The sequence below is a fragment of the Heptranchias perlo genome, chromosome 22 (genome assembly GCF_035084215.1).
Source record: "Heptranchias perlo isolate sHepPer1 chromosome 22, sHepPer1.hap1, whole genome shotgun sequence".
NCBI lineage: Eukaryota > Metazoa > Chordata > Chondrichthyes > Hexanchiformes > Hexanchidae > Heptranchias > Heptranchias perlo.
Genome location: NC_090346.1, coordinates 19,098,876 through 19,213,272, shown reverse-complemented (window position 1 = coordinate 19,213,272; position 114,397 = coordinate 19,098,876). Strand labels below are relative to the sequence as shown.

The window sequence follows — 114,397 nt, the reverse complement described above, 5'->3', positions numbered from 1 at the left end:
ATACTCTCTTAAAAAAAAGTGGTTAACTTACAGTAGACAGGGCTTTATATTTAGACATGTGTACATATTGAGGGAAAGGGAAGTAAAGTAAGGGAAGTTAACCAAAGAGAAGTAAAATAAGGTTTTCTCCAAAGTCATTATGGGTTCAAACTACAACAACAATGTGCTGAGCAGATTATCTTTGCTCAGTACACTCTCAATCCAGTTTTTCCTTTGGTGCAAACAAACACTGCTAGTTGTTTTTAATGTCAAGTGTATTTGCACTGTTATCGTTGGTTTTCCAATTCTAGCTTTGTTCCATAGTTTTGCTTTGCTTCAGTTATCCTCTGAATTACTATATTACGAGGTGTAATGGTGTAAAATCTGCTACACATACAATTTCCCCCTCAAAACAAGTCTCCTGAGCTTACATTAATGACTTGGATATGAATGTAAAAGGTATGATCAGTAAGTTCGCTGATGATACAAAGATTGGTAGGGTGGTAAATAGCGAGGAGGATAGCCTCAGTCTGCAGGACGATATAGATGGGTTGGTCAGATGGGCGGAACAGTGGCAAATGGAATTTAACCCGGAAAAGTGCGAGGTGATGCACTTTGGAGGGACTAACAAGGCAAGGGAATACACAATGAATGGGAGGACCCTAGGCAAGACAGAGGGTCAGAGGGATCTTGGTGTGCAAGTTCACAGATCCCTGAAGGCGGCGGAACAGGTAGATAAGGTGGTAAAGAAGGCATATGGGATACTTGCCTTTATTAGCCGAGGCATAGAATATAAGAGCAAGGAGGTTATGATGGAGCTGTATAAAACACTGGTTAGGCCACAGCTGGAGTACTGTGTGCAGTTCTGGTCGCCACACTACAGGAAGGATGTGATCGCTTTGGAGAGGGTGCAGAGGAGATTCACCAGGATGTTACCAGGGCTGGAGCACTTCAGCTATGAAGAGAGACTGGGAAGATTGGGTTTGTTTTCCTTGGAGCAGAGGAGGCTGAGGGGGGACATGATTGAGGTGTACAAAATTATGAGGGGCACAGATAGGATGGATACTAAGGAGCTTTTTCCCTTCGTTGAGGGTTCTATAACAAGGGGACATAGATTCAAGGTAAAAGGCGGGAGGTTTAGAGGGGATTTTAGAAAGAACTTTTTCACCCAGAGGGTGGTTGGAGTCTGGAACTCACTGTCTGAAAGGGTTGTGGAGGCAGGAACCCTCACAACATTCAAGAAGCATTTGGATGAGCACTTGAAATGCCATAGCATACAAGGCTACGGACCAAATGCTGGAATATGGGATTAGAGTAGACAGGGCTGATGGCCGGCGCGGACACGATGGGCCGAAGGGCCTCTATCCGTGCTGTATAACTCTATGACTCTATGAGCTATTAAAGGCAGATTCCGCCTAGTCTTAATGAAGAGCCAACAGTGTAAAATATGGTAAGACATAATACTGTTCATACACCTGAAAATGACATATATTGTGAGCTGCAGAAGACAAAGCATAAAAGGGATACATTTACAAGATTGAAATTTATGAGATTGACAGGATATTTTTTGATGTTTGCCCACTGTATGCCTTGTACCTTCCTGACTTCGTCAAAATTCATGCAGAATTGAAGGCCAATTTAAGAAAATCAGTCAGTAGAGCAACTTTACTAGTGGCAGGAAAGCAATGCTGCACTTCTCTGTAACTGGCTGTTTTCATGCTTTTGCCAATGGAAATGCAACAATTATAAACTGATTATTATAGCTTATGTTAGATTGAATATTGAACAAGCTGATGTACACGTTTCTTGGTGAATGCAGGGCTTAGAAATTCGGCCACACAGCGCCCGTTTTTCAGGCACAAAGCGGTCTCCTAAGCCCCCTATATGGTGGGCAGGAAATGTGCCACCCACCATATTGGTATCGGACATTGTGCTGGTGGCAGGAGCACACACAAGCATCATACTAAGGCCTGAATAATGTATGTAAATTAGGGTCCTGTGCTTCTTTCTGGAACCGTTCTCCATTTTTGATTGCCCCGGCTCTTCACTCACCACGTGCTGACCTCACACAGCACAACGTGACGCTAATGTGATGAAAGCCACCTCACCAGTAATAATTAAAGAGATCATGCAGTACTTACAGGTTAGTTGCTGCTTTATTATTTCTGGCTGCTGCTTAACCACTAGACTTGTTTCGGTGTGTTGTACCACTGTGGAAAGTTCACAGCTGTAGCCACAACTCAAGCCTCAAACCAGGGCATGGCCTGTGGCTGTTAAGGTAACCGTCACCCTCAACTTTTATGCCACGGGCTTCTTTCAGGCTGCAACAGGTGACATCAGCAACATCTCACAGTTCGCAGTACACCAGTGTACTAATACTCTCTACACCAGGAGAAACACCTGCATCTTCTTCCTCATTGATAGAGTGAAGTAGGACAAGAGAACACCAGGTTTTGCACGCATGGCAGGCTTCCCCAGGGTGCAGGGTGCCTTTGACTGCAAACACATTGCCATGTGTGCTCCCTATTACCAACCTGGCATCTTTTTCAATTGAAAGGGATTCCACTCCCTCAACGTACAGCTGGTTTGTGACCCCAGGAAATGCATCATGCAAGTCTGTGCCCACTATCCCGGCAGCAGTTATGACTCTTTCATCCTGCACCAATCCTCTGTGCTGCCTTTATTCCAACTAGGCCACCAAGTTACAGGCTGACTATTGGGCGACAAGGGTTATCCCGTCTGGACGTGGCTCATGATTCCAGTGAGAAACCCGGGCACAGCTACAGAGCACATCTACAACGAGAGCCGTGCTGCCGCATGGAACATTGTTGAACAAACAATCAGTGTGTCAAGCAATGCTTCCACTGCCTAGAGCAGTCTGGAGGAGCTTTGCAGTACACCCCTGAGCGGATATCCAGATTTGTCGTAGTCCGCAGCATGCTCCGTAACTTTGACATCATAAAGGACCACCTGGGCAGCAACAAGTACAGGAGGAGGAGCAGGAAGAGGAGGAGGCGAGTCAGCAACCACCAGAGCCCCTATCTGCCAGAGCCCTCAAAGCCAAGCTCATCGTGGAACGCTTGAACGAACTCAGCCCTCCCATTCCCCATTCACCAACAGTCCCACATTCCTTACAACTCTTCTTACAACCACCTTCCTTCATCCCAAGCCTACAGGTCTTGTCCTTACTTTGCTGCAAAGAAAAATACCAATAGCAAATTCAGAACAAAAAACAAATTTATCAATTGAAAATAAAAATGACTAATGTGCCTGTCTTGTTTGCTTATTTTCCTATCCTGGTGCTCCTATATTTCCCAGTGGTTGCAGCTTGGGAGGTTGAAGGCTACTGAGCTTCCACTGGGGACACTTCAGATGGCCTAGAGGGCCTGGCTGCAGACTGTAGCATCTCGGCATGGGCTGCAGCAGTCTGGGCCAGCTGGCTGAGTGGCACCAGTAAGGGCACTGGTGGAGTGGGTGACTGAGGAGCTGGCATACTGTCATCCTGAGAGAGGACAGCAGGCGCGTCTCCCATAGAGCCAAAGCCACTCTTCTGCAGTGGCACCTCAGAACTCCTAATGCTCTGATTGAGAACAGAGTGATGGACGTCTTGGAAGCCGCTTTCAACGGTGGCCCCCAAAGCCAAGATGGCAGCCATCTGAGCTTCCATGCCAGCAGTGTGAGCTGCCATAGTAGCTGGCTGCCTTTAAATAGCATCTTAGACTCCCAATATCTCTCTCCCACAGTCAATAAATAACATTGGCTGCATGCACAAATTACTGCATGTACAATTAGCCAGCAGCATGGATATTGGGCCCTCGTTTTCAGGCATGATACAATTTATAGGCCCATGTTTCCAAAATGTACTCAACCCAGTTGATTGCATAGTAATTGAATTAGATAATGGTTCCAACTGATTTCCATGACACAAGGGTAACTTCCTTTCTCTGATCTTTGATAACCCAACATGAAATTTATATCAAGTTGACTGTCAGACAAAGAGGCTTGCTTTTTATTGTTGATGGGCCGTGAATCCTAAATACCAATCCTTTTTTGGTTAGCTGGGTATATCACATGCAGAAACCCATCACCGTTGTAAAAAGTCTCCAAAACTAGCTTTTGAGAAATCCGAACAACTTGGGGGTTAAATTGGTTAACCCCCGAAACCGGGCGTGGGGGTCGCGGTACGTGGGATTCGTGCTGCTTGTTTATTTATTGATTCCAGCGTGAATGGCCAGGCCTAGCTGCATTGTTCAACGACTTCTCACCAGCAGGGGGGCCGAATGCCTCGCACCTCTTAAAGGCAGCCTGCACCTCTTAAAGGTAGCCTGCACCTCTTACGTGCAAAATATAAAATACGGGTCCACACGGAGCCTGAACGGAGATCAGACATCGCACATGTAAAATGCAGATGCAGGTCCTGTCCCTATGTTTACAAACTGATGAGTTATGTTAAAACATTGAATAAAGGTTGCACACTACTAAATCCCACATCCTCCAGTCTGCATATCAGACCTCACCGATCTCACGATCTGAGTTTGTACCAGGCCTGCGAGAGAGCGTGCACCATGATTCTCTGATGATGCACTAGAGGTCTTGGTGCAAGAGGTGGACAGAAGGACAGGCATCCTATATCCACAGGGGGCAAGAGGCCCTCCAAACATATGCTCAAGAGGTTGTAGGCGACAGAGTCAATGCCAGCTGCATAGCACCACGAACATGGATGCAGTGCAGTTCAACACCAGTGATCAAGGTGAGTGAGAGAGATCAACTGTCAAGTGGCATCTCCTACCAACTGCACCACTAGCTGCTTCCACTGGTTCATGCCCCCATCACCCACCTACCAACGAACTCTTTCAATCAGTGCTCAACCTTCCAATCAGATGGTTTCTCTCACCCTCACCCATTACCACTGTTGCAAGCCGCAGACCCACAACTCACAGATCACACAAACTAGCAGCTAGTCAACCATGACAGGCACATCACCCAAACATCCTGCAGGACACTCACCGACACATGTCCCGCTTTCTTGCAGGATAAGGTGTGCATAACAGGAGGCAGCCAGTGGCAGTGGCATTTAGCCCCTTGAGTCTGTTCCGCCATTCAATGAGATCATGGTTGATCTATGACCTAACTCCATATACCTGCCTTAGCCCCATATCCCTTAATACCATTGATTAACAAAAATCTATCAATCTCAGATTTAAAATTAACAATTGAGGTAGCATCAACCGCCACTTGCAGAAGAGTGTTCCAAATTTCTACCACCCTTTGTGTGTAGAAGCGTTTCCCAACTTCACTCCTGCAAGTCCTAACTCTAAATTTTAGGTAAGGTTCCCTAGTCATTTCAGGAGGCCTCCAAAAACAGGTATCAATGCAACAGCAATAATCCAGCAACCAATGTGTAAATCCTGCAGGATCCCTTTAAATAGCACTGGTGGGAGAGTCCTCCAGCCCGTCTGAGGCATGTTCAGCTGTTCATGGTTAAGGCAATGCGTTGACTGGAGTGCGGAGTGCCAAAATGGTATCTATCCCTTTAAATCAGCGTTGCACACTGATCTAATGCATATTCTCTTTACTTTACATGCTGCCAGCATTCACAATCTGCGCATGCGTGAGCCCCTTTACCAAGATGGTGTCCGGCGCACGTCACGCTAGAAGCGTGTGCATAAATTCTGGTTGCCATTTTGGGACCTTAGAAGGCTGTGTAATGCCTGAAAAATGGGCACTACACAGCCCAATTTCTAGCCCGTAGAGTTTCCGGTTGCCCATTATCTAATCTAATATCCATATCAAACCAATCTTTATACTAATCCAAATGAAAAACACCAGCAACATTGTTCAATTCAGAGGTCTCTGGGGTGCAGAATATGCATACTGTGGACCCAAGTATTATCTAGCTATGCTGACGATACTTGAAATCATATCTAAAAGTGGAATATTGTACATCAAACAAGATAGACTTTGCTCTTCGGCAGTTGTAAAAGGAATTATACAAGTCTCTAAATAACCACACCACATGATTTGAAATCTATGTTTGTCAAACAACTGACTTTTTCAAAATTATGTCAGCATTTCTCTGCCCGCATCATAAATATATAAAAATAAAGTCATGTCATGATGAAGTCAATCACAGATTAATTTCTGTTGGTAACAGCAGTTTGTAGATTGTTTTGAACTTAAGAACTTATTTTTCAGAGATAAAGCTTTTTCTTTCATGGATTTTATTTTTCTTAAAATCTAGTCATTTTTATTCGTTCTTGTCACTTTTTGATTATTTTCAACTAAAATACTTATTTCACTGAAATAAAACCTTTTTCATGCAATAATTTTTGTTTTTTCAAATCTAATCATTTCAGCAGTGCTTGTCACTTTTTGATTGTTTTCAACAAAAGTATTTATTTCACGAAGGCAAAGCTGCTTATTTCATTGATTATTTTTTCCTTCAAATCTAGTGATTTTAAGTAGTTCTTGTCACTTTTCAATTGTTTTCAACAAAACTCTTAATCTACTGACAAGATCTAAAAAAAAGACTCGATATGAAGGAAAAAAATAATCAATGAAATAAACAGCTTTATCTCAGTGAAATAAGTACTTTTGTTGAAAATAATCAAAAAGTTGACTAGACTTGAAGAACAAAAATTAATGCATGAAAAATCCTGATGCATCAGGGTGCGCGCGGGCTTCAGGAAGCCGAAAGTCCCACCGGCAATTGAAGCCTGCAGGCCAATATTTAAAGTGACAATTAAAATACTTAAACTAGTTAAGGGGTTTAAATTTTAGTGTATTGAGGCAGGGAAACGATTTTAATTTTGCCTCAGCGTGTTTCCCATGGCCTCCGATAGACACCGTGGAAACGGGGGTGAGTTGCAGCCGACAACCATTTAGACTTTTAAACCAGTGATTGATACATGAGAATAAATGGTGAGATTTTGCAGCAGGGCAATCAGATCTCTCGGACAAACCTTTGTTTACACTGAGATTTCTTTGTTCACACTCAGAATTCTTGTGTTCAGACATGTTTACCTACATTTTGGACCCCCTCAAACTGACACCATCAGGATGGGGCCGCAATGGATGTATTCAGCAGTACATCTGAGGAGGAGGCACATCACCAAGCACGGCGTGCAGTTATGGGAGTTATAGCTCCACAAGACAGAGGTGCACTAGAAGGACCTGCAGAAGAGCAGAGAGAGGAAGAATGGAGGGGCCGACGTCGCAGGAGGCACTACCCTCGTGAGAGGGTATACAGGCAGAGGCTGAGCTTTCTGGACCTCTCTGAGAAGCAGTGCCTACGAAGGCTCAGATGGAGTTGCCAGGTGGACGCAGATATCTGCATGTTCCTGCATGCAGAGCTGCTCCCGGCTGGGCCTGGTGGCAACGCACTGCCCTTGGCAGTTAAAGTCACCACTACCCTCAAATTCTTCACCTCTGGATCCTTCCAGGGCGCCACCAGTGACATTGCCGGACTGTCTCAGTTGTCTGCGCATCAGTATATACGACAGGTCACAGATGGCTTGTTCACTAGGGCATCCCAATACATCAACTTCCCCATGGACGGTGTCAGCCAGACTGAGAGGGCAGTGGGTTTCCACTCTCTGGCTGCCTTCCCACGGGTACACGGCACAATTGGTTGCACACACATAGCAATCCAAGCACCTCCATATGAGCCAGGACAGTTCATTAACCAAAAGGGATATCACTCCATCAATGCACAGCTGGTTGGCGACCACCGGAAGGTGTGTGCAGAAATTCCCTGGCAGCTGCCATGTTTCCTTCATTCTGCCCGAATCCAACATCCAGGCCCTCTTCCATGCACAAAACCAACTTAAGGGCTGGCTCCTTGAAGAAAAGGGTCACTCAGTTGTACAATCCCGCTATAAAAAGAGATAATAAGAATAAAACCAAATGGACCAACCGGCATTGGACCACTAGGCACTGGACGCAACAAAAGCAAACCAAGCCCAGTCGACCCTGCAAAGTCTTCCTCATTAACATCTTGGGACTTGTGCCAAAATTGGGAGAGCTGTCCCACAGACTAGTCAAGCAATAGCCTGACATAGACACACTCACAGAATCATACCTTTCAGCCAACATCCCAAACACCTCCATCACCATCCCTGGGTATGTCCTGTCCCACCGGCAAAACAGACCCACCAGAGGTGGCGACACAATGGTGTACAGTCAGGAAAGAGTGGCCTGGGAGTCCACAACATTGGCTCCTGACCCATAAAGTCTCATGGCATCAGGTCAGACATGGGCAAGGAAACATCCTGCTGATTACCACCTACCTACCATTGCTGCAGGAGTTCCTCAGGGCAGTGTCCTAGGCCCAACCATCTTCAGCTGATTCATCAACAACCTACCCTCCATCATAAGGTCAGAAATAGGGATGTTCGCTGATGATTGCAGTGTTCAGTTCCATTCGCAACCCCTCAGATAATGAAGCAGTCCGTGCCCACATGCAACAAGACCTGGACAACATCCAGGCTTGGGCTCATAAGTGGCAAGTAACATTCGTGCCAGTCAAGTGCCAGGCAATGACCATCTCCAATAAGAGTCCAACCACCTCCCCTTGACAATTCAACGGCATTACCATCTCCAAATCCCCCACCATCAACATCCTGGGGGTCACCATTGACCAGAAACTTAACTGGATCAGCCACATAAATACTGTGGCTATAAGAGCAGGTCAGAGGCTGGGTATTCTGTGGCGAGTGGCTCACCTCCTAACTCCCCAAAGCCTTTCCACCATCTACAAGGCACAAGTCAGGAGTGTGATGGCATACTCTCCACTTGCCTGGATGAGTGCAGCTCCAACAACACTCAAGAAGCTCGACACCATCCAGGACAAAGCAGCCCGTTTGATTGGCACCCCATCCACCACCCTAAACATTCACTCCCTTCACCACCGACGCACCGCAGCTGCAGTATGTGCCATCCATAGGATGCACTGCAGCAACTCGTCAAGGCTTCTTCCACAACACCTCCCAAACCCACGACCACTACCACCTAGAAGGACAAGGGCAGCAAGCACGTGAGAACACCACCATCTGCACCTTACCCTCCAAGTCACATGCCATCCCGATTTGGGAATATATCGCCGTTCCTTCATCGTCGCTGGGTCAAAACCCTGGAACTCCCTACCTAACAGCACTGTGGGAGAACCTTCACCACACGGACTGCAGCGGTTCAAGAAGGCGGCTCACCACCACCTTCTGAATGGAAATTAGGGATGGGCAATAAATGCTGGCCTTGCCTGAGACACCCACAGCCCATGAACGAATAAAACAAAACCAACTGCCCTCCCTCATCTGATGAATCAGCACTCCTCCATGTTGAGCACCACTTGGAGGAAGCACCGAGGGTAGCAAAGGCACAGAATGTACTCTGGGTGGGGGACACAGCTGCCAGACTGGGCCTCCGGCAAGTGGTGAGAGAACCAACACAAGGGAAAAGCCTACTTGACCTCGTCCTCACCAATCTACCTGTCGCAGATGCATCTGTCCATGACAGTATTGGTAGGAGTGACCACCACGAAGTCCTTGAGGCGACGGAGTCCTATCTTCACATTGAGGACACCGTCCATCGTGTTGTGTGGCACTACCACCGTTCTAAATGGGATAGATTCAAAACAGATCTAGCAGCTCAAAACTGGGCATCAATGAGGCGCTGTGGGCCATCAGCAGCAACAGAATTGTATTCCACAACAATCTGTAACCTCATGACCCTGCACATCCCTCACTCTACCATTACCATCAAGCCAGGAGATTAACCCTGGTTCAATGAAGAGTATAGAAGAGCATGCCAGGAGCAGCACCAGGCATATCTAAAAATAAGGTGCCAACCTGGTGAAGCTACAACACAGGACTACATGCTTACTAAACAGCGGAAGCAACATGCTATAAACAGATCTAAGCAATCTGACAAACAACGGATCAGATCAAAGCTCTGCAGTCCTACCACATCCAGTCGTGAATGGTGGTGGATAATTAAACAACTAACGGGAGGAGGAGGCTCCGTGAACAACCCATCCTCAATGATAACAGAGCCCAGAACATGAGTGCAAAAGACAAGGCTGAAGCGTTTGCAACCATCTTCAGCCAGAAGTGCCAAGTGGATGATCCATCTCGGCCTCCTCCCGAGATCCCCACCATCACAAAAGCCAGTCATCAGCCAATTCGATTCATTCCACATGATATCAAGAAACGGCTGAGTGCACTGGATACAGCAAAGGCTATGGGCCCCAACAACATCCCGGCTGTACTGCTGAAGACTTGTGTTCCAGAACTAGCCGCACCTCTTGCCAAACTGTTCCAGTACAGCTACAACTCTGGCATCTATCCAACAAAGTGGAAAATTGCCCAGGTATGTCCCGTTCATAAAAAGCAGGACAAATCCAATCCGGCCAATTACCGTCCCATCAGTCTACTCTCAATCATCAGCAAAGTGTTGGAAGGTGTTGTCGACAGTGCTATCAAGCGGCATTTACTCATCAATAACCTGCTCAACGATGCTCCGTTTGGGTTCCGCCAGGACCATCGCTCCAGGCCTCATTATAGCCTTACTCCAAACATGGACAAAAGAGCTGAATTCCAGAGGTGAAGTGAGAGTGACTGCCCTTGATATCAAGGCAGCATTTGACAGAGCGTGGCACCAAGGAGCCCTAGTAAAATTGAAGTCAATGGCAAAAAGTGACAAGAACTGTTAAAAATGATTGGATTTTAAGGAAATAAAGTTAATCCATGAAAGAAAAAGTTTTATCTCAGTGCATTAAATGTTTTTGTTGGAAACAATCAAAAAGTGACAAGAAGTACATAAAATCACTAGATTTGAAGAAAAAAATGAATCAATGAAATAAACAGCTCTATCTCAGTGCAACAAGTACTTTTGTTGAAAACAATCAAAAAGTGACAAGGACTACTGAAGTGACTGGATTTGAATAACAAAAATTAATGAATGGAAAAGAAGCCTTATTTCAGTGAAATAATCACTTCAGCTGAAAACAATCAAAAAGTGAGAAGAACGAATAAAAATGACTAGATATGAAGAAAAATAATTAAACCATGAAAGAAAAGGCTTTATCTCTGTAAAATAAGCACTTTTGTAGAAAACAATCAAAAAGTGACAAGAACTACTAAAAATTACTCGATTTTGAGGAAAAAAGTTAACTTGTGAAAGAAAAAGCTTTAGTTCAGTACATTACGTGTTTTTATTGAAAACAATCAAAAAGCAACAAGAACTACTAAAAATGACAATATTTGAAGAAAAAAAGGGCATGAAAGAAGAAGCGTTATTTTAACTTATGTTTAAATCAATCAAAAAGTGACAAGAACTACTGAAAATGAACGGAATTGAAGAAAAATAATTAATCCACCAAAAAGTGTTTATCTCAGTAAAACAGGTACTTTTGTAGAAAGCAATCGAAAAATGACACAAACTACTAAAAATTTTATGAATGATTTGAAGAATATGATTTGAAGAAAAAAAAATCAATGACATAAACAGCTTTATCTCAGTGAAACAAGTACTTCTGTTGAAAACAATCGAAAAGTGACAAGAACGAATAAAAATGACTAGATATGAAGACAAATAATTAAACCATGAAAGAAAATGCATTATCTGAGTAAAATAGGTACTTCTGTAGAAAGCAATCAAGAAGTGACAAGAACAAATAAAAATGACTAGATTTGAAGAATGAAAATTAATGCATGAAGAAAAGCTTTATTTCAGTGAAATAACTACATGAGTTGAAAACAATCAAAAAATGACAAGAACTACTAAAAATGATTGGATTTAAAGTAAAAGATCATGACAAAAAGCTTTAGTTCAGTGAAATAATTACTTAAGTTGAAAACAGTCAAAAAGTGACAAGAACAAATAAAAATGACTAGATTTTAAGTAAAACATTAATCCATTAAAGAAAATTTGTTATCTAAGTACAATAAGTACTTCTGTTGAAAACAATCAAAAAGTGACAAGAACTATTAAAAATGCCTGATCGGATCATAGAATCATGGAAAGGTTATAGCTTGGAAGGGGGCCATTCGGCCCATTGAGTCCATGCTGGCTCTCTGCAAGAGCAATCTAGCTAGTCCCACTCCCCCACCCTATCCCCGTAGCCCTGCAAATTTTTTTCCTTCAAGTATTTATTCAATTCCCTTTTGAAAGCCACGATTGAATCTGCCTCCACCACCCCTCAGGCAGTTCATTCCAGATCATAACCACTCGCTGTGTAAAAAAAGTTGTTCCTCATGTCGCCTTTAGTTCTTTTGCCAATCACCTTAAATCTATGTCCTCTGGTTTGTTGACCCTTCCGCCAATGGGAACAATGTCTCTCTATCTACTCTGTCTAGACCCTTCATGATTTTCAATACCTCTATCAAATCTCCTCTCAACCTTCTCTGTTCCAAGAAGAACAATCCTAGCATCTCCAGTCTATCCATGTAACTAAAGTTCCTCATCCCTGGAATCATTCTAGTAAATCTCTTCTGCACTCCTTCTAAGGCCTTCACATCTTTCCTAAAGCGCAGTGCCCAGAACCGGACACAATACTCCAGCTGTGGCTGAACTAGTGTTTTATAAAGGTTCATCATGACTTCCTTGCTTTTGTAGTCTATGGCTCTATTTATAAAGCCCAGGATCCCTAATGCCTTTTTAACCACTTTCTCAACCTGCCCTGCCACCTTTAACAATTTGTGTACATATACCCCCAGATTTTTCTGTTCCTGCATACCTTATAGAATTGTGCCCTCTATTTTATATTGCCTCTCCTCATTCTTCCTACCAAAATGTATCACTTCATATTTTTCTATGTTAAATTTCATCTGCCATGTGTCTACCCATGCCACCAGCCTGTCTATATCCTCTTGAGGTCTATCACTACCGTCTTCACTGTTCACTACCCTTCCAAGTTTTGTGACATCTGCAAATTTGGGAATTGTGCGCTGTACACCAAGTACAAGTCATTAATATATACCAAGAAAGGCAATGGTCCAAGTACCGACCCCTGGGGAATACCACTGTACCTTCTTCCAGTTTGAAAAACAACCATTCACCACTACTCTCTGCTTCCTATTACTTAGCCAATTCTGTATCCATGCTGCTACTGCCCCTTTTATTCCATGGGCTTCAATCTTGATGACAAACCTATTATGTGGCACTTTATCAAATGCATTTTGAAAGTTCATATACACCACATCAACTGCATTTCACTCATCTACTCTCTCTAGCAAAGGAAAGAAAGGGTGGGGGGTGGCAGTATTGATTAAGGAGAATATTACAGTACTGGAGGGAGAGGATGTTCTGAAGGGGTCAAGGACAGAATCTATTTGGTTAGAGTTAAGAAATAAAAAAGAGGTGCCATGACACTACTGGGTGTATTCTATAGGCCACCAACTGGGAAGGATATAGAGGAGCAACTTTGCAGGGAAATTACGAAGAGGTGCAAAAGCTATAGAGTCGTGATAACTGGGGACTTCAACTATCCTAATATAGACTGGGATAACAATGATAATATAATGGGCTCAGAGGGGGAGGAAATTTTGAAATGTGTTCAGGATAACTTTCTTAACCAGTACTTTTCCAGTCCAACGAGGAAGGAGGCATTGCTCGACTTGGTTTTAGGGAATGAGGTGGGCCAAGTGGAGCAAGCGTCAGTGGGAGATCATTTAGGGAGCAATGATCATAGTGCCATAAGGTTTAGAATAGCTATGGAAAAGGACACGGACCACTCTAAAGTAAAAATACTCAATTGGAGAAGGGGCAATTTCAATGGGATAAGAACAGTTTTGGCCTGGGTAAATTGGAATGAAAAATTGGCAGGTAAAACTGTAATTGAACAGTGGGCGGCCTTTAAAGAGGAGATGGTTCGGATACAGTCTAGGCACATTCCCACAAGACAGAAAGATAGGGTAACTAAAGCCAGAGCTCCCTGGATGACAAAAGAGACAGTGAGTAAGATGAAACCGAAAAAAAAGGGGTGTATGACAGATGTCAGGTTGATAATACAAGTGAGAACCAGGCAGAATATAGAAAGTTCAGAGGGGAAGTGAAAAAGGAAATAAGAGGGGCAAAGAGAGAGTATGAGAATAGACTAACATAAAAGGGAATCCAAAAGTCTTCTACAGGCATGTAAACAGTCAACGGGTAGTAAGAGGAGGGGTGGGGCCGATTAGGCACCATAAAGGAGATCTACTCATGGAGGCAGAGGGGAGGCTGAGGAACTAAATGACTACTTTGCACCTGTCTTTACCAAGAAGATACTGCCAGAGTCTCAGTAAAGGAAGATATAGTTGAGATACTGGATGGGCTAAAAATTGATAAAGAGGTACTTGAAAGGCTAGCTGTACTTAAAGGGGATAAGTCACCTGATCTGGAAGGGATGCATCCTAGGTTGCTGAGGGAAGTAAGGGTGGAAATTGCAGAGGTACTGGCCATAATCTTCCAAACATCCGAAGATACGGGGATGGTTCCAGAGGACTGGAGAATTGCAAATGTTACACCCTTGTTCAAAAAAGGGCATAATGATGTTAACCAGCAACTATAGGCTAGTCAGTTTAACCTCCATGGTGGGGAAACTCTTAGAAACGATAATCCGGACTTTCAAAAGATGTTAGATAAAGTGCCGCATGGTAGGCTTATCATCAAGATTGCAGCCCATGGAATAAAGGGGGCAGTAGCAACATGGATACAGAATTGGCTAAGGGACAGGAAACAGAGAGTAGTGGTGAACGGTTGTTTTTTGGACTAGAGGAAGGTGTACAGTGGTGTTCCCCAGCGCCAGTGCTGGGACCACTGCTTTTCTTGATGTATATTAATGACTTGGATTTGGGTGTACAGGGCACAATTTCAAAATTTGCAGATGACACAAAACTTGGAAGGGCAGTAAACACTGAGGAGGATAGTGATAGACTTCAAGAGGATATAGACAGGCTGGTGGCATGGGTGGGCACATGGCAGATGAAATTTAACGCAGAAAAATACGAAGTGATACATTTTGGTAGGAAGAACGAGGAGAGGCAATATAAACTAGAGGGCACAACTCTAAAAGGGGTACAGGAACAGAGAGATCTGTGGGTATTTGTGCACAAACCTTTGAATGTGGCAGGGCAGGTTGAGAAAGTGGTTAAAAAAGCATATGGGATTCTGGGCTTTATAAATAGAGGAATAGAGTACAAAAGTATGGAAGTCATGATGAACCTTTATAAAACACTGGTTCGGCCACAAATGGAGTATTCTGGGCATCGCACTTCAGGAAAGATGTGAAAGCCTTAGAAAGGGTGCAGAAGAGATTTACTAGAATGATTCCAGGGATGAGGGACTTTAGTAATATGGATAGATTGGAGAAGCTGGGGTTATTCTCCTTGGAACAGAGTGAGGGTGAGGATGAATGCATTGCTTTGGGTGAGGCTGACCATGAAAGAAATGCATCAGAGGGTGACTATCAGGCAGATACATCACATTGCATTAGGATTGGAGTGAGTACTATTTGTCGGTTCACAAATGGAGAGGTGAGGAAGTGCTCAGAAAGTGAAGGTAAGTTGACCATGAGCCTTAAGTGGGTGTGAGGAGCGATGTGATGGAGTAGGCTTCGCAGGGCAGAATGTGAGGAGGGGTCGGTGATGTGCACCACAGAATGTTGGTGAATCAGTAAGTGTACTCACTTTTCCTGACCTGGTTAGGTCATTGAAGTATTTCCTACACTGGATCCAGGTGCAGGAGATGTTGCTCCTGCTGGACACCTCCTCTGCCACCTCGTGTCAGACCTTCTTGGTGGCAGAGGCAGGGTACCTCCTCCTGTCCACCGGGTAGAATGTTTCCCTCCTCCTCCTCACCCCAGCCAGCAGCACCTCAAGTGAGGCGGCTTGCTCCTCTGCACATTCTCCTCAAATCCTCCTTTCTCCAACAAAAGCCATTGCATCAATGGCCCTTTAAAAACTCCAGTTGACAGCATGTCATTTGGGTGTGTAGTCCAGCTGCTGCACAGCTTTCAGATGGAAAACCTGGAAGCCATGTTCAGGGCCTTCAATTAGGTCACGATCGTCTGGATAAAGGTAGAAATTTTTTTTCAGGTTTCCCAAGTGCCCATTGACCCCTTCCTCTCCCCCCACCCCCACTGCTGACATCCCGCCGGCATGATAAAATCATGCCCAAACCCTTTCCTTTCATGGATTAATTATTTTCTTCAAAGCTATGCATTTTTAGTTGTTCTTTTTCTCTTTTTGATTGATTTCAACAAAAGTACTTGTTTCACTGAGATAAAGTGGTTTAATTCATTGTTTTTTTCCCTTCAAATTCTAGTCATTTTAATAGTTCTTGACACTTGTCACTTTTTGATATCTATTTTACCGAGATAAAGCCTTTTCTTTCATGCATTAATTATTTTTCTTCAAATCTAGTCATTTTTATTCACTCTTGTCATTTATTGATTGTTTTGAACTTAATACTTACTTCTCTGAGATGTAGATTTTTCTTTCATGGTTTCATTTTTTTCCTTAAAATCTAGTCGTTTTTAGCAGTTCGTGTCACTTTTTGATTGTTTTCAATAATGTTTTTTCTTAAAATCGAGTAACTTTTAGTAATTCTTGGCACCTTTTAATTGCTTTCAACAAAAGCCAAAATAAAGTATTTTCTTTGACGGATGGACTTTATTTCCTTAAAATCGAGTTTGCTGATGAGGTAACAGAATCATAGCATGAAAGCAGGCCATTCAGCCCATAGAGTCCATGCCGGCTCTATGAAAGAGCAATCCAGCTAGTCCCACTTCCCCACCCTTTCCCCATAGCCCTGCAATTTTTTTTCCTTTCACGTACGAATCCAGTTGCCTTTTAAAGGCCATGACAGAAACTGTCTCCACCACCCCCTCGGGCAGTGCAGTCCAAATCCTAACCACTCGCTGTGTAGGAATGTTTTGTACAGAGTTGGGGCTGATGTTGGTGGTGCTTGTTCCAGGTGGTCTGAGACCTTGACTATCTTCACTTTGCAGATCTCCTATGAGAATCTATCAAATATGAGTGACACCTGGCATCACGAGCAACCAGGGTTAGCTGATGGTCTGCTAATGGGTTGCCCTTCGTCCTCCTCCTCCTCAATGTTGATGGCAGATGCAGATGCTTCATGAGCGCATGGAGCCTCATTCACTGGTAACCCTCTCTGTTCAGCGATGTTGTGCAGGACGCATCAGACAACTATAATTCTACCCATACTTGCTGGTGCGTACCGAAGACTCCCCCAGATTGTTCCAGGCACCGAAACTGCATCTTGAGCAGTCCTATGGCATGTTCAATGACAGACTTGGTGGTAATGTGACTGTCACTGTACCAATGCCGTGCCTCGCTGTTGGGGTTTCTCAGAGGTGTCATGAGCCATTTCTGCAGGGAGTATCCCTCGTCTCCAAAGTTCCAGCCCTTAAGTTTGTTTGGTGCATGCATGAGGGCTGGGATGTTGGATTCTCGCAGAACGAAGGAATCGTGGCAGCTGCCAAGAAATCTGGCACGCACATGAAGAAATCATTTCTGGCGATCGCAAATGAGCTGCACGTTGATTAAGTGATGAACAGTCCTGACTCATGTGGAGGTGCTCGGATTGCTACGTGTATGCAATCAATTGCGCCCTCTACCTGTGGGAAGCCAGCCAGAGAGTGGAAACCCATTGCCCTGTCAGTCTGGCTGATGTCGTCAATGGGGATGTCGATGTAGTGGGACGCCCTGCAAAACAATCCATCCGTGGCCTGTCGTATACACTTGTGAGCAGATGACTGAGAGACCTCAGGGATGTCACCGGTGGCACCCTGGAAGGATCTGGAGGTAAAGAATTTGAGGGCAGTGGTGCGTTTAACTGCCATGGGCAGGTCCAGGAAGTTCAGTCTCTGTCTGTAGACCCTGTCACGAGGGTAGTGCCTCCTGCGACGTTGGCCCCTCTGTTGGTCCCCCCTCTGCTCTTCTGCAGGTCGCTGTGGTGCACCTCTGCCTTGTGGAGCTGCAACTCCAGAACTGCACACCATGCCTCCTGCAGATGGTGATGTGCCTCCTCCTCAAGTGCACTGCTGAATACATCCATTGCGCACCCCCCGCCCCCCCAACCTGATGGTGTCAGTTTCAGGGGGTCCAAAAAGTAGATAAATATGTGTAAACAGAAGAATTCTGAGTGTGAACACAGAAACCTCAGTATAAACACAGACAACTCCCAGCCAAAGTTTTGTCTGAGAGAACTGCTTGCCATTCTGCAAAATCACACCTTTTATCCCCATCTGTCAAAAGTGATTTAAATGGCCAAATGGCTGCCAGCTGCAAACCGCCTCCATTTCTATGGCATCTTTCAGACGTCACAGGAAACACATTGAGGCAGAGTTAAAATCCTATCCCTTCCTCATTACACATAAAATTAAACACTTCAACAAGTTTAAATATCTAAATTTCTGATTTAAATATTGGCTTTAATTGCTAACACCCAGATGCGTCTGGGTCGAACGCGTTTTTCGGCGGGACGGAGCCGGTATTCATTCCCACTCTCGAAATCTGCTATTTTGATCTCCATGCGCCCCCTCCCTCCACCGCCCCCAAAACACCCGAAGGTTAAAATTGTGCCCTTCACCTCAGTAAAATAAATACTTTTGTAAAAAGCAATCAGAAAATGACATGAACTACTAAAATTTACGGGATTTGAAGAGAAAATATTAAGCCATGAAAGGAAAAAGCTTTATCTCACTGAAATAAGTACTGAAATAAGAACATTTGTTGAAAACATTCAAAAAGTGACAAGAGCTACTAAAATTTACTGGAATTGAAGGGAAAATATTGACCCATTAAAGAAAAGTGCTTTCTCTCAGTGAAATAAATACATTTTTTGAAAACAATCAAAAAGTGACAAGGACTACTAAAAATTATTGCATTTGATGAAAAATATTAACACATGTAAGAAAAAAACTTTGGGGCCGATTTTCCGATGGCGGAGCAGGTGCATTCGGGTGCCCGCACGCCTCCCGAGTGCGGGAGTCCCACCGGCAATTAAAGCCGGCGGGATGATAATTTCTATGGTTTAATAGATAGTAAAGGTACTTGAGATACCTGATTGAGTAGACATTTTGGCAGGGGTGCAATTTTGAAGGATCCTCAGCATGTTTCCCATGCTGTGGGAAACACTCCCTGTTGCAACAGATGTGTTTCAGCCAGCAGCCAGTGGGAGATGCAAAGGATTATTTGACAGGTGGGGGGAAAACCTCATTTATTGCAGCAGGGCACTCTGGCACTTCAGACAAAGTTTTGGCTGCAAGACCTTTGTGTTTTCACTCAAAATTCTTACTTTCCACCCAAAACTCTGCTGTGCAAACACATTTATCTACTTTGCGCACCCCCTCAAACTCACACCGTCAGGATGGTGGACGCCATGGCTGCATTCACCACTTCATCCGAGGACAAGCAACATCACCAGCCTCACCAGGCACGGCGCCCACCTCCGCCACATGGAGCTCCACAACACAGTGCCGCGCCACAGGCACCTGTACAAGAACATGGAGGGCAACAGCAGAGAGAGCGACATCGCAGGAGGCACTACCCTCGCCACAGGGTCTACAGACTGAGGCTCAGCTTCCTGGACCTCTCTGAGGATCAGTGCATATGGAGGCTCAGAGTCAGTCGCCAGGTAGTCGCGGATATCTGCAGCCTCCTTCATGCCAAGCTGCTCCCGGCTGGGCCGAGCAGCATCTCCTTACCTGTTGCTGTCAAAGTCACCATTGCCCTCAACTTCTTCACCTCCGGATCATTCCAGGGTGCCACTGTGGACATTGCAAGGGTCTCCCGGTCGTCTGCACACAAGTGCATAAGGCAGGTCACCGACGGCTTGTTTCGCAGGGTCTCGCACTACATCAGCTTCCCCATGGATGAGCTCAGCCAGACGGAGAGGGCAGTGGGATTCCACATTGTGGCTGGCTTCCCACGGGTGCAGGGTGTAATCGATTGTACCCATATAACAATATGAGCACCTCACACGAGCCAGGACTGTTCACCAACAGGAAGGGCTATCACTTAATCAACATTCAGCTCGTTTGTGACCACCGCAAGAGATTCCTTCACATGTGCACCAGATACTCTGGCAGCTGCCACGATTCCTTCATCCTCCGGGAGTCCAACATCCCGCCCCTCGTTCACGCACCGAACACCCGCAAGGGCTGGTTCCTCGGGGACAAAGGGATACCCCCTGCACACGTGGCTCATGCCACCTCTGAGGAACCCCACCACCGAGCAACAGTGTCGATACAACGACAGCCACATCGCTACCAGGTCTACAATTGAGCATGCCATAGGGCTGCTCAAGATGCGCTTCAGGTGCCTCGATCGTTTTAGGGGATCGCTTCAATACGCACCAAACAGGGTGGGACACATTATAGTCGTGTGTTTTGCCCTACACAACATGGCACAATAGAGAGGGGTGCCGCTGGAGGAGGCCCCATCCACATCTGCCACCCACATTGAGGAGGAGGAGGAGGAGGACGAGCAACCCATGGGCAGAACAGCGGCTCACCTGGCTGCTCGTGAGGCCAGGGAGTCACTGATATGTGAACGGTTCTCCTAACATCAGATTGTGTGAAGACTCCAGTCCTCACCACCTGGATAGAGCAGCGGCCACACCAGTACCCCCATCCCTCGCTGCACAAAGCAGTCCTGCAATTACACACATGCCCACTGTAGGGTGATCCAATGGGCGGCATCAAGTGTGGGCGTTCATGGTGAACCTCATGAAAGGGCCTTATTACAGAAGCCAGTCATGAATGCCAAAGACGTGGCAGTAGCTGTGACAATAATATTTGATGTGCGTTTAACAAAAAGCAAATTTAAATAAAAAACATGACCAACCGTCAAACACCCTTGTGCATCCCCTTTGTGCTGACAAAACCTTCGCCTTTCGCTTCCGACTACTTCTACGTGGTGCATCCCTGTGGCTGCAGCAGAGGTAGTAGAAAAGAATCAGAAAATTTACGGCACAAAAGGAGGCTATTTGGCCCATCGTGTCCGCGCCAGCTAGAACATTATGGTAGGTGACACACCACGCACAGTCCTTCCACCAACCTGAAAGCAGATGTCCATTGCATAGCGGCAAGGCTTGGCGTGATAACTGCTGGAAGATGCTACTTGGAGGTTCGGCATAAGACCACGTTCATAACCAGGATTTGATGGTTACTATAATTCGGCTGAGAGTCAAGCGGTTGCTGTTGAAACTGCACCGTCAACTTACGGAAGCTGTTTGTGTGCACTCAGTCTGTGGTCAGGAGGCTGGTGGCAATGTATCTTGAGTTTTAGGGTGAGTTGTCCTCAACCTGCCGCTCGTGAGGGCTTCCTGGTGTCTGCTGCCTGTCTAGTCCAAACTTCTGCTCATCAGTTATTTAATGACCAACTTGGACCTATCCTCCTTTGGAGAGAGGCAGAGGGAGATGAATGTAAGTGTTTAATCTTTGACTACACTATGACGTGTTTAGTGATCGAAGATTGGAACTGAGTTGACCCTTTATGGCTGACTAATCCGTTACTTTGAGAAAAGCATGTCTGTCATCCTGCAAGCACTGTTGAAGGGCTAGTTTAACTCTTTAAAGGGGCCTGGAGGGATAGACCTGTCACTTGAATTCTTTGCTCTTGGCTTATAATAATCCTGCGACAGGTGACAAATTTTCTTGTGTGAGCTGAGACAGTGAATGTGAGCAAGCTATCAGATCACGTAGGGAGGAATAGCATTGCAGCTGAGCCAGATACTGATCTTGTCTGTTGTCTGCGTGTACAGGGGTAGCAATTAGGAGTGGGATCCCTGGCCAATTTTGCCCAGGGTAGTGGCATGTTGCTCTTGTTCATGCCTTGACCGATTAGATGGTTTGGGCCTACGCCCTCTGGGTTTCAGTGCCCATGAGGGCCCCTCCAAAGTCTGCTCCACCGGCACCTGTGGCAGACTCGGCCACATGGAGAGAGGAGGCAGCATTGCAGGTACTGTTTGAGAGGGGTGCAACGTGAGAGACGTGGGAGCTCTTTGAGTGATGTCCCCACATCCATGTCCTCTTTCGCCATCATCCCTTCCCTGGGCCAAGTCCACACCAGTCCTACCACTCTGCTGGACGACGGTTTGGAGGATGTGTGAAGCCTTGTAAGTCCAGTGCTAGTGTATCTGCCTGCCTGCTTAACGCAGCAGAATGTTGTTCACCGAGTCCAAACAGCTGTTGCCAGGGCCTGAATGGACTCATTTGTGAGCCGTGCTTAAAGCTCCATGGAGGCTAGCCTTCCCTCCATCACAGACATTCCCGCACTTACCCACGACACTATTTCAGAGATGCCCTCAAATCCTTGTGACAGTATCTCAGAGATTCCCTCCTTTACCTGTGCCACCATTCCACTCATACAGGAGTTGGATTCCTCCATCCTCTGCGTGATTGTGGAGTACGTGTGGCACCTGTTCCAGCAGCTCGCAAATGTGCTGCTGCCCCTCGATCATTCTCCTTTTAAAGGATAGCCCCCAGGGTTCAGCATCTGTGTTCAGCTCAGCAGAGCCTGGAGAAGAGTGCTCCCACCGACGCAGACTCTCCACAGCTGCTACTGCCACCAGTGTCTGCTCGTGCTCACGTGTGTGGTAACTCACCTTGTGCGATCGCAACTAACTGCGGACAGGGACCCACCGAGGTGTGTGTATCTGCACTGGTGGATGGCTCGCTCAGATGTGATGGTGCCCCCTCAGAGACCAGCAGGTCCTCTGAGGAATTGCCCTCTGCTGTCACAGCAGTCGCTAAGGCCCTGTAAGAGAGAAGGCAATATTTAGCATGATCACAGATGTTGAGGTGCTGAAGATGGCAAGGCATGTGAACATCAATTCATATTGGTGTGCTGAACGTTAAATTCTGTCACCAGATATTTGTTGGTGCCAGTCTTGGGGGTTCTGCTAAGCTCCAGCACCTCCTGCTGTGTGTCTGAGTACATCTGTTGCGCCCACCCTCCGGTCTTCGCCCTCTCCTGTGTATTCTGGGCTCTCTTCTCCTATAGAGGGAGAAAGTACAGACGCGTGAGTGAGTGATGGTGACGTTGACAACCGATGAATGCATTGGTTTGCGGCTGACCGTGAAAGAGATGCATCAGAGGGTGAGTGTGAGACAGAGCCATAACGTTGTATGAGGATTGGGTTGAGTGGTAATGGTGAGGTGAGTAATGGGGAGGTTAGGAAGTGATGAGGAAGTGCAGATAAGTTGAGGATGAGTTTTGAGTGGGTGTGAGGAATGATGTGATAAAGTAGTGTTGGCAGTGCAGAATGAGTTGGGGGGTGGGGGCAGTGATGTGGAGGATGTAATGTAGGAGAATCAGTAAGTGTACTCACTTTGGCTGACCTAGTTAGGTTATTGAAGCGCTTCCTGCACTGGATCCATGTGCGGGAGACATTGCTGCTGCTGGTGCCCTCCTCTGCCACCTCAAGCCCAGGCCTTCTTGGTGGCAGAGGCAGGCCACTTCCTCCTGTCCGCCGGGTAGAAGATATCCCTCCTCCTCCTCACCCCATTCAGTAGCACCTGGAGTGAGGCATCACTGAATCAGGGAGCAGCCTTTCCCCTGGGCTGCTCCATTGTTCTATTTGGGTTTTGCTCCAGGAGCAGCCATTGGAGGACTGCCCCTTTAAATAGAGCTCCTCCAGCTCACAGCCTGCGATGTGGGTGCGCAATCCGCTCGCTGCGCAGGTTTCAGACACCAAACCCAGAATCCACGTTAAGTGGCTCCAATTTACCCGAGCTCACATGGGAAGCGGACAGATTTTATTGGGTTACCCATGCCCACTAAAATCTGTCCACTTCCCACGCGCCCAATCACCACCCCCCCGACCCCCGCTGCCATCCCGTCAATATCGGGGCCTTTACCTCAGTGAAATAAGTACTTTTTTTCAAAACAATCTAGAAGTCACAAGGACTACTAAAAATTACTAGCTTTGATGAAAAATATTAACGCATGAAAGAAAAAAGCTTTATCTCATTCAAATAAATACATTTATTAAAAACAATCAAAGTGACAAGAACTACTAAATTTTACTAGATTTGAAGATAAAATGTTAACCGATAAAGGTAAAAAGGTTTATTTCAGTTCAATCAGTACATTAGTTGAAAACAATCAAAACCGATAAAGCAAAAAAGCTTAATCTCAGTGAAATATGTACATTCATTGAAAACAATCAAGAGCAACTAAAATTTACTAGATTTGAATATAAAATGTAAATGGATCAACGATAAAAACTTTACCTCTGTGAAATAAGAACATTTGCTGAAAACAATTAAAAAGTGACAAGAACCATTAAATTTTAGATTAAATTATTAGATTTGAAGATAAAATGTTAACCAATGAAAGGAAAAAGCTTTATCTCACTGAAATAAATACATTTGATGAAAACAAGCAAAAAGTGACAAGAACAACAAAAATTTACTGAATTTGAGGATAAAAAGGTAAGCCATTAAAGAAAAAAGCTTTATCTCACTGAAATAAGTACATTTCTTGAAAACAAGCAAAAAGTGACAAGATCCACGAAAATTTCCTCGATTTGAAGATAAAATCTTAAGCCATTTAAGAAAAAAGCTTTATCTCACTGAAATAAGTACATTTGATGAAAACAAGCAAAAAGTGACAAGATCCACAAAAATTTAATTCATTTGCAGCTAAAATCTAAAGCCATTTAAGAAAATAGCCTTTTCTCGAAGAAATAAGTAGATTTGATGAAAACCATCAAAAAGTGACATGAACCACGAAAGTTGACTGGATTTGAATATAAAAAGTTAAGCCATTAAAGAAAAAAGCTTTATCTCACTGCAATAAGTGCATTTGATGAAAACAAGCAAAAAGTGACAAGTACCATGAAAATTTACTGGATTTGAAGATAAAAAGTTAAGCCATTAAACAAAAAAGATTGAACTCATTGAAATAAGTACATTGTATGAAAACAAGCAAAAAGTGACAAGAACCACGAAAATTTACAGAATTCGAAGATAAAAAGTTACGCCGTTAAAAAAAATGTTTTATTTCACTGAAATAAGTACATTTGTTGAAAACAAGCAAAAAGCGACAAGAACCATGAAAACATATTGTATATGAAGATAAAATATTAAGCCATTTAAGAAAAAAGCTTAGGCCCCGATATTAGGAAGGAGGCGGGTTGGCAGCGAGGGGTCGACTGGGCATATGGGTAACGCACCCAGTGAAATCGGTGTGCTCCACATGCGATCGCAGCCTAATTGAAGGTACTTACCCGTGCTTCCGGGTTTCCTGTTGCAGACCTGCGCAGCAGACGCACTGTGCACCTGCATCATAGGCTGTCAGCAGGAGGAGCCCTAGTTAAAGGGGCAGTCCTCCAATGCTCCTCCTATAGCAAAGAACCAAACTGGCAGCATGGAGCAGCCCAGAGGCAAGGCTGCTCCAAGGTTCTCAGACTCCTCACTCCAGGTGCTGCTCGATGGAGTCAGCAGGAGGAGGGAAACGTTTTTCCCAGCGGAAGGGAGGAAGTGGCCTGTCTCTGCCACCAAGAAGGTCTGGCTTAAGGTGGCAGAGAAGGTCACCAGCAGCAGTAACATCTCCCAAACCTGGGTCCAGCGCAGGAAGCGCTTTAATGACCTAACAAGGTCAGCCAAAGTGAATATACTTAGGCATTCTACCACACTCCGTCTTCCACATCACCTCCACCACACAACTCCTTCCACCACAACACTCTCACATCACTCCTCACATCCACTCAACCATCAGCCTTACCTTGCCTGCACTTACTCACCGCCCCTAATGCAGCGTAACCCTAACACACTAACCCTAATGAAGCGTAATCCTGAACCTAACCCAAATGTACCCCAACCCTAAACCTAACCCTAATGCACCCTAACACTAATGCATAACCCTAACCCTAAGGCAACCCTAACCCTAATGTAGCGTCACTAACCCGAACCCTAATGCAGCGTAACCCTAACCCTCACCCTAATCCTAATACAGTATTACACTAATAATCCTGACTCTGACCCTGATCCTAACCCCAACCCTAATGCAGCATAACCTAGCCCACACAAACCCTAACCATAACCAAAACCCGAATGCAGCATAACCTTAATACTCACCCCAATCCTAATGCAGCGTAACACTAACACTCACCCTAATCCTAATGTAGCGTAACCCTAACCCTCACCCTAATAGAATCATAGAAGTTTACAACATGGAAACAGGCCCTTCGGCCCAACATGTCCATGTCGCCCAGTTTATACCACTAAGCTAGTCCCAATTGCCTACACTTGGCCCATATCCCTCTATACCCATCTTACCCATGTAACTGTTCAAATGCTTTTTAAAAGACAACATTGTACCCGCCTCTACTACTGCCTCTGGCAGCTCATTCCAGACACTCACCACCCTTTGAGTGAAAAAATTGCCCCTCTGGACCCTTTTGTATCTCTCCCCTCTCACCTTAAATCTATGGCCCCTCGTTATAGACTCCCCTACCTTTGGGAAAAGATTTTGACTATCTACCTTATCTATGCCCCTCATTATTTTATAGACTTCTATAAGATCACCCCTAAACCTCCTACTCTCCAGGGAAAAAAGTCCCAGTCTGTCCAACCTCTCCCTATAAGTCAAACCATCAAGTCCCGGTAGCATCCTAGTAAATCTTTTCTGCACTCTTTCTAGTTTAATAATATCCTTTCTATAATAGGGTGACCAGAACTGTACACAGTATTCCAAGTGTGGCCTAACTAATGTCTTGTACAACTTCAACAAGACATCCCAACTCCTGTATTCAATGTTCTGACCAATGAAACCAAGCATGCTGAATGCCTTCTTCACCACCCTATCCACCTGTGACTCCACTTTCAAGGAGCTATGAACCTGTACTCCTAGATCTCTTTGTTCTATAACTCTCCCCAACGCCCTACCATTAACGGAGTAGGTCTTGGCCCGATTTGATCTACCAAAATGCATCACCTCACATTTATCTAAATTAAACTCCATCTGCCATTCATCGGCCCACTGGCCCAATTTATCAAGATCCCGTTGCAATCCTAGATAACCTTCTTCACTGTCCACAATGCCACCAATCTTGGTGTCATCTGCAAACTTACTAACTATGCCTCCTAAATTCTCATCCAAATCATTAATATAAATAACAAATAACAGCGGACCCAGCACCGATCCCTGAGGCACACCGCTGGTCACAGGCCTCCAGTTTGAAAAACAACCCTCTACAACCACCCTCTGTCTTCTGTCGTCAATCCAATTTTGTATCCAATTGGCTACCTCACCTTGGATCCCGTGAGATTTAACCTTATGTAACAACCTACCACGCGGTACCTTATCAAAGGCTTTGCTAAAGTCCTTGTAGACCACGTCTACTGCACAGCCCTCATCTATCTTCTTGGTTACCCCTTCAAAAAACTCAATCAAATTCGTGAGACATGATTTTCCTCTCACAAAACCTAATCCTAATGCAGCGTAACCCTAACCTATTGCAGCGAAACCCTAACCCTAATCCTAACCCTAATAACCCTGACTCTGACCCTGATCCTAACCCCAACCGTAATGCAGCGTAACCTAACCATATCGCAGCATAACCCTAAACCTAATACAGCATAAGTCTAACCGTGCCCCTAATCCTAACTCTAACCCCTAACCCAAAACCTAACCCTAAAACGAACCCTGAACTTAATGCAGTGAACCCTAACCCTAAGGTAGTCATTAACATTAAACCTAACCCTAATGCAAACCTAACCCAGCGTAACCCTAACACAACCAAACCCCAATACAGCGTAACTCTAACCCTCATGAACCCTAATCGTAAACCTAATGCAGCGTTACCCTAATCCTAACCCTAATAACCCTGACTCTGACCCTAATCCTAACCCCGAACCACTAACCCTAATGCAGCGTAACATAACCCTATCGCAGCATAACCCTCACCCTAATCCTAATGTAGCGTAACCCTAACCCTCACTCTAATCCTAATGTAGCGTAACCCTAACCCTCACCCTAATGCAGCGTAACCCTAACCCTCACCCTAATGCAGCGTAATCCTAACCCTGACTCTGACCCTGACCCTGACCCCTAAACCTAATGCAGCGTAACCTAATCCTATTGCAGCGTGACCCTAACCCTAATACAGCGTAACCCTAACCCTAACCCAACCCTTACCCTAATACAGCGTACCCCTAACTCAAATGCACAAACCCTAACCTTAATGTAGCGTAACACTAACCCTAATGCAGTATAACACTAACCCTAATGCAGTATAACACTAACCCTAATGCTAATGCAGCGTGAGCGTAACTCTAACCCTAATGCAGCGTAACCCTAACACCAACCCTAATGCAGCGTTACTAACCCTAACCCTAATGCAGCGTAACCCAAACCCTAATGCAGCGTTTTTGTCTCTCACTGACGAGCCGCAAGGGCTGCAAAACCGGTCGGAACAGTTCCAAGAAGGAACAATGGATGATGCCTAAAACTACAGGTCAAGGTACATTCATTTGGACAGTCGGAACAATCCAAAGTGTGGGCCAGCAGTCCCAAGTGGCAGCAACACAGGGAGGGCCTGTTTCCCCATCTGCCCAAAATGCTAACCCTAACGCAGCATGCCCTTACCTTAATGCAGCGTAACCCTAACACACCATAACCCTAATGCAGCGCTACTCTAACCCCTAACCCTAATGTCCCCAACCCTAACATAACCTTAAAGCAGCCTTACCCTAATGCAGCCCCTCTGCCCAAAACAATATCACTAACCCCTAACCCTAACGCAGCATAACCCTAACCTCTAACTCTCATGCAGCATTAACCTAACCCCACCGCACCCTGCCCACAACAAACAGACATAACCCTAATACCCTAACCCACTCAGACCTTGGCCATCCAATTGGACAGTGGTCACCCACAGTCACGTAATCTCCCGAGAAAAAATACTCTGGAGGGTTCCTCTCCGACTCCCTCAGGCAATTAAACTAGACCGGGAGATCAGATTGACCATGTGCTCAATCTCTGCCCCAGCCATGAGTGGTCCAGCCTCAACACACTATCCAGCCCTTTAATTATTTGATGTACCTCCAAGTTCACACTACTCTAAAGAAACCAAAGGGTATGATTCCAACACCAATAACAAAACACAAAATATGCAAGTAAGCAAATAACTGCTACATAGAGGCCACAAGTTGGCAAAACCCAGGAACAAACCCATGATTATAACCCCAGAGAGGAATCAAAGGATTATTGATTAAGAAGCTACTAAGAAAAAGAGATTGGCAAGAAAAATAAGATAGGTGGTAAGGTAAAGCGTGGGCCAACCAAAAGTGGCAGGCATAAGTGACAAGAAGCTCAAAGGCTAAGTGAGAATACGAACACAAGAGGATATAACTACCCTACTGCCTGCACTAAACAACATAACCCTAAAGCAGCATGTACCCTAACCCTCTGCCCACAACACTAACCCTAGCTTTAAGAGTGACACACTTTGGATTCGGCCTGCTTGTCTCTCCCTGATAAGCCGCAAGGGCGGCAAAACCGGTCGGAGCAGTTCCAAGAAGGATCAATGGATGATGCCTAAAACTACAGGTCAAGCTACATTCATTTGGACAGCAGGAACAATCTAAAGTGTGGGCCAGCAGTCCCAAGCGGCAGTCAACACTCGTCCGGAAACTAAAAACATGGTGCTCTCGATTGGCATCAATAACTGAACACAGAGAGCATTGACTGCAATTAAGCAACTGCAGTCGCTACTGAAAGTGGCAAGAAATAAATTCCCAAGTGCACAAATCTGGGTGCCTGAAATCAATTTCAGTGAAACACTCCCACAAAACAGAAAAGGACACAATCCAGGAGTTAAATCAGTATATAAAACCCCAAACCTACATACCGGCAAGTAGCAGCCAAATCCTTCAGAGTCAGCCCTGACCAAATCCACTGGACAGAAAACACAGCACACATTATAATAAATCACTGGATGAAATCTTTAAACTGAAAGTGGCATTAACCCAAGAAAAGCGGACCCTAAACCTACGTAAAAACATCATCAATATCTCCTAACTCTTTACCCCCACAGAAATACCGGAAAGGGTTTTAAACAAAGGCCTTATCTTTGTACCTGTGACAAGACATTGTAAAGAGCAAATTCAGGTAGACTTAAACAGGTTTTACAGAAAAATAAAACTGAGACTATTTCAGGGGCCCACTAACAAACAACCATTCACACCGCCATCAGAAAGGACCCCACAAAATAACCGGATAGACCCTGAAATTTTAAACTTCATCAAGAAATAAAAAATAATCCCCACATCAAAAGACAAACAAAACCCTTACCAGAAAAGAAAGAAAGGCACTTATGGAACTAAGAAGCATCATAAAACCAGCAGATAAAGGCAGTAGTATAGTTACCATGGATAGGCCACAGTAATTGTTTGAAGCACACAGACAACTAAATAATAGTAACCACTACACTAAGTTAACAAAACCAATCTATGAGGAAACACAAAGAGAAATTGGAAACTTATTAACACAACTGAAGAAAGCCAAACATATCAAACAATCAGAAACAAATCAATAGAAGTGTTCAAAATCATGACAGGTTTAGATAAATAAAGAGAAATTGTCCTCGTTGGCAGAAGGGTCGAGAACGAGAGGACACAGGTTTAAGGTGATTGGCAAAAGGACCAAAGGCGATGTGAGAAAGAACTTTTTTACGCAGCGAGTAGCTATGATCTGAAATGCAGTGCCTGAAAGGGTGGTGGAAGCAGATTCAATCGTGGCTTTCAAAAAGGAATTGGATAAATATTTGAAGGGAAAAAATTTGCAGGGCTACAGGGAAAGGGTAGGAAATGGGACTAACCGGATTGCTCTTACAAAGAACCGGCAAGGGTTCGATGGACTCAATGGCCTCCTTCTATGCTGTAATGATTCTATGGTTCTATGAAATACGTTGAATACCTGAGGGGGGAACAACCACAAACCAGAAAATTCTACACACTCCCCAAAATACACAAGCATCCAGACACATGGTCAGTACCGGGAGAAATACCACCAGGGAGACCCACTGGGCATGATTTTAAAAGAAATCTGCAGGTGCATTGGGGGCAAAGAAAATAGTTTTTTTTTGCAGCGGGCACGAATCCCGGCTCCAACCCGCCAAAGAACACGAATGACCCAGAGTCATCTGGGTGCACGCACTGCTCCCGAACCTGGAAGTCCCGTCAGCAATTAAAGCCGCTGGGATGATATTTAAAGCAGTAAATCAAGTACTTTAAATGTCCATAAATCCAATTAACAATGTAGGCAATCGATTTTACGCTGCCTTAATGTGTACAGAGTGCAATCGATTGCACGTATATAGCAATCCGAGCACCTCCACGAGCCAGGACTATTCATCAACAGAAAAGGTCATCACTCCATCAACATTCAGCTCATTTGTGACAACCACAAAAGATTTCTTCACGTGTGTGCGAGATTTCCTGGCAGCTGCCATGATTCGTTCATTCTGAGGGAATCTATCATCCCGGACCTCTTCCACGCACCAAACACCCTTAAGGGCTGGCTCCTCGGGGACAAGGGATACCCCCTGCACACGTGGCTCATGACACCTCTGAGGAACCCCATCAGTGAGCAACAAGGTCGATACAATGACAGCCACATCGCCACCAGGTCTGTAATTGAACATGCAATAGGACTGCTGAAGATGCGATTTCGGTGCCTCAATCGTTCTGGGGGAGCGTTTCAATACGCATCAGAAGAGTGGGTTGCATTATAGTGGCGTGTTGTGTCCTGCGCAACTGAAAGGGGTATCGATTGATGAGGCCCCACGCCCTCATCCACATCTGCGATGAATATTGAGGAGGAGCAGCAGCAGAACGAGCAGCAGGAGAAGGAGGAGGAAGTCAAACCCATGGGCAGAGCAGCGGCTCACCTGGCTGCTCGAGAGGCCAGGGAGTCACTCATATGTGAACGGTTCTTATAACATCACAAAGTGAGAATAGTCCAGTCCTCACACCATCTGGAAAGAGCAGCGCCAACACCAGCCCCCCCACACAAAATAGTCCTGCAACTACACATACACCCAATGTAAAGTCACCCACTGGGTGGCATCAAGTGTTGCCTTTCATGATGAAGCACATGAAAGGGCGCTATCACAAAAGGCAGTCAAGAATGGGCAAGACATGGCAGTAGTGGTGAGAATGCTAACATTTAATGTGACTTTAACAAAAACCAAATACGAATGAAAAACATGACATTCTGTCAGACACCCTTGTGCATACCCTTCGTGATCACAAATCCTTAGCCTTTCTCTTCCTACTACTTCTACGTGGTACATCCCCTGTGGCTGCAGCAGAGGTATTGGCAGGTTGTTCATGTCCATGTCCATGCCCATGCCCGGACTGCTTAGATGCTTTCGGCCTAAGCCCTCTGGGTTTTGGAGCCTTTGAGGGCCCTGCCAAAGACTGCTTCACCTGCACCTGTGTAGGGGCAGACTCAGCCACCTGGAGAGGAGGCAGCATTGCGGGTACTGGTTGAGAGGGGGGCAACAGGTGAGACGTGGGAGCGCTCTGAGTGGCATCCCCACTTCCATGTCCCCTTTTGCCATCATCCTTTTCTTGGTCCAGGCTCACATCACTCCTACCACCCTGCAGGAGAACAGTCTGGAGGACATGTATGATGCCTTGGAAGCCCAGTTGTAAAGTTTCTGTCTGCCTGTTTAAGGCGGCAGAATGTTCTTTACCAAGTCCGAACGGCCGTTGTCAGGACTTGAATGGACTCACTTGCAAGCCGTGCCTGAAGCTCAATGGAGGCTAGCCTTCTCTCCATCGCAGACATTCCCGCACTTACCTGCAACACTATCTCAGACATTTCCGCAGTTACCTGTGACACGATCTCAGGCATTTCTGCAGTTATGTGCGACACTTCCTCAGACAGTTCCTCACGTCCCTGTGACACTATCTCAGAGATTCCCTCACGTACCTGTGACACCAATCCACTAACGCAGAAGTTGGAGTACTCCATCCTCTGCACTATTGTGGAAAGTGTGCATAGCACCTGTTCCAGTACCTCACAAATGCACTGCTGTCCCTCGATCATTCTCCTTTTAAAGGATGGCCCCCCGGGGTTCAGCATCTGCGTCCAGCTGAGCAGAGCCTGGAGAGGAATGCACCCACCGACATGGACTCTCCACAGCAGCCCCCACCACCAGTGTCTGCTCGTGCTCACTTGTGTGTGGTGACTCACCAGGTGCCAACTCAACTAACTGACTACTAGGACCCACCGAGGTGCAAGTATCTGCGCTGATGGATGGCTCACTAAGATATGACGCTGTGCCCTCAGAGGCCAGGAGTTCCTCTGAGAAATCGCCCTCTCCCATCACTGCGGTTGTTGAAGGACCTGTAAGAGAACAGAAGGCAATATTAGGCATCATCACAGATGTATCATGCTGTGATGAACATACTGAGGTGTTCAACATTCCAATCATTGTTAACATCAATTCATGTTGTGCGTGATGAATGTTAAAATTGTGTCATCAGACGTTTGTGGGGTGTCAGTCTCAGCGTTTCCGATGGACAGGCACTCAAGGATGCGGCTGATCTCCAGGGCCTCCTCCTCCGCCTTTGTGAGAACCACTATTTGTTCTGCCGCCTCCTCCAGCCCTCGCCCACTTGTGTGCATTTTGCACTCTCTTCTCCTAGAAGGGGAGAAAGTACAGGCATGAGTGAGTGATGGTGAAGTGGTCAGCCAATTAATGCATTGCTTTGGGTGATGCTGACCGTGAAAGAGGTGCATCAGAGGGTGAGTATCAGACAGAGACATCACTTTGGATCAGGATTGGGGTGAGTGGTAGCGGTGGGGTCACAAATGGGGAGGTGAGGGAGTGCTCAGGAAATGAAGATAAGTCGAGGATGAACCTTAAGTGGGTGTGAGGAGTGATCATAGAAAGGTTACAGCATGGAAGGAGGCCATTCAGCCCATCGAGTCCATGCCGGCTCTTCGCAAGAGCAATCCAGCTGGTCCCACTCCTCCGCCCTATCCCCGTAGCCCTGCAAATTTTTTCCTTTCAAGTACTTATCCACTTCCCTTTTGAAAGCCGTGATTGAATCTGCTTCCACCACCCCCCCCCCCCCCCACCCCGGCAGTGCATTCTAGATCCAAACTTGCTGCATAAAAAAGTTTTTCCTTATGTCACCTTTGGTTCTTTTGCCAATCACTTTAAATCTACGGCCTCTGGTTTTTGACGCTCCCGCCAATGGGAATAGTTTCTCTCTATCTATTATGTCTAGACCCTTCATGATTTTAAATACCTCTATCAAATCTCCTCTCAACCTTTTCTATTCCAAAAAAATTATTGGAAAAAATTCTGAAGGACAAAATTAGTCTCCACTTGGAGAAGCAAGGATTAATCAGGGATAGTCAACATGGCTTTGTCAAGGGAAGATCATGTCTGACTAATTTGATTGAATTTTTTGAGGGGGTGACTAGGCGTGTGGATGAGGGTAACGCAGTGGATGTGGTATACATGGATTTCAGTAAGGCCTTCGATAAAGTCCCCCACAGGAGACTGGTCAAGAAGGTACGAGCCCATGGAATCCAGGGTGCCTTGGCACTTTGGATACAAAACTGGCTTAGTGGCAGAAGGCAGAGGGTGATGGTCGAAGGTTGTTTTTGTGACTGGAAGCCTGTGGCCAGTGGGGTACCACAGGGATCGGTGCTGGGTCCCTTGCTGTTTGTGGTCTACATTAATGACTTGGATATGAATGTAAAAGGTATGATCAGTAAGTTCGCTGATGATACAAAAATTGGTAGGGTGGTAAATAGCGAGGAGGATAGCCTCAGTCTGCAGGACGATATAGATGGGTTGGTCAGATGGGCAGAACAGTGGCAAATGGAATTTAACCCGGAAAAGTGCGAGGTGATGCACTTTGGAGGGACTAACAAGGCAAGGGAATACACAATGAATGGGAGGACCCAAGGCAAGACAGAGGGTCAGAGGGATCTTGGTGTGCAAGTTCACAGATCCCTGAAGGCGGCGGAACAGGTAGATAAGGTGGTAAAGAAGGCATATGGGATACTTGCCTTTATTAGCCGAGGCATAGAATATAAGAGCAAGGAGGTTATGATGGAGCTGTATAAAACACTGGTTAGGCCACAGCTGGAGTACTGTGTGCAGTTCTGGTCGCCACACTACAGGAAGGATGTGATCGCTTTGGAGAGGGTGCAGAGGAGATTCACCAGGATGTTACCAGGGCTGGAGCGCTTCAGCTATGAAGAGAGACTGGGAAGATTGGGTTTGTTTTCCTTGGAGCAGAGGAGGCTGAGGGGGGACATGATTGAGGTGTACAAAATTATGAGGGGCACAGATAGGATGGATACTAAGGAGCTTTTTCCCTTCGTTGAGGGTTCTATAACAAGGGGGCATAGATTCAAGGTAAAAGGCGGGAGGTTTAGAGGGGATTTGAGAAAGAACTTTTTCACCCAGAGGGTGGTTGGAGTCTGGAACTCACTGCCTGAAAGGGTTGTGGAGGCAGGAACCCTCACAACATTCAAGAAGCATTTGGATGAGCACTTGAAATGCCATAGCATACAAGGCTACGGACCAAATGCTGGAATATGGGATTAGAGTAGACAGGGCTTGATGGCCGGCGCGGACACGATGGGCCGAAGGGCCTCTATCCGTGCTGTATAACTCTATGACTCTATATGACTCTAAGAACAACCCCAGCTTCTCTGGTCTATCCATATAACTGAAGTCCCTCATCCCTGTAATCATTCCAGTAAATCTTTTCTGCACACTCTCTAAGGCCTTCACATCTTTCCTAAAGTGTGGTGCCCAGAACGGGACACAATACTCCAGTTGTGGTTGAACCAGTGTTTTATAAAGGTTTATCATGACTTCCTTGCTTTTGTACTCTATGCCTCTATTTATAGCCTTGGATCCCGTATCCCTTTCTCCCTCATGGGAATGTACCTAGACTGTACCTGAACCATCTCCTCCTTAATGGCCGCCCATTGTTCAATTACAGTTTTGCCTGCCAATTTTTGATTCCAATTAACCTGGGCCAGATCAGTTCTTACCCACTGAAATTGGCCCTCCTCCAATTGAGTATTTTTACTTGAGTGGTCCATATCCTTTTCCATAGCTATTCTAAACCTTATTATACTATGATCGCTGTTCCTTAAATGTTTCTGCACTGACACTTGCTCCACTTGGCCCGCCCCATTCCCCAGAACCAAGTCCAGCAATGTGTGATGGAGTAGTCTTGGCAGTGCAGAATGAGTTGGGGGGAGGGGAGGCAGTGATGTGCAACACGGAATGCAGGAGAATCAGTAAGTGTACTCACTTTTGCTGACCTAGTTAGATCATTGAAACGCTTCCTGCACTGGAGCCAAGTGCGGGATATGTTGCTCCTGCTTGTGACCTCCTCTGCCACCTCTAGCCAGGCCTTCTTGGAGGCAGAGGCAGGGCATTTCCATGTGTCAGCCAGGTAAAATAATTCCCTCCTCCTCCTCCCCACCCCAGCCAGCAGCACCTCAAATGAGGCATCGCTGAATCTTGGAGCAGCCTTGCCCCTGTGCTGCTCCATTGTGTCTTCTTGCTCCTTGCTCCAGCAAAATCTATTGGAGCAACAGCCTTTTAAATCTGGATGCTGCAGCTGACAGCCTGTCATGCGGGTGTGCAGCCTGCCCACTGTGCAGCTTTCGAATGGCAAACCTGGAGACAAGATTAATGGCCACTAATTAAATCACGATCGCGTGGGGAATGGTAAGTTTTTATTATTTGCGTTTGCCCCCCCCCCCACCCCAGCTGCCATCCCACCGCCTTATTAAAATTGCGCTACTGTGGTAGCGAATCCTACAGGATAGCAGAACACATTGACTCGTTGCTAAACCCCCTATCACAGAAACACCCTAGCTGTATCAAAGACATGTATACTTTACAGAAATAGTGAACTCACTGACCGTACCCCAGACATGATACTTTTTACAATGGATATTGAAAGCCTATACACAAATATAGAAACAGACAGAGGCATACAGACAGTTGAAAACATCCTCAGCAAATTCCCCCAGCCCAACAGACCAGAAACAACCATAATCCAGCTATTACACCTGGGACTAACAAAAAATGACTTTGAATTCAATGATGAATTCTATTTCCAAATTAAAGGCACAGTCACAGGTAAGAAATTTGCTCCAGCCTATGCAAACATATACATGGCAGACTGGGAGAACAGTATCTTTAAAAAGTCCCAGGCTCCCGATGTGTTACTACAGATACCTGGATGACATATGGGGAATCTGGACACATACAGAATCAGAAGAAGAAGCATTTATTAACATCCTCAACAACCACCACCCCTCCATTAAACTTAAAGCCACAATACACAGAGAAAGCGTCAACTTCCAAGATACTACAGTGTTTAAATTGGCACAAGAAAACAACAGCCACAAGTTGGCAACAAAGGTATATTTCAAAGAAACTGACACACTTCCACGCAAAAAGCCACCATCCAAAACACACCTTCTGGGGACTTGTAAAGTCACAACTAACGCGGTTAGAATCATAGATCCATTGCATATGTACAAAACTTGAGGATTTCAATCAGGCAACCACAACCCTTTTTACTGCGTTAAGACAGAGGGGATACACAAAAAGATTCCTCAGGCATGTTAAGTCAAACTTCCTGAAGGAGCTAGACAACCCACAGCCACAAAACAGCGAAACAACCACTAATGACAGCATACTGCACAATGGCCAAAAAAATAAAAAGAGTAATTAAAAGCCACGTTGAAAGATTAAAAGGGGAGATGAACACACTCAGACAGTACAGCATAACATTAGCTTTTAAAAGGGGCAAAAATCTAAACAAAACAGTCAGCAGCAGAGTAAGGAAGCAGGCAACTCAAAACTGTGGCATTCAGCAATTGTCATATTCCAAAAAATGACACAAAACAGGAGCATGGGGAAAACATCCCAAATAAACTAAAGGATTACATGTGAACAGCACAATGTAATCTACGTAATCCGATGCAAACGGTGTTGCATCTTATAAGGGAAACAGGGAACACTCGAAGAACCAGACTTACAGGGCACCTCAGTGCCATTAGAACAGAAAAACGAAGACAAAGCTATCACCAGACAGTTCAAGGAACATGGGGACGAGTCCCTGGAAATCATGGGGCTCGAAATCAACATAGAATCACAAAAATTTACAGCACAGAAGGAGGCCATTCAGCCCATCGTGTCTGTGCCGGCCACAAAAGAGCTATCCAGCCTAATCCCACTTTCCAACTCTTGGTCCATAGCCTTGTAGGTTACAGCAGTTCAAGTGCACATCCAAGTACTTTTTGAATGCAATGATGGTTTCTGCCTCTACCACCCTTTCAGACAGTGAGTTCCAGACCCCCACCACCCTCTGGGTGAAAAAATTTCTCCTCAACTCCCCTCTAATTCTTCTACCAATTACTTTAATTCTATGCCCCCGGGTTATTGAACTCTCTGCCAAGGGAAACAGGTCCTTCCTATCCACTCTATCTAGGCCCAATACCTCAATTAAATCTCCCCTCAACCTCCTCTGTTCCAAAGAAAACAATCCAAGCCTATCCAATCTTTCCTCATAACTAAAATTCTCCAGTCCTGGCAACATCCTCGTAAATCTCCTCTGTACCCTCTCTAGTGTAATCACATCTTTCCTGTAATGTAAGGAGAGAGGCACCGGATTGCAAAACCAGAAACCCAGTCATCAAATGGCCTGAATAAAACCTAATGAAGCAGAACTCAGACCCTGACCTGGACCTCAACCCCAACCCTAACATAACCCCAGCTCTGACCCTGGCCCTAACCCAAATGCAGAGTGTGGACCCCAATGCAATGTACCCTAACCCCGAACCATAACGACACCAACTCCAATCCCAAACTCCTAACTCTAAACCCTAACCACAACCCCCCTGACCTGTATCCGAACCTAATCCTAAACCCTCAACCTGAAATGGCACTAACCATGATCCTTATTCTGACCCTAACATAAACCAGATTTACCCCCTTTTAAGAATCCAACATATGCCTCAGACCCCAACCCTTAATGCTAAAGCCAGCCCATAACACTCAAATAAACAGTACCCACGGAGCTAACAACTCTAATATGGGAAGTCACAGTTTGCTGGGAACCAAGATAAGCCACACTACCATAACCCCAGCCAGGAATAAGAAAAACTACAAAGTATAATGGCAACTAAAACAGGACAAGACACAACAGAAAGCGTGAGCCAAACAGAAGTGGTAGGCCCCGGTGAAACAAAAAACACAAAAAGTGAGACTACGAACATGAGGGACCAAACATCCTCCTGCCCACTCAATCTAACCCTAACATGGTAATACTTTTGCAGCCTGCCTCACAATCACACAGTATCAGAAACAAACACAGGGATAAATGTTCTTTAGAAACCCAACATGGTCATCCACACACCATTCTCATGTTGCTGGAATTCTTCATATATTTTAATATAACTTTACACAGACTATTCCCATGTTTCTGGACTTTTCCAAGTTAGGCAATAGGGGACCTGCAGCCATGGTCATCTGCTCAGACCACTCACTATGTGCCAAGATCACCACCACACAACTTCAATTGCACCAGGTCATTTCAGGCAGCCTTGGGGGGCGTGGGTCTGTATAATATCAGCCAGGGCGTCATCCAGGCATGCAATTGTCTGGTGACTGACACACTTTTCGACAGAGCTGGGGAATTCATCCATTTTGAAATCACAGCAAGGCAGCAGCAAGATAGGACTGTCTTGTTTTATGGGTTTGCTGGCTTTCCTAACATCCCAGGTGCAACAGATAGCACCCACATTCCTTTGCAAGTGATCAGGGTCAACCCCTGCAACAGAAAGGGCAACCGCTCGCTGAATATCCAGATTGTCTGTGACACTGTGCAAAGAATCCTCCAAGTCAACATGAGATTTGCTAGAGGTAGGTATACTAGAAAGAATTGTTAGAGATAACTGTAAAAAAAGGAATTGGTTCTGAAAAAATTAACAGAATTCAAGATGGATTAGTCATTGATGGCATGAATTCTAAGCTTTTGAAGGAAGTTAGAGGAGCAAAGTCCAGTTATTTTAACATCAGCTGGGATAAACTCTTAGAACCCATAATTTAAGATAAAATTAGTAGTGCTTGAGGTAATCAAGAACAGTCAATACGGATTGGTGAAAAGCAGGCTGTGTTTGACAAATTTAATAGAAACTTTTGAAGTGACCTATTGGATAGATAAAAGAAATGTAGATGTAGTGTATATCGATTTTAACAAGATAACCAATAAGAATTGATTTCACGGGAGGGATTATTGCAAAATTGACGTATATGAGAGGAATTCCCAGCGCTTTCCCCGGCCGAGTGAAGAAAAACTTACCGCCAATTCCCTACCCCGGATATTCAATCTGGCACATCCGGAGGGAAGGACTACAATTCCCAGAGGCCTCCGGGAGCAGGTCGCGCAGGCGCAGTAGCCGAGCGTCGGCCGTCATATAACAGTGACCTTATTCCGCTTCTCTCTGCCAATGGAAAAACGCGAATATTTAAGGTGCAGCGTGACGGCGAGAAATAAGCCAATGAGAAGAGGTGATGTCGTGATGGTGCGCGGCAGTAGGAGGACCGCGGCCATCTCGCGTTGTTAGGGGTTGTGAAGGGGGCGAAAGAGAAGGAGCGGCAGCCGGCTGCCTTCACAGACATTGACATATTTTAGCCTAGTTTCCCTCGTCCCTTCCTTCCCCCTTCCCCCCCCCCCCCTCCCCCTTTTAGTTTTCATTTCTCCCCGCTCTCAGGCGGTGGGTCGGGGTGACATCGCGCGATGCCAGTCCGCACGGAGTCGGCCTCACTCATTCCGCCGCCCCCCATCAACACTCAGCAGCCCGGGGTCGCCACCACCCTCCTCTACAGCGGCTCCAAGTTCAGGGGACACCAGAAAAGTAAAGGCAACTCTTATGATGTGGAAGTAGTGCTCCAGGTAAAGTTCTAATCGCACATCAATTCACTCTGGGAGAGGGAGAGCTCCCTATCCTCACTCCTTGCTCATTTATTAAACCTGTGATGAATGTCACTCCTGCCATTTCTCTATTGATAGTTCTGCATATTTAAGAACGCAGGAAAGGCCATTTGGACCATCAAACCCACTCTATTCAGAGTCAATTGATTATGGTTCTATATTGGTCAATGTTTTCCTGCCTGCTAATAATAACTATCAGATCTGTTAATGTCATTTAAAAAGTGACCATTTTAATGCATGTCTTAGTAGAATGTTGTTAGAACCAAAAAGAGAAAATGCTAGAAACACTCAGCAGGTCAGGCAGCATCTGTGGAGTGAACACATTGTTTTTGGGGCAGATCTCAAATCTATAATAGGAGATTTGCAGTCTGGTTGTCTCATTCCTATTGATTTTCTTGCTGCAGATTTATCCTGATACCCCTCAGCTTGTAAGTATGGGTCTCCCTTTGCCTGTCAGACCTAATTGTTACTCATTGGGAGTGACAGTTGTTCATTTTATTATAAAAAGTGGCTTTTTAAATTAAGTTTAAACTGAGTTTACTTTCTGCTACCTGCTGATGATTATCATGCCTCACATTTCTCTGCAGTTGGCATCTCTAAAATTGCTTCTGCGTGGCCCTTAGGAACAGGATTCAGTCCCTCAAACCTGTTCCACCATCCAGCCAGCTCATGGCTGATCTGTACCTCAACCCCATTTACCCACCATTCATCCATATCCCTTGATACCATTACCCAACAAATATCTATCATTCTCAGTCTTGAAAATTTCAATTGACCCAGCATCCACTGACCTTTATGTGGAAAAAGTGCTTCCTGATTTCACTCTTGAATGGCCTAGCTCTAATTTTAAGATTGTGCCTCCTTGTGTTGGTTTCCCCACCAGAGGAAATAGTTTCTTGGTATTTACCCTATCGAATCCTTTTGTCATTTTAAACAACCTTCTAAACTTGAGGGAATACAAACCAGTTTATGAACCTGTCCTCATAATTTTAGCCTTTAAACCCTTGTATCATTCTGGTGAACCTGTGCTGTACCCCATCCAAGGCCAATATGTCCTTCTTGTAGTGTGGTGCCCAGAACTGGATGCAGTACTCCAGATGCGGCCTGACCAAGGCTCTGTACAAAGTAAAACATCACTTCCTCCCCTTTGTATTCCTGGTCCTCTTGAGATAAAGGCCAACATTCCATTAGTCTTTTTGATTACTTTTTGTACCTGCCCGCTAGTTTTTAGTGACTTATGTAGATGGACACCCAAATCTCTTTGTTCCTCCACAGTCCCTAGTTTCTCACCATTTAAGAAAATATTCTGAATTGTCTTTCTTGGATCCAAAGTGGATGACCTCACACTTTCCCACATTGAACTCCATTTGCCACGGTTTGGCCCATGCACTTAATCTGTCAATATTTCTTTGTAACTTCCTGCTCTCATCTGCACATCTTACTGTGCCTCCTAACTTAGCATCATCTGCAAACGTGGATATACAACGCTCTATTCCTTCATCCAAGTCATTGACATAGATGGTGAAAAGCTGAGGCCTCATATGGATCTCTGGGGAACACTACTTGTCATATCTCTCCAATCAGAGCATGTTTCCTTTATCCCTACTCTCTGTCTCCTACCTTCCAACCCATGTTGCAAGGTCATCTCCAATTCTGCATGCTTTCATTTGTGCTGATTTCTCGTGCAGAACCATATTAAATGCCTCCTGGAAGTCCGTATCAATAACATCCATAGACACTCCCTTATCCACCATGTTACTGACCTCCTCAAAAAATGTACCTAGGTTAGTCAGACATGACCTACCCTTTACAAATCCATGCTAACACTCTCTGATCGGCTCATACTTACTTGTCCAAATGGTCAGTCACTCTGCATGACCGATCCAGTAACTTCCCCACAACTTGCGTTAGACTAACTGGTCTGTAGTTTCCTGGTTTCTTCCTTGCTCCTTTCTTAAATAATGGAGTGACCGTTGCAATTTTTCAATCCAGTGGTGCAATTCCTGAATCAAGAGAGCTTTGAAAAATTATGTCTAATGCATTTCAGTTTCTTCACCTATTTCTTTTAATACCCTCCAATGGAAACCATCAGCTCCTGATGATTTGTCTGTCTTTGTCCCATTGGTTTCTCCATTACCATTAAAAAAAAATTTGTATTAAATCCAATAAATTCCTCCCCTTGACTTATTTTTAATTTCCCTTGTACCAATGTTTTTTATCCTCTTCCTCTACTGTAAAGAAGGATACAAAGTACTCATTTAACAAGTCTGCCATTTCCTTATTTCAATTACAGTATCACCTGCTTCTGTCTTTAATGGGGCCACATTCCGCTTTACCAGTCTCTTAATATATTTATAAAAACTTTTACTGTTAGCTTTGCAATTTTTTTAATCAAATTTTCATTTTGCACCCCTCAATAATTTTTGTATCCTTGTTGCTTTTTATAGCTCTCCAGGTCTGCTGGATCTTGACTTTTCCTTGTATTTGTGTAAGGCTTACTGTTGTGCACATTTCTACTGAAAGAACCCATCAATGTTGACCTGACATTTCCCTGTCTGTCTGTCACTCTGTCCTACTGACCCTTATCCTCACAACTGTAGGAATATGCAATGCAAATATCCTCTGATTGCTGTCTCACTGTGTGGTTCTGCTGATCTACCTGTCACCCCTATCCCACATATGTACTGGAAAGTTGCCTTGGCTTTCAAATGTCTACTGACCATTACCCCTCTGTGGGTGGATGTGGCAAAATCACTTGAACATCTACCTGTCCATATGCCTGTTGCTGTAAGACCCACGTGGTTCTGTCTATAGGAGTCTTGGCAGAAACCCATCTTGAAATTCCCATAATCTATCTCGTCCTGTCTTTTAATCATTGAGTAGGATGACAAGCATTCCCTATCCTTCCACATAGTCCCTTCTATTGTTCCACCAACCTTGCCCCTGTACTCATCCCTTTTTGTTTTTCATTATACAACTATATATCTTTTTGCCATTCTGGAATCTTTCATAAAGATGGCTGGCACTGACCAGAGCAGCTGTATTTTTATCAGAAAGCAAAATACTGCAGATGCTGGAAACTCTCAGCAAGTCTATGACCCTTCATCAGAACCCATAGAAAGAAACTGGGGCCCAGGGCAGCTCTGAAATAAAGTGCGTCAGCGCTGCTGAAGAGAAAGTTCGGGAGCATGCAATGGCACATGGTGGAGAGGTTGGATCTCATGAAGCGGCAAGAGTTATTAGAGTTGCTGAGAAAAGAGATGTGGCTGCGAACACAAGTTTTAAGGAACACGAGATGGGAAACGGATAGCAATGAAGGTGAACAGGGTACAAGAGATAAACAAAAATCACATTGAAGAGAAGAGCAGAACTTCTTCGAGGTGGACATTCCTGGAAGATAAGTGACAGTGAATTAAACAATAAAACAAAAAGCAGAATACTGCGGATGCTGGAAATCTGAAATTTTAAAAAAAGGAAATGCTGGAAACAATGAGGTCAGGCAGATCTATGGAAAGAAGGGAGGGTTAACATTTCAGGTATGTGTCCCTTTTATGTGTTTTTATCAAGATTGCCTTATTGCTAGTGATCTTGATGCACTTAAGGATCTGTCACTTGGTAGGTTTACTATGCTGCTTGATGTGTACAATGGACCTCAGGTGTCGGAGGTATATTTTGCCAAGTTCCAAGTCAGACATGCATATAACATGTTTTTTGCTCATTTTGGATTGCTTCACATGACTTTGCTAAATAGACCCTGGTAAGTCCGACCAAAATCAACAAAAAGAAGTTTGAATTCACTTTTTAACTTGACCAGTGGGAAGAAGTTTTACTTATTGTGTACGAGTGTAGAGGGGTCAAATCAAAAAGTGGCTGTTTAATGGAAACTAAACTTTGAGTGGCGTAACCCACTCATGGTTTGTGTTTGTGAATTATATGGTTAAAATCATTGTGGTTTATCTTCTGTGATAGATGCAGGTACCAGTCAGTCACTGAAGCTGTTATTCCAGACATAAAGCCACAGTGTCTTTTAATTTTTCTGTCCTTTTAACTCCAATGTAAGGTGCATTTCCTTTACTATGCAGGGATTTGTAAACAAGACATGCATGCAACTTTGACAGCATTGCAGTCAAAATAAACAAAGCCAGTGTTGCTGCCTATGGAATGTCCACGACAGATCGACTGAGGTTGTTTTTGGATGTCTCTGGAGGAGGCATCACCTCTATAAGCAGTCAAAGGTGGACATGTTTTTCTGGCTCCTGGCAGGCTGAACTGATCAATGTCTGGTGAAGCAATTTTGGGCATGCAGTCCACCTTCAGCTGTTGTGGAATCTGCCCTTCTATATAAATGGGTGATTTTTAAAAGCACCTTGGATCTGGTGCCATCAGAAACATTAACTTGCATTATATAAGGCCTTTAAAATAGTAAAATCCCAAGGTACAGTCGAAAATGGGATGTGGAGCAGTGGTGGGAGAAAGATTAAAGGAAGTGAATAAATGTCAGGTAGGTTTTAAAGAAGCTTTTGAATGAGGGAGAATGGTAGCAAGTTGGAGGGGTTTCAGGAGAGTGTTCCAGAATATGAGGCTATATGGCTAAAGGTTGTGTCACTAAAGTTGGAACAGAGAAAAAGGGAATACAAAAGAAACCGGAGTTGGAAGAGAAGACAGTGTCCTGGACTGCAGGGCTGGTGGGTGTTGCAGAGATGGGGAAAGACAATCATTTTGAATTCTATCATTGGAGAGCTAATGGAGGTTTGCAAGGACAAGGATGATAGGGAAACAGGACTTAGGGCGTGATAGGATGTAGGGGGGGGTGTTTTGAATGAGTTGTAGTTTGTTTAGGGTGGAACCTGGGAGGCTGGCCCAAGGAGAGCAGCCTCTATATAATAATTAGGGTGAATAAACATCAGAATACTCCGTGAGTAATACGTTGCATAATTTCTTCACTGTATGAATGTAGAGTTGTCCAGCAAATAGCTGTGATTGTTGCAAAAGATAATGCTTTAAGGTTAGCCAGAAAGGTACAGTAGTGAATAATCCACATCATGTAAATCACTTTATTTTTAGTCTGGTGCCAGTAGAGATTTAAAACTAGCCATCTGCTGCACTTTGGCTGGCAAAGTACCCTTAAGTGATGTATACTAGGCTTTTGTCTACAATTTAAATTCATGTTCTCAGTAATTTTTATATATCTGGAGTTGCTGATATTAACAGATCTTGGTGTTGTGATTTAGGACTTATCCACCAATGAGGCAACAGCACTACAAATAACCCATGCCAAATCTCCAAGCTCTCAAAATTCAAATAGGACAAGCCAGCAAGTAAGAAATATAAATCCAAATAGAAGTGAGTTGCTTTGGCGTCGCAGGCTGCATATGATCAGGTTGGACATCCCTGTACTGAGTTTTGACATGACTGTTTAGAACTCCAATCTGCTGTGTTATGGAGTGGTAGAATCAATTTGTGTCTGGAATTCACCATGTGGTGAGTTAATCTGGGTTTTGCCATTGTAGGGAGGTGCCAAGTGGAGCCCAAATGTGTCCTACGCAGAAAGGAAATCAGATGTCCAGTTACTCCCAAATTGCATCAGCACACTGCATGGCCACCAGTCATAGAATGTCATTCATGAAAGCTGTGTCTCCTTACTGACTGCCTCCTGTGTAATAACCTGCCTCACTGCTTCTCCTAAGGAGATATGGCCTTCATGAAAACTTGATAAATTTTTGTTTATTTCAATCTATTTTATCAATACTACGATGGTCACTGTTCCTTTGACTTTACTCTCGCCTTTCCTAAGGTGAAGCTAGATAAACACATGAAGGAGAAAGGAATAAAAGGATAGGTTGATTCGGTTAGATGAAGAAGGGTGGGAGAAGGCACGTGTGGAGCATAAACACCGACATGGACCTGTTGGGCCGAATGACCTGTTTCTGTGCATTCTATGTAAAGTTCCAAATACATCATTGTATATGCTCCTCCTCTAACTCATTCTTTCCCAGGATCTCAAAACTGTGGAATTCTTTGTGTCCCTTAGGCTTTCCTTCCCCTTACAATGCAAACGTTTTTAAAACCTAAATCCTTGCCACCTAGCGACTATTTTCACCTGAAGGTGCTGATTCCTGATAAAGTATGATTTCACAGCTACAGCTGCCCTTGAGTACAGCACTTAAATAGCCATTCTTAACATGCAAATTGAGACATTGATTCAACCATGGAGGGCATCACAGCCGAGCCTGATCCTGTCCAAATGTAATATCCACACATGCGTGCTTTCATTACTGGTCACTGGAAGTTGAAATGGAAGCCCTGGATGATCTTTTCTCCCTTGCTCAGAGTGCAATTGGAGGGCCTTTACTACTACCCTGGCTGAGCTCAGTTAACTCAACTTGGACCAGGGACCGAAGCTTTAAACTACAGGTGCAATTGTTAGCAAATTGACCTAGTGAAATCTGGGTTGTGCTCCTGTGTGATAATTGAAAAGCCTGGGACCACAAGATTTTTTTTCCAGCCCACCATCCTGAACGCAGTTGTTTCTATGCAAGGTGAAGCTGATATTTTGGTCTGTTGCCTTGTGTCAATCATTTTCGGTATGGCAGTAAAAGGCTGGGAATTTGAACACAGTTTATCCATACCTGTTTGTGAACTGCATTTGGTATAACTCAATCTTCATAATGTGTAGTGGATAAATGACAGCAATTTTCTTTTTAATTCAATATATAAATGTCCTTTCCGAAGTTTGTCAATCTCACTCAGAGGCCAAAAGGATGGCTTGTATGGGAAATGGAGGTGTTACATGGGTGAAGCGGGGAGCACTCCTGTGAGCTTTAGGACAACAGAAGGAGATTAACTCCTGATCTGGGGATGCTTGGTGGCAAAAGTGGAAAACAGTCCATTCTTCTAACATTTTTTTTAATCATTTAATTTTACATAAATTTCTCTTATATTTGGCTATCCCCAAAAAAACAAGGGTAATTTCAAAACTCAATTTTCCCTTCTTTCGATAGGCTTTTAAAACCCTAAATTAGTGTTTTAACCCTAACCCTGTTTATTTGGCTCCTTCTTTCAGTTTTGGTGGCGAGACCATGGTCTTTCACCTAGTTTTCTCAATTTAAAAAGAAGTCATATCATTTTATAGACCTTCACTGATGTCACTCTTCCTTTTTATTACCTTTATATCTTGTCATTTGGAGCAACTTTTTATCTTCTGCAGCAGCTTGACAGTGCAAGGAAGTTGCAAAAAATACAAGTGAGTGCAAATATAAAGAATAACCGTGACTGGTTAGTACAAGATAGTAGTTGAACCAAGTGGTGCTGACAACATTACAAATTGCTGAAGCTTTGCTCTAGTGGTTTGCAGACCTCCTTGACTCATTTACTGCATTGTAAATGCATCGCATTATCACGGAGTGTGGTAAATAAGGTTGGTGAGCTGCAGGCGCAAATAGCTACATGGGAATATGATGTGGCGGTAACGGAGACCTGGCTCAAAAAAGGGCAGGATTGGGTACTAATTATTCCTGGATACAAGGTGTTTAGGGAAGGAGAAAAAGGAGGGGGGGTTGGGAATATTGATTTAAGGAGAATATTAGAATGCTGGAGAGAGGATGTCCTGGAGGGGTCAAGGACAGAATCTATTTGCTTAGAGTTAAGAAACAGTAGAGGTGCCATTACACTACTGGGTGTATTCTATTGGCCATTAACTAGGAGGGAAGGATATAGAAGAGCAAATTTGCAGGGAAATTAGAGAGTTGCAAGAACTATTGAGTAGTGCTAATGGCGGATTTCAACTATCCTGATATAGACTGGGATAGTAATAGTGTAAAGGGCAAAGAGGGGGAGGAATATCTGAAGTGTATTCAGGAGAACTTTCTTAATCAGTGTGTTTTCGGTCCAATGAGGAAGGAGGCATTGCTGGATCTACTTCTGAAGAATGAAGTGGATCAAGTATCAGTGGGGGAACATTTAGGGAACAGTGATCATAGTATCATAAGGTTTAGATTAGTTATGGAAAAGGACAAGGACCAATCTAGAGTAAAAATACTTAATTGGAGGAAGGCCAATTTCAGTGGGTTGAGAACGGATCTGGCATGGGCAAATTAAAATCAAAGATTGGCAGGCAGAACTGTAATTGAACAATGGCGGTTACTAAAGAGGAGATGGTTTAGGTACATTCCCACGAAGGGCAAAGGTAGGGCAACTAAAGCCAGAGTTCCCTGTTTGACGAAAGAGAGAATAAAATGAACCAGAAAAGGGGGATGTATGACGGATGTCAGATTGATAATACAAGTGAGAACCAGGATGAATATAGAAAGTACAGAGGAGAAGTGAAAAGTGAAATAAGAGGGGCAAAGAGAGAGTATGAAAATAGACTGGCGGCTAACATAAAAGGAATCCAAAAGTCTTTTATAGGCATATAAATAGTAAACGGTTAGTAAGAGGAGGGATGGAGCTGATTAGGACCAAAAAGGAGATCTATGCATGGAGGCAGAAGGCATGACTGAGATACTAAATGAGTTCTTTGCATCTGTCTTTATCAAGAAAGAAGTCACAGTAAAGGGGGAGGTAGTTGAGATACTAGATGGGGTGAAAATTGATAAAGCGAAGGTACTAGAAAGGCTAGCTGTACTTAAAGTAGATAAGTCATCCAGTCCAGATGGGATGCATCCTTGGTTGCTGAGGGAAGTAAAGGTGGAAATTGCAGAGGTGCTGGGCATAATCTTCCAATCCTCCTTAGATATGAGGGTGGTGCCAGAGAACTGGAGAATTGCAAATGTTACACCCTTGATCCAAAAAAGGGTGTATGGATAAACCTGGCAACTACAGGCCAGTCAGTTTAACCTCAGTGGTGTGGAAGCTTATAGAAAGGATAATCCAGGACAAAGTTAAGTTACTTGGACAAGCGTGGTTTAATAAAGGAAAGCCAGCATGGATTTGTTAAAGGCAAATCTTGTTTAACTAACTTGATTGAGTTTTTTGATGAGGTAACAGAGAGGGTTGATGAGGGCGATGCGGTTGATGTGTAAATGGACTTTCAAAAGGTGTGTGATAAAGTGCCACATAGTAGGTTTGTCAGCAAAATTGAAGCCTGTGGAATAAAAGGGGTAGTGGCAGCATGGATATGAAATTGGCTAAGTGACAGGAAACAGAGAGTAGTGGTGAACGGTTGTTTTTTTGGACTGGAGGAAGATATACAGTGATGCTCCCCAGAGGTCTGTACTAGGACCACTGCCTTTTTTGATATATACTAATGACCTGGACTTGGGTGTACAGGGCACAATTTCAAAATTTACAGATGACACAAAACTTGAAAGTGTAGTAAATAGTGAAGAGGAAAGTAATAGACTTCAAGAGGACATAGACAGGCTGGTAGAATGGACGGACACATGGCAGATGAAATTTAATGCAGGAAAGTGCGAAGTGATACATTTTGGCAGGAAGAATGAAGCGAGGCAATATAAACTAAATGGTACAATTCTAAAGGGGGTATGGGAACAGAGACCTGGGGGTATATGTGCACAAATCATTGAAAGTGGAAGGACAGGTTAAGAAAGTGGTTAAGATAGCATACGGGATCCTGGGCTTTATAAATTGAGGCATATAGGACAAATGGAAGGAAGTTATGTTGAACCTTTATAAAACACTGATTCGGCCACAGCTGGAGTGTTGTGTTCAATTCTGGGCACTGCACTTTAGGAAGGATGGGAAGGCCTTAGAGAGGGTGCAGAAAAGATTTACTAGAATGGTTCCAGGGATGAGGGACTTCAGTTACATGGATAGACAGGGGAAGCTGGGGTTTTTCTCCTTCAAGCAGGGAAGGTTAAGAGGAGATTTGATAGAAGTGTTCAAAACCATGAAGGCTTTAGATAAAGTCAATAAAGAGAAACTGTTCCCATTGATGGAAGGGTCGAGAACCAGAGGACACAGATTTGACATGATTGGCAAAAGAACCAAAAGCGATACGAGGAGAAACATTTTTACGCAGCGAATAATTAGGACCTGGAAGGCGCTGCCTGAATAGGTGATGGAAGCAGCTTCAATCGTGGCTTTCAAAAAGAAATTGGATAAATACTTGAAGGGAAAAATTTGCAGGGCTACGCGGAAAGAGCGGGGAAATGGGACTAACTTATTGTTCTTACAAATTGCCAGCACGGGCTCGATGGGCTGAATGGCTGCCTTCTATGTTGTAACCATTCTATGATTCTATTGTGCCTCCTTGCCAGTAGCTCCATTTTTTTTTGTAGAATTCTATATAGTTACTATACATAGTTTATTGAAATTGCCTAAAGGAACTTGTAAATCCTGTAGCACCAGTGTTGCTGCTGTGTACCTTCAGATCATGTGTCCTCTTTTGGATCTGCTACACTATATGTACCACAGGAATTATTTTATTCTCTGGATGTGGGTGATTCAAGGCTGCATTTATTGCCCATCCCTAGTTGCCCTGAGTAGATAGGCCTTCTATTTGAAGAAATTGTTTGTACAACTGAGTGACTTGCTTGGCCACTTCTAAGGGCATTAAGAGCCAACCGCATTGTGTGGATGCAGGCCAGAATGAGTAAGAGTGGAAGGTTCTCATGCCTGTTGGACATTAGTTGGATTTTTACAACAATCTGGCAGCTTTCATAGCCACAAATTCATTTTCAGAAGTTGTCATGGCATGATTTGAATTTGCAACCTATATATAGGTTGTTAGTCTTGTGCCATAACTACTTCATACCATACCTGGTTCTGATGAAAGGTCATCGACCTGAAACGTTAACTCTGTTTCTGTCTCCACGGATGCTGCCTGACTTGCTGAGTATTTCCAGCATTTTCTGTTTTTTTTTCATACCATACCTAATTGTGCCCAATGGCAGATATCAAATCAAACTTACTAAAAAAAAATCAATTTCAAGGTCATTGTTAATAAATATACCTATTTGACTTCTAGTGAGATCCAAGTATGAACAACTATACCAACAAACAGTACCTACATGTGTGTTTTGATGGATACTATGTGACTAAAATGCACATTAACTTAACCACTTCATATAAAGATTTGAAAAACGAATAAAAATGTCTTTTAGAAATGCACTAGATTAAATAAGGGGGCAGATAGACCCTGCCAATGTTTGTAAACGGTTCTGCCTTTGCATTGCACTTTATTCCAGTTTATGATGTCGTACAAATTACTCACCTGAATGACATTATAATTTACTGCTAGCCAACTGTTGTTGGAATTTTTCAATTTCCACCAGTCAACTTTTACAGTGAAAATAATGCATGCAATAATACTTGTACTCCAATGGAGATGATTCTGTAATTTAACTCACTGTGCCACTAAAGCTGTGGGATGGTTTTGGGAAAAACTGCGCATATGAAAAATTAGCTACTACAAAGTTACATTCATGACTTCTTATTCTGGCTGAGCAGCTTCTCTGATCTGGGGGGGAGGGGAGATAGCAGTGGGGGGCGAAAGAGAGGGGAATGAGACAGTGCTCCCCACAGGTCAGTAATCTGTTACTGCCTTGCAACTCATTCCCCCCAGTTTGTTATCATATAGGTGGTGTTAATGGAGTGGTACATTCTGGCCAGTGACTTTCAGTAAGCTTCTGAAATTAAACCAAGTGACTTGACTAGCAGGATGGCCATGTGAAATGTTTGTACTACATTTACATAAGCTGGGAAGAAACACCCAAAAGTACAATTGTCAGTTTTGTCCGTTTGAAATATGAATTGTGTTTAGCATTGTGTCAAAACAAAATGCACAAAGGACGATTAGGGCTAGGAAACTGGAAATGGTTTGCTTAATGAACTGTTAAGCTTTGAACAGAAGATTTGTATACTATGATGGAGTTTCCTCTGTGGACGCCTTAGTGGCTAAAACCAGGATAATGTGGCTTTGGAGAGGGTGCAACGCAGATTCGCCAGGATGTAGCCTGGCATGTGAAATACAAATACTAAAAGATTTGGAAAAATTGGGGGTTTTTTTGTGTTAGAATAACCCAGATTACAGAACGATATAATGGTTTGCAATTATGCAGGGGTGGGACAGGTTAGATAGATAAAAGATTAAATGTAAGAACAGAGGGCAGGGGAAACTTCTTCAGAGTTGTGAGGCTGTGGAATTCACAGGATTATTAGTGGTTGAGGCAGAAACTGTCAGTGTTCAAGATTAGATTGAATAGATGGATGAAGGAAAAGGGATTGAAGGGCTATGGGAACAGGGTGAGTAAATGTGATTAGATCTATTTGCTCATGTGGAGGGTAAACTCTGACACGGACCAGTTGGGCCGAATGGCCTGTTTCTGTGTTGTGACTTCTATGTGCTCTTTTTGATATGTTAATGACCTGCACTTGAGTATAGAGGGGTATAACTTCAAAGTTTGCAGATGGCACTAAACTCGGAAATGTAGTAAACAATATGGAGGATATAACAGACTCCAGGAGGACATACAGACTGGTGAAATGGGCAGACTCATGGCCGATGCAATTTAACTCAGAAGTGCGAAATTATACACTTTGGCAGGAAGAATGAGGAGAGGCAATATAAACTAAATGGTACAATTTTAAAGGGGGTGCAGGAACAGAGAGACTTGGGGGTGTACATGCACAAATCTTTGACGGTGGCAGGATAAGTTGAGAAGGCTGTTAAAAAGAATACTTATTAATAGAGGCATAGATTACAAAAGCAAAGAAGTTATGCTAAACCTTTATAAAACACTGGTTAGGCCTCAGCTCGAATATTGTGTCCAATTCTGGGCACCACACTTTAGGAAGGATGTCAAGGCCTTAGAGAGGGTGCAGAAGAGTTTCACTAGAATTATACGAGGGCTGAGGGGCTTCAGTTATGTTAAGAGACTGGAAAAGCTTGGGTTGTTCTCGGAACAGAGAAGATTAAGGGGAGATTTGATAGAGGTATTCAAAATCATGAACGGTTTTGACCGAGTAAATAAGGAGAAACTGTTTCCAGTGGCAGACAGATCGGTAACCAGAGGGGACAGATTTAAGGTGATCAACAAAAGAGCCAGAGGCGACATGAGGAAACATTTTTTTATGCAGTGAGTTATGATCTGGAATGCACTGCCTGAAAGAGTTGTGGAAGCAGATTCAATAGTAACTTTCAAAAGGGAATTGGATAAATACTTGAAGGGAAAAAAAATTACTGGGGTATAGGGAAATGGGACTAATTGGATAGCTCTGTCAGAGTTAGCACAGGCACGATGGGCAGAATGGTCTTCTGTGCTGTATCTACTATATTTCGATGTACTAGTGGTGCAAACAATCCGAGGTGTTGAATATGGAATTGTCCCCTTATATAGATCAGCATCTGCAAGAGAGGAGAGAAAAATTACTGCTGTCATCCTTTGACCATCATTGAGGATCAGTAACATTCAGAAGGAGTACATGCAACATACAGCACAGGAAGAGGCCATTCGGCCCATCGTGCCTGTGCGGCTCTTTGACAGACTTATCCAATTAGTCCCATTCCCCTGCTCTTTCTCCATAGCCCTGTAAATTTTTTCCCTTTAAGTATTCTGTCCATTGTGTCTGTGCAGGCTCTTTGCCAGATTAATCCAAAACTAATCCCACTGCTCCCCGTTCTCCCCATAGCCCTGGATTTTGCTCAATTTCAAATATTTATCCAATTTTCCCTTAAAGAATGCAATGGTCTCTGCTTCAACTACTCCCTCTGGCAAAACATTCCATGCTCTTAATAATTTTGCATAAATAAATTTCTCCTAACCTCTCTTCCATTAAACTAACTATCCACGGCTGGAATTGTTTCTGGTAGGTGTAAACAAAGCAAATCCTGAATAACACGTTTGTTTATTTCTATAGCACGTTGACATGGAAAACTCCTTTCTCTGTGGATACCTAAAGATCAAGGGGCTCACTGAGGTAAGCCATTTAGAGCAGAGATTCTGAACAGAAATACGGATAATGTGCCAAAATATTTTTTCAAAAAATTGGTGAACAAAACTCTTTTTAATGTACTATGTGCAAACAAAAATAAATTAACATTTTACAATTAGCTTCACTCTTCTTCAGTTGAACTGTAGCATGTTTACTTCTGACTTCCATTGTGTGGTACTTGGACAGGAAAGACAAGGGCTTCCAATGTGTTCTACCAGTATTGCAGAACAGTATGTGCTGGATCACTCAAACTTTTTGCCCCAGGTTTTCTATCCTCCTCTCCTCCTGTCCTCTTCTGATGGCCTGACTTATTGGTGTATGGTTCCACAGTGCCACTTGCCCCCAGGTGACCATTCTTCATGCATTAGCCTAGATAGTGAGCATTGGTAGACCATTCGACAATGGAAAGCTTCACAGCCAAGCCTGATCCTGTTCTCCTCCAAAGACCACATGTATAGTTTCCAGCAGAGGTTGCTAGCTAGCGATCAGGACTAGGTACCTTGATGAATTTTTCTCCTCCCTAGCCAAGGGGGGTTGAGGGAATTGTTGTGCCCCAACTGCTGGCTTTACTGGACTCAGCCAACTCAGCACAGACCAGGAATCAAACCTAGTCTTTCTGATTTGTATGGCTTAGCATTGCACACAGTGGTACGTTCAGCCACTAGACCCTTGAAGAAACTTGGATTAGTAAAACCGATTCAACGTTTTTATCAAGCTGTAATAAGATGATTGAATACCTGAGTGAAAGAAAGAACTTGCATTTATATAACGCCTTTCACGACCCCAGGACGTCTCAAAGCTGTTATATAGCTGGCACTGCTCTTGCAGACCCTGGTAACAATACCGAGAACAGAAAAACTTCTATGAATGGAAAAGGCTATTAGGTGCAACAACATTGACCTCAACTTCACCTGCCTGACTTTTTGCTATATCCCCAAAATTCTTTCTCTTAGAATTCCAGCTTTGACCCTGCAACTTGGTTTCTGTATTTTAAAAAAAAAACTTCAGTCTGGATCAATTTTATCGGAATGCAATTTCCCTGGCTTTGTATTTACAGTTTGCTCAGAACCATTCATGAACTCTCCCATTCAATTATCAGATCCAAGTAGAATGATCACTGTTAGGCATTTGTAATCTGAGACCCAAGGCTACTTGTATACAATTTCTCAGGCCTGGAAAATTCCACAAGGCAGAACTGAGAAAATCAATCTCTGGTAAGTTGGGAAAACATAGCAATGTTTTTCTCCCACTATCTTAAGCCACCAGGCCCTTAATGTAAAATTTATCATCCTTGCGTTCTGCTGACTTTTTTAGAATCAATTGTACTTCATCAGTTTTGTCTAACAATGGTTACATATCGTTCCACCATCATTTGTAAAAAAATCAATGCAAAATATTTAATATTTAAGAACATAAAAACATAAATAGGAGCAGAAGTAGGCCATACAGCCCTTCGAGCCTGCGCCGCCATTCAATAAGATTATGGCTGATCATCGACCTCAACTCCACTTTCCTGCCGCTCTCCATATCCTTTGATTCCCTTAGAGTCCAAAAATCTATCTATCTCAGCCTTGAATATACTCAACGACTGAGCATCCACAGCCCTCTAGGGTAGACAATCCCAAAGATTCACAACCCTCAGTGAAGAAATTTCTCCTCATCTCAGACTAAAATGGCCAACCACTTATCCTGTGACTATGCCCCCTAGTTCTAGACTCTCCAGTTAAGGGAAACAACTTCTCAGCATCTACCTTGTCAAGCCCCCTCAGAATCTTGTATGTTTCAATGAGAGCACCTCTCATTCTTCTAAACTCCAGAGAGTATAGGCCCATTCTACTCTATCTCTCCTCCTAGGACAACCCTCCCATCCCAGGAATTAATCTACTGAACCTTCGTTGCACCCCCTCTAAGGCAAGTACATCCTTCCTTAGATAAGGAGACCAAAACTGTACACAGTACTCAGGTGTGGTCTCACCAAAGCCTTGTACAACTGTAGTAAGACTTCCTTACTCTACTCCAAACCCTTGCAATAAAGGCCAACGTACCATTTGCCTTCCTAATTGCTTGTTGTACCTGCGCGCTAACTTTTTCTGTTTCTTGTACGAGGACACCCAAATATCTCTGAACACTGATATTTAAGTTTCTTACCATTTAAAAAATATTCTGTTTTTCTATTCTTCCTACCAAAGTGAATAACCTCTCATTTCCCCACATTATACTCCATCTGCCACCTTCTTGCCCACTCACCTAGCCTGTCTATATCCCTTCACAGCAAGGACACTGTGTCCTCCTCACACCTTAGCTTTGTATCGTCAGCAAACTTGGATACATTACACGCGGCCCCTTCATTAAATCATTAATATAGATTGTAAATAGCTGAGGCCCAAGCACTGATTCTTGTGGCACAGAGGTATTTCTGCCATCCTTTCATCTTCCAGAGTTAGACTCCCTCCTCCTTCCCTGAGTGATCCTACCCTCTCTAACTATTCTGTTTTATATACTTACAAACACTTTTACTATTTCCTTTATATTATCTGTTGTTAGCCTTTTATTCTATTCACTTTTAGTCCTTTTAATCTTCCTTTTCACCTCTCCACGATACTTTCTATATTTCTCATGATTTTCTTTAAGTTTTGATTTAGTTTTAAACTCTTTATCCACAGAACACTCTTCATTTTACACCCCCTGTTTGCCTTATAGGCATATATTTATTTTGTACTTCATCCTTGTTATATTTTAAGATTTCTGATATTTGAGCAGATTTTCAACAAGGAGCTCTTTTGAGCTATAAGTCTGGATGTGGATCAAAGTACAGACAGTGTTCCCTGAAGTACACTTTGTAAACACCCTGGAATCCATAGAAAGATCAAAGTGGGGAATTCCTTGTGTTGAAATTCATGGAAATGAATTTGGAAGTACCTGCAATGACATAGTTGAATTTCACTGTACAGCTACAACACTGGCATCTACCCGCCAATGTGGAAAATTGCCCGGGTATGTCCTGTCCACAAAAAACAGGACAAATCCAATCCAGCCAATTATTGCCCCATCAGTCTGCTCTCAATCATCAGCAAAGTGATGGAAGGTGTCGTCAACAGTGCTATCAAGCGGCACTTACTCACCAGTAACCTGCTCACCGATGCTCAGTTTGGGTTCCGCCAGGACCACTCAGCTCCAGACCTCATTACATCCTTGGTCCAAACATGGACAAAAGAGCTTAATTCCAGAGGTGAGGTGAGAGTGACTGCCCTTGACATCAAGGCAGCATTTGACCAAGTGTGGCACCAAGGAGCCCTAGTAAAATTGAAGTCAATGGGAATCAGGGGGAAAACTCTCCAGTGGCTGGAGTGATACCTAGCACAAAGGAAGATGGTAGTGGTTGTTGGAGGCCAATCATCTCAGCCCCAGGACATTGCTGCAGGAGTTCCTCAGGGCAGTGTTCTTGGCCCAACTATCTTCAGCTGCTTCATCAATGACCTTCCCTTCATCATAAGGTCAGAAATGGGGATGTTCGCTGATGATTGCACAGTGTTCAGTTCCATTCGCAACCCCTCAAATAATGAAGCAGTCCGAGCCCGCATGCAGCAAGATCTGGACAACATCCAGGCTTGGGCTCATAAGTGGCAAGTAACATTTGCGCCAGACAAGTGCCAGGCAATGACCATCTCCAACAAGAGAGTGTCTAACTATCTCCCCTTGACATTCAACGGCATTACCATCACCGAATCCCCCACCATCAACATCCTGGGGGTCACCCTTGACCAGAAACTTAACTGGACCAGCCATATAAATACTGTGGCTACAAGAGCAGGTCAGAGGCTGGGTATTCTGCGGCGAGTGACTCACCTCCTGACTCCCCAAAGCCTTTCCACCATCTACAAGGCACAAGTCAGGAGTGTGATGGAATACTCTCCACTTGCCTGGATGAGTGCAGCTCCAACAACACTCGAAGCTCAACACCATCCAGGACAAAGCAGCCCGCTTGATTGGCACCCCATCCACCACCCTAAACATTCACTCCCTTCACCACCGGCGCACTGTGGCTGCAGTGTGTACCATCCACAGGATGCACTGCAGCAACTCGCCAAGGCTTCTTTGACAGCACGTCCCAAACCTGCGACAAGGGCAGCAGGCACATGGGAACAACACCACCTGCACGTTCCCCTCCAAGTCACACACCATCCCGACTTGGAAATATATCGCCGTTCCTTCATTGTCGCTGGTTCAAAATCCTGGAACTCCCTTCCTAACAGTACTGTGGGAGAACCTTCACCGCACAGACTGCAGCGGTTCAGGAAGGCGGCTCACCACCTTCTCAAGGACAATTAGGGATAGGCAATAAATGCTGGCCTTGGCAGCGACGCCCACATCCCATGAACAAATTTTTTTTAAAGTTGGATGACAAAAAGCAGTCTTGCCTTGCATGTCTGCATCCTTCTGAAATTGAGATCACCCTCAAAATTGGATCAGACCATCCTACAGAAGAGTGTGTGTGGTTGAATCAGAAATGTAGGGGGTAATCCTGGTTGACAGTCTCAAGAACCCAAGCAGCTGAGGTAATTTTTAAAAAATTAATTCTCTGGACGTGGATGTCGCTGGCAAGGCCGGCATTCATTGCCCATCCCTAGTTGCCTTTAGAAGGTGGTGGCAGACCTTCTTGAACCGTTGCAATCCATGTAGTGAAGGTGCTGCCATAATGCTGTTAGATAGTGTTCCAGGAGTTTGACCCAGTGACAGTGAAGTAACGGCGATATATGTCCAAGTCATGTCAATGGGATATCATAATAGTCGTAACAGAGAAACAGGAAACCTAGCAAATGCACGAGGGCTCAAATCTAGGTTATTAATGGTTGCTTGTTCTTGCCTCGAAGTAGACTGGATGAGATCTTTGAGCACAAGGAGACATGCAATTCTCACTTAATATGAGAACCCAATAAACCTGGACCAAACCTTGCATAAGTTTTGATAGCCCCATGATCTGCCTGGTGGGGTGGATCTGTTTCCTACACAAAGGCCTTACCAAACATTTGAAAGACTATAACCAGTACTGTGAAATCAGCTTTCGGTGGTATGTGGAGCAAGGCTGCAGTGGAGTTATGTCTTCTACCAGACTCTGCTTGCCCATATCATGCCAGGGTGAAGGTCCACAGATTGGAGACATGACAAAGCCCCAGCAAAAGGCTGATTTTTTTTTTTCCCTTTTGAGAAGACTTTGAGACTTCTGCAACTAACATAAAGATGACCACACGCAACAACTGACATTGAAGTAGTCTAGTATGAATAAAGTGTAATCATGTGGGAGACTGTCAATGAAATCTTCTGGTCCTCCTTCTTCGATACTTCAAGTGCTTCATGTTAAAAATTGGGCTTGGGTTGCTTAATTAAAGTAGTGTTAGCGGAGGGGTTCTTATTTATAATGTACCCCTCAAATCAATAAGGTTCTTAAACAATGAAATCACAGATTTATTAAGCATACAGTACATGTAATCACAGTATCATCATATGATACAGCACAGAAGGAGGCCATTCGGACTATCGTGGCTGTGCCAGCTCTTTGGTAGAGTTGTCCCACTCCCCTGCTCTTTCCCCTAGCCCTGTAAATTTTTTCCCTTCAAGTATTTATCCAATTCCGTTTGAAAGTTACTATTGAATCTGCTTCCACCACCCTTTCAGACAATGCATTCCAGATCATACCAACTCACTGCGTAAAAATATGTTTCCTCATGTCGCTTCTGGTTCTTTTGCCAATCACCTTAAATCTGTGTCCTCTGGTAACTGACTCTTCTGCTACTGGAAACAGAGTAAATAAGGAAAAACTATCAAAATCGTTCATGATTTTGAATACCTCATAACAAATCTCCTCTTAACCTCCTCTATTCTGAGAACAACCCCAGCTTCTCCAGTCTCTCCATATAACTGAAGTCCCTCATCCCTGGTACCATTCTACTAACTCTCTACTGCACCCTCTCTAAGGCCTTCAAAGTGTGGTGCCCAGAATTGGACACACTACTCCAGCTGAGGTCTAACCAGTGTTTTATAAAGGTTTAGCATAACTTCCTTGCCTTTTAATAAAGCCCAGGATCCTGTATGCTTTTTTAACAGCCTTTTCAACTTGTCCTGCCACCTTCAGAGATTTGTGTAAATACACCCCAGGTCTCTGTTCCTGCACCTCCTTTAAAAATGTACTATTTAGTTTATGTTGCCTGTCCTCACTCTTCCTACCAAAATGCATCACTTCACACTTCTCCATGTTAGTTTTCATCTGCCATGTGTCTGCCCATTTCGCCGGTCTGTCTGTCCTCTTGAAGTCTGTTACTATCCTCCATATTGTTTACTACATTTGAGTTTTGTGTCATCTTCAAACTTGGAAATTGTGCCCTGTAAACCCAAGCCCAGGTCATTAATATATATCAAAAAGAGCAGTGGTCCTTATACTGACCACTGTATGCTTCCCTCCAGTCTGAAAAACAACCGTTTACGACTACTTTCTGCTTTCTGTCCCTTAGCCAATTTTATATCCATGCTGCCACTGTCCCTTTAATCCCATGGACTTCAATTTTGCTGACAAGTCTATTATGTGCCTTTTGAAAGTCCATATACACATCATTACCCTCATCAACCCTTGCCGTTACTTCATCAAAGAACTCAATCAAGTTAGTCAAACACAATTTTCCTTTAACAAATCCGTGCTGACTTTCATTTATTAGCCCATACTTTTCCAAGTGCCATTTAATTTTGTCCCAGATTATTGTGTCTCAAAGTTTCCCCACCACTGACATTGGGCAGACTGGCCTGTGATTTCCAGGATTATCCCTTTTGCCTTTTTTGAACAGGTGTGTAACATTTGCAATCCTCCAGTCCTCTGGCACTGCCCCATATCTAAGGAGGATTAGAAGATCCTCTGCAATTTCTACCCTTACTTCCCTCAGTAATCTAGGATGCATCTCATCTGGACTGGGTGACTTTTCTACTTTGAGTACTGCCAACCTTTTAAGTACCAAAAAGAAAGGCTATGATATACACTGGGCACCCAATACTACGGAAAGCTTAAAGGGGTATACAAAGTGCAGGGGTGAAGTTAAAAAGGAAATTAGGAAAGCAAAGAGGGCATGAAAAAATATTAGCAGGTAAAATCAAAGAAAACCCAAACATGTTTTATAGACATAGAAAATAGGAGCAGGAGTCGGCCATTCAGCCCTTCGAGCCTGCTCCGCCATTCAACATGATCATGGCTGATCCTCTATCTCCATACCATTTTCCCGCTCTCTCCCCATACCCTTTGATGTCGTTTGTGTCGAGATCTATCTAGCTCCTTCTTAAATATATTCAGTGACTTAGGAACATAGGAACAGGAGTAGGCCATTCAGCCCCTCGTGCCTACTCTGCCATTTGATAAGATCATGGCTGATCTGTGATCTAGCTCCATATACCTGCCTTTGGCCCATATCCCTTAATACCTTTGGTTGCCAAAAAGCTATCTATCTCGCATTTAAATTTAGCAATTGAGCTAGTATCAATTGCCGTTTGTGGAAGAGAGACTTGGCCTCTACAGCCTTCTGTGGTAGAGAATTCCACAGGTTCACCACCCTTTGAGTGAAGAAATTTCTCATCCCATCTCAGTCCTAAATGTCTTACCCTGTATCCTGAGACTGTGACCCTTTTTTTTCATTCGTTCATGGGATGTGGGCATCGCTGGCATGGCCAGCATTTATTGCCCATCCCTAATTGCCCTTGAGAAGGTGGTGGTGAGCCGCCGCCTTGAACTGCTGCAGTCCGTGTGGTGAAGGTTCTCCCACAGTGCTGTTAGAAAGGGAGTTTCAGGATTTTGAGCCAGCAACGATGAAGGAACGGCAATACATTTCCAAGTCGGGATGGTGTGTGACTTGGAGGGGAACGTGCAGGTGGTGATGTTCCCATGTGCCTGCTGCTCTTGTCCTTCTAGGTAGTAGAGGTCATGGGTTTGGGAGGTGCTTTCGAAGAAGCCTTGGAGAGTTGCTGCAGTGCATCCTGTGGATGGTACACACTGCAGCCACAGTGCGCCGATGGTGAAGGGAGTGAATGTTTAGGGTGGTGGATGGGGTGCCAGTCAAGCGGGCTGCTTTGTCCTGGATGGTGTTGAACTTCTCGAGTGTTGTTGGAGCTGCACACATCCAGGCAAGTGGAGAGTATTCCATCACACTCCTGACTTGTGCCTTGTAGATGGTGGAAATGCTTTGGGGAGTCAGGAGGTGAGCCTCTGACCTGCTCTTGTAGCCATAGTATTTATGTGGCTGGTCCAGTTAAGTTTCTGGTCAATGGTGACCTATGTTCCTATGGTGACCCCCAGGATGTTGATGGTGGGGGAATTCGGCGATGGTAATGCCGTTGAATGTCATGGGGAGGTGGTTGGACACTCTTGTTGGAGATAGTCACTGCCTGGCACTTATCTGGAGCGAATGTTACTTGCATGTTCTGGACCCCCCAGCCAGGGGAAACATCCAGTCTGTCTAGCCCTGTCAGAATAGAGTGCCGTTCCTTCACTGTCAGAATTTTATATGTTTCAATGAGATCCCCTCTCATTGTAAGCTCGAGTGAATACAGGCTGAGTCGATCCAATCTCTCCTCATAAGACAGTCCTGCCATCCCAGGAATCAGTCTGGTGAACCTTCACTGTACTCCCTCTATGGCAAGGTAAGGAGACCAAAACTGCACACAATACTCCAGATGTGGTCTCACTAAGGCCCTGTATAATTGCAGTAAGCCATCCTTGCTCCTGTACTCAAATCCTCTTGCAATGAAGGCCAACATACCATTTGCCTTCCCAACTGTTTGCTGCACCTGCATGTTTGCTTTCAGTGACTGGTGTATAAGGACACCCAGGTCCCTTTGTACATCAACATTTCCCAATCTATCACTATTTAAATAATACTCTGCCTTTCTGTTTTTCCTTCCGAAGTGGATAACTTCACATTTGTCCCCATTATACTGCATCTGCCATGTATTTGCTCACTCACTCAACTTGTCTAAATCGCTCTGAAGCCTCTTTGCATCCTCCTCACAACTCACAATCCCACCTAGTTTTGTGTCGTCAGCAAACTTGGAAATGTTACATTTGGTTCCCTCACCCAAATCATTGATTTATATTGTGACTTGCTGGGTCCCAAGCACTGATCCCTGCCACCCCAAAAAGACTACTCTCTGTTTCCTGTCTGTTAAGCAATTTTCAATCCATGCCAGTATATTACCCCCAATTCCATGTGTTTTAATTTTGCACACTAACCTCTTATGTGGGACTTTATCAAAGACCTTCTGAAAATCCAAATAAACCACATCCGCTGGTTCTCCCTTATCTATTCTACCAGTTACATCCTCAAAAAACTCCAGTAGGTTTGTCAAACATGATTTCCCTTTCATAAATCCATGTTGACTTTGTCTAATCCCATTGATATTTTCTAAGTGTCCTGTTATCACATCCTTTATAATAGACTCTCGCATTTTCCCTACTACTGGTGTTAGGCTAACTGGTCTGTAGTTCCCTGTTTCCTCTCCCTCCTTTTTAAATAGTGGGGTTACATTTGTCACCCTCTAATCTTCAGGAACTGTTCCATAATCTATAGAATTTTGGAAGATGGCAACTAATGCATCTACTATTTCCATGGCTACCTCTTTTAGTGCTCTGGGATGCAGATTATCAGGCCCTGGGGATTTATCGGTTTTCAGTCCCATTAATTTCTCTAGCACTTTTTTTACTAATACTAATTTCCTTTAATTCCTCCTTCTCACTACTCCCTTGGTTCCCTAGCATTTCTGGGAAGTTATTTGTGTCCTCTTCCGTGAAGACAGAACCAAAGTATTTGTTTAATTGCTCTGCCATTTCCTTCTTCCCCATTATAAATTCTCCTGTTTCTGACTGTAAGAGACCTACATTTGTCTTCACTAATTTTTTTTACATACTTGTAGAAGCTTTTACAGTCCACTTTTATAAATACATTAAGAGCAAGAGGATAACTAAGGAAAGAGTAGGGCCTATTAGAGACTAAAAAGGTAAACTATGTGTGGAGGCGGAAGATGTGGGTATGGTTCTTAATGAATACTTTGCGACTGTCTTCTCAAAGGAGAGTGATGATGCTGGGATTGAAGTTGAGGAGTGTGAAATATTGGATGGGATAAACATAGTGAGAGTGGAAGTATTAAGGGGATTAGCATCTTTGAATGTGGATAAATCACTAGGGCCGGATGAAATGTATCCCATGCTGCTAAAAGAATCCAGGGGGGAAATAGCGGAGGCTTTAACAATGATTTTCCAAACTTCACTGGATACAGGCGTAGTGCCGGAGGATTGGAGGACTACTAACATTGTACCGTTATTTAAAAAGGGCGCAAAGGATAGACTGAGTAACTACAGGCCAATCAGCCTAACCTCGGTGGTGGGTAAATTATTGGAATCAATTCTGAGGGACAGGATAAACTGTCGCTTAGAAAGGCACGGACTAATCAAGAACAGTCAGCACAGATTTGTTAAGGGGAGGTCATGTCTGACTAACTTGATTGAATTTTTCAAGGTAGATCGATGAGGGTAGTGTAATTGATGTAGTCCACATGGATTGTAGTAAGGCTTTTGACCAGGTCCCACATGGCAGTTTGGTCAAAAAAGTAAAGGCCCAAGGGATCCAAGGGAATGTGGCAAATTGGATCCAAAATTGGCTCAGTGGCAGGAAGCGAAGGGTAATGGTCGAGGGCTGTGTTTGCGACTGGAATCCAGAGAAGTGTGAGGTAATGCATTTGGGGCAAGCAAGCAAACAAGGCAAGAGAATGCACAACAAATGGGAGGATACTAAGAGGTGTAGAGGAAATGAAGGACTTTGGAGTGCATGTCCACAGATCCCTGAAGGTAGCAGGACAGGTAGATAAGGTGGTGAAGAAGGCATATGGAATGCTTTCCTTTATTAGCCGAGGCATAGAATATAAAAGCAGGGATGTTATGCTGGAACTGTATAAAACACTAGTTAGGCCACAGCTTGAGTACTGCGCACAGTTCTGGTCACGACATTACAGGAAGGATGTAATTGCACCAGAGAGGGTGCAGAGGAGATTTACGAGGATGTTGCCAAGACTGGAGAATTTTAGCTATGATGACAGATTGGATGGGCTGGGGTTGTTTTCAGTGAAACAGAGGAAGCTGAGGGGTGATTTGATTGAGGTGTACAAAATTATGAGGGGCCTAGATAGAGTGGATAGGAAGGACCTATTTCCCTTAGCGGAGGGGTCAATAACCTGGGGGCATAGATTTAAAGTGATTGGTAGAAGGATTAGAGCGGAAATGAGCAACATTTTTTCACCTAGAGTGTAGTGGGTGTCTGGAACTCACTGCCTGACAGGGTGGTAGTGGCAAAAACCCTTAACTCATTTTAAAAAAAAAATACCTGGATGTGCACCTGAAGAGCCGTGACCTGCAGGGCTACAGACCAAATGCGGGAAAGTAGGATTAGGCGGCATGGCTTGTTTCTCAGCCAGCACGGACACGATGGGCCGAATGGCCTCCTTCTGTGCTGTAGATTTTCTATGATTCTACCTCTTTTTATCCTATCCAGTATCGCTACTACCTCCTCCTTTACTGCTACAATAGCAACATAGTCTTCACTAGTGAAGACTGATGCGAAGTATTCATTTAGTGCCTCAGCCATACCCCCCCTGCCTCCACAAGATGATCTTTTTTGTCCCTAATTGGCACCACCCTTCCTTTGACTACCATTATACTATTTATCTGTTTATAAAAGACTTTTGGGTTCCCTTTTATGTTAGCTGCTAATCTATTCTCATACTCTCTCTTTGCCCCTATTGTTCCCTTTTCTTAGATCTCCTCTGTACTTTCTGTATTCAGCTTGGTTCTCTGCTGTATTATAGAATCATATAGGTTGCAGCACAGAAGGAGGCCATTTTTTCCTTTCAAGTGCTTATCCAGTTCCCTTTTGAAGGCCCTGTTTGAATCTGCCTCCACCATCCCCTCGGGCAGTGCATTCCAGATCCTAACCACTCAGTGTTAAAAAGCTTTTCCTCATGTCACCTTTGGTTCTTTTGCCAATCACCTTAAATCGCTGTTCTCTGGTTCTTGACCCCTCCGCCAATGGGAACAGTTTCTCTCTGTCTACTCTGTCTAGACCCTTAATGATTTTGAATACCTCTATCAAATCTCCTCGCAACCTTCTCTGCTCCAAGGAGAACAACCCCAGTTTCTTTAGTCTATCCACGTAACTAAAGTCCCTCATCCCTGGAATCATTCTAGTAAATCTCTTTTGCACCCTCTCTAAGGCCTTCAAAGTGCGGTGCCCAGAACTGGACACAATACTCCGAAGGTTCGTCATGACTTCCATACTTTTGTACTCCATGCCTCTATTTATAAAGCCCAGGATCCCGCATGCTTTTTAACCACTTTCTCAACCTGCCCTGCCACCTTCAACGATTTGTGCAGATATGCCCCCCAAATCTCTGTGTTCGTGTACCCCTTTTAGAATTGTGCCCTCTAGTTTATATTGCCTCTCCTCATTCTTCCTACCGAAGCGTATCACTTCGCATTTTTCTGCGTTAAATTTCATCTGCCATGTATCCGCCCATGTCACCAACCTGTCTGTATCTTCTTGAAGTCTATCACTGTTCCCCCTCACTGTTTACTACCCTTCCAAGTTTTGTGTCATCTGCAAATTTTGAAATTATGCCCTGTACACCCAAGACCACGTCATCAATATATATCAAGAAAAGCAGTGGTCCCAGCAGTGACCCCTGGGGAACACCACTGTACACCTCTCTCCAGTCGGAAAAACAACCATTCACCACTACTCTGTTCCCTGTCACTTAGCCAATTCTGTATCCATGTTGCTGCTGCCCCCTTTATTCCATGGGCCGCAATCTTGATGATAAGCCTACCGTGTGGCACTTTATCAAACGCCTTTTGAAAGTCCATATACACCACATCAACTGCATTGCCCTCTCTAACGTCATCAAAAATCTCGATCAGGCTAGTTAAACACGATTTGCCTTGCGTGTGTCATAAGCCTCTTTTTTTCAGTTTCAATTTAATCTCTATATCTTTAGTTATCCAGAGAGCTGTAGCTTTGGATGTCCTTCCTTTCCTCCTCGTGAGAATGTGTCTACTCTGTACCCGAACCATTTCCTCCTTGAAGGCCACCTTTTACCGTCTTACCAATTTTTGATTTCAATCCACCTGGGCAAGATCCCTTTTTAACTCACTGAAATTAGCCCTCCTCGAGTGAAGTATTTTTACGCTTGATTGTTCCTTGTCCTATTCCATAACTACGCTAAACCTGATATGATGATCACTTTTCCCCAACTGAAACATGCTCCGCCTGCCCTACCTCATTCCCCAGAACTAGATCCAGCACTGTGTCCTTTCTTGTTGGGCTGGAAATACACTGATCAAGAACGTTCTGTTGAACACATTTCAGGAATTCCTCCACCTCTTTTCCCTCTACACTGTTACTATCCCATCCTATATTGGGATAAATGAAGTCCCCCATTATCACTACTGTATAGTTCTTGCACCTTTCTGTAATTTGCCTGCAAATTTGCTCCTCTATTTGGTGGCCTATAGTATACACCCAGTAGCATAATAGCTCCTCTATTGTTCCTTAATTCTAACCAAATAGATTGTCTTTGACCCCTCAACTACATCATCCCTTTCCAGTGCTGTAATAGTTTCTTTGATCAATACTTCCACCACCACCGCCACCCCCCCCCCCCCCCCGCCCCACTACTTTCTTTCCTTCCCTATCTTTCCTGAATGCCTTGCAGCCAGGAATATTAAGTACCTAATCCTCCCCTCCTTCGAGTCTGGTCGCTGTTTTTGCCACAATATCATAGTCCCGTGTGCCGACTTGTGTCTGAAGCTCACCAAGCTTATTTACCATGTTAGCTGCATTTATGCACATGAACTCCAAACTCATCTTAGAGATTGCCTCACATTTGCCCCTTGTCTGATCCCTCCTGTTTCTGAACTATTCTTTATTCTAGTGCTATTTGTCCCTCCCAGTCCTCTGTGCACCTTGTTTCTCCTCTCTAATGTTTCATCCTGGTGCCCATCCCCCTGCCAAATTAAATTAAACCCTCCCCCCACAGCACTAGTTAACTTCCTCATGAGGACGTTGGTCCCAGCTCTGTTGAGGTGCAACCCGTCCATCTTGAACAGATCCCTCCTGCGCCAGAACTGGTCCCAATGCCCCAGGAATCTGAAGCCCTCCCTCCTGTACCATTTCTCCAGCCACATATTAACCTGTTTTATCTTACTATACTCGCTAACTCGTGGCACTGGGAATAATTCAGAGATTACTACCTTTTGAGGTCCTGCTTTTTAACTTCCTCCCTAGCTCCTGAAACTGACTGCAGGACCTCGACCCTTTTCCTTCGTATGTCACTGGTTCCCACATGGACCACACCCTCTCAGTGATGTCCTTTACCCTGGCACCAGGGAAGTAACACATGCCAGGCTCATGGCGGCTGCAGAAGCGCCTGTCTGTCCCCTGACTATTGAATTCCTTATAACCACTGTATTTCTACACTTCGCCGTGTCCCCATGTGCAGTCCTTTGCCCCACGGTGCAATGCTCCGGACTGTGCTCCTTCAAGGTGTCTTCACCCTCACCGGTATTCAATACTGAAACCTGGTTAGTGAGCGACACACTCCTGGAGGATTCCTGCACTGCTTGCCTCTTTCTACCCTGCCGGATGGCGACCCACTTACTGTCCTCAGCTTTCTGTGGCTGTGAGGTCACTACCACCTGGAACGTACGATCCAGGAAATTCCCAGCCTCCCGTATGCCCTGCAGTGATTCCAGCTGCTCCTCAAGCTCACAAACTGAGTCCGAACAACCGGAGGCACTTTCTTCAGACATGGTCACCCAGGGCACCTGAAGTGGCACAGGAATTACAGGCAATGAGTTTCAGCTGTCCCTCCATTCTATTTAGAGTTCACTTATATAAATATATATGCCTCTTATGTTATTTGTTGCTTATGTTTTATCTTAATACTCTAACGCCTAGTTATTCTATTTATTTAACCTTTTTAAAATAATTATTTCTCAATCAATGATAACCAGCTGCAATTAATACTGTAGAGCGTACACTGACTTACCTTCACTTTCACGGTCTCCTCCTCTTCGTCGACTGTGACGTCACTTTTGTAAATTCTCTGTTTATTTTCCCCGCCCTGCTGCCGCTGCCGCATAAATACTTGGGGCCGCTCCCATGGTGCTCTGCGCTCTCCCAACGCTCTTAGTGCTTAAACATACACTTAAAAGACGATACTTACGACTAAACTTTGCTGCTTTGATTGAAGGACTCAAACATGTTACATTTCTGAGCTCAGTGTCTTAGGCCCTTTACCAATCCAAATACTCATTACAAACAGCCAATTTTTCTACATTTCTCTTCCTTCTACCACGTGACAATCCACATAACTCTGCGTTACATAATTATATAACTTATCCCTTATCAGTAACTTTAGTTTTCCTTACTTAACCAGCTCTTTTTTCCACAGATCAGCGTAACTCCCTTACTTTGTATTCTTATCGATAATTTCACTCTGGTCACACATAATTGATGTTCCACCAATGGAAAACTTCAATTATAATTCTGTCTTTGACTGATAAGAAATGGTACTGAATCAATCTGCTTCAGAAACCCCAATTTAAAAGGATGATGTATACCCAGATGTTTTCCTTTGTAGAACTAACTTTTTCCTGCACTTCATTCATATATTTAGTCAGTTGATACCAGTATGCACTGGCATGTCTTTTAATTAAGTTTACTGAAGTGACCAAACTGAGTATTGCTGCAGAGTCTACACAGGATCAAATAGCCTAGTGGTACTTTAAATTGATTTAAACATCCCTGCTTAACAGGCAAAGGGAACTTTACTACAATATAAAGAGAAATCAATAGTAGTAAAATAATATTAGACTTCAGGACAGTCTGATTAACCCTTTCCTTACAGTAGGATGTTTGATTCAGTGAAATACTGAGTAGCTACTGGTGTTCTGGGCACCCTTGGGATCCAGATGGCAATTTATCTTCTCAATTCAGGATGCCAGGGTGTTGAATTTAAGGATCATATATTCTACTAGTGGAGCAGGAGTGACAAATTAGCTGAGTTGAGAATTGATGAGGTGGCTTATGTCTAAAGCGTGGAATAAAATGGTTGGTCATTATTTACAGAATCAGATTTCCAATTGCCCACTTAGCCTGATGCAAAAACAGCATGTAGCACATCGCTTTCTCACTGCGTGGCATAGAGAGAAAACATACAAGGACCAGCAATCTAAATGACCCAAGGCATTTGTTGGCAGGAGCTGTTCACAACTTCTTAAAAGCAGATTAAGTAAGCCCCACGAGGCAATACTAGGGTTACTAATCCCAGATGATAGTGCTGCTAGTACCTGCAGGAGTAGTGGTACTGGTCAGTGCTGGGACTGACTTTGCACAAGGAGTTTCAGTGCAATTTAACAATGGTGGCAGGAATTCCTTGCTTGACTATTGAGTGATCACGGGAACTAAAAGTTCAGAATAGCAATCGAAATGAACAATTGACAGGTACAAACAGGGGTCTTGATTTAATATTAAGTGGAGATATATATTCAGTTCCACCCAAAGCAATGAAAACTTTTGTTTTGACAAATCAGCTATTACTGCCTCCCTTGGCAGATCATTCTATACATTCACCACCCTCTGCATAAAAGTAATTAAGTCTAAACTGTCTTTTTACCCTTCACCACCTAAGTTAAAGGCTATGCCCTCTTGTTGTACAATCTGTGATTTTTAAATATATTGAAACTTATCTTGTTTATAGCCTTTAGGATCTTGAATAATTTTACAACACAGCCACGGGAGGAGCTAATTAGATGGCTTTATTCAGTTTTTTTTTTCTGACAATGGTTCCAGGTGGAGGTGCCAACAGTCAGCCCACTCTGATTTATAATGTCCATGCTGCTGGTCCAACAATTATGAAGCAGTCATTGCAAGCGATAATAATAATAACAAGGCTGAATTTTGCATAAAGGTTCCTAATGAAAAGGTGCGATTTTACTGTCTTTTGTTCAATTTTACACTTTACAGGAATATCCAACTCTTACCACCTTCTTTGAAGGAGAAATCATCAGTAAAAAACATCCATTTTTAACGAGAAAATGGGATGCAGATGAAGATGTAGATCGAAAACATTGGGTAAGTGAGATGTTTTACAATTTCGCTTGGCTTTTTAGATATTGTGCTTTGGATTGTTTTGCATGAACATTGTGCTCATCAAAGTGAAAGATATTACTACTGGGAAGTGGAATATTGATCACCCCCGGGTCAGGTATAGCATGGGACTGGATGTAAAGTAAAGTTTCTACTCTTCCCCAACAATGTGCCTCAGCCCCAGCCATAGAAGAGTGCCCCTTGTCATTGTTCCATTTTGCTTACCAGGCATTCCATGGCCTATGTCAGTATGACTGTCAATTAGTACTAAATTTAAGTACTTTTTAATGTGTAGAAATGTCATTAGACATGTAACATGTTATGCCATGAAGGGGTAGAATGTGGGATTTCACCTGCAATTTTCCCATGTAGCGAGTTTCCGGTTTCAACATAGTGCTGACATGGGGGGATGCTAGGAATTGGAGGTGAGCCAGGCACTTCTTAATGAAAGGAAATGTTAGAGAGATAATCACTCCAGTTCACCTGTGCACCTAACTGAAGAGTGACATCAACAGAGGCCTGGAGAAAATTGGTCTTTCATCATACTTCTTTCACCAGCAACTAAGTTTATTTAAGCATTGTGAGCTAAAAATTTTAAAAAGCACAAAATGGTCAGCTCAAGAAGTGCTCAGAACAAGAAGCTAGTGCTCTCTAACCTCGGGACGCTGAGCTGAAAAGTAGCCACCACCCCCAGTTGCTGCCCTGGTTGAGATCACCTAACTCAGCGCAGACCAGGGAGTGAACCTGGGATCTTAGACTGTGTGACTCAATGCTACTCCAGGCAGTGTCTTTACCAACTTGCTGTCAGAGGCGTTAAGTCTATTTTTTTTTTTAAAAACATGTCCCATGAGGTTGCCGTGCTCTTCATGGAGAGGCCCATCTTTGCAATATATCTGATTTATAGTATATGGTAGCATGGGCTTATATTTGCGGGGAGGAGGGGTGGGGGAGAGAGGAGGGGAACCCAGAAATCCTGGGGTCGTGGAGGTCCTGCTGGATTGACGGGCTGTCCGGCTGCTTGGCGGGAAAGCCAGTGGCAGGAGGCTGCGGTTGGGGAACAATCTCTGGCAATCGAGAAAGATCGAGGCTTGGTGAGGAGTGGGGTGGGGGGGGGGGGTCGACGCCCGGCAATCAGGCGGGAGGGAAAGATCAGGGTTGGGGGGGGGGGGGGGGGGTCAGCTGATCACGGGGCAGGCCAGAGATTGGGGCTTGGAGAGTGGGGGGGATTGGTTGATCTCGGGGCAGGCGCCTCGAGATTGGGGCTGGAGGAGAGATCGGTCGATCGCAGGGCAGGCCGGAGATTGGAGGAGGGGGGGTCAGCCGATTGCGGGGCAGGCGGCTCAAGATCGGGGCTGGCGGGGAGGTTGGCTGCTCGCGGGAGGTTAGAAAACGTGGCTTGGTGGTGGGGGGGGTGCCGCCGCCAATCGCCGGCAGCAAGGGTAGACTGCGATCGGTAGAAGGGAGACCGAAGGTTTGCTTAAGGGACTGGGGGGAGCACTCCTACTCTTCCTGACCCATGAGGATTGCTCTAAAAAGCATTTGCCTGCTGCAGCCTGCAGCTCCTGTCTCCATTTAGCTGTCTGGTTTCCCATGCCCTGGGAAACCCGGCTGGCAACTGTTAAATTTAAGACAGGCTCCCAACTACACTGTCGTGAAACCCGCTGACGTACAAATGTTGGCAGGCACATACGTGGAGGGTTGGGGACGCATTCCCCAATTTTTAATTTTTAACCTGGAGGATTAATATTGACCCCATGATGTTTGTTGGGAAGTTGCTGGCGTTGAGGTTCCAAGGAAAAACATTGCATTTCCAGAATCAAAACCTTACAAAAGTAGCAAAAATGAAGCCTGAATTGGGATAAGAGTTAAACTTAGGTTTTTAGAGAGCTATATTTGGACTTTTTTTTTTAAAGTTGTAGATCAACCCACTAAAGATCTTTTATCCTTAAAAATTATTTTAGAACAGCATCTCTGGGAAGTGAAATTTAACAAATAAACCAGCCACACTGTAAGAATAGCTCACAACTTTCAAAATGCCGGCCAAAAATTACCTCAGGTTACGGTTGGGCTAGTAGGACAACCAACAAGATAACTCGTTCAGTGATAGCACTTCCTGTTTTGATACTTCATGTAGTCATGTCAATGATGTGACTGCCAATCTTTGCAGTTTAGGGCATTATTTAGTTGAGAAACCAGACCCTTGGAAGCAAGTTTTCAACTAGAGGCTGATTCTTCTTTAAATGTGGCTAAACAGACTGGGACCCAAGAAAATCACCCTATACGTTATTACATAACCGTGTTATTTATTCTTATTGAATCCTTGTTCTAGTAATTGGGGTTATGCACCTTCAATTCCTTGTGTCTCCTACACTGCTTTAGGATTTAAAAGTGTTGGATGTGCAGTGCTTTGGCTTTTTGATAGGGTTTCCCTGCTTATTGTTTTCTTTATTTTTTTCAGGGGAAGTTCTTGGCATTTTACCAATATGCAAAAACATTTAACTCAGACGATTTTGATTATGAAGAGTTAAAGAACAGTGATTTTGTCTTCATGAGGTGGAAGGTAACATGGATTATTTAAGTGTGTGTTGAAGCCCATGCTTTATTCTAACAGACAAACATACAAGATCGGACCAAACTCTGGCACTGTAATAATTTTATTTTGGTGTATAACAGAATGAAGTCAGGGCAAATGTTTCAAAATATTTTTTAAAATTACTCTGGTTGCTGCTGTGAGCAAGAAAAAGGCCTGGTGGACTTGTGCTGAGCTTCCAAGGGACAAATTCAAAGCCTTTCATGGCCTAATACACAGTCCAACAACCTGACTTAATAGATGATCAATTCTTAGTGTTTACACTTTTTCTCTTTCTCCCATCCTGTCCTGAAGTTGCTGACTCATGCTGGGGTATGATTCCACAGGATCTGTGGCTTTATGGTACCTCCTCCAAGTGTCCATTCTTCATATATGTGTGTTAAGCTATTTGACAGTTGGAAAGCTCTAAGATCTTGTCTATAAAGATGCACTTTCCTACTGGAATCATTGGCTAGCGATCAGGAGCAGGAACCCTGATTAATTTTCCCACCCCTTTCCTAAAGCCAGGGTGCTAATGCCAATTGTACCCTTACCAGCATAGGACAGGGTTAAAGCTGGACCCTTTGTGCTCTGTATGTCTCAGTACACTTGGTAATGCTACTGTCATAAGAGCCATTACTAACATAATTACTGTCTTCATGGGATAACTTTCCACATAATGGTACTGGAGAGGGTTCCACAAGCAGGAAAAGTGTTGTTTAAAACGTCACTGCAGGTATCCTGTGCAGACTGTTCAGATTGATGCGCTATGTTCAAGTACAGCTGAAGATCCTGTGGTAGAAGAAGTAATGGCTGAACCGTATCTGCAATGTTGCAGAGATTGAACATGAGCAGAAAGTGACTCTGGACTGTTACTATTTGTATTTAAAGAACAGATTTTTTTCTCTGTAGTCTGCTGAACTGGATTACAATATTCTACCACTAAATATATGTCTTAAAAATACTAAATGTGGAATACTGTTGGGGTGACTTTTCATGGAGCTCCTCCTGCTCTGCTGCTGTAACCTTGGAGAATGCCTCTTTATGCGCATAAATGGGACTTCTACCGAAGTTATGGCGCTGAAGCGAGAGAAGTTCGGAGGAAGTTCACCCCCTTAATATCTCTCATAAATTTGAGTTTCCTAGAGATCTGCTCTGATGACCCAGAAAGGATAATTTAATCTGAAGAGCACTTGCATAGATGTGTATAGTGAGGAGTAAATGTTTTCAGGAGAACTGTTATGTTTGATCCAATTCCCTGATGTACAAAACATGGAGAGGTGCTGTGTTATATAAGTTTGTGAATGAAGTAGATGAGGAAACTTTACTAGGGAGAAAAGTGGGAAGCTACATTCATTTCAAAACAAACCATTCTGCCCTAGGTCCTTTTACAGCACATGACCTTCCATGATCTCAAAGGGGGCTACATGGCCTGTGCCCAGGCTTCTGCTATTGCTGCTCTGAAATGACTACTCAGAGTTGTCTCTCTTCCTTCAATCCCAACTTCAATTAACACTTTTTTTTTCAACCCACCCACAAAAAAATTCCCAGCTGAGATTGGGACCGCATTGTGTGACAAAAAGCCAGTTGTGCCACAGCGTCTGTATGTATTAATGCTAAAATACATAAAAATTGATTGTTTTTGAAAAAGCAATAACTACAGGCTGGTTAACACAAGCAAATTAACAAGCCACAGTGTATCTTATCGATATACTTCTTCCATTCTGCTTCTACACTTTCTTTTATTACACCAAAAAAATTGAGTTATTTTGTCCGACATCATTAATCATACTCAAATGTCCCTGTCTCTAATATATATGTTGACATTTTTTATGTTATTAATTCAGGAATAGTCTTGGGCTCTTTTAGAGTTGGAAGTTGTACTTTCCAGGGTATAATGATTGATTATCAAACTATTAGCTGGAATATCCTGCTTCTTAGTTTTTGACACCTATATTTTGTTACGTTTTTCCTTGCACAGTGGGAGAATAATGCTTAAGTTGAAACATGCAACATAAGGGTACCATTTTCCCAGTTTTACCTTTCTAGTAGGCCATCTGGAATAAAAAAGACTAGTATCAGTAATGGTGGCCATGAAACTACTGGATTGTCGTAAAAACCCATCTGGTTCACTAATGTCCTTTAGGGAAGGAAACCTGCCGTCCTTACCTGGTCTGGCCTATATGTGATTCCAGACCCACAGCAATGTGGTTGGTTCTTAATCGCCCTCTGAAATGGCCTAGCAAGCCACTCAGTTGTTCAAGAAGGTGGCTCATCACCATCTTCTCAAGGGCAATTAGGGATGGGCAATAAATGCTGGCCTTGCCAGCGACGCCCACATCCTATGAATGAATTAAAAAAAACAGTTCTTACTGGGCCTGCTGGAGGGCCAGTTGGATGGAGGCCTGCATGTTCCAATGACTCAACAGGTCTTGGCACCCTTTGATATTTGTGTCCTGGATGCCAATTGAGATGTGGAGTTGGCCTTTATATTGCAAGGCAGTGGTAGTATGCACCTATTGCTGAGGGCAAATTATCAAGGTAAAACTGCTTTTAGATGTTGTTAGACCCGATTCTATTAACTTGTATTCATGCCCCTCTCAGAAATCATTGAAAAAATTATCCAAAAAGGCAATTCCTGGATCCTATGGTATTGTGCTTTGTGATTTCAGCCAAGAGTCTTACAACTTCATTCCAAAAGTTCTGTATCATGGGGCATTCCCAATGCAAATGAAAACAATAGAAATGAAAACAAGTTCCCATTTCAACCTGATGTCTCCCAGTGTTAGAGGTGCGTATACCCATTGTAACCAGTCTGCCTGGACGTGAATATGATCTAATTGCCTTACAGTGCAGAAGTTGGAGACAGTCCCTGGAGAAGTGTGTGTGCGCTATGCATGCGCAAAGGCAAAAGAATGCAAGTGAAAAGGACCTAGTAAAGTAAAACTATTTACTACAATTACCTGTCCTGCAGTTTCTTTCTCTTCCTGTGGGGAAGTGCCTACCTCCACTTGCCCACCAGTTACAGTGGTATGCCTGAAATCAGGAGCTCACTTTGTGATGAACCCATACCCCATCATGCCGTAGAGCAGGTTTAAGACTGCCCCTCAAGCAAGGCATTGGCTGTGATCATGGGGCCCTCAACAAAAAGTAACACTGCCACTCACACAAAATTACATGGCCTGTACAGCACAGAAACAGGCCATTCGGCCCAACGGGTTCATGCCAGTGTTTATGCTCCACACGGGCCTTCTCCCTCTCGCCCTATCATTACGCCAACTACCTGAAATATCGTAACGGATTGTTTTCAGTGAAAGTAAATATTTCACACAATAGTGGTTTTATTGAGTTTTCATAAACCACAATCTCTGTTTCATTTTTGAAGGTAAGTATATAGAGAGGGAGAAGAAACCTTTTCAGTTTGAATATATTTGGTATGATTTTTTTTAAACTCCTACCTTGTGGGAATATTTAAAACTTAATGGTTTCCTCCTCCTGTGGAAACAGACCATTTCAGGTCTTTATCTTTTTAGCAAGGAGATACTCAGCTAACATCTATGAGATGGTGAATCAGTGGCTCCATATGAACTAACAAGGATTGCATCCATTCTGATCCCGGAGGTACAACTGGGAAATTTTAGTACCCATTGAGTACACTGCAGGGTTTGGCTCATACTGGAGCTTCCTGACTCAGACAGGAAAGGATGGTGATTCATGATCTTTATGGTTTGCTCATTAACATGTCCCATCAGCTGTGTGGCTTCCTGCTGAATGTGGAAGCCAAAAGTAGAAGATTTCTGAAGAGAAGGAAAAATTATATTGAATGTTGAATGCGCCTACCACTTTTTTTCTGAAACTTATCAAGGTGAGATGTAAGTACTTTACATTGAAAGTACATGCCACCTCTTATCTCTTTAATTGCAGATTTGATTTGTGATGCTGAAATTTTTTTTTAAAAATGAGTGGATAAATTCTGTATCTAATTCCTTTCAAATACCTGTAATCTTTAACCTAAGATACACTTGCTACTTCCTATATCCTAAGAAACAATCACTTTATCCTGTAATCTTTAGGTTTTTGTTCCTCCTTGATGGAGAACCTATCAATCAAATGCTTCTCACTTGACATGATATTCCTTCAGTGGCTTTTGTATTAAATTTGAAGTAAAATGTGAATTTAATATCTTTACCTTCAAACCTTTCTGGGTATTCAATGAATCTTGGGTCCTGCAAGGAAAATGTTTAAAATCCACATTGTGATTTGTCATTTTTGATATGGAAGTTTCTAGGCTTTCCACTGTGCTTCAAAATATAAAATTGAGAAGATTTCTCAATTACTAGTAACTTCTTTTGCAGATAATATACCTTGTTCACCCTTATTGGCATGATCCCTATTTTTCTAGTAAGGTCGAGGATTTTGGGGGATGTGGATTTCAATTCCCCCATGTAGGAATCCCTTGCTCCTAGCCTATCATCCAAAGTTATAAGTGGCTCTTATTGATCTGTGTTTGAACTTTGGATGCCAGGTTACAAACTGCCTGGGTACCATCATTATTTTTAGTTCTTAATTATTTAAAATTTATTTAGTTAATTTTACATGAAGTTAGATATCTGTAGCTGGTTACAAAGCTCAAGAGACCAATAGGTTCTGGAAATCTGTCAACTGTTGAATGTATAAACATTTCTGTTTTGAAATGTAAACATGAGAGATCTCATGTTCAAGGAATCATAATGAAAGGTAAATCCCTGAATGAGTATATGACGTTATGTGGAAAATGAAAACTTGTTTTTAAAATGTGGCGTAGGAAAGTTTTGGCTGTTCTCAAAGTACTGATGCATAGGTTTTCAAAACTGGGGTCTATTGGTGGATCCCAGGGAGTCCTCCAGCCCATCAGATTTCTGTCTATCTGATCAGATTTCTATATTTTGCCATATTTGTTGACTTACTAGTACATTATTTCTGTTGCTGTATATATTAATTATGTTTTCTGCACTGTGCTTTGGAAGTTAAGGCAGGAGTTTCTCCAGGAGTGTCACTATTTGCAGGGCATCAACCACTCAGAGAAGACACTCTCCAGGTTAATAGTGTAATTCCTAAATTCTGCCAAAAGAAGAAATACTTGTGTCTAAGTAACACCTTTCACATCCTCAGCATATCCCAAAACACTTCACAGCCAGTTCATTACTTTTGAAGTGTAGTCACTGTTTTGTAGTCATACATAGCAGCCAATTTGCACACAGCAAGGTCCTGCTAACAGCAATGAAATGGATGACCAGTTAACCTATTTTGGTGATGTTGCTTGAGAGGTGAATGTTGGCTTGGACATCAGGAGAGCTTCCTGCTCTTCTTCAAAAAATAGTCTGTGTCTTTTACAACCACCCGAACAGGCAGATAGTGCCTCAGTTTAATGCTTTGTCCAAAAGATGACAAGGGAGTATACAGCGATCCCTTAGTACTGCACTGCAGTGTCAGCCTAGATTGAGCTCAGATCAGAGGAGAGAGAGTGCTGCCACTGAGCCATACTAATACCACAGGATCAATCATTGAAACTAAACTCAAATTTGGGCACCATGAAGCACTAGGATTTGGAGTTCTACACATGATTCACAATGTTTGAACCAATCTGTCCAGGGGAGGCACCAAGCACAGGCCAGGTGCTGTTCTTCCATAGGAAAGGGAAAAATTGGAAGCTTTGGACAGTTCTTGTGTACTTGCTAGTAGTCGTTTTATAAGGTGCGAGAGACAGAGGCCTAGGAGCAGATCTCCAATGTGATGCATGTCAGAGGAAGCAAGTGAGGTGAGGAAAATTTGATAAAGTCCTAAGTAGGTCTCATGTTTAGTGGGAACATTATTATGTGGCTTTTCTACTGACATCTGAATTGCACAACCTATGATCTAAAAGAAAAAAAATCATTTTCTATACGTGCAGCAAATGAGAAGGAAATGGTTGACTTTGAGAGCATTTTATTTTAACAGCACAGCAACTTTTTGTTTTGGTCACAAAATTTAGCAATTTCTGAAGGATTTTGACCATTTTAGGTTTTAACAAGCCATCAATTATTGTCATAACTTCAAAGTTTGCTGTCAGTCACTGTGCTGGGGTGATTTGCTTTCAGGGTGTGATGCTGCATTATGATGAGACCAAACTGGCTTGATGTTTGAGTCATCAATAAATTTCATCAGTCCTCATTTTCTATGGAACCCACAATTTCCATTTGACCCACAATTAGTATTTTCTTTTGGGGGGGGTGGGGGGAAAAGAGAAGGAGGGGAGTGGAAAGAAAGAGAGGAACAGGCTGGCATCCAGAGGCAAGGCACTTCTCCATTAGGAGGGAGGGAGAGTCATCCAGAGCCACTCTTGTGGGGCACTACTATCCCATGACTACCACGTGTGCACCAAGGAGAAAAGGAATACTGGTGCAGAGGAACCGTGGTTTTCTTTCTTCATCGCAACATAAACATTAAATTTTCTACAAAAACTGCCTCAAATTTTCAAAGGATTTCCAGGATGTTGAACTCATTAATGTTTTGACTTCATCCTTCTGCAACTGCTCCGTAAAAATCCTCCAACTCAAATAAATCTCAACACCTCTTTTTAGTCCCATCTACAACTGCTTCACGACATGGATGCCATGCCTGCCTCTACCAGCCGATGCACAACAGCTTCCCTCCATGATTGCGAACCCGAAACACAGGACCTCAAAGTATCCTCCGTGCGCAAAGGCTGCCAGCACAGTAAGTGTATAAATTAAAAGTCTGTACTTATTTCCTTATAAACACAAACCACACAAAGGGGAAGGAGTCTAGGGAAGTATGTTTTATTCGGTGCTTCCCCCAATTTATCCAAAAAAAAAAGTTGTAAACATATCTCTTACACCAAGATAGTGGACATGTGGAACAGACTGCCAGAGAAGGTAATTGATTCAGGGTAAATTGACAACCTTTTAAAAGTATCTGGATTAATATATGTTGAGAAGGGGATTGAGGTTAAGGATTGTAACAGCACTGCTTTATTTCTTTTGGGAAAGTAGAGGAAGGAAATTGGTGCCGCTTTCAAGTAGGAGAAGGTCCATGATGGAATGGGCTTGATAAGCTGAATGACCTTTTCTCGCTCCAGATTTTGTCTTTTTTTTGACTGCTTCATGGAGATCACCCATTTCAGGTCTCTTTCCCTGCAGAGCTGCTTGACTGGGAGGGCTCATCTACACCTTGGAGCTGCTGTGTAATGTTTTCCCAGTTCAGACAGTGCCAGATCAGTTCCAAATTGAACTGAACCTCTTTGGGATACAAGTGACTCTTGTCTGATGTGTCAATTCAGTTATAACTACTGTGACCATATTGTTACTTATTAATTAGGTGAGCAAGGTAATTAATACAATTCAATGTATACTACAAATCCATCAGTACATTTTTTCCAGTAAAATTGTTTATAAATTGCAATGTTTAATACTATCTCGAAATCCAAAAATAAAGGCGACAATAATGTCTGATATTTTACAGAAGAGCACCAATAGCTGCAGATTCAAATCAAGTTCTTGTAGTGAAAATTACTAATCTCTGGGTATCCCAACTCTTATCAGAGTGGTTCTGAAGAGAAAGAAGCCTGAAATGCCAGGTTTCCTTAAAGCGCTTAAAAAAAATTATAGATTGCAGTAAGTTATTTTTGTACTCCTAATTTGAAGTTTGTGTAGGAAAAAATGGAATTAATTAAGCAATGTAAAAAAACACAGAAAAGTGGGAAATTAATGCTAAGAAATATTTTTGAATTATCAGATAATTTGAATTAAGCAATTTTGAGTTAAGAGGAGTGGATTGTAGAAAAAAACATCCTAAAGTGCTTTACAGTTGGGGTCAGACCTGAGCAGGTGCACGAGCAAAATTAGCTGAAAGAATGGTCAAAAAAAAAGTAGGCTTTAAAGAAGCTTGTGAAGGTGGAGAGAGATATAACCAGGTGGGAAAGAGGGCTCTGCTACCAATGTTACAGTAGGGTGGAGTTCATAGAGCATAAATAATTACCAATCAAATATTAAAAAGAAAAACTAAATGTTGAAATAAAAAGGGAAAATGCTGGAAATACACCACTAGTACAACTGCAACTGAAAAGAGAGAATAAGAATGAATGGACTTGCATTTATATAGCGCTTTTCATAATCTTAGTACATCCCAAAGCGCTTTACAACCAGTAAAGTACTTTTGAAATGTAGTTACTGTTGTAATGTAGGGAAACACAGCAGCTAATTTGCGGACAGCAGGGTCCCACAAACAGCAAGAAGGTAAATGATGTTGGTTGAGGGATAAGCGTTGGCCAGGACACCTCTGACAGTGCAGCACTCCCTCAGTACTGCACTAATGTGTCAGCCTAGATTATGTGCTCAAGTCTCTGGAGTGAGGCTTGAACCCACAATCTTCTAATTCAACAGCAAGACTGAGCCCAGGCTGACACCTAATATGTTTATGTTTCAGTATAGACCCTTCATTAAAACTGGAGACCTGATAAAGGATCTACACATGAAATGTTAACCTTTGCCTACATAAGAGACTGGATTTCAAAAGTATTCATTGGTTGTAAAGTGCTTTGGGACATCATGAGAATATGATGAGGTTGCTACATAAATGCACGGTTGTTCCTTCTTTTGATTTTTCGCTTGTTTTTTTACATCCTGAAAACTTGTGTATTTTTAGCATTTTGTTTTCCCTTTTCTACTCCAAATAAATTTTATAAATGAGATATTGGGAGGATACTTCAAGCAGAAAGTACTTCCTCTAATTTCAATTTTAAAAATCTGCCTGTAGGCAAGTGCTGTAATATACATGGGAATTAAATCATCAAGCAAAGTGGGCTAATATATATTGCTAGTGCTGCTATGTTTCCATTCATTGGACAGGGTTTATCTCTATTATGTAGAATATGACCTTGTGCTTTTACAGCCATAAGCAAGCATTTTGTCCCCTTGTACTTATTTGTATCTAAACAGTTTTTATAATCGTTTCATCAAAAAATGTCTCCTGTTTCTTGTGGACTTTGTCTCTTGTTTTCTCAATTGTTTTTTGTAACTTAGCTTTTCATAAAGGAAATACTAAGTAATGTTAAAACTTGTTGATTTGTATGCGGGTACTCTTACGCTAGTTGCTTTCTCTCACGGCATACCTATGTAAGAAGCATATTGCTTTTCAAGGTATTTTAATTACACTAATCTATGCAAGTGTCTCCTCATTATTCTCTTTTGTTTGGCACTAAATGTGCAAAGTGTACCATGCCTCCTTTACAAATGTCAGCCTTTTGGACCACGCAATGTCTTTGATTCATTCATACCTGGTATCTGTACAGTATTTCAGAAATTCTCAACAGGTATGATGTATTGGGGAATAAATTAGAGTCTAGTTTATAATGTGTTTTGTCAGATTAGTCTGTAAATTGATTTAATTGTACCAAGTTTTTCTTTCTTCACCAACAGGAACAGTTTCTAGTCCCTGATCACACAATCAAAGACATCAGCGGTGCTTCCTTCGCAGGCTTTTATTATATTTGCTTCCAAAAATCCACAGCTTCGATAGAGGGCTATTACTACCACAGGAGTTCAGAATGGTGAGAGGAGCTAGTAAACATTTCAGTGCAAATTAATCTTAGTATTTTCACTTAGGATTGCAGATATCATCGCTATGTTAAATTTGGTACATCCTGACACACTCCCTTCAATGTATGAACATAGGAACAGGAGGAGGAGGTGAGAGATAACAAAACTAAAGGAAAGAGCATACAAAAGTGCAAAGAATAGTGTAGATCCAAGGGGACTTGGAGAGAAATAAAGAACAGCAAAGGAAGTCAAAAAAGATAGTAAGAGCTGCAAAAAGGAATACGAAAAAAAGCTTGAGGGATATCAAGATTAACAGTTTTTACAATTATATTAGGAGAAAAAGGGTAGTCAAGGGTAATGTGGGCCCTTTAAAAACAGTGGGTAATATTGCAAATTAAAACAAGGAAATGGCAGACTTGTTGAATAATCACTTTGTGCCAGTCTTCACAGTAGAGAAGAGGATAATACACCTAACATTCCAGGGAAACTAATAATGAATCAAGGACTGGAACTCACTAAAGTTAACGTAAGCAAGAAAACAATATTAGAAAAAATAATGGCACTAAAGACTGACAAATCCCCCAGGACCTGATGGTTTCCACCCCAGGGTTTTAAAGGAAGTAGGTAAGGAAATTGCATGTGCTTTAGCCATAATTTTCCAAAGCACTCCTCGATTCAGGAATTGTCCCTTTTAGATTGGAAATTGCAAATGTAACTCCATTATTTAAAAAAAGGTGAGAGAGAGAGAGAGAAACCAGAAAATTATAGACCTGTAAGTCTAACATCTGTTGTGGGGAAGTTATTGGAATCTATAATTAAGGACAATGTGACTGAGCACTTGGAGAAATTTGAGCTGATTAGAAAGCGCCAACATGGATTTGTATAGGGTAGGTCATGTCTAACGAACCTAATAGAATTTTTCGAGGAAGTAACTTGGTAGACAGGGAAATGTCTATGGATGTAGTTTATATGGACTTCCAGAAGGCATTCATTAAGGTTCCACATTAGAGACTTAGCTAAAATTAAAGCTCATGGAATTGATAGCAAATTATTGATCTGATTAGGAGATGGAGTAGGAATAATGGATATATACTCAAATTGGAAGGAAGTGATTAGTGGTGTCCCACAGGGATCTGTGTTGGGCCCTCAACTATTCACTATATTAATGACTTAAATAACACAATAGAGAGCCATATATTAAAGTTTACCAATGAGACAAAGATTGGTGGCGCAGTAAGTAGAGTAGACGGGAGCATAAAATTGCAAAGAGACATTGAGTGGGCAAAACTGGCAGATAGATTTTAATACAGTTAAGTGTGAGGTCATTCATTTTGGACCAAAAAAGGATAGATCCGAGTATTTTTTTTAAATGGTGAAAAGCTAGGAACAGTGGAGGACCAAAGAGATTTAGGGTCCATGTACACAGATCACTAAAATGTAGTGGTCAGGTACCAGAAATAATCAAAGGCTAATGGAATGTTAGCCTTTATATCTAGAGGGCTAGAATATAAAAGGGAGGAAGTTTTGTTACAGCTATACAAAGCTCTGGTTCGACCTCATCTGGAGTACTGTCTACAGTTCTGGACACTGCACCTTAGAAAGGATATATTGGCCTTGGAAGGAGTGCAGTGCAGATTCACCAGAATGTTACCAGGGCTCCAAGGGTTAAATTATGAGGAGAGATTACATAAACTTGAGGGGCTGAATGGCCTACTCTGTTCCTATGTTATCCCAATTGCCAACCCATGTCATAACGTTACCTCCAATTCCATGCACTTTCATTTTTGCCAGAAGTTCTGTTGTGCTTTTCTGGTGATAGGTCTCATTTTGAGTAGGATTTTCCAATTAATGTGGCAGTCTGTGGCGCTGAAGATTTTGGGGGTGATTTTAACCCCCAAGAATGGATGGGTTGGGGGCAGGTGGGAGTTGAGAATAAATTTTTTTGGGTCGCAACTGCAAAATTTTTGGACTTTGCATTCCCAGTGGGAAGCCTGTACTTTTACATGTCCAAGTTAAACCCGGAAGTAAAGCCAGGGTGTGGTCGCAACCCAAAAAACAACTATTTTCAACTCCCACCCGCCCCTGACCCACCAGTTCTTGGGGGTTAAAATCACTCCTTTTGGGTCTGCATGCAGTTGCAGGCTTTGGCCAGCGGCTGGTGCTGTGGAGCAGGTTTTCACTTTGTGAAGCTGCTCTCTGCCAATCTAAATACAGAGTTGTAGAACTTTAATTTGTTTATACATTTAAATATACACATTTGAACATATTTTCATTTTAGCCCTTTTTTTTCTCTTGTATAAAGCACAAATATGTATCTTCAGCTGTGTCTCAGGATGGAGAATGATCACATCTGTGAGAGTGGAGGTGTAGTGGGACACAGATCAAAGCTAAACAGGTTCTTCTGTGTTCAATCCCATCCCATCAGCTGTGGACCTGGCTGTGAGTGTGGCACTTCTGTTGCCTAATTTCAACCGGTTCCAAATACACCTGTCAGCAGCTCACAGTACCATCCTGCGGCACTGGTGAATGCAGCGCCCCCTCCACTACATTGGTCCTGTTCCCACTGTGGTCTCCAGATGCCACTCCACTGGCCACCTTGGTGATTGTGCAGTCTTGGCTGTTAACTAGGGCTCCCCCCCGCCCCCCCCCCCCCCAAACTCTACCGTGGTGCTTGCTGCTTCCTGTGGCCTACATGACCTCTACTTAGGTCCCCAACCACTGATTTTCACTACCTTTTGTGTGAAAAACTGCTTCCAGATTTCACTCCTGAATGGCCTAGCTCTTATCTTAAGATTGTACCCCTTTGTTTTGGATTCCTGTTACTGGGAAAAAATAGCTTCAGTATCTGAGCTGCAGTGCCCAAAACTGAATGCAGTACTCCAGATGGGGTCTGACCAAGGATCTACAACTGAAGCATAACTTCCTTTCTTTTGTATTCCAACTTACTCGAGATAAAGGACAACATTTTATTAGCCTTTTTGATTAATTTTTGTACCTGTCCCCTTGCTTTTAGTAATTTGTGTACATGGACACCCAGGTCCCTTAGCTCTTTGGTAGTTTCTAGTTTCTAGTCTCTCGCCATTAAGAAAATATTCCGATTTGTCTTTCTTGGATCCAAATTAGATGACTTCACACTTCCCCACATTGAACTCCATCTGCCGCAGTTTTGCACACTCACTTAATCTATCTATGACCCTTTGTAATTTCCTGCTCCTGTTTGTGCAACTTAGTGTAATTTGCAAACTTGGATATTCTACTCTATTCCTTCATCCAAGTCATTGATAAATATGGTGATAAAAGCTGAGGTCCCAGAAGAGATTTGTGGGGAACACCACAAATCACATTCCACCAATTAGAGAACATTCCCTTTATTCCTACTCTTTGTCTGCTACCCCCCAACCAATTACCAACCCATGTCACAAGGTTACCTTCAATTTCATGTTTTTATTTTTGCTAATAATCCCTTGTGTGGAACCTTATCAAATGCCTTCTGGCAGTCCATATGGACAAAATCCATAGACACTCCCCTGTGTACCATGTTAGTGACGTCCTCAAAACATTCAACTAGATTTCCATCACCTCCCAAGTCTCTCATCATCCTGACTTGGACATATATCACCGTTCTGTTGCTGAGTCAAAATCGTGGAACTCCCTACCTAACAGCTCTTTTGGAGCACCTTCACAACACAGACTGCAGTGGTTCAAGAAGGAGGCCCACCACCACCTTCCCAAGGGCAGCTAGGGATGTGCAATAAATGCTGCCCTTGCTAATGATGTCCATATCTTGAGAATTCTTTTTTAAAAGTCAGACATGACCTACACCTTCACAAATCCACACCGACCCTCTTTATCAGCTCATTCTTGTTAGTGTTCAGTCACTCTGTCCCTGAATTTGAATTCCAGTAACTGTCCCACATTTCACGTTAAACTGACTGGTCTATACTTTCCTGGTTTCTTCCTCCCTCCTTTCTTAAATAATGGAGTTACATTTGCAATTTTCCAATCCAAAGACACAATTCCGGAATCTATGGAGCTTTGGAAAATTATGACTAACACATCTGCAATTTTCCCATCTGTTTCTTTTAATACCCTAGGGTGGAAACCATCAGATCATGGAGATTTGTCTATCTTAAGTCCCATTATTTTCTTCATTAACCTTTTTTTACTTGTATTAAATCCAATAAGTTCCTCCCCCTTCACTTGCTTTTAGGTTCTGTTGTACTGCTGTATTCCGTCGTCTTCCTCCTCTGTGGAAATGTGTACAAAGTCCTCATTTAACAAGTCTGCTATTTCCTTATTATGCATAGCATCACCTGCATCTGACTTTAATGGGCCCACATGCTCCCTTTACTACACTCTTTCACCTAATATATTTATAAAAAAAAGTTTTACTATTAGCTTTGATATCCCTTGCAGGTTTTTTAAGTTTACATTTTGTACCTCATTACTTTCTTTATATCCCTTTGTTGCATTTTATAGCTCTCCAAATCTGCTGAATGTCCACTTTTCCTTGCATGTCTATAAACTTTTTCTTTTAGCTTGATACTATCTCTTACTTCATTTGTTGACCATGGTTGCTTAACTACACAAGTGGAGCTGTTGCCTTTTGGGGGTATCATAGAATGGTTACAGCATGGAAGGAGGCCATTAGGCCCATCAAGTCTGTGCCGGCTCTCTACAAGAGCAATCCAGTTAGCCCCACTCTCCCACCCTATCCTCACAGCCCTGCAAATTTTTTCCCTTCAAGTACTTACCCAATTCCCTTTTGAAAGCCATGGTTGAATCTGCTTTCACCACCCCTCAGGTAGTGCATTGCAGAACTACTGGCTGTGTTTTTTTCCTCATGTTGCCTTTGGTTCTTTTGCCAATCACCTTAAATCTATGAACTCTTGTTCTTGATCCTTCAGTCAATGGGAACAGTTTCTCTATCTACTCTGTCTAGACCCTTCATGATTTTGAATACCTCTATCAAATGTCCTCTCAACTTTCTCTGCTCTAAGGAGAACAACCCCAGCTTCTCCAGTCTATCCATTTAACTGAAGTCCCTCATCCATGGAATCATTCTAGTAAATCTCTTCTGCGCCCTCTTTAAGGTCTTCATATCCTTCCTAAAAGTGCGATGCCCAGAACTGGACACAATACTCCAGTTGAGGCCGAACCAGTGTTTTATAAAGGTTCATCATAACCTCCTTGCTTTTGTACTCTATGCCTCTATTTATAAAGCCCAGGATCCCGTATGCTTTCTTAATCGCTTTCTTAATCGCTTTCTCAACCTGCCCTGCCACCTTCAACGATTTGTGCACATATACCACCAGATCTCTGTTCCTGCACCCCTTTTAGAATTGTATCATTTAGTTTATATTGCCTCTTCTCGTTCTTCCTACCAAAATGTATCACTTCACACTTTTCTGTGTTACATTTCATCTGCCACGTGTCCACCTATTCCACCAGCCTGTCTATATCCTCCTCACAGTTCACTACCCTTCCAAGTTTTGTCATCTGCAAATTTTGACATTGTGCCCTGTACACCCATGATCCAAGTCATTAATATATATCAAGAAAAGCAATAGTCCTGGCACTGACCCCTGGGGAACACCACTGTACACCTCCCTCCAGTCCAAAAAACAACCATTCACCACTACTCTCTGCTTCCTGTTAATTATCCAAATTTGTATCCATGTTGCCACTGCCCCTTTTGTTCCATGGACTTCAACTTTGCTGACAAGCTGATTATGTGACACTTTATCAAACGCCTTTTGGAAGTCCATATACACCACATCAACTGCATTGCCCTCATCGACCTTCTCTGTTACCTCATCAAAAAACTCAATCAGGTTAGTTAAATACGATTTGCCTTTAACAAATCCGTGCTGGCTTTTCCTAATTAAACCACACTTGTCCAAGTAACTATTAACTTTGTCCCGGATTATCATTTCTATAAGTTTCCCGACCACCGAGGTTAAACTGACTGGCCTGTAGTTGCTGGGTTTATCCATACACCCTTTTTTGAACAAGGGTGTAACATTTGCAATTCTCCAGTCCTCTGGCACCACCCCTATATCTAAGGATGATTGGAAGATTATGGCCAGTACCTCCGCAATTTCCACCCTTACTTCCTTCAGCAACCTAGGATGCATCTTATCTGGACCGGGTGACTTATCTACTTTAAGTACAGCTAGCCTTTCTACTACCTGCTCTTTATCAATTTTTTAGCCCACCCAATATCTCAACTACTTCCTCTTTTACTGTGACTTTGCCAGCATCTTCTTCCTTGGTAAATACAGATGCAGAGTACTCATTTAGTACCTCAGCCATGCCCTCTGCCTCCAAGCGTAGATCTCCTTTTTGGTCCCTAATCAGACCCACCCCACCACTTACTACCCGTTTATTGTTTACATGCCTATAGAGGACTTTTGGATTCCCTTTTATGTTAGCTGCCAGTCTATTCTCATACTCTCACCTTGCCCCTCTTATTTCCTTTTTCGCTTCCTCTCTGAACTTTCTATATTCAGCCTGGTTCTCACTTGTATTATCAACCTGACATCTGTCGTATGCCCCTTTTTTCTGCCTCATGTTACTCTCTATCTCTTTTGTCATCCAGGGAGCTCTGGCTTTAGTTGCCCTACCTTTCTCCCTCCTTGGAATGTGCCTAGACTGTACCCGAACTATGTCCTCTTTAAAGACCGCCCATAGTTCATTTACAGTTTTACCTGTCAATCTTTGATTCCAATTTACCTGGCCAGATCTGTTCTCATCCTATTGAAATTGGCTCTCCTCCAATTGAGTATTTTTACTTTAGATTGGTCCTTGTCCTTTTCCATAGCTAATCTAAACCTTATGATACTATGATCGCTGTTCCCTAAATGTTCCCCCACTGGCACTTGCTCCACTTCGCCCAACTCATTTCCCACAACCAGATCCTGCAATGCCTCCTTTCTCGTTGGGCCGGAAACGTACTGGTCAAGAAAGTTCTGAACACACTTCAAAAATTCCTCCCCCTCTTTGCCCCTTACACTATTAATATCTATATTAGGATAGTTGAAGTCCCCCATTATCACTACTGTATAGTTTGGGCACCACTCTAATTTCCCTGCAAATTTGCTCCTCCACATCCTTCCCACTAGTTGGTGGCCTATAAACTATCCCCAGTAGTGTAATGGCACCTCTGTTGTTTCTTAACTCTAACCAAATAGATTCTGTCCTTGATGCCTCAAAGACATCCTCTCTCTCCAGCACTGCAATATTCTCCTTAACCAATACTGCCACCCCTCCTCCTTTCTTTCCTTCCCTATCTTTCCTGCACACCTTGTTTCCAGGAACATTTAATACCCAATCCTGCCCTTTTTTGAATTAGGTCTCCGTTATCACCACAACATCATATTCCTGTGTGGCTAATTGCGCCTGCAGCTCACCAACCTTGTTTACTGTGCTTTGTGCGTTTACACACATGCACTGTAAACCTATCTTAGACCTTTTTGTATTCTCTCAATCTGATCCCTAATACTGTACTATTTCTTACTCTGGTGCTCCCTGTCTCTCCCAATCCTTTGTACACCTTGTTTCTCCTTTCCAAAGCTACATCCTGGTGCCCATCCCCCTGCCAAATTAGTTTAAACCCTCCCCGACAGCACTAGCGAACCTCCCTGCGAGGACATTGGTTCCAGCTCTGTTGAGGTGCAACCTGTCTGATCTGTGGGGTCCCACTTCCCCAGAACTGGTCCCAATGCCCCAGGAATCTAAAGCTCTCCCTCCTGCACCATCTATCCAGCCACCATTTTCATCTGCCCTATCCTCCTATTTCTATACATGGTCCTGCTTATTAATTGCTTTCTTAACTCCCTAATATCTTCCTGCAGGACCACATCCCTCTTCCTACCCATGTCCATGGTACTGATATGGACCACGACCTCTGGCTGTTCACCCTACCCCTTCAGAATGTTCTGCAACCGCTCAATGACATCCTTGACCCTGGCACCAGGGAGGCAACATACCATCCTGGATTCGTGTCTGCGGCCACTGAAATGCCTGACTATTGAATCCCCTATCACTATTGCTCTCCTGACCTTTCTCCTCCCCTCCTGTACAGCTGAGCCACCCATGGTGCTGTGGACTTTTCTCTGGCTGCACTTCCCAGAGGAACCACCTCCCTCACCAGTATACCAGTTAGAGAGTGAGATGCACTCAAGGGTCTCTTGCACTACCTGCCTGGTCCTCCTGGTCTGTCTGGCGGTCACCCAGTCCCTTTCTGCCTGCACTCTCATGCTGCAGGGTGACCACCTCCGGAAATGTGCTTTCCACGTAGCTCTCAGCCTCGCGGATGCACTGCAGTGATGCCAGCGGCTGCTCAAGCTCTGAAATCCGGAGCTTGAGCTCCACCAGCTGGCAACACTTCCTGCACCTGTGGTTGTCCTGGAACTCCCACATGGCACAGGATGTGCATTCGATGGCCTGCCATGCCTCTCTTTGTCAGATTACTACCAGAAATAAACTAAAGACTTAAAAAAACTCACCAGCTACTCACCAATTAGCTACTCACCAATCAGTTCCGTTCCTTGTGCTGATATCACTTTAGGTTTTTTCCTCGCTCCCTGGGCCTCACTTTTTATCTGCTCCGATGCTCTGCCCCCTGTCTCTCGCAAGTCCGTGCTCGATCTGGATCCAGGCTCCTGATTGAGGCCTAGTCCCTGGGCCTCGCTTTTTACCTGCTCCGAAGCTGCGCCCCGGGTTTCTCGTAGGTCTGTGCTCGGCTCCCAATTCATGTATGTACTGGTTTGGTTTTGTACCAAAATCTTCCCACAGTTTATCTGTAGGCTTACCCATTAGCAGCTCAGCCCAGTTTACTGTTGTCAATTCATTTCTCATCCCTTTTAAGTTTGCCTTACTTAAGTTTAAAACCTTGGTTTTAAAATCTTGCTTCTCCCTCTCATACCTAAAATCAAATTCAATCATATTAGGGTCACTATTCGCAAGATGTTCCCTTATAGTCAGATTGTTAACTAATTCTAGTTTGTTACTCATCACTAAATCTATGAGCTATGATCTGTCTGAACTGAAACTGATGCATTCATTTGAAAAATGCAGAGCAGTTACACTATATAGCCTTAAAGGGACATGTCCCTGCAGTTTAGCAGTAGAATAATATATTGTTTACATTATATATTGTTCCTGTACTCTTAAAATAGTGCACTCTTTGACTTACCACGAGCGATGACACTGGAGATTCGTTAGTAAAAATAAAATAAACGTGAGGGGTATGACCTGTTGCTGTTAGTTGCTAATTGAAGTATTTGACCAATAGAGCAGATATAATCATCTGAAGCATTTGGGAAGCTGCACTTTAAACTAGGTGAATCAACTGCTATATTGTACAGGAGTCACTAGTTTTTCATTCTATTCTTCCTGCCAGTTTTTAAAATCTTTTCTGCCTATTCCTTGTGAAGGCAGCGATTCCAATAGGCACTGATTGTCCTCGGGTACTTCACCCAGTTGGGACCGTTCTTTATGCAAGCACCTCAACCGTACGATCAGGCTATTTGATTGTGGGTGGGGTACAATGCAGCTGAGCTTAATCCTGTTCTGGCCCAACTTCACACATGCAAAGATTCCATCAGGGGCAAGGGATAGTAAACAAGAACCCTGGTGATATTTTTCCCCTCTCTGCAGTCTAGTTCACCAAGGTCAATTGTTGGTTTGCTTTCTATTTATAAAAGTATAGGTTTGAACCTTAAATTTTGATTGAAGTATTTTGTTTCTGTTCAACAGGTACCAGTCTTTAAACCTGACACACGTCCCTGAACACAGCACTCCCATCTATGAGTTCCGGTGACATTCATCAATGCAACCCTCCTCTGACAGTTGGGGGGAGGGAGTAGGCAGATAGTGGAACTGTTGAGGGGAGAAAGAGAGAGAGAGACACACACACAACTGTTCTGTAACAATGAGAACAATTACTGTTTTCTCTGCTGCTGACAGACCTGCCACAACACAACCAGGAGTTCAAGCATCAATAATCCAATCCAAGTGCATGACTGTTGGAGCTTGTTTTCACCGAGCAAAAGAGAATCATTTTAATCTCATTTTTAAAGCTACTTTAAACTGCACTTACTGATTTTTAATTTTGGTCTCTGATTTGTTAAGTTCTTTTTGTAGTTCTAACTTTGTTGTACAAGAACTGGCAATGACCAACAGCACGAGAGCTGCGTGCTATTGTTTTTTTTTGTTTTTGTTTTCTTCCCCCTTGCTGTTGCTGTTTTTATACTTTGCTAATCAAGCTTGAATTCTTTAGATGGTATTTTTAAACTACTCTGCTGGTGCTGTTGCACATGTTCTGTGCTAGGTTTTTATGGGAGAACAGAAGTGGCCTTATCCCAACAGAAAGCAGATGTTTTAGGTATCACAAAACAGTATTGGGGGGAGAGGAGAAGTTAAAACAAAATCCTCAATGAATGAATAACTGACTTCTGTAAGACTCGAGTTCTATAGAGAATTTCTAAAATTCTATATACATAATAAATACCTGGCAGTGTGTTAGTAAGGCCTATGACCTAATTGAGACGTTACGAGGATTAAACCAAACCCTTTGAAAGCAGTTGCCAGGCTGCAGCTTTCTAATTTCCTGCTAATACTATGTGTGAAGTTTGAGTTTTAATTTGTTTGTGTATGTGGCAGGGGAGGGTGTTCCATTGTTGGTGCTATCCCAGATGTTCACAGAAGGATTCTGTGTGCCTTTCATGATGTAATTCCTTTGGATTTACAGAAATATTCAATTTACATTATAACAGTGGGAAATTCCATGCACAGTATATTTCTCATTTGGAGGTGGAGGTTGTAGCTCCAGCCCATTAAGCCCCTTCCCAGGAAAGCCTTTGTGCAGAGCATGTGCAAAGTATTGGGTCAAGACTTTTCATGTTAAGTATGCACAAAAGAGAAACAGAAAAGATCCACCTTAGATCTAGCCATGTGTCTGACTATCTAGTTGATGGTGGATGTTGCACTTAAATAGTGGGTGGGGGAGAAGAAAAAGGTTTCCAAATTGGACAACCTGTTTAATATAATTTTAAAAATATAGATGTTTAAATGAAATTGGTGCAAAAACAATTTTTCTTCAGCTAGTTGTGACTAGTGATGCAGGGTGTTAAAATGCCCACTGTGCGGCTATATGAAAATTTCATGTCCTCACCACTACACTTTAATGAAATTCTAGTGATAACACCAAGCATTCCAATTAAATCTAATAGATGCAATGGGATCTACTGGATGCAATTAGATCTAATAGAATCTATTGAATGAAATGGGAAAGCTTGCAGTGTTGTCACAAGGATTTCAATAAGACGTAATAGTGAAATTATCATGTAACTCGAACTATGGACATTTTGACATCCAGCAGAACACTTCAGAGGGTATCTCTTGTGTAAAGTCAAAGAAAAATTATTTTATTACAACAGTCGTAAACCAATGACATACAGAGGAATGTAATACCACCACTTGTACTAAATATATTGCACCGGCTTTCTCGTCCATTGTGACTTCTTTAAAGATAATTGAATCCTGATAAACGCTTTACTGATTTGCCAAGAAAGATGATATGCCTGAATCAGGATGTATGTCTGCTTTTGTGCCTGTGTGCGTGTATAATGAGAGTAAATGGGAATGGGATGGAATTTTACCCTTGGATCAAGATTATGCTTTGATTAGATAATGTTTTTTTAATTGAAGCCTCTACGAAAAACATCTGAATGGACTCTATTTTGGAATCCTGCATCTAAAAGTGAGGTCAGCAGTTTGCTTTATTCTACCCCAGCCTTTTTGGAAAATAGGAACTTCTAATTTCACACAGGTCAAGACTTTCTTTTCTTTTTTTGAATTTTACATATTTTTGGAATTCCAATAAATAAGCTGAAAGTCCTTTTTTATTTAAAACATATGAAGAGTTGTGTAAGTGGGTGAAGCAGCCCATGTACATTGTATTTGACCTATCGACACTTGAAAGAGAGTGACTAACCAGTTTGAAAGTGAGTTGATTTTATTGTATAAATCAGAGCATGGGAATGAATGTTTTATTACATTGCATTGTTCATGAGACATCAGGAGCTTTAAGTTTCAGATCTGTGGTGAAATAAATGAGGGTACCACATCCAATAAAGTTCCTTATGAAAGACCTTTGTGGAGTTTGGATTCTTTTTCTCTCTGGTAATGGAATTAGGCTTTATTTTGATGTCCCCTCCCCTGCGCCCTAGTAAATGGAATGGAAATAAGTACATTATTAGCATAAGGATTTTAGTAAAATATTACGGTGAACCCATTAATTTTTCACAACTACACTGGCCACTTTAATATCAAGCAGGACAATTGTAGATTTATCTCCAGGAACATTTTGAGCTTTATAACAATAGGGTGGAGTAGAATCATAGAACATTTACAGCACAGAAGGAGGCCATTTGGCCCATCGTGTCCGTGCAGGCTGAGAAATGAGCCACCCAGCCTAATCCCACTTTCCTGCATTTGGTCCGTAGCCCTACAGGTTATTGTTCTACAGGTGCACATTCAGGTATTTTTTAAATGAGTTGAAGGTTTCTGCCTCTACCACCCTCTCAGGTAGTGAGTTCCAGACCCCCACCACCCTCTGGGTGAAAAAAAAATTCCTAATTTCCACTCTAAATCTATGCCCCCTGGTTATTGACCGCTCCGCTAAGGGAAATAGGTTCTTCCTATCCACTCTATCTCGGCCTCTCATAATTTTGTACACCTCAATCAAATCACCCCTCAGCCTCCTCTGTTCCAAGGAAAACAACCCCAGACTATCCAATCTTTCCTCATAGTTAAAATTCTCCAGTCCTGGCAACATCCTCGTAAATCTCCTCTGTACCCTCTCTAGTGCAATCATATCTTTCCTGTAATGTGGTGCGCAGTACTCAAGCTGCGGTCTAACTAGTGTTTTATACAGTTCCAGCATAACATCCCTGCTTTTATATTCTATGCCTCGACTAATAAAGGAAAGCATTCCATGTGCCTTCTTTGACCACCTTATCTACCTGTCGTGCTACCTTCAGGGATCTGTGGACATGCACTCCAAGGTCCCTCGCTTCCTCTGCACCTCTCAGTATCCTCCCATTTATTGTGTATTCCCTTGTCTTGTTTGCTCTCCCCAAATGCCTTTCCTCACACTTCTCCGGATTGAATTCCATTTGCCACTTTTCTGCCCATCTGACCAGTCCATTGATATCTTCCTGCAGTCTATAGCTTTCCTCCTCACTATCAACCACACGGCCTATCTTTGTGTCATCTGCAAATTTCTTAATCATGCCCCCTACGTTTAAGTCCAAATTGTTAACGTATACCACAAAAAGCAAAGGACCTAGTACCGAGCCCTGTGGCACCCCATTGGAAACAGCCTTCCAGTCGCAAAAACAGCCGTCGACCATTACCCTTTGCTTCCTGCCACTGAGACAATTTTGGATCCAATTTCCCACATTGCCTTGGATTTCATGGGGCTTTACTTTTTTGATCAATCTGCCATGTGGGTCCTTGTCAAAAGCCTTGCTAAAATCCATGAAGACTAAATCAATTACGCTACCCTCACCGAGTACTAGTGGGTATAGATCTGCCAGTGGTGAAAAGGAGAGGTGTCTGAATTACGATGACCCATAAAGTGTATAACCCCATTAAAGCTCATTTTGTCTAAAGCATATGGTACCAATTTGCTAAATAAGCCTAGTAACATCACTGGTACAATAGTCAGAAATAGTGGACTTTACCCTTTTCACTACAAAGCATATACAGTATAGCGCTAGAACAAGTCATTCCCTAGCAACAACAACCTAGTGCTAGATAAACAGCAAGAACTGTCTGAGCAGTATTATCAACACTAAAATATTGAGTCTCTGCAACCAGTAATATCATTTAACATTCTTAATTCTTTGCATTTTTATCCATATTAATCTCCATATGGACTTGAGAATATAAAGAAGCAAGATTGGGTCCTTGTAAAGTTGGTTTGTTTCACCTGCCAGTGAAATAACAAAATCACTAAACTAGATATTTCTGAAACAATTCCTCTGTGATGATCTGCTTCTTGCCAAATCTTCAGTATTTTTTATATATAATATATATAGAGTTAAATTTATTCTATGTAGCAGAGGTAAGGTAATATATTAGCACAGAAAGAGGATTGATTAACGGACAGAAAACAGTGTAGGAAATAACGGGTCATTTTCAGGTTGGTAGGCTGTAGCTAGTGGGGTGCCATAAGGATCGGTGCTAGGGCCTCAGCTATTTATAATCTATGTTAATGATTTAGATGAAGGGACCAAGTGTAATGTATTCAAATTTGCTGAGGATACAAAACTAGGTGAGAAAGTAAGCTGTGAAGAGGACAGAGAGTCTGCAAAAGGTTATAGACCGGTTAAATGAGTGGGCAAGAAGGTGGCAGATGGAGTATAATAAGAACATTAGAACTAGGAGCAGGAGTAGGCCATACGGTCCCTCGAGCCTGCTCTGCCATTCAATAAGATCATGGCTGATCTTTGGCCTCAACTCCACTTTCCTGCCCGATCCCCATACAGTCTTGAACATACTCAATGACTCAACATCCACAACCCTCTGGGGTAGAATCACAGAAAGGTTACAGCTCGGAAAGAAGCCATACAGCCCATTGAGTCTGCGCCAGCTCTATGCAAGAGCAATCCAGCTAGTCCCCCGCCCTATCCCCATAGCTCTGCAAATTTTTTCCTTTCAAGTAATTATCCACTTCCCTTTTGAAAGCCACGATTGAATCTGCCTCCACCACCCGCCGGCAGTGCATTCCAGATCCTAACCACTTGCTGCGTAAAAAAGTTTTTCCTCATGTCACCTTTGGTTCTTTTGCCAATCACCTTAAATCTATGACCTTTGGTTCTTGGCCCTTCCGCCAATGGGAATAGTTTATCTATTCTGTCTAGACCCTTCATGATTTTAAATACCTCTATCAAATCTCCTCTCAACCTTCTCTGCTCCATGGAGAACAACCCCAGCTTCTCCAGACTATCCACGTAACTGAAGTCCCTCATCCCTGAAATCATTCTAGTAAATCTTTTCCGCACCCTCTCTAAGGCCTTCACATCTTTCCTAAAGTGCGGTGCCCAGAACTGGACACAATACACCAGTTGTGGTCAAACCAGTGGTTTATAAAGGTTTATCATGACTTCTTTGCTTTTGTACTCTATGCCTCTATTTATAAAGCCCAGGATCCCTTTTTTTTTTAACCGCTTTCTCAACCTGCCCTGCCACTTTCAACGAATTGTGCCACATATACCCGTAGATCTGTATTCCTGTACCCCATTTAGAATTGTGCCCTCTAGTTTATATTTCCTCTCCTCGTTCTTCCTACCAAAATGTATCCGCATTTTTCTGCGTTAAATTTCATCTGCCACATGTCCGCTCATGCCACCGGCCTATCTATATCCTCTTGAAGTCTATCACTATCCTCCTTACTGTTCACTACACTTCCAAGTTTTGTGTCATCTGCAAATTTGGAAATTGTGCCGTGTACACCCAAATCCAAGACATGAACGTATATCAAGAATAGCAGTGGTCCTAGTACCGACCCCTGGGGAACATCACTGTACACCTCCCTCCAATCCGAAAAACAACAGTTCACCACTTAAGAACATAAGGAATTGGAGTAGGAGTAGGCCATCCGGCTCCTTGAGCCTGCTCCACCATTCAATCAGATCATGGCTAACCTTCGACCTCAAGTACTTTCTGCTTCCTGTTACTTAACAAATTTTGTCTCCACGCTGTAACTGCCCACTTAGAGACAGAGAATTCCAAAGATTCACAACCATCTGAGTGAAGAAATTCCTCCTCATCTCGGTCTTAAATGGCCGACCCCTTTTCCTGAGACTATGCCCCCTAGTTGTAGACTCACCAGTCAGGGGAAACAACCTCTCAGAATCCACCCTGTCAAGCCCCCTCAGAATCTTATATTCTGGTAGGAAGAACAGAAAAACATTTTTTTTTAAATGGTGAAGAACTATTAAATGTTGGAGTTCAGAGGGATTTAGATGTCCTTGTACACGAAACACAAAGTCAACATGCAGGTACAGCAAGCAATTAGGAAGGCAAATGGTAAGTTGGCCTTTATTCCAAGGGGGTTGGAGTACAAGAGTAAGGAAGTCTTGTTGCAATTGTACAGGGCTTTGTTAAGACCACACCTGGAGTATTGTGCATAGTTTTGGTCTCCTTACCGAAGGAAGGGTATACTTGCCTTAAAGGTGATGCAACAAAGGTTCACTAGATTGATTTCTGGGATGAAAGGGTTGTCCTATGAGGAGAGATTGAGTAGAATGGGCCTATACTCTCTGGAGTTTAGAAGAATGCGTGGTGATCTCAGTGAAACATATAAGATTCTGAGAGGGCTTGACAGGGTAGATGCTGAGAGGCTGTTTCCCCTGGCTGGAGAGTCTAGAACTAGGGGGCATAGTCTCAGGATAAGGGGTCGGCCATTTAAGACTGAGATGAGGAGAAATGTCTTCATGCACAGGGTTGTGAATGTTTGGAATTCTCAAACCCAGAGGGCTGTGGATACTCAGTCGTTGAGTATATTCAAGGCTGAGACTGATAGATTTTTGGACTCTAGGGGAATCAAGGGATATGGGATTGGGTGGGAAAGTGGAGTTGAGGTTGAATATCAGCCATGATCTTATTGAATGGCGGGGCAGGCTCGAGGGGCCGTATGGCCAACTACTGCTTCTATTTCTTATGTTAACCAGTCTGAGAGATTCCTGTCCTATTGAAGGTGGTCACTTTTTAAAATAAAACTTACCAAATAATTAACAATTTGTATTCTGTTCTGATTATCCTAAGATTGGCTTGAAGGCTTTATTTTGATTTTAAAACAACTATCAGGCTCTATTGTGCCCCTTGGCGACATCATCCAAAAACACGTCGTCAGTTTCCACCTGTACGCTGATGACACCCAGCTCTATCGCACCACCACCTCCCTCGACCCCTCCAATACTTCTCATTTTTTAAAAATTCATTCATGGGATGTGGGCGTCGCTGGCGAGGCCAGCATTTATTGCCCATCCCTAATTGCCCTTGAGAAGGTGGTGGTGAGCCGTCTTCTTGAACCGCTGCAGTCCGTGTGGTGACGGTTCTCCCACAGTGCTGTTAGGAAGGGAGTTCCAGGATTTTGACCCAGCGACAATGAAAGAACGGCGATATATTTCCAAGTCGGGATGGTGTGTGACTTGGAGGGGAACGTGCAGGTGGTGTTGTTCCCATGCGCCTGCTGCTCTTGTCCTTCTAGGTGGTAGAGGTCGCGGGTTTGGGAGGTGCTGTCGAAGAAGCCTTGGCGAGTTGCTGCAGTGCATCCTGTGGATGGTGCACACTGCAGCCACAGTGCGCCGGTGGTGAAGGGAGTGAATGTTTAGGGTGGTGGATGGGGTGCCAATCAAGCGGGCTGCTTTATCTTGGATGGTGTCGAGCTTCTTGAGTGTTGTTGGAGCTGCACTCATCCAGGCAAGTGGAGAGTATTCCATCACACTCCTGACTTGTGCCTTGTAGATGGTGGAAAGGCTTTGGGGAGTCAGGAGGTGAGTCACTCGCCGCAGAATACTCAGCCTCTGACCTGCTCTCGTAGCCACAGTATTTATATGGCTGGTCCAGTTAAGTTTCTGGTCAATGATGACCCCCAGGATGTTGATGGTGGGAGATTCGGCGATGGTAATGCCGTTGAATGTCAAGGGGAGGTGGTCATTGCCTGGCACTTATCTGGCGCGAATGTTACTTGCCACTTATGAGCCCAAGCCTGGATGTTGTCCAGGTCTTGCTGCATGCGGGCTCGGACTGCTTCATTATCTGAGGGGTTGCGAATGGAACTGAACACTGTGCAGTCATCAGTGAACATCCCCATTTCTGACCTTATGATGGAGGGAAGGTCATTGATGAAGCAGCTGAAGATGGTTGGGCCTAGGACACTGCCCTGAGGAACTCCTGCCGCAATGCCCTGGGGCTGAGATGATTGGCCTCCAACAACCACTACCATCTTCCTTTGTGCTCGGTATGACTCCAGCCACTGGAGAGTTTTCCCCCTGATTCCCATTGACTTCAATTTTACTAGGGCTCCTTGGTGCCACACTCGGTCAAGGGCAGTCACTCTCACCTCACCTCTGGAATTCAGCTCTTTTGTCCATGTTTGGACCAAGGCGGTAATGAGGTCTGGAGCCGAGTGGTCCTGGCGGAACCCAAACTGAGCATCGGTGAGCAGGTTATTGGTGAGTAAGTGCCGCTTGATAGCACTGTCGACGACACCTTCCATCACTTTGCTGATGATTGAGAGTAGACTGATGGGGCGGTAATTGGCCGGATTGGATTTGTCCTGCTTTTTGTGGACAGGACATACCTGGGCAATTTTCCACATTGTCGGGTAGATGCCAGTGTTGTAGCTGTACTGGAACAGCTTGGTTGAGGCGCAGCTAGTTCTGGAGCACAAGACTTCAGCACTACAGCTGGGATGTTGTCGGGGCCCATAGCCTTTGCTGTATCCAGTGGTCACACTGCTTGTCTGACATCCAGTACTGAATGAGCAAAAATTTCCTCCAACTAAATATTGGGAAGACTGAAGCCATTGTCTTTGGTCCCCGCCACAAACTCTGTTCCCTAGCCACCGACTCCATCGCTCTCCCTGGCCACTGTCTGAGGCTGAACCAGACCATTCGCAATCTTGGTGTCCTATTTGACCCTGAGATCAGCTTCCGCCCACATATCCACGCCATCACTAAGACCGCCTACTTCCACCTCTGTAACATCGCCCGTCTCCACCCCTGCCTTAGCTCATCTGCTGCTGAAACTCTCATCCATGCCTTTGTTACCTCTAGACGCAACTATTCCAATGCTCTCCTGGCCAGCCTCCCATTTTCCGTCCTCCATAAACTTGAGCTCATCCAAAACTCTGCTGCCCGTATCCTAACTTGCATCACATCCTGTTCACCCATCACCCCTGTGCTCGCTGACCTGCATTGGCTCCCGGTCCGAGAGCAACTTGATTTTAAAATTCTCATCCTTGTTTTCAAATCACTCCGTGGCCTCGCCTCTCCCTATTTCTGTAACCTCCTCCAGCCCTACAATCTCCGAGATCTCTGAGCTCCTCCAATTTTTGCCTCTTGCGCATCCCTGATTTTAATTGCTCCACCATTGGCGGCTGTGCCTTCAGCTGCCGAGGTCCTAAGCTCTGGAATTCCCTCCCAAAACCTCTCTGCATCGCTACCTCTACCAGATTTTGGTCACCTGTCCTAATATCTCCTTGTGGCTCAGTGTCAAATTTTGTTTGATAACGCACCTTGTGACGTTTTACTAAGTTAAAGGTGTTATATAAATGCAAGTTGTCATCAAGTGGCACTTACCAATAACCTGCTCACCGACACTCAGTTTGGGTTCCGCCAAGACCACTCAGCTCCAGACCTCATTACAGCCTTGGTCTCAACATGGACAAAAGAGCTGAATTCCAGAGGTGAAAGTGACTGTCCTTGATATCAAGGGAGCATTTGACCGAGAGTGGCACCAAGGAGCCCTAGTAAAACTCAAGTCAACGGGGAGCAGGGGGAAGCTCTCCAGTGGCTGAAGTCATCCCTGGCACAAAGGAAGATGGTTGTGGTTGTTGTAAGCCAATCATCTCAACCCCAGGATATTACTGTAGGAGATCCTCAGGGCAGCATTCTAGGCCCAACTATCTTCATCAATAACCTTCCTTCCATCATGTCAGAAGTGGGGCTGCTCGCTGATGATTGCAGTATTCTGCTCCATTTGCAATTCCTCAGATAATGAAGGAGTCCATGCCCACATGCAGCAAGACCTGGATAACATCCAGGCTTGGGCTGATAAGTGGCAATTAATATTTGTGCCAAGCAATGCCCATCTCCAACAACAGACAGTCGATCCACCTGCCCATGACATTCAATGGCATTACCATCGCTGAATCCCCCACCATCAAGATGTTGGGGGTCACCATTGACCAGAAATTCAACTCGACCAGCCACATAAATGCCGTGGCTGTTACAGCAGATTAGAAGCTGGGTATTCTGCGGTGAGTGGCTCCACTCCTGACTCCCAGAAACTCTCCACCATCTACAAGGCATAAGTCAGGAGTGTGATAGAATACTCTCCACTTTCCTGGATGGATGCAGCTGCAACAACACTCAAGAGGCTCGACACTATAAGAACATAAGAACATAAGAAATAGGAGCAGGAGTAGGCCAATCGGCCCCTCGAGCCTGCTCCGCCATTCAATAAGATCATGGCTGATCTGATCCCAACCACAAATCTAAAGAACACAAGAAGTAGGAGCAGGACCCGGCCACTCAGCCCCTCGGCCCTCTCCGCCACCCACAGGGCATTGACCGATCCGAGCTCAGCTTCATGTCCAATTTCCTGCCCGCTCCCTGTAACCCCTAATTCCCTTTACTTCTAGGAAACTGTCTATTTCTGTTTTAAATTTATCTAATGATGTAGCTTCCACAGCTTCCTGGGGCAGCAAATTCCACAGACCTATCACCCTCTGAGTGAAGAAGTTTCTCCTCATCTCAGTTTTGAAGGAGCAACCCCTTATTCTAAGATTATGCCCCCTAGTTCTAGTTTCACCCATCTTTGGGAACATCCTTACCGCATCCACCCGATCAAGCCCCTTCACAATCTTATATGTTTCAATAAGATCGCCTCTCATTCTTCTGAACTCCAATGAGTAGAGTCCCAATCTACTCAACCTCTCTTCATATGTCCACCCCCTCATCCCTGGGATTAACCGAGTGAACCTTCTTTGTACTGCCTCGAGAGCAAGTATGTCTTTTCTTAAGTGTGGACACCAAAACTGTATGCAGTATTCCAGGTGCGGTCTCACCAATACCTTATATAACTGCAGCAATACCTCCCTGTTTTTATATTCTATCCCCCTAGCAATAAAAGCCAACATTCCGTTGGCTTTCTTGATCACCTGCTGCACCTGCATACTAACTTTTTGATTTTCTTGCACTAGGACCCCCAGATCCCTTTGTACTGCAGTACTTTCCAGTTTCTCGCCATTAAGATAATAACTTGCTCTCTGATTTTTCCTGCCAATGTGCATAACCTCACATTTTCCAATATTATATTGCATCTGCCAAATCTCCGCCCACTCACCCAGCCTGTCTATATCCCCTTGCAGGTTTTTTATGTCCTCCTCACTCTCTACTTTCCCTCCCATCTTTGTATCATCTGCAAATTTTGATATGTTGCACTCGGTCCCCTCCTCCAAATCATTAATATAGATTGTGAAGAGTTGGGGACCCAGCACCGACCCCTGTGGAACACCACTGGTTACTGGTTGCCAGTCCGAGAATGAACCATTTATCCCAACTCTCTGCCTCCTGTTCGATAACCAATCCTCCACCCATGCCAGAATATTACTCCCAATCCCGTGATTTTTTATCTTAAGCAATAATCTTTTATGTGGCACCTTGTCGAATGCCTTCTGGAAGTCTAAATACACTTTGTCCACTGGTTCCCCTTTATCCACCCTGTACATTATATCCTCAAAGAACTCAAGCAAATTTGTCAGACATGACTTCCCCTTCATAAAGCCATGCTGACTTTGTCCTATTAAATTATGCTTATCTAAATGTTCCGTTACTGTCTCCTTAATAATAGACTCCAAAATTTTACCCACCACTGATGTTAGGCTAACTGGCCTATAATTTCCAGCCTTCTGCCTACTACCCTTTTTAAATAACGGTGTTACATTAGCAGTTTTCCAATCTGCTGGGACCTCTCCTGAGTCCAGGGAATTTTGGAAAACTATCACCAAAGCATCCACAATCCCTACTGCCACTTCTCTCAAGACCCTAGGATGTAAGCCATCAGGTCCAGGGGATTTATCCGCTTTGAGTCCCATTATTTTACTGAGTACCATCTCCTGAGTGATTTTAATCGTATTTAGCTCCTCCCCCCGTGGAGCCCCCTGTTTGTCCAGTGTTGGGATATTCTTAGTGTCCTCTACCGTAAAGACTGAAACAAAATATTTGTTCAGCATTTTTGCCATCTCCATGTTTCCCACCATTAATTTCCCGGTCTCATCCTCTAACGGACCTACGTTTGCCTTAGCCACCCTTTTTCTTTTTATATAACTATAGAAACTCTTGCTATCTGTTTTTATATGTTTTGCTAATTTATTTTCATAATCTAACTTCCCTTTCTTAATCAATCCTTTAGTTACTTTTTGCTGTCTTTTGAAGACTTCCCAATCTTCTATCCTCCCACTAAGTTTGGCTACCTTATATGTCCTTGTTTTTAGTCGGATACTATCCTTGATTTCTTTACTTAGCCATGGATGGCTGTCATTTCTTTTACACCCTTTTTTCCTCAGTGGAATATATTTATTTTGAAAGTTGTAAAATAACTCCTTAAATGAACACCACTGCTCATGTACCGTCTTACCCTTTAATCTATTTTCCCAGTCCACTTTAATCAATTCCGCTCTCATACCATCATCGTCTCCTTTATTCAAGCTCAGTACGCTTGTTTGAGAATCAACCTTCTCACCCTCTAATTGGATATGGAATTCAACCATGTTGTGGTCACTCATTCCAAGGGGATCCTTAACTAGGACATTATTAATTAATCCTGACTCATTACACAGGACTAGGTCCAAGGTTGCCTGCCCCCTTGTAGGATCAGTTTCATACTGCTCAAGAAATCCATCCCTGATGCACTCAATGAACTCTTCCTCAAGGCTGCTCTGCCCAATTTGATTTGTCCAGTTAATATGATAGTTAAAATCCCCCATAATTATAGCTGCTCCCTTATTACATGCCCCGACTATTTCCTGATTAATACTTCTTCCAGCAGAGGTGCAACTATTAGGAGGCCTATATACTACGCCCACTAGTGTTTTTTTCCCCTTATTATTCCTTATCTCTACCCAAACTGTTTCATTATCTTGATGCTCTGTCCCAATATCATTTATCTGTATTACAGTGATTCCTTCCTTTATTAACATAGCCACCCCACCTCCCCTTCCTTCCTGCCTGCCCTTCCTTATTGTTAAATACCCTGGCATATTTAATTCCCAGTCATTGTCACCCTGCAGCCATGTTTCTGTAATGGCCACAAGATCATACCCATACGTAGTTATTTGTGCCGTTAACTCGTCCATTTTGTTACGAATGCTACGTGCATTCAGATAAAGAACTTTCAAATCTGTTTTGTGACACTTAGTTCCTGCTTTTTTCTTTTTTAACACTTTACCTATTACTCCATACCTTCTGTCCCTTCCTGATACGCTTTCCTCTGTCTCCCTGCTCAGGTTCCCAACCCCCTGCCACTTTAGTTTAAACCCTCCCCAACAGCACTAGCAAACACTCCTCCTAGGACAGCGGTCCCGGCCCTGCCCAGGTGCAGACCGTCCAGTTTGTACTGGTCCCACCTCCCCCAGAACCATTTCCAGTGTCACAGGAATTTGAATCCCTCCCCCTTGCACCATTCCTCTAGCCACGTATTCATTTGAAATATCCTCCTATTTCTACCCTGACTAGCACGTGGCACTGGCAGCAATCCTGAGATTACTACCCTTGAGGTCCTATTTTTTAATTTACCTCCTAACTCCCTATATTCTGCTTTTAGGACCTCATCCCCTTTATTACCTATATCGTTGGTGCCTATGTGCACCACGACAGCTGGCTGTTCGCCCTCCCCCTCCAAAATGTTCTGTAGCCGCTTCGAGACGTCCTTGATCCTTGCACCAGGGAGGCAACACACCATCCTGGAGTCTCGGTTGCGGCCGCAGAAACGCCTGTCTATTCCCCTTACAATTGGGTCCCCTATCACTATAGCTCTTCCACTCTTTTTCCTCCCAGCCTGTGCAGCAGAGCCACCCGTGGTGCCAGGAAGTTGGCTGCTGCTGCCTTCCCCTGATAAGTCATCCCCCCCAACAGCATCCAAAGTGGCATATCTGTTTGAGAGGGGGATGGCCACAGGGGACCCCTGCACTACCTGCCTGCACCTCTTACTCTTCCTGGTGGTCACCCACTTACTTCCTGCCTGTATACCCTTTACCTGTGGTGTGACCAACTCGCTAAACGTGCTATCCATGAGTTTCTCTGCATCACGGATGCTCCACAGTGAATCCACCCGCAGCTCCAGCTCCGAGATACGACCGGTCAGTAGCTGCAGGTGGACACACTTCCTGCACACATGGTCGGCAGGGACACTGGTAGTGTCCATGACTTCCCACATCTTGCAGGAGGGGCATATCACGGGTGCGAGGTCTGCTGCCATGACTTGTCTTAGCTTAGTTACCCCTTTTAAATTACGTTGAAATTAGAAAATGTTAACTGTACTAGGGACCTAGGTTCACTAAAACAAAACACTACCTGCTATAAAACCTGCAGACCTTCCCTTTCTTATTACTTTACTTACAGTAAAACGGTAGACATACTCACCTGAACCTACTCACCAATCAGCTGCCTCCCCTGTGCTGCGTCACTTTCTGACTGGTGACGTCACCTCGAACTGCCGCTGGTCTCAGAGTCTCGCTCTCAGAGTAAGCTCTGGTCTCGCTCTTTGCCGCCGCTCACCGACTGAACTCTCGCTCTCTCCGCGCTGTTTTTATCCCCGCTCTGGTCTCGCTCTTTGCCGCCGCTCACCGACTGAACTCTCGCTCTCTCCGCGCTGTTTTTATCCCCGCTCTGGTCTCGCTCTTTGCCGCCGCTCACCGACTATCTAGGACAAAGCAGTCCACTTGATCAGCAGCGCATCCACCACCTTAAACATCCACTCCCTCCACCTCCGGCGCATCGGGGCTGCAGTGTGTACCATCTACAGGACTGCAGTAACTCGCCAAGGCTTCTTTGACAGCATCTCCCAAATCTCTCGTGGGGAATCTTATCAAATGCCTTTGGAAGTCCTTATAGACAACAGCCTTGGAGACTCCCCTGTGCACCATGTTAGCGACCATCTCAAAACATTCAACTAGATTACCATCACCTCCAAGTCACACACCATCCCAACTTGGACATTTATCACTGTTCCTTCATTGTTGCTGGGTGAAAATCCTGGAACTCCCTACCTAACAGCACTGTGGGAGCACCTTCACCACGTGCTTCAAGAAGAAGGCTCACCACCACCTTCTCAAGGGTAACTAGGGATGGGCAATAAATGCTGTCCTTGCTATTGACGTCCATATCCCGAGAATGAATATAAAGAAAAGTTGCAGAAGTCAATTAGCGCCCGAGTGAGATCTTGAGATGGTGATGTTCCATTGGATGGAGGGTTTCTGAATTTTAAGATGGAGGTAGCTAGGTAGCTGTTGACATAGTCCTGATCCACTACCTAACCCTAACCCTACCCTGATGCACCGATGTTGTATTTTTGAGCAGTGTTGGAATTTGCTACATAGCTTTTGTTTTGTTGATGGAGGAATCCTGGATTGAACTTTTGAAGTACTGGTTTACTGTTTAATAATTACCTGTTAGCCAAATTAATGAGAAAGAATGGTATTACCAGGGGGACCATTGAATGACTGGAGAGCCCTGCACAGAACTGAGACCTTCAGTAGCTCCAGACGGAAATCTTATGGAACTTTGACCTCTTGTCCTGTGCATGAGGCCCTCTTATGCCTTTGTTAAGTTGTTGTGTAATATCATCAATGGAACCCAGAAGAAAATTGTATGGTGGAATAAGAGGCGCCGTGCGGTCTCAGTGTCTGTTAAGATCCTTTTCAATTAATTAAATCCCTGTCCAAGAGGGATATTCCAACAGGTGATGCTGTGCTGTATTGGTTTGTGTAAAGATTTTGAGACTGGAATTCCCTGAATGAATATTGCAGTTAAACGAGTGGCGTAGTGAACTCTCCCTGTACATGCTGTGATCATAGAATCATAGAAGGTTATGGCACAGAAGGAGGCCATTCGGCCCATTGCGTCCGTGCCGGCCGAAAAAGAGCTATCCAGCTTAATCCCACTTTCCAGTACTTGGTCCGTGGCCCTGTAGGTTACGGCACTTCAAGTGCACATCCAAGTACTTTTTAAATGAGTTGAGGTTTCTGCCTCTACCACCCTTTCAGGCAGTGAGTTCCAGACCTCTACCACCCTCTGGGTGAAAAAAAATTCTCCTCAGCTCCTCTCTAATCCTTCTACCAATTACTTTAAATCTATGCCCCCTGATCACTGACCCCTCTGTTAAGGGAAATAGGTCCTCCTTATCCACTTTATCTAGTCCCGTCATAATTTTATATACCTCAATTAAATCTCCCCACAGCCTCCTTTGTTCCAAAGAAAACAACCCCAGCCTATCCAATCTTTTCTCATGGCTAAAATTCTCCAGCCCTGGCAAGATCCTGCTAAATCTACTCTGCATCCTCTCTAGTGCAATCACATCTTTCCTGTAATGTAGTTACCAGAATTGTATGCAGTACTCAAGCTGTGGCCTAATCAATGTTTTACACAGTTCTCGAATAACCTCCCTGCTCTCATAGTCTATGCCTCAGCTAATAAAGGAAAGTATCCCGTATGCCTTTTTAACCACCTTATCTACCTGCCCTGCTATCTTCAAGGATCTGTGGACATGCACTCCAAGGTCCCTTTGTTCCTCTGTACCTCTCAGTATCCTCACATTTATTGTGTATTCCCTTGCCTCGTTTGCCCTCCCCAACTGCATTACCTCACACTTCTCTGGATTGAATTCCATTTGCCACTTTTCTGCCCACCTGACCAGTCCATTGATATCTTCCTGCAGTCTACAGCTTTCCTCCTCACCATCAACCACACGGCCAATTTTTGTATCATCTGCAAACTTCTTGATCAACCCCCCCCCACATTCAAGTCCAAATCATTAATATATACCACAAAAAGCAAGGGACCTAGGACTGAGCCTTGCGGAACCCCACTGGAAACAGCTTTTCAGTTGCAAAAACACCCATCAACCATTACTCTTTGCTTCCTGCCATAGAGCCAATTTTGGATCCAACTTGCCACTTTCCCTTGGATCCCATGGGCTTTTACTTTTTTGACCAGTCTGCCATGTGGGACCTTGTCAAAAGCCTTGCTAAAATCCATGTAGACTACATCAAACGCATTACCCTCAGCTCCCCTCCTTATTACCTGCTCAAAAAATTCAATCAAGTTAGTCAGACACGAGCTTCCCTTAACAAATCCATGCTAGCTGTCCTTGATTAACCCGTGCCTTTCTAAATAACGGTTTATGCTGTTCCTCAGAATCAATTCCAATAATTTGCCCACCACTGAGGTTAGGTTGACTTGGTTTATCTCTTTCTCCCTTTTTAAATAATGGTACAACGTTAGCAGTCCTCCAATCCTCCAGCACCACGCCTGTATCCAGTGAGGATTGGAAAATGATGGTCAGAGCCTCCGCTATTTCCTCCCTTGCTTCTCTTAACTGCCTGGAATTCATTTCATCTGGGCCTGGCGATTTATCTACTTTCAAAGATGCTAAACCCCCTTAATACTTCCTCTCTCACTATGTTTATCCCATTCAATATTTCACACTCCTCCTCCTTAACTACAATCTCTGCATAGCCTGATGTTGATATAATCGCTGCTTCTGTTCTTTGAGCTGTTGTTGTGCAATAGGTGGTGCTGTGGAGCCTGAATTTCTGTTCAGTTTTTGAATGGAGTGCAAGAAGTGGTGCTGTGGGGTGAAGCTCTCTACTTTTTTAAATAATGCAATCTGCAATAAACTTTACAAAAGGCACTGAGAGTGCTTAGTTTGTTTTAATATTTGTAACCAATGGAATCCCCAATCAATTCATAAATTAACAGGTGGTGCTGTGGGAAGTCAGTTTGAACTTTTTCAAAGAATTGAACTGCAATTCCATAGCCCAATAGATGGTCCTGCAGGGAGCGAGGTTGGTGTTTGAATCCCAGATTGAATTCTATAGTCCAACAGGTCTTTTGTGAGGACTAGGTTGTCGATTAAGTCTTTTAGTGAATGAAATCCCCCCCGAACCCTATAATTCAACAAGTGACGAACTTTGTGGGATGTTTAAAAATAAAGCTGCAGTTATTTTAATGCAGTGGGCTGGCTGGAGATTGGCTAGGTTGACAAGACATTTCCCTGCCTTTAAATTCTATAGTCCAACTGTCAGTGATGTGGTGTCCTGGTGCCAATGCCCCATAAAGTGAAAACCCTCTTCCTGACAACATCCCTTTAGCCACACGTTGAGCTCCCTAATCTTACTATCCTTCCCTATTCTAACACATGGTGGGGGGAGTAATCCGGAGATCACCACCCTTTAAGTCCTCCTCCTAAATCTGCTTCCTAATCTCGTTTTGCTGGGATTCAAGCCTTTCCTTTCCAATATTGTTGGCTTCCACATGCACCTCGATGACAGAAAGGGAGGGAGGGGGAGGGGGGAGGGGGAGAGGGAGGGAGGGAAAACAATTCTGCCGTTCTTTGTTGGGTCTAGGCCACTTCTGCCCCTCTAGAGGCCGGTAATCTTCATCTCACTTGGCATATCTATCTTCAGTAATGTCACTGCTGGATCACAACTGAGCCAGGCAAGTAGGATCTCCCAGCACAGGGAGTCCCTACCCCTGGTCCTGCCCCCCTGACAACACTTGTCTTGTATGGGAAAAGCAGAGGTTTCGCTCGTATAAGACATGCTGGAAAGTCCCACAAACAGTAGAGACCCAATGCAACTGAGTTCCTGCCATTTTCTGTTGGGAAAGTTAGCATTCAGGTACAGCAGGTAAGTAGGAAAGCAAATGGAATGTTGGCCTTTATTGCAAGGGGATTGGAGTACAGAGTAAGGAAGTCTTACTACAATTATACAGGGCTTTGGTGAGACCTCACCTGGAGTACTGCGCACAGTTTTATTTTCCTTACCTAAGGAAGGATATATTTACCTTAGAGGTGGTGCAATGGAGGTTCACTAGATTAATTCCTGGGATGAGAGGGTTGTCCTCTGAGGAGAGGTTGAGTAGAATGGTGCTATATTCTCTGGAGTTTAGAAGAATGAGAAGTGATCTAATTGAAACATATAAGATTCTGAGGGGGCTTGACAGGGTTGATGCTGAGAGGTTGTTTCCCCTGGCTGGAGAGTCTAGAACTGGAGGGCATAGTCACAGGATAAGGGGCCGGCCGTTTAAGACTGAGATGAGGAGGAATTTTTTCACTCAAAGGGATGCGAATCTTTGGAATTCTCTACCCTAGAGTACTGTGGATGCTCAGTTGTTGAGTATACTCAAGGCTGAGATCGATAGATTTTTGGACTCTAGGGGAATCAAGGGATATGAGGATTTGGCAGGAAAGTGAAATTGAGGTTGAAGATCAGCCATGATCTGATTGAATGGCGGAGCAGGCTCGAGGTGCCATATGGCCTACTCCTGCTCCTATTTCTTATGTTCTTATGATCCATCAGTCTTCTGCCAGAGTTGTATTTTTGGCACCAAACTGTCTAAAATGCCTTTATGGAAAAATATTTTGCAAACTTTTGCAAGTGCATTGAAGCACATGGGCACCACACTTTAGGAAGGATGTCAACATCTTAGAGAGGGTGCAGAAGAGATTTACTAGAATGGTACCAGGGATAAGGGACTTCAGTTATGTGGAAAGACTGGAGAAGATGGGGTTGTTCTCCTTACAGTGTAGAGGGCCAATATTTATCTTTCAAACAACATCACTAAAAAAACCAGATGATTTGGTCATTACCATATTGCTGTTTGTGGGAGCTTGCTGTATGTAATTTGGCTGCCACGTTTCCTACACCACAGCAGTGACAACTTCAAGAAGTACTTCATTGGCTGTAAAATGCTTTGGGACGTCCTGAGGTCGTGATAGGTGCTATATAAATGCAAGTCTTTCTTTTTATCATACTATGATAACTTGTAAAGTTACTGCAACAAATAGTTCTAGCTTTCCTCCCTATTCAAACAAAAAACAAGTTTGCCAAATATCTTGAGACAACAAGAAAGCCTCTCTCTTTAGTCTTTCCAGAAACTATGTGTAATTACTTGATTATGGACTCAATGGAACAGAGGTTAAAGGAGGATATTATAGTGGTTTTCAAGATAATGAAGGGTTTTAACAGATATTATTAATGAAAGATTGTTGATACAATTGACAATAAGAAGCAGAGTTTCAGGATTATCACCAGAAGAATTAAATGGAATTT

At 43.6% G+C, this 114,397-nt stretch overlaps 1 protein-coding gene across 5 annotated transcripts; it reads left to right on the top strand.

Annotated features, from left to right (window-relative positions):
- Positions 1 to 40,582: 40,582 nt before the first annotated feature.
- On the top strand, positions 40,583 to 96,419 carry gid4 (GID complex subunit 4 homolog). 5 transcript variants are annotated; one of them, XR_010966828.1, is made up of 7 exons: positions 40,583 to 40,963; positions 54,821 to 54,880; positions 71,995 to 72,102; positions 74,576 to 74,677; positions 77,359 to 77,477; positions 78,439 to 78,551; positions 81,286 to 81,374. XR_010966828.1 is itself a non-coding variant. In XM_068003097.1 (6 exons), exons 1-6 carry the CDS (start codon positions 40,808 to 40,810, stop codon positions 94,085 to 94,087), a joined length of 621 nt encoding a protein of 206 aa, XP_067859198.1. In that variant the 5' UTR covers positions 40,583 to 40,807; the 3' UTR covers positions 94,088 to 96,419. The 5 variants fall into 5 exon arrangements, 4 of the variants coding, with proteins under 4 accessions (XP_067859198.1, XP_067859199.1, XP_067859201.1 ...); XM_068003097.1 differs by lacking the exons at positions 77,359 to 77,477; positions 78,439 to 78,551; positions 81,286 to 81,374 and adding exons at positions 84,142 to 84,272; positions 94,024 to 96,419; XM_068003098.1 differs by lacking the exons at positions 77,359 to 77,477; positions 78,439 to 78,551 and adding an exon at positions 84,142 to 84,245 and having other exon boundaries at positions 81,286 to 81,421.
- The last annotated feature ends 17,978 nt before the right edge of the window (positions 96,420 to 114,397 follow it).

Bases quoted from the DNA above. Each gene is read 5' to 3' on its own strand.
- gid4 (XM_068003097.1), top strand. From the start codon at position 40,808: ATGCCAGTCCGCACGGAGTCGGCCTCACTCATTCCGCCGCCCCCCATC. The intron at 54,881-71,994 runs GTAAGCCATTTA...TACACTTTACAG, and splicing joins AGATCAAGGGGCTCACTGAG to GAATATCCAACTCTTACCAC. The intron at 72,103-74,575 runs GTAAGTGAGATG...TATTTTTTTCAG, and splicing joins ATGTAGATCGAAAACATTGG to GGGAAGTTCTTGGCATTTTA.